General features: G+C 37.9%; 2 protein-coding genes across 2 annotated transcripts; one reads left to right on the top strand and one right to left on the bottom strand.

The window, feature by feature from the left end:
- The first annotated feature begins 46400 nt into the window (after positions 1 to 46400).
- TMPRSS15 (transmembrane serine protease 15) lies at positions 46401 to 98301 on the top strand. Its single transcript, XM_050971228.1, is given in 26 exon segments — positions 46401 to 46415; positions 48554 to 48621; positions 49401 to 49442; positions 51649 to 51791; positions 53525 to 53573; positions 56281 to 56372; positions 58279 to 58398; positions 64815 to 64923; positions 67595 to 67704; positions 68577 to 68714; positions 69839 to 69988; positions 72266 to 72368; positions 72823 to 72973; positions 74156 to 74297; positions 77856 to 77945; positions 79200 to 79325; positions 79781 to 79912; positions 82387 to 82497; positions 85426 to 85558; positions 89258 to 89353; positions 92611 to 92660; positions 93103 to 93277; positions 94846 to 95027; positions 95242 to 95337; positions 96245 to 96384; positions 98107 to 98301. Coding segments are annotated over 26 exon segments (2958 nt in total).
- Positions 98302 to 102061: 3760 nt separating this feature from the next.
- CHODL (chondrolectin) lies at positions 102062 to 128207 on the bottom strand. The gene is made up of 7 exons (XM_050976012.1): positions 128117 to 128207; positions 112993 to 113305; positions 112155 to 112312; positions 108394 to 108441; positions 107941 to 108024; positions 106519 to 106621; positions 102062 to 102510 (listed from the first exon to the last, which is right to left on the bottom strand). Exons 1-7 carry the CDS (start codon positions 128205 to 128207, stop codon positions 102426 to 102428), a joined length of 882 nt encoding a protein of 293 aa, XP_050831969.1. The 3' UTR covers positions 102062 to 102425.
- Positions 128208 to 144179: the final 15972 nt, after the last annotated feature.

Here is a 144179-nt window from a genome sequence, read left to right as displayed (position 1 = left end):
TTCTGCACAGAGATTTAACTTCTCCCTTCATTCTTTCACCTGATGAACTTCCACAGCTGACAGTGAAAGGCAGATGGGAAGTCTTGTCCGCCACTTCAATACTGTTTAAATTCCAAAACAGAGGCAAGCCATTCCCCCCCACCTGAACTCTGCCCCAAGGCTCTGCTGACTCTTCAGTGAGGGCATTACCAGTCTAAACAGGAGACTAATTATCCTGGGCTGTGTGCTCATTTGGAATAAATGCCTTGGTACTGCAGACCCCAGCGTAAATATCAGCTGAGTGTCTCAGTGCCCACCATCTGCCTTTCAGGGCTGTACTGGTTGACATTGTCCCCATTCAGGCACATACCTGAAGCTCACAGTCAGGTAAATGTGTGTTTAATGTGTGCTGGGGAATGTCACTGTAATGAGGATCCTCAAAGGTGCTGCAACAGCACCGGGTATGGTAGGAACTTCTGGATGCACAGTCCCTTTGCAGTTTCATTAGCATAATTGGAACTGGAACTTGCTTTAGTGCTCCTCAGATTTGGATTGATTGTATAATTGGATGATAATAGTAATGCTTAGCACTTTAGCAGTACTTTACATGGTCAGAAAGCTGTGCAAACATTAACTAAATAATCTTCACAGTGCCCCTGCGAGGTAGTAATTAGAGATGGAAAAGGCCCATTACTACATCATAAAATCCCATTCCCTTGCCAGAGCAACATACATTCACCCAGCAGAGGACAGAGAAGACACTAAACTACTGCTATGTTCCATCTCTGCTCCCCTTGTGACTTTATTTCAATCTGGGAGTTCCCTGAGACTGTAAAGGGACTTTACAAAGTTTTTAAATGGCCAAGGAACTGCAGTGCTCCTTTTTGATGAAGGTAAAACAGGTTTTTACCATCCTTCTCCTTGTCCACTTTTCAATGTCAACAGAGAGAAGTGCATTTGATGCTCCTCAAAAGGAATAGAGAAAAGGACGAAACTGTTCAAAGACCGGTTCACAGTTCCTTGCTTAGAATAGAAAGAGACAGGCTTATAGAATAGAAAGACTCTTGCCTCTCCAAAATAAACATCCCTAATACCACCTGTCTGCCAACAGTTCAACACTGATGGTATAAAAGTGAGACATTTCATCAGTAACTATATAAAATCTCTTTCCATTACCAGTTGCCTTGATAGAAGCACCACTCAATGTTTATATCCTGCATTTCATCAGGTTTCCAAGGTTGCAAAGCCCTTTGAATGTAAAATACCTGCTCAAAATACAATAATCAGTGCAACAATAACCTTCACCACTCTCAGTCTTTGTCTTTTTAATGTTATTTTGACCAATTGTTTCCCTTGACAGTTCCTGTACTTTGACTATAATAGTGACAAAGCAATTATATCCTCTGAATAAGCCCTAAAACTGTAGCCATGAAATAACTTTCAGAGTGTTCAAGGCCATTTTACTTCATTTGCATGAATATTCATGCATGTATATCCATGGAAAGTGCAAGTCTAGGGAGCACACGTGCTCTAGTTCTGATGCTTGTGGCATTAGCAATCAGTCTGTTCAGGGAGGTGAGCCACAGAAAATAGAAGAGGATGTTGGTCTGGGGCAGACCAATTCCTTGACCAGAATTTGTTTCCTTTACTCCTAAACAGATTATAAACTTCATGTAAGCTTTGGCAATTTTTTTAATATAATCCTAATTTTGTAAAAATTTCTTAATTTCATTTTAATATGGAGAGGTTTGGATGTTTTAAATTCATCTGTGTCCATAGAGTTGGGGTTTTTGGTTGGTTTTTTTTGGTTTTGGGATTTATTTTTTTTCTTTTTACTCCTATAAAAAAGGTGGTTTTAAGTCTAAATAAGGTATGTAGTACACAGTATATAGATTTCTCCTTGAGCTTTCTACATTAAGAGTATTACTTTTTGACCAATATTGGCAACTCTGAAACTCTAGGCAGCCAGCAGTAGAACTTGGATAACAAAGGCTCTTGGCTCGTAATTTTCCACAAAGACAAGACTGGAAGGTGAAACAAGTAGAAGCCAGAAAATTGCAGGCACTTACCTGAGGAATTGTTGTGCTGGTAAACATAAAAGCCTTAAGTACTTAGTTTTTTGGCTTGTAATTTTCAAGTAATATTCATTATAGAACCAACAGAAATCGTTATCTGTGAGTGGAATAGAACTCTTGTAAAAAAAGGTTTGGTTTTTTTTTTCCAATTATCAGAATTTTGCTGTGGTTTTATTATCAATCTGAAATGTTACTTCCAATCTACTCTCCTTTAACAATGGAAACACGTGACCTATTAAGAATCACAGGGGAAAAGATCCACTTGAGTCACACTTACTGTAATTTTAGCTTTTATGTTAGCATGAAGTTCTTTTTTCCCAAGCACATTGGAGACCAAGAGTTTATTTCTATCCATCAAATTTTATTGAACTAATAATAACTGCAACTATCCATTTGCAATGTTAACAGCTGTCTTGGTGTCCTAATTATTGCTGAGTAGCTTTGATTAGGATCCAGTCACATACATGGCATAATGGTGGGTTTTTTTCATTTTTAGTATTAATTAGTAATTTTAGAAAGCATATATTATTTAAAAAGGGGAAAATATGAGTGATTTGGTTAGTAAACTGAGTGCCTGCTTCTGAACATTTTCCTGTTTATATAAATACTGTAAAGATACTGAAAAAAAATTAAGTTACTTCAAAGTACACCAATGGCAACAGAATATGAATTTTATTTCATTTAATATATCTGTCTTTCATTTAGCTACAAATAAACATAACTTGAAAAGACCATTAGACTAGATTGAAAAGACCATTTATATATTATTTTTGTATTTCTGCCCTGATTTTAGGCAGCATATTTTTTAAGTACTAAGCAAAATGTCTCAAAGCCTTGACTAAAGTTAGAACGCCGCTGTGAAAAGTGCTAGTCAAATAGAGGAAGATAAGTGGCATAGTTTGAAGAGCTTAAAGTTTCAGTATTTTTAATTTTGAATGCTTAATATACACTAGCAAAATAAAAGGATCATGGAGAAATTAAGAAACATTTGAAAATAATTTGAATTTCTTTTATTATCTGGTCTTGCTTATTTTAGAAAGCACACTTTGGAACTTTTTTTACACCTCAGTAAGAACCTATAAACTGACAAAATGAATTTGAGTCATGAGAACTGTCCTGCTTTAGGGCATATTTGGGAGGAAACTTCCAAAAGGGGCTCTCTAGAAAGCAGATTCAACTGGCCCCTCCCCCAACTGGTTTGGGAAAATATTTCCTTGCAGAAAAGTGGAAAAAACTCCATTTAACAAGCAGAGTATTCACAAGCGTAAAAAACAAATATTATTAAACAATTAAACCTCTCTCTGCTCTGAAGAGATGGCAAATTCAGAAAGTCCTTTTCATGGGGTATAGCTTGGCTTGCTCAGGCTCTTGTTGGTCCCTCCAGGGCTGGAAATGCCACATCCCAGGCCCCAGTGGGCCAAGAAAAAGAAAAACTACAGTTCAGGGAACTTCTCTGCCTCAGCTAGCTAAAAACTAACTAAAAGCAAAGGAGAGCTCTCTCCCTCCCTCTGTCCATGATGCAGCCAACACAGCCCATGAGAAGGGAAGTTGAAGCTCTTATTATTGTGTTTTACATACCACTGCCTCAGACATTCTGCCACTTCTCCTGCTCCCCACTTTCACTCTCAGATCTAGTTTTAAAGGTGTAAAGCTTATTTCTGGGCTAAGCAGATTAATGGGATACAATTCAGCATCATGGAGTCACCCCAGGACAAGAACTTTGGATCAGATTAATGGCAGTAGTGCGTGAGAACTGGCAATTAAGTGAAATAACAAAAGGAGGTGATGTTTTAATTCCCCAAGTACTTCACTGATAAACCCCTGGGTAAAAGTCAGGCCACCAAGCAGTTGCTCTGGTGCCACGTGCATCAGACTGCCTTAGCCAAGAGCAACATGTCAGGGTGGACCTTTGCCAATTTAATCGCCTCCTTTCTTCAGTGTATCAGAGGCACGTGAAGATAGAAATCTCCTTCTTAAAGTGTTCCAGCAGAGATTAAAAGCAGAGAAAAGATAGGATGGAATGGGCCACGACAGTATTTTTGTATTGGAGTAGGAAATTGCATTTGTTTTATTGTGAGTTTTGAGATAGCTAACTTGATAATAACATGCAGGACAAACTAGGCACTGCACATCAAGGGCAAAGTCTTTCTGTGGGACTGAATTTATACATCAGTGATCACAAAATTCAAAACTTGAATAATTTTTTATAGACTAGAATAAAATAAACATTGTTGGAATTAGACCTTGATGCATAACGGCTACAATGTTTTATAAAAGCACAAAATGATATTGCCATGGTCATTCCTTTTGTACTGAACTTAAGTTATGCTGTGAACTAGACTAGTCTTATTCAAAGCATTTTTAAAAATAAATACTCACACTTTTTTATATTTTCAGTACATATAATATGTTTATCGTACCTGATGAATGAATTTAACTGAAGTTAAATTCTGTGCCACCTGTTATGGAATTATATTTAATGTGAGGTACATCTGTGTAATCTGCCATAAGAGAAAGACTAAGGACCGTGGTTTCTTATTTCTGGAAAATTCAAATACTGAAAAATGTTCCACTTATTTCCCCTTTTATTGACTTTCATACTTCAGAGGGTTATATTCTGTAATTTTTCTAAATTGTTGGTTGAATGGGTATGGATACAAATTGGAATGGGTGTGTTCATGCATTTTAGGCAAGTGTCACAACCACAATACATAGTTTAAAGGATTTTATTTTCAAAGGAATCCATTCTGCTGGCAGAACTTTTTCTAGGTATAAGAAAAAGATGAAATCTGAGCTTATCGCATCTGATAGACTGACTACTGTAAATGTTTTTATTTTCACCTGTACTTGAGGACATAAACTGGGAGGCAAAACTTCTGAATCCCCATTGCCACAGTTGAACAAGTGTCGATCTCAGCAGGCTGCACAGTAACTGAATATCCTACAAAGGATAAAGCTGGTCCTATGTGGGAACCTTGACTGGGAAATCATCATAGCTGTTCATGACATCAGAAATCTGTCAATCAAAACTGTTTCCTTCTGCCCTCAACATGAGTCTTGGACCCAGGTCTACTGTCTTAAACTTTCCTCCTCTCTGCACCCTCGTGCTGCAGCTCTGACGAAAATCAAACCAAGTCTGGACCCATTAGTGAAAAGGGCTTCAGTTCTCTGAGAGCAGAAGCATCTTTAAAGAAAAAATGGTCTTGATAAGGCTTGAGAAAGTGCAGTTTATTTTTGGAGGATTCAATTCTCTCCTGTAGGAGTTAATTAATGAGGGTCTGTCTTCAGTCTTGTTAAAATTTCTCTTTGGGTTGTGATCTGGACTTGAGAAATAAATGAGGGAAAACAAGGAATGACTGAAAACACAGTGACTTTCCAACATCTTTCTTGTAGCTAAGGAAAAGGTTTTGTTGGTTCATCTGGATAACTGCCCTGTCTGCTGTTTGATTTTTTTTGGGTTATCCAAAGAATGTCTTTTCTTCCAAAGAACAGCTCTGGAAGTGATGTCCTCTAATGAGATTTCTCTGCTTGCACAGAGCACAGGATCAAACCTGGTCTGGTGTAGCCTGTGTTGCGGTTTAAAAGACAGAAAAAAGCAATGAGTGCATAAAAATAAAATTAAAAAATGTTTACTACCTTAAATTTTTATATCAGTTAAATTGGAATGACAAGGGTGATGATTGTTTCTTACCGTAACCTCTGGTTTCTAAATCTTTAATCCTTCTAAGCTGAGTTCATACCAAAAAATTGCTGCTTTTAATTGAAAGTTTCTATTCCCTCAGTCTCCTGGGTTATGCCAAAGGCATGAGAGCTGATAATGCTCCTGCATGGCAAATACACAATAGCTGCATCTGTGATTCTGTCACGGCATGCAGGATGTGGTGCTGCAGATAAAGTAGCTCAGTAGAATGTTTTCTTCACTGTATCTCAAAAGTTACACTTGAAATCACATCTGATAAATGATTATGCTTTAGAAAAGTAAACAGTAAAAAAGGCATGTAGAATAAGAAGTGACCTGAACTGAAATTGCATTGCAAAGATGTCAGAATGCTGTAGCAGCTCAGTGATAAGTTATTTCCTGCCAGTATTTATGCATTCATCTTTTTTGCTTCTTAATAGATCTTCTAAAAGCTTTTTACTCTCTGACCTCCAGCTGTCAGGAGTAACCAGCCACAGTATTTCATTTTATCATTATTTTTTTTATTAGAACAATAATTGTGCAAACATATGTAGATTAAATGAGGGATTGAACATACTAAACAGCTTTTCTGAATTCCATTTTGGACACTGCTTAAGATAAATTCCCAGAAAGCTCCACAGGGGTTTCAGCCTTTCCTGTGGCTTGCCAAATATATTTTCTCTTCACTCCTGACAACTAAATGCTTCAGCAAAATTCACACTTGGTTCTGTGGAGGTGGAGAAAATATTTTACATGAGTTTATGCAAGGGTTATTGGAACTAGCAGCAAAGTCGCTGCTGATATCACACATGCACAGATGTTTTAAGAAAAAAAATACCTTGAAGCAAGCACATAATTTTAGCAATTGATGTGGTGGCAAACACTGAATGCAAGATAATACTTTAAAGAATGGTTTTATAAAACCTTGCACTGACACATAATAAATCTGCAGTGGTGTGATTGTAAACAAGATTATTGCCCACACAATACACAAACATGCCTTTATGTATTTCCCAGCAGTCATCTGTTGCTTGTTAGATTATTACCTTTTTTTTAACCCTGATGATCCCCCAGCCATTATCCTCTCTGAGTATCCCAAATTATTGACAACAAATGAGCTCTGGGAATTATCACCTTTTCCCCAGGCCCCTGTTAGTGCATTTGAGCCACTCTGACCCTAACCCATGGATTTCAGGGGCTGAGTCTTTGGCACAGAATCCTGACTTTTCCCTTTTCAAGCTGAAAAGCACTTGCAAAAAGTGGCCATCTGGCTTTGGCATAACAGATTGAGACATTCCCTGCTCAACTAAAAGACAGTTGCCCGGTCTGACTCAGCTGTGCCACGTAATAAAAGGTCTCAGGGGTGAGCAAAAACTATATTAGAAAATTTCAAAGCTGAGATTTGGCTTCAGTTAACTTAAATCCCTACCACAGGATTGTTTGGTTATGCTCGAGCTGTCAGAGATGCAAAATAAGCTCAAATAAAATAAAGACATCACTGACCAAACATGTAAGAAAAAAAAAATTACTTTATAATTGCTTCTTCTAAAACTTCTCTAAGGTCTTTGGGTCTTTTTAATATGCATATCATGGATTTAATGGGAAGGTCAACATGGGAAAATTGCCTCTTGACATTTTTTGGACAGAAGACTAATAATGATTTTGCTTTCCACAAATACTGCAATCAGCTGGCACAACAAATGGTGTTCTTATGAATTCAACCTACTTTTTAGTCTTCAGTTTGAGGGATAAGATGATGAATATATTTCCAAGTATCAAGAAAAATGTACTTTTACTAATTTAATTCAAATTAAACTGAAGAAAAGTTGCAGATGGAACTTTCACCTGACAATCTCTTCCTTATGTTCTCTATAAGAATACCCTGATAACATAGGCACTGATATTATGCATCTTTTTGGCTCCTCTTTTTGCAGTGGAATGATAAAGCATCCTGTGCTTTAAATGTGTGATAGATGCCCAGAAATACAAAAGTGTTTGAGAATCCAAAGCTTTCCTTTTTTTTTTTTTTTTTTTTTTCCCAGTAAATTCCCACCTTTCAAGTCAACAAAGGGAATTAACCTAATACTGCCTATTTTGTGTATTCTTATTGTGGTCTTGATAGACCTAATTTACCACTGACAACACCAAAAGGATTCTCCATTTAGCTTGTTCTCCCACTCTCCTGATAACTCATTAGCAAGCCCTGGCTTTGCTTAATGCCTGCTACACAAAAAGTGAACTGGTTTGCATAAATCATTTCTACCTTCAAGGGACAAAATATTTTGGCATGCTCTGAGCTTATATTTCCTTGATTTTCTGTTCAATGTATTTAGAGACCAATTTTGCAGTTTTCCCACAGGCAGATCCTGTGTCTAGTTTGGAGTAGCAAACGCTGAATTTATGTGAAAGGAAGACCATACCACTAATCACAGTGTTTAAATATAGTCTGTCATGAAACAGAATTGCACCCATGGGATTCAACAGTGACTGGAGCAGCCTGCTCACTGATTAAGGTAATAAACAGTAATGATGGCAACATCTCCAAATGGGACATCTTGCATTTCCTTCTGGATGTTATCAGCTACTTAGAAAATGCCTACATTCCCTACTTCAATGTACAGATCTTTCTAATTTACAAAGTTAAATAAATTTTGACAGGTTGATACTATTGTGACAGAGGATGTGTATAAAGTGCAATTAAAGTTCTGGGGAATTCTTGAAAAATGTAATTAATCAAAAGAAAAGATGTTTCAAAATGTCTCACCATCCTTGAGCAAACAAGTTAGCTCAATTTGAATCTGCAGACATATTTTGGTGCATCATAAGTCCTTTATTTTAAGTACTTTTTTTTAATGAGATGAAAATTGGCCCTTTTCTTCATTAATTTACTTTTTTAAGTAAAATTTCACTAAGTGAACTTGAAAAATAAGTGAATTTCCCTCCTTTCTTCTCTAATTTTCCTTACCCTGCCTCATGTTTTTATTTTGTTATTCCCCCTTTCAAAATGGGATGTCTCCTTTCCTCCTTTTCCTGCTTATCTTCTCTTTTAGCACTGCTAGGCATTCTTCTGGTGTATTTGGAATAAGTTCTGCCTTTTAATAATCTTTTATGCTTAACTTGTCCTCTTTCTGACAGCATTTTTTTCATTTTCAGTTTGGATGTCTCTGACATGTGACTGTGCCTGTCTGTTGAGTGCCTCGAGTAGTTGCTCATGCAGCTAGGTAAAATATTTACACAAAATTTATATGCTAGTCTCTCTTATGTCATTTTAGTGTACTTAGATTTTAATTCAGTGCAAGGCAATATAAATTGCAAACCTATTTATAATTAATAGGTGTCACAGGCTTCCAATTTGTCTATACCAACCAAATTACTTTCTGACAGAAAAATGCACATGGAAGAAGTTTTGTGGTGATATGGGATTTCCAGCTGTATGATAGTTGCTCTGCAGTTCATCTTGACATCCCTCTGAGGATTTTGGTTGTGTCTGCAATGTGTAGGCACCAATACAGTCCTGAACATGTGGAGCATGGCTGGAAACAATGGATTTATTATAAATGATCTCCACAGAATGTGCCTGCATTTTTCTGTCTGAAATTTAAGGAAAACATAACAGCACCTGTCAGTTGAATGGATTGTTTTCTGTCCTGTTTGCGTAGGTTTTATTTAATTCTGAGTTCATGTGCCTCAACTCATCTCCAGTCTATGATTCTGTGATATTCCTGGTGAGGATCATATGATGTAGGGAGGCTCTGAGATCATGGAATGGTTTGGGTTGGAAGGGACCTTGAACATGTTCAAGGTCAAAACCCCTGTCATGGGCAGTGACACCTTTCACTGGTTGCTCAGAACTCCATCCAACCTTGCATTGAACACTTCCAGGAATGGGGCTTCCACAACTTCTCCAGGCAACCTGTGCCAGGGCCTCACCACTCCCACAGGAAAAGAATTCCTTCCTGACATCTGATCTAACCCTCTGTAAATCTGTACTCATTCCTCCTTGTTCTCTCCCTACTGTTTCTGATAAAATGTCTCTCTCCGGCCTCCTTGTAGGCATCCATGGGAAGCAATGCTGCCTAGCATAGTTTGGATCAGCGAAAAGTCTCATGGAGATATTTGCAATCATTTCATTTAAATGGTACCAGCACTTCATAAAAGCTCAAGAACTGAGGAAAGAAGTTTGAAAGAGAAGAGCCCTGAGCGATGTGTTATAAAAGATTGCATATAAATACCTCCTGTAATCAAATATCCCGAGGTTCACGCAGCGCCACAAGGACAGCACTACTGCTGTAAATGAAAGAAGTAAAGCAGTCACAGGATCTCGTGGGGAAAAGAAATGAAAATGGACTATGCTTTCAGCAGGAAAAGCCTTAGTCAGGAACAGAGTCTAGAGAAATGCCACAGGCAAAGAAGTTATATGTCCTCCCAAGAAATTTGACTGTTTGTCCACCAGGACTGGGGAATTCCTCCACTTTCAGCTTTGCAGTCTGAGTCAAATGCTGCAGATCTGGGGAGCTGTGCAGCCTTTGTCTTGCTGCTACAAATGTTAGTTTTGTTCTTGGATATTTTATCTCAAGGTTGAAGGGGGTGGAAGCACATTAGCAGCTAGCACTCTGAAAGGTGAGTGGAGTTATTTCTATGAAAATAAATAAAGGAAAAATCTAAGTAACTCCAAGGCCAATAAAAATAAAGAATGAGCTATGCTGCCCCATCAGATACCCTTTTTTTTTGTTAGCTAAATATCAAGTTTAATGCTTTACTGTTTCTAGTTGATTTTGCTTCCTCCCAGTCCATCAAGAAATCTGCTGACAAAAGGAAGGACATTTTTCTTTCTTCCCCACACATATAGTACAAGCCTTGAAGGGAGCATAAAGAAACTTCCAAATAATTCCTTAACAATACCTTGCACAACATTATAAATAGTAACACGTTAATTTCCCTTATGACTAATGTGAAGCCTTTGCCTGTCTCCAACCCTCAAAATTATCAGCTTGTTAGAAAGAGAACTTGAGATTTATGGCTCAAATGCCTCTTGTTTCATTCTCCTGGGCATCAGCCTGCACAAGGAAAGCTGTATTGATCTATTCCTCTTTTTGAATAGACAACTACTTGAACTCAAGCAGACAAATTCCTTTCAGCCAGCAAAATGAAACTCTTTAAATTGAAACTCCGCTTTTTAAAAGACTGTAAGTAGCCTGAATATCTAAAATGCAAAATATAAATAAAAAAAAAAAAAAAAAAAAAAAAAGCTTGGTAAGGGAAGTTAGAGAAGTTAAAGGGAAAATGAGATTATCCCCAAAAATAGTCACCTTTTCTTTCTCTTTTTCTTTTTTTTTCTGTTTGAGTCACACAGCATATATCCAAAATGTCCAGAACTAAGGACATTCACAGAGACCTGCCTGCAAAAAGAAATCAGTGAGTGCTCCTGGCACACATTGCACACTGTGTATAAAGGAGCTCACCCTGCAACAACTGAGAGTGGCTGAAAAACTTTCAGTATTTAGACCATGATGATGTACCAGCTCAACTACTCAGAGACTGAAACCATAAGATGATCTTGGTGTCCACTAGAGCAGATTAGGTAAGAAATATTTACTTTTTTAAGATTTCTATAATCATGTATTTTTATGGGCAACTTCTTACAGAACAATTCTTATTTCAGAATAATTGCCTGTCATATTCTTGCTGAAAGCAATCAGAAGACGAAAGGCTGAGAGATTTGGGATTGTTCAGCCTGGAACAGAGAAGGTTTTGGGGTGAACTAATTGTGGCCTTCCAGTGCCTGAAGGGAGCCCACAAGAAGGACAGAGAGAGACTATTTACATGGGTCTGGAGTGACAGAACAGGGTGGAATGGCTTCAAAATGAAAGAGAGTAGGTTTGGATCAGAGGTTGGGAAGAAATTCTTCCCTGTGAGGATGGTGAGGCACTGGAACAGGTTTCCTTGAGAAGTTGTGGATGCCACATTCCTGAAAATGTTTCAGGCCAGACTGGATGGGGCTCTGAAAAATCAGGTACCTGCCCATGGCAGCAAGGTTGTAATGAGAGAATTTTTAAGGTCCCTCCCAGACCATTCTGTGATTCTAGGAAACCTCCTCTAGCTGATCTTACCCACAGCAGAACAGCTGCTCCATGAAGTTGTAGGGAAGGGCTGCTCCAGGAAGGGGAGAGTGCAGTTAATAGGAGGAAGTGGCTTCTGCAGTTGGAGAAATTGTTACATGATCGGGAGAATCTTTCCTGTCTTCTAAGCCTTATGAGAGATTCTGGAAATGCAGAAGAGACTTGGATGAGCTTGTTTAAATTTTCCCTCAGCTTTAGTTCACACACACCTATTTTATAACATGCATAGCATCTCAGGGATTCTTAAAATGCATGGTCCAAAGTTCTTACAGGTATATGGATACAAAGGCATGGCATCTGTTTATGTTACAGGCTAGAACAGCTTTGGATCAAAGAATTTCCACTGAGAAAGTCTGAAAAACTTTTATCTTATCTTACATCTTGTTATATATAAATCAGACTGCTCTCTGGCAAAATTTTAAACTATTAAAAAAATTATTTCTCTCAAGTTCCTCAAAAAATTACTTCTCTCAAATGCAATAAAAGCTGTGTTGTCTCACTCTCACTGTTTCCCATATGCCAAGCAAAAGGTAATGTACTTTTTTCAGACATTTCCCTTAATCAGCAAAAAGCTTGGAATAAAAGCTCTCTCTGATTATTAGCCTTAAATCTTAATCTCCTTAACTTGTCAGGTCCTTGCCATTACTTTTGAATGTTTAAATATAGATTAATAAAGAGAAGACATGTCTAGCCACTGCAATCATGTAGCTATTAGTTGAACAAATATCTTAAGAGCTCAAGCTGAAGTGAAACCCAAGAGAGACGAGGTTAAAATTCAAAAGAATGCAGTTTTCAATTTAGGTGAAAACAAGGTGGATTATGAATTGTTTGTCACTACCACCTCAGTGTTTATTTTGCTGAAGATTTGTAGTGGTAATTAAATGTTGACTTTCAAGTAGTGCTAAGTATCCATGGAAATAAATAGAGCCTGTCTTTATAGACATAGAGATGAAATGAAGGTATTTGTGGAGTGAGGATTTGTGTTTATTTATTAATTTAGCTTGTAGTACTGTGGGAATATCTGTCTTCATTTAAAATATTTGTTTATTTGTAAGTCTTGTATTTTCATTTTTGTTTCCCTAGTGGGAATAAATGAGACTTTCAGGTTTTTAAAAGAACTCACAAAACTTCAATGGATCTTTTGCATTGCACAGTGTCTTCATGAAATACTTTGGGCAGATTTTAGTCCTGAAATAGTTTTAGACTGAAATTACCAAGGCATTTGTAAATTTTAGGCTAAGGTCTGCAAAATTATCTGTGGCTCTGAATTCCACAAGTTTTCAGTACATTATTCTGCCAGGATAACTCTTTTGTAATTGAAGAATAGCAACTTTTTTCCTCTGTTGTTCAATGCTTTTCTGCCCTCCAGTACTTTCCCCATGCTTTGATCATGGTAATAGGCACAGTCCTTGGATAGTTGCATGTTCAGTACAATGGTAAAGGATAGGAATTTTTCCTTTGACTGGATTACTGACACTTAACTTGATTTTTCATTAAAAAGTTGTTCCAGTCTTAACTGGATACAGTTGGGTTTGTTCAGAAAGCAGGGCAAATTTCCACTTTCTCCTAAAACCAAAACAAATAGAATTACAACAACAAAAGCCAAAAACCCTGTAAGAAGTGATAACTTATGTTCAGACCTGAATTCTATGCCTATTTTGTGTCACTGTTAGTGCCTCCAATTGTGTACGGAGTACTCCTAAGAGAAAATCCATTCTCTTCCTCAAATTAGAAAAGGAAGAAAAAATGAGCAGCTGGTTTATTTTTCTGGCTCCCATCTGAATTTAAAGCTTCCTGGGCTTGTTTGAGACCATTTAGGTATGATTGTTGTCCTGCTTTCTTTGTATTTCTCATAATGAATATATATTTAGAAGTATTTCCAGATTTCAGGATAATCTCCTGGTTTGTTAACTGATTCCTTTCTATCTTGTTTTAAAGCTACATTGGCAGTGCCTTTCAAAGCATTTCCAGATTACTTTCCTCCTTGCAGCACTGTTGATATTTAAAGTAACAAAGAGCAAGAGAAGAAAATATGATGCTTTTTTTTCTGTTTTTTTTTTTAAGAGGTTCCCTTTTGTCTCCCATTCCCTCAAAGAGTAGAAAAGCATAAAAGGGTTTGAAGTAAGCTAAGTCCAAGAGGTAGATAAAGGAGAGCCTGACGAACTGCAGTTTGTTTGGAAACCAGTGCCAATATTGCCTTTCTTATCTGTATGGATAACACAAACAATAGAATGACCTATTTTTATATGGCCTGCCTGTTAAATCTTTTCCTATGGCCACAAATGACTTTGAACTACTAACAGTCATTATCTGCAGTTATTTTCTATGTTTAAATGCTTCAGATGAGACTCTGGGCTCTTTTTCAGTTTCAGCCTGTATTATAGAACAGTGGCTGTTGCTGGGCACGCAAGGTCATGGCTGAAATGTCATTGCTTTTGGTGTCCACACTCAGTTATTTTCATTTGCTGATGAAGATCTGAGGCTAGTCAATCAATTAAACTAATTGTAAAAACAATTTTAATGGTTCAGTGGTTTCCTCCTGAGAGTGTTACCCTACATGGCCAAACACATTGTGCTGCTCCTATTCAGTCTGTGTAATGGGTATTTCTGGATGTTCCTAGAAATTCAGGAGGCCAAAACATGGACAGAAGTTTCTCCATGTGGTTCCAAAGCAGTGCAGTAGTGGATTTCTTTGGTACAAACCCCTTTGAGACAGGGTTTGGTTATTGACAATTTTTCTCACACAATAAAAAAGGACAAGATTTTGTGAGAGTGAAGGCTATACAATTTTAAAATTATTTTTGCTGGTTAAAAAAAGACATCTAAAGATATTTCAATAAAATAGGTATTATAGTAAGTTCATAATGAATCAGATGGCAATGAACTAATGACAATGTAATTAGTTTGGATGCTCTGGGTATGCATTTTGCTTTTTTTGTTGTTTGTCTTTGCTTATATAACTGCATGACATTTGCTGCCATGAGGGACTTCCAGTTCTCCAGAAATTTTAAGAGCATTCAGAGTAGTAGATCTTCCATATATTAAAGTGGAAGTTTAATTTATATTTCTCTTCCACCATCAACCAGTAATGCAGTTGTGGGAATATCTCCCTCGTGTTGTGTGTGTGACAATGACCCATGAAATGACACCCACTATGGGAACACGGAACATGCAGAAAAGATTGTTAGAATAATATAAACAGTAAAGATGGAATTGTCATGATATGCTCATGGATGAACTTAAAATTTCACATATTTCAGGCACAAACATTTCTTCAGAGTGCAGTCTTTATGAGAATCACAAATGCAAGACTAAGTAGAGCGAGTCTCCTGATGAGAGTAAACATCATTACCCTTCCATAGCTAGTGATTTAAACCTGTCCTAATTCAAGCAGAAAAAAAAAAAAAAAACAGATAGTAAAGGATGAAATGTCAATTTTTCTCCATGTGGAAGGCTAAGATCATAGAAAAATTTTAAAAACCTATTGTGGATGAGGGAAGAGTTTCATTGCTTTGGAGTTATAGATCAAAATATTAGGCTTCTGAAACCTGGACTGCGCTATTTAGGAAAGCAAAAATTAAGCAAGTAAGGAAAAAACTTGAAGATACACTTCTGCTTTAATTTCTGTGTAACAAAGAAGGATTTTCTAGAAAGGTCTAGGTTCACTTCCTTTTTTAAAAAAAGGATTGTAAATGGCTGTAAAAATCTCTGAACAATGCAATGGGAAAAGTTTGCTTCCAGTCTGCCTTGATTTTTGGGTGTCTAGCCCATGTTCTCCACAGGCTGACTGTCATCAGGACATTTTGATCTCGTTTTCTGCCTTTTTCCAAGATACCTGATGCTCTGCTAATAGCTATTTTTTCCCCCAAAGATGATAGCTGCTCACAGCTGCTATCCCCATCCTTTGTGGATGCTTGGCAGCCCCTCCTCTGTCATGCCAAGAACAAACACCTGGTCCTATAACTGAGAGGCTACTGGGCCCTTTGGAAGGATGACAAGTAAGCACCAGCTGTTATCACTAAAAGAGCTCATCCATTTCTCTCCTCATCATCTCCTGAAACATTTAAAGGCAAAAAAAAAAAAAGCTGACCAGGAGCAGGCTGAAAAAGTTGTTTCCCAGAACAGGGGTACAGGTTCAGACCCTAAAGACTTTGTACTCCATATGATTAGGAAGACTGGGTGCAACTGCTCTCTTCTGTTCTAGTTCTTATGTGGTTCCTGTTGCTACAAAGCTGGAAAATATTTGCTGCAGTTTAACCTTTCCCTACAATATATCACGCTTTTAACTCCCATCCCAACCACTCACTCAATTGTAAACATGCCTATCCTGTCAGGATTGATATGCAGGAAAATGGACAAGGATGCTGTGTTCAGTCGTAGTTAATGGCAGCTCGGGCCTCATCCTGCAACTTCAGGAAAATTTATTTGCACTTTTTAGGTTCACTGAACTGATTTTCTCTGCTTGCTAATATCAACTAGTTGACTTTTTTTTATCAAACATAGAAAAAGAAAAGAACACCCCAAAGTAGACAGATAAGATAACTACCTTACACTCTGTAGCTGGAACTATTTCACAGTTCACTTCTCCAATGAGATTATGAGGCAGCTGCTACATCAGCTGGTTGCTTTCTTTCTATCATGGAACATTCACCCCCTTCAGAGTTGATCTTCTCAAGATGCTGCCAGGTACCGAGCTCTTATCTAAACCACAACTTATCATGTTTGAGCTGGTTCTCCTCTGAGAAACACCTGCTTCTAACTTCCTGCACTTCTATCATGTCTGGTTAATAGCTTCTAGCTATTCCCTACTCCAACAGTTGTTTCCTGCTGCCCCTTCCCTAACTGTTCCTTACACAGTGATCTGTTCCACCAAATGCAGTTGTATTAATAATTTCTGTTAATTCACCACCATCAACACAAACACTACTGGGGGCTGATGCAGTCTGTACAACATCACTATTCCAACTTCCACTGCTGCCCTGGAAACCCTGAAGTAAAATATCCCACTTTTCTTTCTTTTCCTCAGCACACAAATTGTATCCACATCTCTAAACACAGAATTGGTGTTTAGGGTGAGCATTAATCTCAGAATTTGGCTGGTGAGGTGGCCTGTATTTTCCTATATCCTTACAGCTCCACATTTTCTCTGGTTAGCTGTGGACTTCCTTTTCAATAACTACCAAACATAACAAAATAGAACATGTTAAAAGATGCCATGTTTTGTCAGGTGCTTTCATTTATCTTCCTTTTTCTCTATCACAAATCCAGAGAGCTGTCCCTGGTCCCTGAAAATCTCCTGTGATTTTCTTTTAGGATCCAACCATCAGGCATATTGGAGAATGCAGAGTTTCTTTTCTGCAAGTGTAGCACTATAGCAGTGTATGGAATAGGATGAACCCTATTCTCTAATTCCAATATTAATTTTAGGTGTGGAATCCTGCCTTTCTCTTAAAATTATTTATGCCAGTCAAAATTCAGAAGACATCTGAGGCAAAAGTAGGTTTCCATCCGGCAGCAGCTAGACCAGCAGCATCAGGATAAAGTACCAAGCCACCAGATTCAGGCCACACACCCTGACTTTGTCACTAATCTCAATTTAATTGATGGGGGGAAACCTACATTAAGAATAGAAGTAGAAATTGTTGCTCAAAATATAGAAAAGTGAGCAAGGGAAGAAATCCACTTACAATGGATGAAACAGTAAAAGAAGAAAAATCTTGATTTTCAGGAAGATTTAGCATGGTATTTCACAGTTGCATCTGACTTGTACAGCAAGCTGTGGACAACCAGCTATGTTAGTCAGTTTAAGAGGAGTTAGCAGCATTTAACCACCACTTTCCTTTAGTCCTAAATTTTTCCTAGCATCAGAAAAATTGCCCCAACCATGTGGATATCACAAAGGGCTGGTTTGCCATCCCATTGACAGTCAGCTCAGCTTGATCTGATTAGAAGAGGTGACATTGTTCATTGAAGAGACCCATCTATTTTTGAAAGTCATTAGATTTCCCCAAATTTTTTGTGGCCTGTGCTGTTCTGGGAAAATTGTCTTTGCCTTCCTGGAAAAAAGAGTAAGAACTTCCTTCTCATAAAATTCCATAAGGTTCTCAGTATCTCCATTTACTGCTGTGATGCAGCACAAACCTATTTAGTTCTCCCTCTCAGACAGTCTCAAACCTTTAATGGATTAAGATATTTACAGTTTATCACACGGAAATAAATTCCCTCTCTCCCTTCAAACTCAGATCTTACTGCTAGTTATCACACACCTGGCTGTCTTCAAATGCCACCTTCCTTGTGCTGTTAGCTGCACACACTATTTCATTCCTTTTTTCTCAGTAAGAGAGAATCTCCAGTTTCTGTGGATCTATTTTCTTTGTATGGGCTCTGGGCTGCACATGTGGTGAGGAGCACATCTGTGAAATCTCCTTCGAAGTGAGAGCAGGGCTTTTCTGAGCAGAGGTTGGCAAATAGGAGCTCCATATTCACATCAATGATCAGTGATGTTCTCTACCTCAAACAGTCCTCTCTTCCTGAGAAATCTCCTTATCATGCACATGATTACATAAATGCATTGACTGGATTTACCTTTTTCTTGGTGTCAGTTGTCTGCAACAGCCATGGGCTATGGGCAATAACCCTGACAATGGCAGCTTCTTCTGTCTATCTTGAGAAAGAACAAAAGCCCTGGACTTCCCTCACTTCAGTCCTGGCAAAGGGAGCACCTCAGGGCATGAGCTCAATGTGAAGGAAGACCTTTTAGATTAAAAAATATATATTGTGTGGATTGCTGTGTGCTGGTTGTGTGCTGTGGAAAGAACAGTGATAAGAGAGTTTCATTACACCTGAGGGCCTGGGTGTTTAACAGTGGACAGAAAAAAAAGTTTCACAATATTTTGTATCATCTTTCTAGCTGCTTTATTATGCTGAAGCAGCTGAGTCTCACTCAGAATCTGACAAGCAGTGTACTGAAATGCACTTGAATGCAGTACTTGTAGAGCAGATTCTGTTGAACAGAACCTTCACAAATGGATGCAGCTACCATTTTTCCAGGGCTGACTTGAACCTTCTGCAGAGTGACAACCAAATCCTCTGAAGATCCACTCCAGCACAAATTATTTAAGCCAATTTCTTGCTGTCCTTTGCACTAATGAGTGCTGTGCTCAGAATGAGAGTCTGATGTTTTAGAAGATATTTGCTGTCATTTGTTCAAAGGACAAGTATTGAATCTTGTGGTCTGAAGTGAGCAATGGTAGGCTGAGGTGCTGAAGTGAATAAGGGCTTGGTAAACATTTCTTGCAAGGAAATAATTTTTCTGGTAAATCCATGTAGGTGCTTTGAATGCTTTAGTAAAGAGCTGTTGGAAGCAGGCAATAATATGGAAGGAAGCATGCTGAAAATTTCTCAGAGGTATTGAGAGAAACTGTCTCATATGATGTCATTAATGGCTTGTAAAATGCAGTTGGTGTTTAAGTAAAGCAATTCTGGCTGAGCTATATATATTTAAATTGGTTGCTAAGTTGGCTGTGAAGAAAAAATATCTCCTTAAAGATGTTTTCCATTCTTTACCAAAGTCTTGCCTTTGAGATCTTTTTTTCAGCTCACTTGACTTAATTGAATTTCTAAGACTAATAAATATGTTTTGTTGAGTCTTAATGCCCATTTGAAGCTAAGTTATATTTCAAGAATGAACCTGCAGTATAGCACAAGTATTTTAACTTAACCACATCTTCTAATTTGGAGGAAATACTGTTATACCTACAATGAGTCTGGTCATCCTTATAAACTGATACTTATCTAAAGCAAATAATCACTGCTATGTACATTTGGCTAGTACTAACCATGAATCTGAACATGGATTTGCCTGAAGTAATATCTAGGGTGCACAGCACTTTGAGCTTGATGTCTTCTAGAGAGATCTTTGGTTTGTACAGCAAGGAAGTTTAATGTACTTATGTTGTTCTCAGAAAAATGTAATTCTTGATCAACTCTTGCCAGGGTGACCTTGAATTTTTAATTATTAATTTGTTTTCCACTATTCCTTGCAGAGATGGCACTTAACTCATTAATTTCTCTGCATTCCCTCTTCACAGGATAAAGGATGAACAATTTTATTTGCCTACTTACTATCTTTATTTACAGATTGCTTATATAGATCACAGACTTTCTCTGTTTAGGGCATTAAAATTTATTGCTTGGGTGCAGAAAACAGCTACAAGTGTGTGGCTGTTTACTGTCCTGTAAATGATCCCATTTGTCACAGTGGTTAGATTGAGCCAGGGGGGATGTAACCCCTGGATGCCACATGTTTTCCATAGGAAAACCTGCTAACAGAACACAACTACCTGCTTTTGTCTGCCCCAAATGGGTGTAGAAACAGTAGTAATAACAGCAGGTGCTTAGTATGATGTTGTTTGTGACAGAAAAAAATGGAAAAGGAAGAGGAATTGTGGGTAGATGCAAAAAAAAAAGAAGAAAAAAAAATTCAAATGGGTTTCTTTTAAACCTAGCTGCGTTTAGCAAGAAGCTTACAAGCACAGGAGGCCTGAGAAATAGATTTTGCATAAAATATATTGAGTTCAGTTTTGCTTGGTGGCCAGTGTTTCCTGCACTCCTTGCTCTCAGAGTCCCCCTGAGCAATCAAGGCAGGGATGAAGTCATTACTACCTGTCTTCTGATCAAAATCAAACAGCTCTGTTCCATGGTTTTCTCTCTATAACCTTTATAATTACTCTTTCACAAATTCATTGCTTATTTTCATTTGTGGAAATGTCTCTACTTTTCACTTTGCTTGGCCTTAAGTACTAGTTTTTCAGCAATGAGAAGCTAGGGACCTTGGTGACTCCCAAGGAAAAGAGAATTTTATTCTAGGCTGGACAAAAGAGCAAATATAGGACCACTCACGTGTATTCTTTCTTGTTTTCCTTGTGTTTCCCTTCCTCATCATAAAAGATGCATCACTGAAAATTAACCCCAAAGCTTTTTTTCTTCTTCATCCCTCCTACATGAGACACTGGGAGAATTACCTCAGGATGCCCAGGGAGAGAAAGCAAAAGACATGGTCAAACTATCACCCTCTAAAAGAACAATTCACTTGCTTTTTTCTCCTGGACCTGGAGCTGGCTTCAGGACTCTTTCTTTAATCATGTACAACATAAACCATTCTGGGATTGTGATTATGTCTTGCTGCTGCTTACCCAGCAGATTTAGTTTCTCATTCATTTGATGAAATACTGTATTTGTTGAACTTACCTGTGATGGTTTGACTGGGTGCTGAGGCTATAAAAACTGCTTACCTGCACTTAATAAATAGCATTTGCAGTCATTTTACAAGTTTCTTGGCTATTTTAGTCTTGCCTTCTGAATATTGGGGATATGGAACAAACAAATCTGAATTTCTCTTTAAAATTTCATCAAAGGCATCGTTCTCAAAAGCCTAGTTTTTTGACAGTCCAGGAGTGCCATCCACAGGATGAAATTCATATTTTATGCCTCAATGTCTTTGATACTTTAGTTGGAAAAAAATAGTTTAAAAAAAAAGAAGAAAAATCAGCAATTAACTTTTGATACCACTTAAATATTTATACTCTAGCCAAATAGGAAAACCTTTCTTTCTTTCTGCTGGAATTGAATGACAGCAAAAGATATGATTTAGATCTTTAAATGGTGGATAATTGACTTCTAACAGTTTATAAAAAAAATAATGATACAAATATAACTTAGTTATGGTTTGGTGTTTTTTAAGACTGTTCTGTGATATTGACATAGAACACATTTCTTCTGTATTCATTGAAATCTCTAGGGAAAATACCCCCTTTGCCCAAAGAGAGCTCAGTGGATAATAAAACCAGGAAGTTGTGCAGGTCTGGATTTTCTAGTTAAGGTGATAACATTTAAAGCTAATTTCCCAAATTAAGATTATATTCTCAGAAATAAGTTATTAAATAGAAAATAATTCTTCATGTGTATTTCTTCATGTATTTCTTCATGCCTTTAGAAACAACAATGAAAATTAAGAAATTAAGGTGATTTTGTAATACATAGGAGGAAAAAAATCCCCTCTCAAGTAGAGGGGAATCTGCAACTAGAGAGAAGTATGCTTATTAAAAGGTAACTGTACAGGAACTGTAAAAATGCAAATGCTCTCTCACATCTTTTAAAATACCTGTGAGTTATTTTTTCTTTGAATACTTTCATCATGTGAGTCCACACACAGAAATTACTTAAAACTACAACAGTTTCAACATGAGAAACCATTGAAATGCATCCTTATGATATCTTTGGCCAGTGTTAGTAGCCACTGTGACAAAATCAGGTTTTGGTGGGGAGTCATAAGTTATTTTTAATAGTCCTCTGCCTTCTCTGGTATTGGTACCATAGTTCTGTAATTTTTGTGACCCTTCTACCATTAGATGCAATTAAGCAAAAGATGGACAGCTGCTCAAGGTCTCCTTATGGTCAGGAAAATTTTCCTTGTCTTTTCCTATTCTCTATCCCCCAGTACTGTTTTCTATGGCTGTTTTGATTTGCCAACTCACTCCACACCATTTCTGTCCTCCCCTCTGTGCCATTTGTCTTTTTTACTGCCTTTCCTCTCTCTGCTGAACACAAGGCTGTGCTGCCCTGAAGTATGTATGAAAAAATTATGAATGACCTCAAGTCAAAACCCACTGAATCTGTTAATTTCTTTGACCTTGAATGTACTTTATCTTGGTACAAGTGCTAACAGAGTAAGTGTAATTATCTAACCACTGTCACAATTTTTCCCATTTCTATACTTTTTGTGTCGTTAGGTCAAGCCCATTTCCTTTCCAGTCCACAAAATGCATTCCAAAAGGCTCCAAAGCAAAGTGGTTATGATCCAGCTATCATTTTGCTTAAAGAAGAGATTAGGTTTCATTTGATATTTCTGGGAAAGATATGCCAGGGAAGCTAAAGACCAATAAGCAGTTCAGATGCCCAGTATAGCTTGCAAAATTAACCTTCCATGATGAACTAACCTTCTGTGCTCTCAGCTGAAAGTAACACTGAATGGGTTGGGATTACTCAAGTGCAACTCCACATACACATAGAAATGCAGTTATTAGGACTGATACAAAGTACACAGTCCTGACAGTCAGATTCCCAGCTGCTTTATTATAGAGAGTAATATTTCAGAATATCCTCCCTGAAAAGTGTGACCCAGAAATTTATGCTTTTTTTTTTGCTTTCTTTTTGCTTTTTTTTTTTTTTTTTGTCATCAGACTGCTGGTTATCATTGCACAGGTCAATGCTTAAACAATGCATCACTTAAGGGTTTTTCTCTCTCTTCATTTCTCGTGGAAAGTAAGTTCTGGTATCATGGGAGTTCTTTGTTTATGTTATTAGTCTCTGTAAAGTTCACACCTGAAAATGGAGAATAATCCTGAAGTGTGGAGAAAAAGCTATCTCAACACTTTCAAACATTTTTTCTAGGTTTCAGATATTTTTCAAATTTTTATTTCTCCTTCAAAGAATCTCTATAATGTTTGCTCACTAGACTAGTTACTCCTCATGTCTAATTGTTTCTATTTGCACTCACTGCAGCCTTATTCTTGCATACCTCAATCTGCAAGAAACTCACCTTGTTTAGAAGTATCAAGATCTGTGTCATGCCATCAACACAAAGTAAGAAAACAAAAATGTACCATTTTCTCTACATTTTCCTGTGTTTGTAATCATTGACAGTATCATACTTGGCCTGAAGACCTGAAGCTTTTTATAGCTGTGGATCTCTTTCTGTATTGCCACAGCATTCCTACAATGGGATTTTGGCCAATCGTTAAAGATGCAAAAACAGATAATACAACCATTCCCAGAAATAGCTCCCTCTTCCAGGATCATAGTGGGAGGCTAGAAAAGGGAAAAAATAACCATTCATAGATGCAAGACTTGAATTAAAAGTGCTGTGAGATGCCCAGAGAATCTGTGGCTGCTCCAGCCCGGGCAGTGCTCAAGGGAAGAACACTGATCTAGTGAAAGGGGGGTTGGAACTGCATGGTCTGTAAGGTCCTTTCCAACCCAGGTCACTCTCTGAAGGCTGTGCAGGGGCTAAGAGAACAACATAGCTTCTGCTGTGACACCAGTACCCTCTAAAATGGTTGGCTATCATTTTAATGTACAGAACATAAACACTGAGAATTCTGCCACCCTTGAGTTCCTAAGTGAGTCACATTTATTGCCTGATCAAATAATGATGAGAAGTTGTGCTCCTTTCTGAAATCCCATTAGTAACCTGGGTACTGGTGGAGAGTTCCAACATTTTTTTAAAATTTGGCTGCTTTAGAAATTCTTGTCTAAGATAGCCAAGATAAATAATCTAAGATAAATAATACACACCTCAGGCCTGGCCTAAAAATATCAAATTCACTCTGAGCTGCTGCTCTTGACTGGAAACAGTCTGTAAATGGTGGAGGAGGTATGATTTGCTCAGAGTTCTTTTTTAGGATGGCTCATAACATTACAGAACACAAGTGCTGATCACTTTTGGAAGGTCTCATTTGAGTGTTAACCTTCAAAACTGACCTTCCCAAGCCTGACAGGGGAGATGAGCCTATTGAATTTTTTGAAGGGCAGAGACTGCTGGAGGAAGTAAGGTCTAAGGCTGAAAGGGATTGCCACGTTTGTTCACAGGCTTTAAAGCTGAGTAAATGAGCAGAAAAAGTAAGAAAAAAATAAAAGCCCACTAGGCCAAGGACAGATTTATTTACTCTACAGGCAGTACAGAGCACAGTGCATTATAAGCATGTTTAACAGGTTGCTTGGGAACCATCTCAGACTTTTATAACATAATATGACAACCTTTGCTCAAATTTGTGCAAACCAGACTGGATGTAGCTGTTCCAAGCCTCCTTATCTTGCTTTTCCACCTGGTCTATGAGTGCAGCAATCATTAACAACTTCACTGATCCTATGGCTAGAAATAATAACTAATAATTAAGTTAATATGAACATTCATAGAATTATTATTTGTCCTAATCACAATACTATTTGTGCACCAGAGGAATGTGAGGTCCTCTTTCAGTAAACATCATTGTCACAGTCCATTTGAATATCTCAAATTTAGGGAACAATGGTCTCTGTAAATTAAGCTTTATTTTATGAACTCATTAGCCAAAATAGAACCAAACAAGACAAATATTGCCTCAATTCCCTTTGTAGAGACTCACATGTTTATGAGCAAAATGGTGAGAGAACTCATTCTTCATTTTCCTTCCCTGCATCACTCTGGGAAGCACAAAAGCCTCGGCAGTCCAGCTGCTGCTGGAATTGTTTCAACATTTTTTCAAAGAATCATGCAGTCCTTATGGTTGAAATAGATCTCTGAGATTACAGAGTTCAACCTTTGATCTCTTGTCAACCAGACCATGGCACCAAGTGCCGTGTTCAGTGGTTTCTTGAGCACCTTCAGGGAATTGTGACTCCCCTCTCCTGGGCAGTCCATTCCCAAGTTTAACAGCCTTTTCCTGAAGAAATTCCTCTTTATGTCCAATCTGAATCTCCTCTGGCAGAGCCCAAGGCTAAGCTTGAGGTAAACTAATGTATTTCCATCTTGGAAATTCGGTCTGTACCGCATCCATTACTTACTGATTCTGAAGAGACTTCCAGACAACTGCTGTGCAAGAGGGCAGGAGGTGAATTCTTCAGGAAAGGGCAAGCTTAGGGTGATAATGGCTCAGAGTGTCCCCTACTCCTTCCCTTGCATTGCATCCCAACAACACCTTGTTCTGCCTTTGAACAGAGCATCCATCAGGTCTCACCATGGGGAGTGTCAGGCCAGACCTGGAGCAGCAGTTGAGGAACAGTTGGAGTCATGCAGGCATGAATTCAAAACCCCCAGAATAGCCAAATTAATTGTTGGGTATTCTAAGGTTAGCTTTGTTCAAAGAAGAACTCAGAAGGACATTTTGTTCTTCCCTGGACCACATCAGAGGGCCTGCAGGGTATGCATTAGCCTCAAATGCTTTGGAAGTGTCTAAAGGCATGCAGCATAATCACCAACCTCTCCAAAGTCAAAGGCATTCAAATACACTCTTCTGCAACTGAGGTATCATGACTGGCTCAGGAGATTCTGACCCAGGAAAACTGGAATGACAGCTGGTGGATGACTGCTCAGAACTTCTGTGAGAGGAGCTCTAGGCGTCTACTGCCATAGGAAATGTCAACATGCATTTTTTTCTTAGACTGATTTATCTTTATAAGAAAGGTCCATTTTTCATATTCCTTATTTGGAAGACTCTCTCAGAATGTAATATTTGTTACAGATAGCTTGTACCTGTTTGCATTTTTATGGATGAAAGATTGTTATTTCTTCTTGGAAGTGACATGGGATGACCAAAGTAAATATTCTTCGCATAGCTAATGGTGTCCCAGTAAGTGATCTTCCTAACTGTGAAGGATTCATTCATGGATTACTTGGATTCCTTTATGGGATCATTCTGATGTGAGAAAAAAGGAAGAGAAAAGGGAGAAAATGTTTTCCCAAGTTAAATAAGCAAAATTAAAATAAATATTCTTTTTTCCAGTCTGACCTACATTATTTTTTCTAGATTCAATAATGACTCTATGTGCTTTTTTCTCTCCCAATGACTTTCTTCAAAGAGAAAAAATAACATTGTTTTCTACATGTAAGTCTTCTGGATCCCCCTGGTCAGGAGTTGGCTGATTGTGGAAACTGTTCCTGCTTCTTCACAACAATTACAGTGAGGTTAAAAGATTAGATTTTGGGGTTTTTTTGTTCTACTTTTAGCTATTAACTTTAGCAAAAATCAACTTTCCAATATAAATTCAGGTGTCTCTGGTGTTCCCTTAATCTTTCTTCTGGTTTCTAGAAAACATCAGAGTGAGTTGGTATTCCAGTCATTACCCCAGGAACTAAAATAGGCATCATTTATACACGGAACAAACTGTTTTCTCCCTGAGGCCAAGAAAAATTCTTAGGACAGCCTCGGGAAACCTGCCTAGAACTACCAGTAATATGATTTTCTCCTGGGTGTTATTTGCACTGCTCTGTCCATGGAGTGTCCTCAGCCCGAGGGGGCTGAGCTGGGTTCCCCCTGCCCAGCCTGTCTGAGCTCCAGCTCTGGAAGTGCCACCAGGGAAGGGGATGCAGCCCCAGGCAGCTCCCTACTAGGGGGCTGTAGAGCAACGTCCACCCTTTCTCTGGGAGCAGAGGAAAGGCAGCAGGGGAGGCAAAAGAAAATCCACCATCAGAATTCTTCTCCTGAAAAGTTTTTGGTATGCTGATGCCACTCTAGATCTCTCTGCCTCAAGAAAATTGTCACAACTGACTGTAGCAGTTGTAGAAACATGAGCATAATGTATTGGAGGCACAGACAACTTGTAAGTCTTCCTGTACAGCTCTTAAATTTTTATAGTCAGGGTTTTTTTTTTATTTGCTATTTTGAACTATGTGTTAGTGTTTTGTAGCTCTAATAAGTACTTCTTCATTTGCATTTATTAATTTTAATTTATTTAAAATTTTTATTAGGCTAACAGGAAATTCTTGGCTCCATGTTTAATGTGTATTCCCCTCCACCCATCACCTTATTTTTAATGGTGTTCAGTGCTATTCATACAGCAGGACTGTGCAAGGCAATAAGCAAAAATGATTTGAACATCTATTTTTAGGTCACAGCAAACCCTGAGGCAAAATCAAGGCCTAGCACAACATTCCCAATAAGTGATGAAGATGGGAAGATAAGTACATATGAGACTGTAGAAGAGAGTTTACATGTGGAACCTCCACTGCATCTTCCACCAGCCTTCACTGCGAGAAAAACTAAACCCTAATTTAAATGAAGAGTTAGGAAAAGGTGCAAGTGGATGCATTAGCTACAGAGAGGCTCTTTATAAGCTGACAGCTATTTTTCCTCTTATTTTTCTTCAAATGGCCTTGTTGACTATGTCAACAACATCTGAGATATCAGTGTCATTTTTTAGGTAGTTTGTGGCTATTTAGCTCTCTCTGCTTCTTGTTCAAAGGTTAAGAGAAGTGAGCTGAGTTTCCCTATTTACTGATTATTTGATTATTTGCAGTCTGTCAGTTTAAAACCCTTTAGCAGTAAGAAAATGAAAAAGAATAATTCTTTTTGAACTTTCTATCTTTCTCCTCATAGTTTTTGATTATGGTCCAGTTGGATGTTCTGATAACATCCAAATGGATTTTTGTTGTGGAGCTACAAATCAGTGAATTTGAAGATGCAGGGATCTTACAAGAAGTGAGCTGTGGATGTGGAGAGGGGGCTGGAAGGTGACAATATAAAACTTCTGGGACATGCAGCAAGTAGAATTTTGAGCCTTGTCACTACCACAAAAAACTTGTGCTAATTTAATATCAGATCAGATCTGCCTCTGCAGTTGTGAGAAGTGCAAGTGGTGCCAATAGAGAGCAGACAAATCAATAAGGACCCTTTCAGTTATCCAGCAGGGAAGTCACAGATTCCATATCCAATCCTTTAAAAAATGGTGATGTGAGCAAGAGTGGAAAACAAGAATCAGGGAGATGTAATCAGAATAAAGCTAGATTCACTGATCTTTATCTAAGAAAATGTTCCCTGGAAATGATTTTTCAAGAAGCAATCTAATTTGGCAATTAAACTACAGAAACCAACTAAAAAGAACTATAATTTCACAAACAGGTCATCCTGATTCCTGTAATTAATATATTTTTTGAAACCCATGTGACTGGATGAGAGTTTCAGGACCATAATTCTTTCCCCAAGACAGCTATCATTCTCTTCGGCCTATAAATAATGACCCACACATAAATCTTCTTTGACATATTCAATCTTATTTCCCATCTACAGCTGCTGTTGAGCTTGAATGGATTTCATTAAAAATCCTGTAGAAAAGACTACACTAAATTGTGCATGAAATCACCACCATGCTGGAGATGTATCACCTTAGAAATTCTGTGGGATACTTCTGGGTTCTGTAAACATGAAGAGAAAAATTTTGAAACTTTATTTTTCTGTGCTGAATTCCGGAGTGATTGAAAACCACTGTGTCCTCTTCACACATTTGAAGCTGATTAAATAGCAATATTTACATAGGCAGTGGTAGAGCAGAACCTAAGGAATGCTTGTCTTGTCTTAATGAATGCAGTACAGAGGGTAAGAAATGCTAATAAAAAAGCATCTCTTTTTTTCTGAATAAAAACCACCAACAGCTTTCACTCCTTTTTTATATTTCTTAAACTGAAAGTTTTCCACAAAAATAGTATAAATTAATCTTTGGTGGTGTGCTACCTTGTTTTCAAAGATTTGAATAAAAAATTAGTCTAGGAGATACATAAATGTGTGTGTTGCTGAAGGATCCATGCCTAAGGAGTTTGTGGAGCCATCTAGAATGCATTGTTTTTCCTAATTTTTAGGAAGAGCCAATCCTTTTATCAAGAAGCAGAATTGTTCTGGCATAGTCTGTGTGATCATCAGTTTCCAAGTGAATGAAATAATGAAACAATTTTGATAATTACTCAGAGATCAAAATGTAATGCTTGAAGAATAAGCAGAAAAATTTCTGGTAACTGCAGTTTTTACCAGAAACAAAGTTTGTTTGTAGTTATTTTCATAACCATAATAACAAATCAGGAGAAATGTCTCTCTGGAGTAGGAAATCAAGGCTGGCATTTTCAGAAATACAGTTTATTGTTAAATTCTTTCTTTTTTATGTGATTCAAACTGAGATCTATTATTTCCATCAAAGTTGCATAGGCTGAGTATTGTCAAATCAGGGTGAAACTAAACTGTGGGAGTACCAACACAAAGATTTCATGCAAATATAGTTTCAGTAATTAGTTAACTCCATCCAGAGCATAACTTTGGGAACATTTCTGTGTGTTGTTCCTATCCTAAGCTGTCAGAGCAGCACTAAGAGCAGCAGTACGACTGCACTTTGCAGAGATGCACCATGAAACCCAAGCTTCTCGTTCTTTTGCCTTTCCAAATAAAGGAGGAAAAACATGGGATTTGGAAAGAGCAGCACTGCCCTCCGGTGGGCAGATTAATCCTTCACAGAGGGAAGCTTTGGTTATCCTTCGGATCTTGGAATATTTAAAAAGCAGTGCCTAGAACCGTACTTCCAGGAAAACATAAGGATTGAAACTTTCAGGTAAGGTTTGAATATGAATAATGAAAATCCTTTTTATTTTTGGAGGGTTTGGAGGTGTGGGTGTTGTGTTTTGGTTTTTTGTTGTTTTGCTCTTTGTCTTTTTTTTTTTTTTTTTTTTTTCAGAAATCTGTAAAATACTTCTATGTATCATTAGAAATCACTGTAAAATAGAAGGGGAGTGCTACAAAAGGCATGTGTCTTTTTTAACCTGAAAACACTACAGGGTCAGTAAATGGGAGTTTACTTCCTTCATGTCTGATTCACTGTCTCACATTTTCAAACCTGAATGACCATTTGCCATTAATCTGATTAGAATAAAACATTCTGCTTTTTGTTATTGAACAGAGCACAATAAAGACTAACTCAAATCAATAGCAAAAATCTTTTTGTTATTGGACAGAGCACAATAAAGACTAACTCAAATCAATAGCAAATTGTTTTTATTTGAAATTAATCAGAAACAGCAAAGGAGTAAAATGTGTATGTTTTGAATTTGCATACATATAACTATGTTTTCATAGAAATAATATTGATAAGCAGTTGTTTCTGCTAAAATATAATTCTTATGGAACCCTTTCACAGGCTTCCTTCCAGGTACCAAACCACTGATAGGATCTTTCTGAGAATAGGATTTCAAAAGTTTGCATTCACCTTGCAAAGCTTCCTTATGATAAATTTGTATATAAAACAGAATCAGAAGTCTGCTTAAATCAAACCATCTGACTAAGCCAATCTAAACCCTTTGCTGTCATAGAATTCTGGAATGGTTTGAGTTGGAAAGGACCTTAAAGATCATCTCATTGCAACCTCCCTGCCAAGGGCAGGGACACCTTCCCCTAGACCAGGTTACTCAGAGCCCCATCCAACCTGGCCTTGGACACTCCCAGGGATGGGGCATCCACAGCTCCTGTGGGCACCCTGTGCCAGTGCCTCACCACCTTCACAGGAATTTTTTTTTCTTTTTGTAGTATCTAGTCTAAACCTGCTCTCTTCCTCTCCTGGTTAAAAAAAAAAAAAAAAAGGATTGTTTTGAATGAATTGTTTTTACAATGTCCATGTGCTAATTTCTATGTTTTCCTAACATCTATGTGTCATTTGGGATGCTTACAATGACTTGAAGTCATTTTTTTCCATTTTTTTCCAGACATTTGGCCTGGGAATTAAACCTGCACTGGGAGATTTGGAAGCTTCAGTCAGCCCTCTTTCCTTTTTTTTCTAAATATGTTACATGGTGAAAGTCCTTCTGAATTCCTTTAACACTAGTAGTTTAAAATTAATTTAGGGAGATGTTTGGGGCCTTTTAAGTACCTTAGGAAAAAATTCTTCAGACCCAGTTATTTGAAAGCATGTGTTTAATACTAAATACTCTCACACCAGGATTTTTTCACCCATACTTTGAGCTAAGGCCACTTGTCCTGCTCTTGCAGCATTCACTTCTCTAGCCATAAGGACATGGCTGAAATGTCTTATAAAGAAACAACATTTGCTCCTTTGCTGGTTTTATTGGCACATCTTCCCTTAAAAAAATTATTTTTCATGCTCCAACTAATTTTCCACCTTCTCTGGCACAACAGATATTCCTCAGAGGGAGGACTTTTTATTTCACTTCAAGACTTACCAGCTCTGTGCTAGCTTTAAGCATGGGTTTCCATACTTTACTGAATTGGTGTTAAAATTATGAATCAAGTTTAATTTTCTCTTGTTGATTTTCCAACTGCCACAACAATATGTTTCCCTCAACAATTAATTTGTTTAGTATTCATGATCATGCAATTTATTCTAAAACCATTCTCAAGATCATCACCATCTCACCTAAACCCATGTTAAAATGTGGGAATAAACTTCACTGGTTTTCAAGTAGAGCTATTAGTTGAAATAATGTAGGGACTTTTAATGTGGTTTAGCTTCTTTTTATATGCTGAGAAGAGTTTAAAACTAAGCTGACTCTTTTATAAATGCTATAACTCAATGAGATATACATTACGGTTTGTTAGAAAATTACTTTTAAACATTGTTTCTTAATTAAATATATGTTTAAAAAGCTGTATTTGAATATAGATTTAAAATAGCACAGAAATCTGAGATATTTACATTGAATTTCAGTTTTATTTAACCACTCTAAATGTGAAGTGCAGTAAGATTAAAATGCAGGTATGACTTTTTAATTTTTTTTTTAAATAAATATAATAACTATTCTGTCATGTCCTGGGGCTTCTGCTACAACCAGTGATCGTTCCAATGATGATGTCAGTGAGAGTCTCTTTCAGTGGGTTTTGGATCAGGCCTGTGAACATCAACTTCCAACTATGACCAGCTGGATTTATAAGAGTTGGCTGACATAATTCCTAGAAAAATGGTGGGCTGTTTCTGGAGAAACAGGCACTACATCCCTAGGCTAAGCTGATATTTCCAGATATTAGAAGAGAAGATTTAATGATCTGTATCTGTACATTTTGGGTGATGAAAGGGACATATCTCCCTGCTATCTAAATTCCAATATACAGAAAAAAGACCTAATGAAGCTGAACTCACAGCTCCAGGAAAGAACATTTTAGTTCTATTATTCTCCAAAATTGCAAAAGGACTAATACAGCCTGGGGAGGATTGTAAAATGAATTATCCTTAGCTGCACTTTTCCTTATGGCCTGATTCCAAAGCAAAGCACTTTCCTTTCACTCCCTATGAATATCTTTTGCTGTCATTCTTTGGTTTATTTTACTTCAGGGTCACGGTCAGCTTTTATCTGCCATTAGAGATCCATTTCTGACAGCAGGTAATGACATTTGAAACCTTTTCCCTACACTATCACTTTAGACTCTTTGTGCCATGAAATTGGTCTTTTTTTCTCTTTCTCCTTCTTGGTTTGCAGACAGTGAGTTGATGCATCAGCCTCCTTGATGTTTCCCGTTGGGCACTAGGAAATGACCAGGCAAAAAGCCAAGTCTGGATGAGATCAACACAGAAACCAAAACCTAAAAAAAAAAAAAAAAAAACCAAACAAAAAAACCCATACCAAAAAACCAGAAGACCAAAAACAAGAGTTTTTTTTTTCCTCAGCTTTTCATTTAGCTAGAATTTTATATTGACTCCAAAACAGGAAAAACTGACTTTTTCCAAAACTCCATTTTTTTAAGAATTGAAAGCTTTTAAAAACTGAGAGATTCAGTTCTTGGCTTAAATCTGTCTTTAAAATTATAGAAAAAAACCCAAACCCTATGATTAGTTCAGACACTTTGCCCACCTTACTGTCTAAGGTCAAGGAAGTAGTAAATGACTCAGGGTGTTTGCAGGACTGCCAGACTCTGGTTCCATATGTTGCCCACTGACTTGAGCCTGAATCTAGGTCCTGAATTTGTCTCCCTCATCCATGCTACATAACCTATGTATCACTTCATCAGGACCACAGTCCCTGGGATCACCTGCCTGGATTTACTTTGATGTTTTTAGGCAGCATGAGGAGACCACATGCTGTTTTCTGTGAGCAGCTCAGTGGTATGGAGTGAAGGTTAATTCTCTCTGACCCTTTTCAGTTATGTCTGGCTTAGCTGAGCCAGCTCAAAGAGCACAATTTTCATCAGTGGCTAAAAACCCCTCTCCTTTAGAGAGCCCAGATGTGCTTAGAAAGCATAAAAGGTTGTGTGACTCAGAAAATCTGTAAGGGGTACAGATCATATGGACTTTGCCTAAAGGAGCACTTAGCCAATAGAAGGATGTCAAACAGCTGAAACAAACTATTTTCCCACTCACATTGACATAGTCTAATATTCTGTTCCACATTCCATAGAGTCAGAATGTCCTGGGTTGGAAAGGTCCTTACAGATCATCTAGTTCCAACTCACTGCAGTGGAGAGACCTTCCACTAATTCAGAAGCATTCAGAAGTTCTTGAAAAAGTTCTTTTGATGTACCAGGAGTCTCAAATCTGTGTACAATAACCACTCCTTATGAAGGAGGATTTTTAGAAAGTTATATCTTAAGGTGTCTGAAAATAGGACCTGTCCAGCAGGTCCCAAAATTATCACTGCTGGTATGTTGTTCAGTGAGCCCAGTGGACTTGCTACAGTCAAATGTCTGTTTCAAATTTGTAATATTGGCTTCAGTGCACAGTGGGACATGACTGTGAAAGTAAAACAGGCAGTAAAAGAAAGAAGGGATGGTCAGTGTAAATCCTGTAGCACAAAGCAGAAATCCCAGCAGTTCACACAGTAGTATAAAACCTGATCAATCAGAACAAAAAAACTTGTTTTCTAACATAAAAAAAGAAAACTATGCTTTATTTTTCTGAGTTAAAATAGGAATACTGTGCAGAGAATAAGATTCAACAATAAACACAGTGGCTGCTTCCTGACATTGAATATATTGTTTCCAAAAGGGTGCCAGATCAAGCAAGGAGTGTGATTTTTACCAATATTGGTCTGACTGTGAGTTTTGTTAATGCAAGGATTCATATCTTCTTCCAAATTTTCAGAATGGAGAAGTTAGTTAAGAGTTTCCTTCCCAGGAGGTTAACATTCCCCATTACCTAAATAGTGGTAAGTATTGGAAAAATCACCTTCACCTTTCCCTTTTTTCCCCCTCTTTACCTTGTCATTTAGTGTCACCAACTGTCACCAACGTGAAAGCTTCATATCATTGAAGTAGATGTAGTGGTTATCATATCTATTTAATTAATATTTATTTACTCACTAAATTGCATCATTAGATTAAGTAATATTCTTTTTATCTGTTGTACTGGGTCCAGCAAGGGTGGAGTTAATTTTCTTCATAGCAGCTTCTATGACACCAAGTTTTGTAATCATGTCGGAAACTCTCTCAGATTTTGGCTATGGCCAAGCAGTGTCCAGGTTTTCTCTGTCTCCCATTCTGACTCCCACAGTGAGCAGGGTGGGACAAAGTCAGGTCAGACGGATATTCCATGTTTAGCAATGAAAAACACAGCAACAACTCTGGCTTGTGTTTTATTGAAGCTTTGGAATTCCTTGCAATGGTTTGGAAGCGGCGGTGTCAACGCAAGACCTATGGACCCTCTGTAGGAGTCACTGGCTGTGTGTTTGTCCCAGTCCAGCTGTGCTGCAGAAACAGCTTTGATATCAACAAAGCCACATTCTGGAAGGGAAATTTAGAGCACACTTTTCCAGCTGCCTGCAACCAGGCTCCAGTGTTGCTGGCAAATGCAATGCTCTGACAGGTTTAGTAGACAGATTTCTACAATTCTAGCAAAATTTTAGAGGTGAATGTGTTTCTCATTCTTCAGCAAGTCAGCATAAAATCATAGAATGTTAAAGGGTTGGAAGGGACCTTAGAGACCATCTTGTTCCAGACCCTTACCATGGGCAGGGACACCTTCCACTAGATCAGGTTGCTCTGAGCCCCATCCAACCTGGCCTTGAACACTCCCAAGGATGGGGCATCCACAGCTTCTCTGGGAAACCTGTGCTGCCAGGGCCTCAACACCTTCTCAAGGAAGAATTTCTTCCTTGTATCTAACCTAAATTTCCCCTCCTTTAATTTGTACCCATTATCCTATCACTACAGGTCCTGATGAAATGTCCTTTTTCAGCCTCCTGGGGTATACTCTCAGTTTCTTCAACAGCTTAAATAGTGCTTAACAGATATTTTCTTCACTGTAATCTGCAAAATTTCACATTACTGTAGAGAAGAGAAAACAATTAATTTCTTTAAGGAAAATTTTAATAATTAACACCTGAATTAGTCAGCTGACAAAATTTTTTCCACATTATGTCATAGCTTAGTCTATACATTGTGATGTCTTCAAAATACATTACCTTCTCTCTTTTTTTTTTTGTTTTTTTTTTTTTTTTTTAATTTTACCTTTTCTGATATTTCTGGCATTTTTCACCTGGATTGTATTTTTTTCTAGTTTTCTGGCATAGCCTTCCAACATGTTACTTCTTTAACTTTCACCTTACCAAATCTAAAACTCACTTTGAACAGAATGTCTCCAAATTCTGTGTATTTTAATTTTCTCTCTAATGATTAAAGATTTTAGTTATTAGAAATTAAGTGAAAATTCAGCTTTTGTCCTTTATTTAACAAATTGTTTGTCTTCATTTCTGTGATTTCTGAATGACCAAGTATATATTGTTGACTTTCCCAAGGGTGGTGTAAATGCTACCAACAACCTCATCTGTTTCAAAGGTGTCATGTTTTTCATGCATTTACAGGAAATGGTTTAAAAATACTTTAAAACAAAAATATCTCTAAATATTTTAATTTGTTTCACATAATTCCTAGCCAATAGAGAAGATATTAAATTGTACAACAGGAAGAAATTATATTTATCATTCCATTATCCTTTTACTTCTCAAGAGTTAAGAATTTGTATAAATATTATCATTTGTACAGTTGTGTTATTCCACCATTTAATAGGCATTTTACCAGTCTTCACCCTCAAAAGTTACCCTTTTTCTATGTATTTGACTGTTCATGTGTTCAAATGTGACTGGAGCAAAGATAATTTTTTGTGGGAGATTATGCTGTTTTCAGGCTCCACATACTCTTTTTTTTTTTAATGCTGCAAAAATATCTGTGGCGACATAATTTGACTTTATTTTTTATGACCTCCTTTGTCTCTTGGATAAACTTGATCTCAAAGATAAAATTTCAAAGATAACCAGCAAAAAAAAGTATTACTGGGCAAGAGAAGGAAAATGCAGGATCTTAGTATCCCCACATGAAACTCAAAGCTCATGGAAGAAAGTCAGACACGCTACAGGGTAGGAAAATATTTTACTTAAGAAATAAGAAAAGGACAAATTAAATAAACTAGATTAAATTGTCATGTATGCTTGTTTAGAAGCAATCATCAATCATGATTATTCTTTCTTACTTCTGAAAAAAAATAGCAGCTTAATATTTGTTATAAAATATGTGGGATTCATTCAGCATTTACAGATTCTGAAGGTTATATCTGTCTTGTTCTGTCAACTTAAATCTCTAAAAACTTGTTAGACTTAAAAGTCCTTATTCCTTCAGAGCAGAGACTTGCAGGCCATTTTATAGCAGACTGTGCTAAAAGGTTTTGTTCCCAAGACAATAAGTCTAATAACTGTAAATATATATGGAATTTTTTCAGTTGGTAGTAACAGAAAAAATTTGCAATACAGTTGTACATTAACAATGATTCCTAAATTTATATCTTCAACTCAGTATGATCTTTTCATTTTAAATTCAATTCCAGTCCTTTGTGACTGAAACAGTTTAATTTTCCATTTATAATTTGAAAAATTGACAGAAGTGTGAGAGAGGGAACTGCAGACTTTTAGCAATAAAATTTCCAACTTGGTTCCACTTCTGTAATCTTTCATCAATTCTATATGTAAATGAAAAAAAGCAGAGATCTCAAATCCATCTGCTGGGCTTGTACTTAACAAGACACATTTTTAAAGGTAAATTGATTCAAAATGTGTTTTTTCTGAAAAGTTGGGAGAAAATCGAGGCGTTTATAGCAATGTTATGTTTGCAGGGTTATGATTTTTCTATTGAAATAATTGATATGTATGTTAGCTGGAAATGCTAAAACTCTTGTGTAATTGTATAGTGATAGATGAATACAAGCTAAAATGCAGATATATTTGCAAGCTTTTTAATGTTTTTTGTAGAATTGCACTGAATCCCATTCCTATTGCTTGTCTCTTCCTTCCAACAAGGGAAAAAACATACATGAAATCTGAAATATTGGTCACTTCTATAAGGATTTCGTAAGCCCTGATTTTTGGCATCACTGCATTTGTTCTGTTTCAAATAATCTTTATGTTTTTGTGATGTTTCAGAATGACTTAAAAGAGCAAGATTTTTCTCTTTTTGTTTGTTTCTGTTCCTCCAAACCATCTGTCAGAGTTGATTTACATTGGGATATAAACTCTTCCACACAGACTAGTCCTACCTTGCAGTTATCCAGTTCTCACTGGTTTTTCAATGGCAATTCCAACTTTTAAATGAAGAAAAACTGAAGCTGAAAGCTAGTAATAGAAAAAAGCTATAAAATTTCAAATATCATTATTATTATTTTCTGCTGTGTTTGAGATTAGGTTTTTTTCCCCAATTTAGATAGGCATTAGAAAAGAAGTTGTTGATAGATTCAGCAACAGAGAGTTATAAAACATTTTTCCATTCAGTATCTTGGGGGCATTTAAAGAGTTTTGAAATAGAAAGTGCTCTCTTTGTAGTACCTACAATGGGTAATGAGGAACAATTTGAACACAATGACCAAAATTTGGACTCCTGTTCAAATAGGTGAGCCCAGTTATTTGAATCTTTGAGAAAGTAATTACATGCTTAGTTGCTTCCAAAATCCAACAGCATTTTCCTCATCTTTCTGGGCTACCTGTCAGCTACTGCTAAAACAACTATTGTGTTAAAAATAGAACTAAGAAACCAATTGTACTTAATTTGGTTTATTCATCATCTTGTCAAATGTCCAGTGTGAAAAGTTAATTTGGTGCAAGAAGCTAAATGGATTATCATAGAGGTGTGACCTGAATATATTTCCACATGTGCTAAAAAACTATAAATTACTTTTAGTTCAGCAGTTATTTAGAGGGTCGTGTACAGAGCTTAAGAAAATAAGAATGAACAAATCATTTAGTGCTCCAGCTTGAGATCTGTTTTACTTGGTTTGGGGAATCTTTTAAGATGAAGTACAATAGTTTCCTTCTCATATCTTTCCTCCAAAACTCGCATATAATTGCTGTCTTGCTATTGCATTAGGTGTAAAGTGGGATTTTTCAAAGGATCTGCACTGATATAAATCTTTTTCAAGTCAGGCTCAGCTTCTATTGCAAGCTGCACTACAAATTTCAAAAGGAAAGGAGCAAGGCTGGGGCTGAATGTTTTTGGAAGGGTGTGTTGATAATTTTTAACATCAAAAATATGTCGTGCTGCCAATATGCTTTGGAATATGTGCATTTAGAGAGCAAGCTTATTCTTACACTGACACACTGAGCACTTGGTAAATGCTTATCAGTTCTGTTTTACAGCCTCTCTGGCCTCAGCTTTCACCTCATCTTGTGTGCTACTTTGGAGTGAACTGCAAGGATTTCAGATTTACTTCTTCCTATCTTCTCCCTTCATTTGGGCAATCTGTTCCTGACCCACATACCTGATTTTCCTGTGCTCTGCCTGACGTGGACAACAAAAAAGTAACCACACGAGGTGGCAAAAAAAGGTATAATAATGGAGAAATGTGAGGATTTGTTTCTTAGGGTCTGCCCTTCAGAATCTCAGAGAGTTAAGTTACATCCATAACACAGACACACAGGAGAACAAAAGTTTCATAAAACCCAATTGGATTTCACATACAGCATTCCAAAATCATTCCAAAGGGTTATGGACAAGCTATCTTTGTGTTATTGATTGTATAAGTTAGCAAGAGAGATAATTATTGCTCCTTAAGCATTTCTTACTTCTCCTGTTATGGAGATATCAATGGTTAGGGTTTTTAAGAGTCTTAAGAAAAGAGATCAGCTTATAAATCTGTTGGTCTAAAGAGGATATTTAGCAAGAGGACCTGGGAATTTTAAAGCACTTGAATTTCAAAGAAACAGATGCTATTCTTATCCTAAATAGTTAAAATTTAATGGTCTTTTAAGTACCAGCAGCAAGCCAATCTGTAGAACAGGGCATAGCAATGCTTATCAAGATCTGTAGTCAAGAGTGTTCATTGAACAGTTGAAATAACACTCATACAGATCTTGATGTTTTAATTATTATTTGAACACGAATTTTCCCATTTTTTCATCTTTTTGAGACAAAAATCTCTGAATATTCATCAAGAGAACAGTTTTCTAAGTATCATGGACAATCTTTGAAAAGACTGCTGCAAACTACACAAAAGATGAAGATGCATTTTAATGACAGCAAAGCTTGCCCCCAGATTTGTGCCCATATTTTGCAGAGGTTATAGATATCCTGAAGTGGTTTACATAGGACAGATGGAAGCTAAACTCCCCCACATCTAAGTCCTTGTTTCAGACCTGTCCTCCTGTGTTTTGTGGCCCTTTAATCTGCAAACAGAGATGAAGATTTTCTTTCAAACTTCTTTGGAAACAAATACATACTGACAAAGCCCTTTGATGTGTAGTATAGAAAACTTAGTTTGCATTTATTCTATCATTCTGAACAAAAGGCCAGGATGAAAGAGGAGAATCATTCCCCTGCCACTTGAATTTTCTTTTCAATGCTTCCATGTTAGCCTACAAGGCACAAATCTTTATTCACAGCAATGTCCCTGTGATTTGTTTAATTCATAGAAACTATTACACTGTGGGAAATTTACTGCTGTTTTCAGTGACTGCTCCACACTGGCATCAATTTACATCAGTTAATCAGAGAATTCAGAGAAGCAATAATGTTACTACTGCCTCTTGACCTTTGTCTTTTACCTGCCAATTTTGCTGAGCAGTGTTATCAGCTGAGTTGACTCTGATTGTTTTTTTCCTTGGTATGCCATATCTGTTCCTAACTCTTCCCATTTACTTGTCACAGAGAACTTTGCATTGACATGCTCTTTCCCTTGCTCAGATGGTTCATGCTGTTTTCTTCTTGATTTCTACTGCCTTCACTTTGTTCCCATGATCCACACCTTTTTTTCCTTATAACAAGGGGAAATATAAGGAAGTATGTGCATGTAGTTGTTTAAACCCAGCTAAATAATTCAATGTGGTCTATCAGTTCATTTTTTGAATGCAAGACATAACACTATTCTCATTTTATCTGATTTTAACTTATTAAAAATTGGATATTTATGATAAGATATTTATTTATGATATTTTGTCAATGCAGAAGGATTTGATTGCCTCCAGAAGCAAATTCTTACCCTCACCATTGGGTCTCTAAAGTTAGGTGAAATTCTTCCTTTATTCTGTGCCTGTTGCTGGCTCTGTGATTACTTCTGCTGAAGTCAACTGGATTAATCACAGATTTCCTTTCTGGATACTTTAATTAGCCCCACTTTTTATTATAATATGTTCAGAAACATATTTCTCTGAGTCCTGCTTAAAATAATATTCTTTGATTCTGTGTTGGAAAGTGCTGGGAAAAGGAAGTGAATGCTGAGCTGCAGCTAACCAGTCAGACATGCCAGGGGCTGACCCAGGAAAGAGCCTCACACTAAAATATGGTAGGTTTAGATTGGATATTAGGAGGGAATTCTTTACTTTGGGGGTGGTGAGGCACAGGTTGGATGGGGCTCTAAGCAACCTTCCTTCCTTCTAGTGGAAGGTGGCCCTGTCCATGGCAGGAAGGCTGGAATGGGATGATCTTTAAGTTCCCTTTCAACCCAGGCCAGTCTGTGATTACTGAGAAGTTGTTCTTCCATGTGCTCTCCATTTTAAATTTCTCCTTTTGCTCCAGTGGTGAAAACAGCTCATAGTCTGTTTCTGTACCTTCACAGCAATCTTTTGCTCTGGTTTTATATCTCCCTCTCTGGAAGTCTGCACAGGGAAAGGGAAAAACACTTTAGACATCTGAAAAGAGCTGCCAAAAAAAGCAGATTTTCATTTCATTTTGATAGGTCAAGACAAGTCTGTGGGGGTGACAAAATGTTTTCCCACAGAGAGCTGGTTATTAATGCAATGTCAGGCTTTAAGTATGTTTGTGATAGTCTGGGTATTAGAGGAATTATCTGAGCACAACATCCCCTCTCTTCCTATGTCAGCAGTCTTTTCATCCTGTGCTGGAGAGTGATCAAGCAAGGAAATGAAAGCAGCCCAATAAAGCTAGAAAACCTGTGGAGCTGCAGATATGGATGCAGTATAAATGACCTAAATTGTGAATCTCTTAGATTTCTACCCTGTCAATGGCCTATTTCTTTAAAAATGACCTAACCTGATGTTTCCCTTGTATGGCTATAGTACTTTATAAAAACCTTGATTATCAAAATTAAGTTGTCATCTTTCTCTGGGTTTTATCACACTAATAGAACTTTTACAAAATTTAAAGTATTTTAAAATCATGTTGTAATATTTTTTCATAAAGTTAATAAGTTGTATCATAAAACTAGAGTTTAGAAAAATAACATGATTTCATTAGTTTCAACTGAGTAATCTCATTTATTTTTAATATTGCATTATTTCCTTAGGTGATTAATTTCTTTGCTGCAAGGTGTCCATGACCTGTGAGTATTCACAATTTGCAGTAGATAGTAGTAAACTGTTAGTAAGAGTGGCTAATGCTCACTCTTTTCCTGAGTGGATCATACCATTTCACCAGTTTAGTCATGTAGCAAACCAACCAAATCCAGCTTTCAAGAGTCCTATCAATTCACAAAAGAAATTAAAGTGAGAAACAAATTTTAGGATTATGCCAAAAATTAAAAAAAAAATGCAACTAAGACTACAGAAGAAGAATGAACAAGAAAATTATATGAGGAATAAAAATAGAAGCAAATTAAGTCAATGTCTAGAGGGCAGTTTGCAGTCACAGGATGTGCTCATCATTAAAAGGCATAGAAATGGCCTGGAATAAATTTCATAATGTTCAACCAAGGTCAACAAGTCCAAACTCCAGCATCTGGGGTGAAATAACCCAATGTCCCAGTGTTGATTGAGCCTGACAAGCTGATAGGGATGCCTAATTGCTGCCTTCAGATATCTAAGGGGTGATTACAGAGAAGGCAAATGGACTCTTCTCAGAATTGCAAAGGGAAAGCCCAAGAGGCAACAAACACAGCAGCTGATATTCCAATAAGACACAGAGGGGAGAAGAAAATCACTCTGCAGGGAGTCAATGCCTAGTGTTTATGGAGTCTTCCACCTTGGATGTTTGCACATCTTGCCTTGACATGGGCCTGAACAGCCTGATCTAACTTCAGCTAACCCTGCCTCAAGCAGGGGTGGGACCAGATGCTTGTCACAGGTCCCTTTCTGCATAAATCTCTTTGCTTCTGTAACTGCTGACTGCTGGCCAGCACTGGCAGACTGCTGAATTCTGCTCCCCTCATACTGAAGGTTCACAAATGAAAATGTGGAAACATGGGTGCTTATACTGTAAGAACTTATAACCAGCCCATACTAGTACAGACTATAATATTTTGCAAACAAATAAATCCAAGCACTCACTTTAATTACCATCTGCTCAGTGTCCAAGGCTTGCCTATTAATTATTGCTACCATGGCCTTATTGCCAGATAAAATTGTTTAGCAAATGACTTCATTTGCAGGAGTCACAACTCCAACTTGAGACTACCCATGCTAAGCTATGTCTTTGGCCAGACTGTAATCAACCTGTATGAACTGTAAGTGGCCACAGTCTTTACTCTTCTGGGCTAATCTCTTCACTATTAGAGCATTCATTCAGAATTTAAAATGCAGGGGCATCTTTGGGTAATAGTGTTTGCCTTTTATTAATGATATATAGTGTCAACGATACAAAGAGTGAAATTATGCAAAATATGACAAACTAATCCAAAGTCCATCAACACAAAACTCCTCAGATTTGTGGCAAAAAATATTTGAGTAGAATAAGACAGGACTAAAGTAGTGTTGTTTCAGGCAGCATGGACAATTGCAGTGATTTAGCCTTGCCTGGCTGCCAGATGCACACCCAGAAGATTCCTCAATGCCCTCCTCAACAGAGCAGGGCAAAAGTGATTTACAGCCATCCTCAAGTGGTGCAGGGAGATGAAGCCTGAGGGTTTGTGGTCTGTCCATAACAGCTCTCTGTCACTCCCTCCTCTTCACATTCTTCCCCCACTCTCTGCAATGGCACAGCTCTGCTAGGTGTGGGATAACCTAATATGTGCAGCTGAGCAAAGTGAATTAGTTAGAGACATCATCAATTTGTGTGATCGAGTCAGTGCTCAGAAAGACATCGAAACTTAAACACCTTGAAATGAAGGACATTAAAATGATTGCTGAGAAAGCACAAAAAGTTACAAAGACACCACAGTGGCACAGTTCAGCAGAACTCAGCACTGCAAACACGATCTGGTCATGAGCATGCATCTATATCTGCACACATTTGTATTCATATATGTGTGTGTCTGTGAGATACAACATATACAAATGCAATTCCTACTCTGTCCAGCATGATGACCCAGAGATCTAATCCATTTGCAAGATACAGACTCTTTTCTCTTGCTCTGTAAGAGCTGTATGATTAAGCAGCACTGAATATTGTTTTAAAAACTTTGGGTTTAAGTAAATATTTTTTTCTTTTTAGTAAGGTGAAATATTACTATATTGCTTCCATTATGGTATGATATTAAATGGAGGTTCCTGCTGTCAGGCCAAGATTTTGATTGTGATTTAGAGTTTTATATCCTTTCAAATGGCAATTCTTTCAAATACCATAGTTCTCAAAGAGTGGACAGAGAACTGCTATGTCATCCAAGAGTCTCATTTCAAGACTTTCTCATTTCTTCCCAATTTATGTTATCTCCATGTCTGTCAATTAACAGATAGGTAGAGCTTCTGTCTTCCAAAGATTGGCTCACAAATTTCCTTTTCTTTTAGTACTCTGATTGAGAGTCAGAAACAGTAACTCCCAGGGCTCAAAACATACAATCAGTATGGCTTTACTTTTCTGAAGCTCAAAAGTTTTGACAGATTAAATTTATAACCAAGTGGTTACTACACTGCCTGTTTAATTTACTCTTGCTCTACTACAGCTGCAGCTCCCACCCTCCACTGTGCTTTAACTTTATCAAGGACTTGCATCACATAGCACATTTATGCCTGGCAAGAAAATACAAAACAAGCATGCATTTTTTAGTGTCTTCTCTGATTAGTTCTCTAGTTCTGTGGTCAAAGAACCATGTCTTACACAGATTAAATTTGTGCTGCTGAATTACTGTTTAGTGCTGAACACGTTGCGGAGCTATGGCACATTACCAAACAATTCATTTCCCAGCATTTCCTTTATAAATGAAATAATTTTTAAAGGAACTTTCTAAGCAGAATGAGGATAGATACAGCTTTCACTGTTGTCCTCATAATTACCCTTGTGAGGAATTATCAAAAAAAATCTGTATAGGCAATAAATTTGGCAGCAATATTTTATATTGTCACTTAAAAATATCAAATGACAAGAAATAGTGCAAATCCAGTGACCTACCTTACCTTTCTGTGGGTTTGCTCGTGTTTCATCTGAGAAAAGTATCTTCAGGGCTTCCCCTGTGAGTGGATTTCTTTTCTTCTTATTTGCATATCCTGTGCATGATTATGACTGCTCAGAATGTTGTAAAAACCTATGTCAGTGAAGTTTTATGATGTAATTCATTTACAAGCATCTCCTATAAATATCCCTTCATGTGGGTTATTACTTTCCTTGTCAGGCTGTGTCTTTTGTCAGTCCTTAATTCACAGAAGTTTTTCAGACAGAAATGAAGCTGAAAAAATCATCTGATGAGAAATATGTTTCTCTTAGTATCTATGAGATTTTCTTTGCTTCTCTGCTGGCAATTTTTGTGTGTGTTTGTGTTGGACTTCTTGTACTTTCTTGGTTATCAGTCCAGGAGTTGGAACGAGGTAAGTAGCCAACTTATAGCTACAGACCTTTAGGACTTCCTTGGAACTTGAAGACAGTGCTCTTACAATTGTAGTTGTCTCTTGGTTTTTGGAGGTTTTTTTATTTCATGCTATGTTTTTAATGCTGGGGGCAGGGGAAGTGATGTTATAGGGTTTATGTGTTTTCCTTCCTTGAAAAATGATGTGAACAAAATAGGGGGAAAAAACCAAGCACTGTAATCATGCTCTTAAAGCATATAAAATAATTTTCATAGTGTAGGCTTTGGAAAAGATCCCTAAGATGCAATTCAAGCTGTAAAGCTTGGGTTATTCCACCGTATTCATCAACTAGTGAAGGTAGTATGGAAAACTGTGAAATTTTACCTTTTACTCCATGTATGAGTTTTGAATCAGAAAACAAATAATCCATTGAAAGACTAATAATATCCTAGAGTTTATGGGGCCCATCCCTTGGAATCTATTAATTTCTTTATTTAAAAAATATTTTTAAGTATGAGAGAGTTCCTGCATCAGTTAGTTGCCTGCCCCAGGTAAAGTCACTCTTAGTCTTTATTCAGTGCTCAGAATGTGATGGAAGAAGTTACTCAAAGCAAACTGAATTAAAATATCAATGTTTCATTATTTTCAAATGGCATTAAAATTCCATTAGGAATGAATGGGTTAAGAAATCATGTGTATATAAGTTAAGTGGGAGGGCCACACCTGGAGGACTGCATCCCGTTCAGGGCTCCAAAACACGTGAGGGATAAGGAGCTACTAGAGAGAGTCTCAAAGTGATTTTTGTGGCTGAAGAAATATTCTTCTACTTTGAAGATTTTGTTGCTTTCCTTAACCAAACCCCCATACTATTTCATTCTGATGGCTAAATTTACATGAAGACTAAACTTTCTGTAAGAATTTTGTTTAAAAAATAAAAACAACCAACCACAACGATTATGTCGGAATATCATGTTTGTTCCTTCAGTTGCCATTGTTTTTATTTCCAGATTTTAAAAACTCCACCAGCTACCAACTTTCTTACCTTCTTACCAGAATGTTATCACATTCCAGTAAAATAAAAGGGTGTATCATTGAATCTAGAGACAGGCTTTTACTTAACAACTTTGTTTTTAGAATAAAAATAATTTAAAAATTGTAAAAAAATTATTATAAAATATTTTTAATTATCTTTGATATATAATTTTAAAAGGCTCTTGCTATTTAGAAATATTTTTTAACATATTTGCAATTGTTTTAAAGACAAGTCTTCAAAGAAGCTCAAAGCTAGTGTGCTATTAGTAGTTGATATTAAATAGGTGTCACTATGCTATGCCTTCCATAATAAACTCTTCATTGTAGTATTTATTGCTTATCTGCTGTTATGATTCAGTTATTAAATTTATTAGAAATGTCTCTGCCCAAATTAACCTGCCAATGAGACCGTATGCCAAAGTCAATAGTATGGGTTTTATCTAACAGCAAACGAGAGAGATAAGGGGAAGAAATAGGAAAGAGAGAATTGGAAGGGGAGAGTAAGGTGGAGACAGATTAAGTAGAAAATATCAACACTCCATGGAGCCTGATGGCATCCTGTTGTTCTTCTTGGTGGTGAGGGTTTCTTGAAAAACACAGAATCCAGTGGATTAATATATGTTTGGGCCAGGTGGGAATGCCCAGGTTCCTGTTAGAGAGGAGAGGACTTTGGTGGTCACAGCCTCTTTATGCAGTTTTGCCATAATGGGCAAAACTCCTTCATAACAATGTTTAAGCCATGAACTATAATATTTCAGTCCCTGACCTTTGCTTTTGTCTTAAAACTTGCTTTGATGTTAATGCCTTCAAACACAACCTAAAATACCACTGGTACTGCAACCAGTAAGCAAAAATCATTTCCTGTCAATCAACTTTAATTCAGATATTTTCTGAGAATTTCCAGTGTGTTACACAGTGAAGAAATATTTTTTTAATGTGTGATGAATTCCTTTATGTATACCTCATGTCCTGTAGCTTATTAAAATCAAGATTAAATTTGCAGCAATGACCAGCTGTCTAATTTTTTTTATAAATTCTCCCAGAATTTCATGTATTTATTGGTGAGAAGGGTCAGGTCAAATATAGTGTAACTATTCTGACACTTGATGTTTCCAGTGCTGTCATTGAAACCAGGGTACATATATGAAAAAGGGCACAGCAAAAATACATTAAGTGTGAGGCAATAATTCATAATATTTTTTTAATCCAGAACACACAAAATATTCTTAATTAACTATTTGCCTTCCCATTTATCTCTGCCCCTGGGTTAGACATAACTGGGCATATCATTTTATCCTTCATGCACTCACAGTGTTGCAGGAAAACAGCATCTAAAACAAATTGAAAGTAATGAGACCTAAGGGCAAATAGAATTCAGAAAATGTTATTACCATCATAGCTGTTGTAAACATAAAAAGTCTATCTTTTTCTTTAAACTCAGCACCAGGCAGAACATCTCTGATCACAAATAAGTAAAAAAAATCCTAGAAATTATTGCATTGATGATCTGTGTGAAATAAAATCTAATGTAATATTTTTCATTTATTTCTATATAATTAAAACATCTTTTTTTTTCATTATCTAGCTGAAGCAGATGTGAATACTCACAGGTATATGGGAATATTAAAAATAGTCTCTGGTACATCTTTCACTTCAACCTTACAAAACAGTTCCTCAGCTGATTTCAAAGTCCTTGCCTTTGATGTCGAAAAATTGGTAAGAACCTATCAGCTTGTGGTTTATTCAAGAGTATTTGTAGGTACATTAGTTCCTTAACATTAACTACTGTTGATGGCTTTTTCTTTCCAAAAAAGTTATTTCAGGCCCTAAGCCTGGTCAGAACCCAATATATTCCTCATTTGAAAAAATCAGTGAATCATCAAAGAAATGCCTTGCTTCTGTAGTCTAGAAAAAGTCATTTAGTACTGAAACCATGATTATAGTATGAGAATGTGTGTATATTTTATTATTATTAATATTTATTTTATTTATATATTATTTTATAATATTATAGTATTATATTATTATTTAATTTTTTAATTATTGTATTGGTTCAAGATGTCTCTTTTTTATATAGATACAAAATATCTTCCAAGAAGGTGATCTGAAATACAAGTTTGAAAGATGTGAAGTCTCCCAGTTCAAGTAGGTACAGCTTAATTTAACTTTGAAAAGAAATGTCAAAAGTCCTTACTTAGATATTTCTCTCAGAAGTATTTACCTTGATTATCAAGACATCCTTGGGAATGTTATTCCTCTCACATCTTACATCTTCCAATGTGCTCAGTTTGACACCAGTGTGTTTCCTCGGGCAAACTTCCTTCTCAAGCTGATGTGTGCCCCTGCCTTGACCAAACCAGTAAGGCTGAGCCCAAACACCCACTCAGAAAAATTCCATATTTCAAAGAAGTGCTGAATTATTTTTTTGCAGAGGTGCTGTTTGCAGGGTTGCTGATCCTTGCCATCTAGAACAAGTTTCAGGTTAGAGATCTCCTGGCATAAGCCTGGAGGCTCAGGCACTCATATGTCCCTATGGACGCTGATCCACTTAATTCACATTACTAAGCCTATTTAACAAGTAAGGCTGTCATTTGACACCAGGAAAAGCTGCAGCCTCTGTGTCCTAAAGATTCTGTGACTCTGCTTCATTTAGTGAAGCTCATTTTCAATATTCTGGGGTGTGGGCTGTCCTACTGAAGGCCAGCTGACAAAAGTTATACAGCCAGGTCTGTGGTGGTAATTCCATCTGCACTATTGTTAATAAGGTCCTGATTCAGCAGAACTCGTGTGACACTGTCTCTCATTATTACACAGTTCCAGGATGTGCTCCCATCCTCTTCAAAGCATTCTAATCTCAATGGGAACCATGTGGTGTTGGTTGTGGCTTTTCTTTTTCTTTTTTATTGTTGCTTCTTTTTCTACAGGAAATCAGAAGATGACCATGACAGATTGACATCAGAGACCAGGTAATTGTATATAACAAAGTTTACTTAAAATATAGGCAGGAGACAGGGATACTAGTAATTTAGACAGTTCTTCTGTGGACTGTGAATAGATTAAGAAAAAAAAAAAAACAAAATCTAAACATTTTTAGAATTTAGATAAGGCCCTCTAAAGAGGATGAAGCTCCAGGACATATTTTTTCTCTTAAAACTTCCTTTAGGATTAGATGAAAAAAAAGTGATGGTCCCTGGGACTGTTGATTTAGAACGAAAAATGGAAGAGTGAGAAAGGTAACAAACTATTTAGAATGGAAAATTTATAGGCTTGTGCTGAGTTTTCTTCTGTAAAACTGCTTAAACTGAGGTCTCATGTCACCACCAGTAACTCAAGTTTTAAATCAAGAGAAGTCTAATGACACACAGAACAAAACAGAGGGTAAAAGATTGACCCTAGCAGAACTGAAAAACCCTGGGAAATGAATGGTATAATTGGCTGTCTCATAGGTGAACCCAGAAAATTAAAGTACACCTCACATGAAAACAGATCAATAGTTCTGTGCTACCACATGTTCTTGTGGTATCAGTGTAAGTACATGAAGTTGATAAATATGTGGAGGAGATTAGTTTATTTGAATTACTGTCCTTGGGATAAAAACCACAAGCAAGATATTGGGATATTTTCTGACCATGAATATCAGTAATGGGAAGCAGATTTAAATTGCAGCAGTCTTTTGATTGGAATAGTGAGGACATAACCCTATTAGCTAGAAAGCAGAGTATGATCACTTTATGAAGGATTACATAACATAAAATGAATGGACTTCACAGCAGCAGGAGTAGGCCACCTCCAAATGTTGTCCTTGTTAAGGTAGATCCAGTCAGGAAATTTGATTTCTGCACAAAGGAAGGGACTGCTCTCATCAAAATTTGGGCATGGAAGATGGAGACATCTGTGAGTGGTTTGCTCAAGACTGCCTTTGCAAGTGTTGGGTTTTTAGTGTTCTCACCTGGCCCATTTAGATGCCTTTTAGGAGGAGACCAATTATGCCAAAGAACAGCTTATTTCTTTCTGTCAACCAAAATGGGAATCTAGATATCTGCACTGTAAGTAACTGTGTTGGCAAAGCTCATCCCACCACTGTATCTTGACACAACAATCATAGAAATTGCAGAAAATCTGCTGGTTTTGAACGTTGGATCTTGTTTTTAATACAACAGTAAAGATCTGTCCTCCCTTCTGCATCGAATAACTTTGTCTCAGACATTACTTTCTTTTCATTTAAAAAGTGTTTACCCCTTCAGGCAATCTGCTTGGCATTTCACCCTTGAAACGCTGCTGCTGAGTCACAAGGAGAGCAATAAAAGCTTTTGTTTGCTCAGCATGGCCTAGAGGTTATCAGAACCATGAGAGAAGGAGAGCTTTTCTACATATTGCAAACTACAAACTATGCTCAGCAAAACGGCAGGATTAATCACTCCTTACAAAGAGCACTGCTGAGTCAGTTGCCAGTGGGTAGTTAAGGGTAAAAAAGTTTACACCTAAATTTAAGTAAAGGAGAAAATGTTTATCTTTGGCAGGTGTCATACTTCAACATTACCTTACTCTAGCTGCAAACAGAAAACTTCATAATAGTGTCTAGAAAGGATGGAGAGAACAAACAGAAAACACTCTGGATAAAATTAATAGAAGTTAAATGTGGTTTAACCACACTTTCTAAATGTCTTTGTTTTCAGCCATCGTTGTTTCCTCGTGAGAATCCAGGCAATCACACAGCAGATCTGCAAAAATGCAGAATCCACAGATTTGCTTTATAGAAGTGGTCACTTTGAATCATATTTTGCCATGTTATACAATTTTCATAATACTTCCAGGTTCACCTTCAGTATTTTAGGGCTAAAACTAATAGACCTGTTGAACAAAGGTTGAGCTAATTTAGTTTTCCTCAAATTCAGCTCCACTGCGGCAATTGAAAGGGATGTTGTCTTGGGTTTTTTTCTGATAGTGAGAGTAAGAGTAGATAAAGAAAAACAAAGTTCCTCCAAGATTCAGTCTGACCTGATGATTAAGAGATGTTTCTTTAGGTCATCTTTGCCAGTCAATATTTACAAAACAATCTGCCTTTGCCAATGGATCCAGTGTTGGAATGAAATATTGTCTAGGTGATGTCATACAGCAGGTTTTTTTCATCAGCTGAAATAACCAATTCATTTCTCTGTTTTGTATTACTAGTGTGGTTGTGATCCTCACCCTTTATTTTACCCAGATGGTAACAGTTGAGAAAATAAAACATGAGCTGGTTTTGGGTGTCATTGCAAATAACCCTAATCCTACCAAGGCTTTGAAAATTGATGTGAACAGCATACAAATCACAGGTAATAATAGTAAGCTTTTTATTTGAGGGTTTTGTTTGTTTGTTTGTTTGGGGTTTTGTTTGTTTGTTTTTTGGGTTTTGTTTTTAATTTTAAAAATCCTTCAGAACTACAGGTAGCAGGAATAAAAGCTTTATCTCCCAGACAGCAATTGGATTCTTACTTTTTCTCTTGGGCACTCTCCTCCCCCATTACATAACTTTCAGTAGCAGCTTAAAGAATTTACAACCTTTTCTACTAGAAAGTATGAGCCAGCATTGTGTATATTCCCTAGGGAGGGAGTAAAGGGCAAAGTAATGGTTTCCCAGTGAAAACCACTCAATTTCACCTCTTATGAAGCATAATATTTGTAATTTTTAGCCCTCTAATTAAAGCAATTAAGCCCCAACCATGTTATTTCCTAAGTAAATACAGTTACAATTTTGTTCTGCTTAAGAATGAGAAAAGGGCTTAGAGTTGCAGTGAGTAAAGACTCATTTACTGAAAAATATGTCCTGTAGAAAAACTGCTTTGGGAGCAGTGCACTCAGGGAACAGGCTCCATATTCCTGTAGAGCCTAGGTAAATGGAAGCGGTGGAGAAAGGAGCAGGGCTTTGAGGACTAGGTAGCTTTAAATTCTGTAAATATACAGATATTTTATGTAAGAAACTAGAAAATATATCAAAGTCTAAATGGAAGCCCTTCAAGATCAGTGGGAATCCTTTTTGTTTACCTTTATAAATCTTCAAAACAGCCCTTCACTGAGGATGAGGTTAAAAAACAATCTGAATTCTTTGAAGCAGAAGTTGATAAGGTGACATTTGAAGACCTGCTGGAGTTACTATTAAGCAAAAACTGAGGAGTGGCAATCTGCTGTGCCATGTCTCTTAATCTATACTAAAAGCTGCATTTTTTGCTAAGTACTTCAAGTAGTCAAAGGCTAAGTTCAGAGTCTGAGCATATTTAGTTCTCTTTACTGCTTGTTTATTACAAATTACAGCACAACACTGTGGAAACTGATTGCTCATTATACTTCAGAAATGGCACCAAAAAAATAATTAAGAGCCTCTTAAAACATTCATCCACTGATGAACTTTGTAGTCAAACTTTTACTGCTGTGGATCATTAAAATGCTTCTTTTCTCATGAGCAGTCACCTGTCCATTCTACCAGAAGTGCTTCAATAAAATAATTGTAACTAATTAGCAATCACAATCATATGTGGTACTTTTGAATCATGTATATCCATATGTTCTGCTAGAGACATTCCTATTTCAGAGAGGCAGAGAGGTATCACACAGGCACAACTTGCTTGGAGTGAGTTTTCACAGTGATTAAAAGTAACTTTCTTTCTTGTAAACTATCCCAGGTCAATTTTAACTCATTCATCTCTTCTAAATACTGTTCTCTAAGACACAGGGGCTCTGCAAATCTGTATAGGATAAAAAGCCTAGAGAGAGATTTCCCAGGTGAAGACATTCTATGTGCAATACAATCAATAGGGATTGAGGATTGAAATGGACTGCAACGGCTTTGAAACTTCAAAACCTCAACCCATTTTGGGATCGTTCTTCCTTGGGAAGAGCACAGAGTTTGAGAAAAGATTAGGAACAGGATGAGGCCAAAGGAGGGAAGCAGGACACTGACAGTGATTCAATGAGAAATACTCACAGCTGATTTCTTTTTAATCTTTATTTCTGTCATCTAAAACTAGACACTGCTATAAAAGAAGTTTATAATGAATTTGCTTTCTTCCAGTAGCTGCAGAAAATCCTACTACAACAACGCCTTTAACCTCATCAGGTCAGTATCCTTCTCAAAGCAGACACTAATTTTTGTTTCCAATGCAAGATGAAGGAAAACAAGACTTGACGCTCAGCTCACATAACTTACTAAAGCTGCCCTGGCTGCAGCTTGGGCTTGACTGCCAGGGTCCATTCAGTGATAATTAGCTGCTTTCACCATTTCTGACTATTTGAGAAAGCAGTGAGTGATCTGTAGTAGTCTGTACAAAATCTGTAGAAGCTTAATTAGAGCATCAAACCAAAGGTTGAGTCTCCATTAACCAGCCCAGCTGCAAGCTGAAGGTTTTGCAGGTTTAGGGAGGTAGACCAGCCTGGGGAGTCCTGCTCTGACGTTGTGGTTATTGATTTACTAAGCAATGTTGGCAGACAGATTTTCCTTCCACTATCCCTGTGATAAGACATGAAGCAGACAAACTTAGTCTCACAAACCTGCCAAAAGTCAGCCAGAGAGATAAACAATACAGTAAGTGCTTTATAGCACTAGGTGCAGGTGGCCACATACAAACTGCATTCAAATTATCACAAACCAACTCTCCAGGGCACAGGGGACCAGACCAGAAGCTAAACAACTGCCCCTATAAATTCAGGAGACAAGTAGTTATTGATACTCTAATGACAGCCATAGTGATGGAAGAGTTACTGTCAGTCTGCTTACAGGCCTTCCAACGTGGATAGTCCAAAGTGTGCAAGTCCTGTGTCTGTTCCCAAAGATACAGCTTAAACTGCTAACATTCAGTTTTTTCCCCTATCTGTCCCTTCCTCTGGTATGCTGTCTCAATGCTCCCCTGGTCCTAAGTTCAATGTTGCTAATCATCCTCAAGCAAAATTTGGAGACTGGGGAGGTTCCTAAGCAAAGGGGAAGGGCGTTGGGAATTGTCAGCACCCAAGGTTAGAGTGGCAAAGGTATTCCTGGTGTGAATTTCTTCCCGCTTGGCCTTGGGTCTGCTTGAAGTCACTTTTGTATTTTTGTTTTAATATTGTCTACTTCCTTGTTCTTTATGTTTCAGTCCAAATGTCCCAATATACTCACATTTTGCCATACTGGGTACATTTACACCTGCTGGATGCAGGGTTATGGCTCTGCTGACCCTAAAAACATTCTTTGCCATCTCAACCTGCTACTTTAGTCAGATTTTCTAGTAATTGTGCTTATATCACCACTGCTTCTATCACTGGGTTTTCCTTTAGGGATTTTGCTGTCAACTTGTGCATGTAATATTTGGGAACATCTGTAGTTACCACAATTTTTCAACAGTTTTCAAGGTGTATCTCCCTGATAACTGTTTTCTTAGAATTGTTTTCTCCTCCATGCATCTGGGTTTTATGTCTTGGAACATTAAATTCCTTCTAAATTGGTTATCCTGTTGTAAATGTATAGACAGATACGTTGGTGTAAATATATATATGTGTGTGTGTATCTCTTTGAAAAGCTGTGATAGTATGAATTAAGCTTTTTTTCTCTGCAGTAGCTGTGAGAACAGTCCATCTATTCACTGCTCTTCTCTCTCTCTGCCAAAGAAACTGTCTTCCTAAATTTGTAGACACAGAAAGCACCTAACCAGAATGGCCCAGTTCAACTTAATAGTATTTGCTAAATAAGCATGTTTTGGTCCAAAATTGGTGGGAAATCCTCCTGCAAGTTTGTGCACTAGGTCTGGGAGAGCAGGAATACCTAATAAAAGGTGGCGATGGCCAGTGGTCAGCAGCTTCTGCCCACAAAACTGATGGGTGACAAACTATAGAGAAATCCTTTATTCCTTCAGGCCTCTCATCCTATAAACTGAGGCACAGGATCCATTACCTGCAGTGACTTGGGGATTGTTTCCAGACAAAGACATCAACATTCTACTCACATATTTGAGTCTTAATTTAGAAAGTAGGAATAGTAAACAGGGATGCTAAAGCAAATTCAGAGAGGAAAAGAACAAAGAATTTTTGGGAGCTGGAAATGCCAGGTGTATCCTCAATGAAGTGGAACTTCTGTTGGAGCAATCAAAAATACACATCCTATTTTTCCAGAATGTTTTGCAGTTTACAATCACTAATACAAATCTGCTTATTTACCTAGGCATTTGTTCATATGTAAATATGTACACCCACAGTGTATATATGTACACCTGTATGTAAATAGACAAACACTAGATAGGTTTGAGGTTCCTAATTTATTTGTAGAGCAATTTTATTTGTCAGATAATGGACATTTACTTTTTACTACTAATGCTGAAGTTCTCATAACTTTTCTTGTTTCAACAGATCCCACGAGTTTAATTACAAGTTCCTTGACACCAACTTCAGGTCAGAACTTTTACAGGGGAAGACAAGAAAGAATTGCTCCTGTTTTAGTGGGGGGAAGGTGAAAGGAGGAAATAAATCTTTTGAAGTTAATTGAAACACATAATTTTTTCTTATGTTTATTATGACACTTGAGCTTCAGGACAAACCCACTCAAGCTGGCACTACCATATCATTACCTGGAGTGTGGGGAGCTTTTTTTTTGCCTTTTTTTTTTTCTTTAATATCTGCAATAATGCAGATATAAAACCAGATTGGCTGCTGCTTAATTCTGCCCAAACAACCAACCCAAGAGGTGCTCCCAGAGTGCAAGAAGTAGAGTTCTAACCTTGGGTTGTGTTTGTCCAGGTTCAGGACTGCTCACTACAAGCAAGCCCTCAACAACAGTGGGTGAGTAACTCTGTGTGTGTGGAGGAGCAGGGAGGGAGCAAGGGGTAGAATTCTAACCTTGGGTTGTGTTTGTCCAGGTTCAGGACAGCTCACCACAAGCAAGCCCTCAACAACAGTGGGTGAGTAACTCTGTGTGTGTGGAGGAGCAGGGAGGTTCCACAGAGCAATCTGAGACTGCACAATTGCACTGCTCATGTGCAGCCTCTCCTCGCAGCATTCAATCCTTGCATTCTGTTCCTGAAAATTCAGGATATGCAGGTTTACCTTGGGCCAAGGAGACCTCTTCAAAGAGAAGGGACTTAGACTGTACATGCTACAAAAATGCTGTGTGTGTTGTGCATGTTGATGCACACATTGACACTAATAATAGCTCCTTTTTTTAAAAATTCATGTTACTTCTTTACTTTTATGAGGAAAATAAAATAAGCAAAGCTGATAGCAAAGTATGACTTCCAATGGAAACCCAGTTGAAGATGTTTGAGTCTTTGAAAACATTCTCCAGCCTTCTTACATGGTGGAATATATGTGATTTCTGCAAGCAATTTAGTGTTTTCAAGTCTTACATGTTCACTGCCCTTATTTAATTGAATATAACACAGCACAATTTAGGGAAATTTGCCATTTAAAAGAGAAGTCAGAATGTTTAAGCAGGAAAAGCTGATTTCTTTCAACCCAGGAGGTGGCAGTGCTGTTTAGTTTTCTGAGTTGAATAAGCTGAGAATTGATCATGTTGGGCGTAAACAATGATTTCTTGCCTGATGGGCTTGTGCAAAATCTCTTCCTGGGTTATTGGTTGGAATTTTTGCCCTGGGTCTAGAATGCACAGTTTTAATATCTCTGCTCATCTGTGGAAATTCATTCACTGGCCCTGTGTCACCTCCAACACTTTACTGAAGTATGTTTGTTTGATTTTAATTTCCAGTTGGATGCAAAATGGTAAATCTTGTGGTTTTGTAACATTTGCATTGCCAACACTGAGGGTGTTTTGTAAAGCATTTTGGAGTGCTACAAAACATCCCCACCAATGTCAGTCTGGGACACACAGTACAATATCACACTTAATCTGATTACAGAACTAACAGCTCTGTTAAAAAAAAAAAAAACATGAAAAAGATGAAATTTTACAGATTTTTCCTTCTTGCATCAGAAATGTTGACCTTTTTCTGTAAATATTTATTGAAGAGGAGACAAGGGACTGTGTGAATAGTTCTATAGAATTTAATGCAATTTTAATAATTTTCAAATCCAAAGTAGTTCTCCAAAGCTTAGTTCAGCTGCATGTTTCTGTTCACTTTAATGGGGCCTACTTCAATTCTAAAGATACCTATGACCAAAACCCTCTAAAGACTAATAAGAGTTTGTTTGCAGTAGATGAATATTTATGATCTAGGAAAAGGTTATTAGTAAGATCTACGAATTGGAGGATCTGCCCATGCAGTCTTCTAACAGAAATTTGCTCTTAACTTATACATTTAATTTGTAAATCTGAAAAGAATATGGTTTCTGATAATTCTGGTGTTTAAGAATCTAAAGGCTCTTTTTTTTTAGGATATGCTGGTTAAAAAATCAGATTTCTTAGCAACAGTGTGATGTGTTAAAGCTGAAGAAATCAATTAAATTCTATTTACCTAAACCCAGAGATTATTCACTTTTATTTAAACCAAAGCACAATTTTCTCACATTATTTGAACATAAGAAATTGGAAAATGTCATTTATTACGTTGCATAAAGTAGTTTATTTGTGTAAGGAAAAAAAAAAAGTAATTCACGGACATTTTCTTCCAGCTTTGCTTCAAGCTTGGCTTCAAAACATCTTTCACTTCTGAGAACTCTCTTCATTCTCTGCCAAATTTATCTTTTTAGTATGTGATATTTCATTCCAGCCTTCTAAAAATGCAGTTTTGCAAAACACAATAGAGTGGTTGATTTGATTTGTGGTAAAGCAACCAGAGGTAAGTCAATTTTCCTTTGTAGTGAGACTGCCTTACTGTTGTGCTGTTATTGCTCTCATCTTTATTATTCCAGCTGAGTGTTTGCCACCTGCTGAACTCTGTGCTGATGGTGCAACCTGCATCAGTGAAGAATTCTTTTGTGATGGAGTCTTGAACTGCCCAGATGGTTCAGATGAATCTGAAAAGAGATGTGGTAAGAATGTAAACTCCTGTAAATCTGTCTTTTTACACATGCTTAACACTGTCAGTAATTTGTAAATAGTTTATGGGCAATAAACTGCACAGTGAAGTCCAAATCAATTCTATTAAACATAATAATGAGTGATTTTTATACTATTTATCTTGCAAGGGGAAAAAATGTTCTGTAAAATTCTCACTAATGAAGCATGTGCTTAATAAGGAATGAAATATTAGACTCTTTCTGTTTTAGTATAAAGTTATACATTTGTTCACTATAGAAATATTGCTAACATAAATCCTATGTAAATTACAAAATAATATACAAATTAATACGAAGATTTTCATCAGTGATATCAAACAGTGTTAAGACCAGATGACTTTTCAGGTCCCATTCAACCTCAGCCCATCTCTGATTCTACAAAACTACAGACCTGAAACCCCACTGGAGTTAAACAAAAAGAGTTTTCATCCTGCAGTGCCAGTCAGTTTGTTTACCTTTGTCTTTTCTTTGAGTGCTGTGTCCATTTCTGGGCCACTCACAGGAAGGACATTGAGGGACTGCAGAAGGTCCACAGAAGGGCAATAAAATTGGAGAAAAATCCTTGTGAGGAGCTGGGAGGCCTCAGCCTGGAGAAAAGGCAACTCAGGGATCAACTTCTCACTCTGTAGCACCCCCTGACAGGAGGGTGCAGCCAGGCTCAGGTGGGGCTCTTCTCCCAGGTAACCAGTGACAAGACAAGAGGAAAAGTCCTCAAGCTGTGCCAGGGGACATTCAGATTGGACATCAGGAAGAATTTCTTCACAGAAATGGTTGTCCAGCATTGGAAGGGGCTGCCCAGGGAGGTGATGGAGTCACCATCCTTGGAGGTATTCGAGAAATGACTGGATATGGTCTGGTAGAGTAGGTGGTGATGCAGCAAAGGCTGAATTCAGTGACCTTTGAGGTCTTTTCTAACCCAAGGGATTCTACTCTGTGATTCCATCTGACTTCCTGGTTTCCCTAAGAAACTGTTTGCACCAAGGAGTTTGACTGCAGTGCTCCTCACCAAACTGCTCTGCAGGTTTGCTGGGGAGGCATGTGGGTTAATGCTGCCTGCATTGCTCTCCACAGCCTCAGCTCTCAGATAAAAGTCTGTCAAGTTGTGTCTCAGATAGAACATTGCAAATGTTTTAGGAGAAATGGGAGCAATTAACTCCCTGAGTGTTTGTTTGCTTGTTTGTTGGGTTTGGGTTTTTTTTTAATATAGAATTTGATGCTAGAAATCTGGAAAGCTTCTTTCCAGTCTGCTGTGAGAAAAGGAAAACAGTGAGGGCAGTCTGCTTCGAGCTTTCAGAAGCATGTGAAATGCTGGGCTCTAAAAACAAACAAGCAAGTAAAAGACCTATTGTGTTTTTAAAGAATCTGAAAGCTTGATCCTGAAGATTTGTGACAGATTTGTGAAGATTTTTGAACCTCTCTGTCATAAGTGCAATTTTCTTCAGTAAAAAAAAGAGAATTGTGCATTATCCGCCCATTACCTACATTTCTTTCTGACTGCAGTCAGCTCAGAAGGGAGACTTGGCTGAACATTTTGAGGAAAATATCCATTAGAATACTTCAGTGCTACATCATTGAAGCACATCAAAATGTCTACTTATCATAAAAGCTGCATCTAGCTAGATCATAATAAATATTGGCTCTGAGTTGGTCCTTCTACAGCTGAGGAAATCAAAAGGTCCTAAGGTTCAGCTAGATCTTAGTTCCACAGAAAGCATTAGATAACATAACCCCAAGAAGTTATTTAGTCTTTCATTTTAACCATCATAGGGGTTTTTTCATGAGACAGATGTTATTCTGGGGGTATTTATTAATTTAAATTTTTTTTAAATTTTAGGTATTGCTAAATAAAAAAAGTGTAGACCTTATCTTCATAAAGTAATACTATAGGGCTCATAAAATGAATGCTTTTCATTTACCATCATAGAATCACAGAATGGCCTGAGTTGGAAGGGACCTTAAAGATCATCTCATTCATCCCTCTGCAAGGTACAAGGACACCTTACACGAGGCCAGGCTGCTCAGAGCCCCATCCAACCTGGCCTTCAACACTTCCAGGGATGGGATGGACATCCATACAGTCTCTGAGCAACCTGTTCCAGAAGCTTTTCCTAATATCTGATCTGAACCTATTCTCTGTCAGTTTGACTCCATTCCACTTTGTCCTGTCACTCCAGGCCCTTGTAAATAGACTCTCTCCATCTCTTTTGTAGGGTCCCTTCAGAGAAAGGGCATAATTACATCACCCCAAAACCTTTTTTTCTCCAAGTTGAATAATCCCAATTCTTTCAGCCTTTCCTCATAGCAGAAGAACTCCATCCCTTTGATCAACTTGGTGGCTACCTCTGGACTCCCTCTAGCAGGTCAATGCCCCAGCTAGGTCTGAATTTACAAGTTTCACCCACATTTTATTGAAGATATTACATTCATACCTATTATATATGACAGAATTTAATTGATTATATATTGGTAGATACAGACAAAAGTAAGCTCAAATTCTTGAAGTCAAAGCTGTGTAGACATGACTCAGCTGTGCCTTGGAGGCCACACAGGGTTTAAGTTATGAATTGTGCTTGAGTCGAGTTTTTCAGCTGAGGCATAGACTCTCATGCACATTCTTTTTGGATGTGATTTGCACATCTCCCCAGATCTCTACCAAATATAATTTGTGAACGTTTTCCCCTTTGTAACTGAGCATGTTATTCCTCATTTCAGCACAACTGAGGTAAAAATTTCAGGAATGTGCATACTTAATAAAGTAGTAAATAAAATAAATAAGTACAAATAATAAAAGTAAAAATAAAATTATAAAATAAATATTAATAAGAGTAAAAATCAGCAGTGTCAGAAGGGAAGACAGCTGTAGTTACAGTCCAGAGAGCTGGATGATTTGTCCTGTTCATCTTCACTGGTGCCTGGTATTTCCAAACAATTTGGTCAGTTACCACTAATGCAGCAGTTCTGGCTTATAACCTTAGAGAAGTACAGTTCTGGCTGGAGCACAAATTGCTGATCCATGTTTCTTATACTACATTGTCAGTCTTTCCTATCCCAAATCTCAGAACTTCTCAATTTTATGTATTTAACTTTCTTAGCAGATTTTATAAAACCAGTGGAATGAGGGGTAAGAAGCTGAATGTGCCTTTGGGATAGCTGCCAATTTTTCCACATCTTTAATGTTTCACATTTGTCCCATTCCTAGAAACTTAATATGGTCACATGAAATCTAAAATTGTTTAGATTTTCAGAAGTTCTTCAGAGTTTCACAATGAGATTTATGACCAATTCGTAAGTCATTCTACAAGTGCTCCTGCATATAAAAGGAGTTGCTCTCCTCTAAAAAACTTGGTTTGTTTTCCATCTTGATTGTTATTCCCTCTAGTATTTCTGATTTCATAATGTCAATGGTTTAAAATTATAGGATTAAAAAGTGAATTTTAGTCATCTCTTTCATGCATTAGAGAGAATTCAGTAAAATTTCAGATTCTCAGAAGGATTCAGGAAACCGAACACCTTTTTTGTTTGTTTGTTTGTTTGTTTTATTGATTAAAATTATCTTGAAAGGTTTCTTTCTGGCTCTGAAATGCAGTGCAGTAACAAAAGGCTTCACAAAAGTACAGCTAGCAATTTCAGTGGAAGGGTCTCTAGAGATATGTGAAGTCTGAGCAGCAGCCACTAATAATGACTGGCATTGCTGTAAAGCAGCCACGTAGCACAAAGGGGTACAGAAAGGGAGACTGGAGGCTGACCCCAGGAGGGCTTTCTGCAGACTCTTTGCAGTTATTATGTGTCTAGACCGTCATTTTGTGATTCCTCACCTCACAGCATCCCTACAGCACTGAGAGAGATTAATCAGAAAGTAATGGACTGGCCTTTGGCGGAGGAAGATCCTGTCAAGTGAAATATGTGGGCTGGATTTGACCAGTTTGGGGAGCTTCTCCCTCAAATTCAAGGCTAACAGGATGAAGGTCTCATAATGTCCCATGTATGGAACATAAGTGAATAGAACTAGACAGCAAGATACGTGCTGGGGAAAGAGTAGAAGTGGCTCCTTCAAAGGATATCTCCTGTCTCCTTAGGAGAACAACTGCAGCTTTTCTTTGGGCTCCAGGATGAGCCAAAATGTAATGACTTCCATGCCCATCCACCTCCTTCCTGCAAGGAGGAAGCACTGGGAGGTTCTTTAGGGAAAAAGGACCAGTCCCTGCTGTCTTCCTGCTCATTCCTGACACATTCCTTAGCTGTACACCTAAGGACCTGTTTGAATTTACCCACTGTCTCTTAAGAGATAAGGAACAAATAAAAGAGAACAATAAGAAGATTAGAACAATCATAATGGAAGGGGATAGGAGCATCTCTCTTGTGAGGAAAGGCTGAGGGAGCTGGGGCTGTTCAGCCTCAAGAAGAGATGACTGAGAAGGGACCTCATCAGTGTCTGTGAGTGTCTGCAGGGAGGGGTCAGAGCAGGGACCAGGCTCTGCTCAGTGGTGCCCAGCAATGGGACAAGGGGCAGGAATTGATGCACTGGAAGTTCCACCTGAACATGAGGAAGAAATTCTTCACTGTGCAGTGACCAAACACTGGGATAGATCACACACCAGAGAGGGTGTGGAGTGTCCCTCACTGGAGATATTCCAGAATCACCTGGGCACAATCCTCTCCCATGTGCTCTGGGTTGATCCTGCTTGAGCAGGGAGGTTGGACCCACTGGGGTCCCTTCCAACCTGACCCATTCTGTGATTCTAAGAGAAATGAATGAACAAACACTTGTCATTGATTTTGTTAGAAAAGTATGATTATCTTTTTTATTATTGTCCGTACTATAAGATTCCTTTCAGATCAGGTTATGTCTTACTTGTTAACAGCACCACTTTTTCATTATCTTCATTTTTGTAATCTTTCGTGATACAAGCTGGGTGCTTTCCTTCCTCTCACACTGATTTTCTTCTTCTCATTGTTAAGGACAGGAAATATGTGAATTCAAGTGGAGAAAAAAACTACTTCTATACCAATACCCAGCTCTAATGCTAATATAGAATAATAACTATCATTCATGGACCTTTTCTCTTCATGTACTTAAAATCTTATGTGTTCTGTTTTCCTCCCAAAGATTGCAAAAGGGAATATGTTTCTACTTCAGCTCATGCATTAGGCATGTTGGCAAAATTCATTCTGCACAGTCTGTATTTATGGTGTATGGCTGCATGAAACAAAGCTTGACTTTTATTTTGTGTTTGCTACAATGATAGGCAGAAAGAAATTTACACTTATAAAATGAACACGCAAGGAAGCCCAATTTATTCTTTTATATATAATTTCCCAAAGGAGGACTATGTTCAATAAAATTCCCATTTAATTTTCAATATGATTGGTTATTTGTAATTTGGACTGTCATTATAGGTATGGTTTCATTTCTGAAATTAATTAAAAGCTCTGTATAATTTCTGATCAGCTGCCTTAAACTGATGAACTTGTCCTTACCTCTCCAGATAATCATGTGTGGTACTGATTTTATCCTTATGTGAAAGCCCTATGATACTTTTTGAACAACTAAAGAGAAAACATTATTAGAGAGATTACTAATATAAGGTTCAAGAGGCGAAGCAAAACCTTCATCAGTTCTTCAGTGTCTGCTGAAATAAAAATCTTTACATGAATTATAATTTCCAATCTTGCTGAGGCTTAAAAATTCTTTTATTTTCCTATTTTAAAGTGAAGAACTTTCATAGAATAGAATACCAACACCAAGGGAAAAAAAAACTATTGAAAGCCCTTTGAAAAAATAGATGATGATAAATGACATTTACCTCAGCTGAATGAATTCAATAGCTGGAAGGAAACTTGGGAGATCCACTTATCTCTTTGAGTACTCAGTAATATATAAGGCAAGGAACCAGGAAGCTCATAAAAGCAGAGATAACAATAGTCAACCATATCCCCTTTTGCTTTTATTCCTGTGATATCAAATTGTCTCTGGTAGTACAAACACAGTTTTCTGATTTAAAGCAGTTGAAGATAAGAACAGGTAAGGCAAGATCTTGTTTCATTATAAAAGTATAGAGTAAAATGAAAGTATTGGATTAGCTAAATCCAGTTGCTGTTTTTGAATTATTTGGATTGGTTTAGACTAGTTTGGATTAGTTGGATTCTGTCTAATTTAAAAATGAATTTTCTGTATTGCTTTTCCTCTCATATAGTTCTTTGAGATCAGTGATAAGAATTAGAAATGGGAATAAGTTGATAGTGTATTTTATTTTGTCTTCCTATTGTTGCTTACAAAGCAGTTCCAAGGTAATCCATGTAAATCAATACCTAGGGTCACCCACATTTTTGGCTCTTATTCTGTTTTTCAAATGTCATTCTGACAAATGTTCTTCATTATATCTTTACAGCTGCAGTTTGTGATGGAAAATTCATGTTGACTGGCTCCTCTGGGTTTTTTCACTCTATGAATTATCCAAAGCCATATAATGAGAACATTGTTTGCCAATGGATAATAGTGTAAGCCATTTTCCAATAATTTTGTACCTAACATTTTTTTGATTATGAGGTGATCTTGTTTTCTGCACAGCAGTCTTATGCCATTTGCTTTTATTCCCAAATACCCCAGCACAGAAAACATATAACATCATTTTCTCCTTTCTGTTTATGTGACTTTTCTTTAAAAACTTTCATGTGTGAGCTCCATCACTATATCAACAATTTTTCCTTTTACAAAAATTCTTAGGTACAATTTTGAGAAATCTTGTGTGTTATATACATCCAGAGGAACATAAGTGTAACTTCAAAATAAATCTCACAACTCAAAATAATTGCAAGATTTTTTTTTCCCCGAAGGATTATATTAAATAGTAGTCTTCAGATAATGGCTTTATATGATGTAATTCTTATTTAACAGAGTTTTCAAGAATTCCTTTGTCACTTAGGTGTAAGGGTTTCATATGTGAATTAAGTGTTCCTGTGCACCTATGTAATTTAGGAATGTGTTTTAGAATTATATAGTCAGCATTTTACATAATAGCACCAAATGCCTGTTAAACCTTAGGAACAAGTGGAATTTTTTTTTTTTTTTTTTTTTTATCAAGGGTATATACCTACAGACAAGGACAGCTCTTTGATTTTGACTCTCTAGGTCCAATCAATTCTTAGGAGAGGGAGAAAAAAGATAACCACACTATATGATAAATCTCATCAAAATGTACATATCAAAAAAAATTGGATGATCACAAGTTAGACAGTCCTAAAAATCTCTCCTATGACTGCCAATTCAGAAGTTATTGCTTTGAAAGGCAGTAATTCTTATTATACTTTCATAATAATGGCTGTGCTTTGATTCTGAGAAGTATTAATTCAGCAGATTTCAAAGGAGATTAAGAAATTGCCTTTAAAATTGCAAAAGGTTTGAGCTTCTCATTCTAAAGGCTTCTTTGAAAGTGTTAAGCTTTGATTTTGTTCAGAACTTTCATCTTTACCCTGAAATCCTAGTTTTCCTTCTGTTTAGTACATTTTTCCTTCTCATCTTCAGTGGCACTGTTCACCAGTAATTACTGACAACACCTGGCTTTAAAACACAGGTGTGTCCCAGGAAAAGAAAACTATTTTTTCCCTTCAGAATACGTCTGCCTTGTTCCCCATTTCATGGCATTGCAGAATTTGAGCCCAGTAAATAAACATGGCCCCAGTGCCCTCCTTCCTTCTGCACTGTTGGTGCTGCTCCAAGTGCTGCTATAGCTGCAAGAAGCATTGTGTTAGGTAGATATCTATGCCAGGTATGTAGCTAGTAAAAGCATCATTTTGGAAAGAATCGTGAGCAATTGCAAATAATGACATACAGGTTTTGCAGATATGTGCAATTACAGATTGAAAAATGACCAAAAACAACCATCTGAATTTATTTTCCACTTAACTGCTTTAAGAAATCAGGCAACACTAAGAGTAAAGTCCTAAGAAAATCAAAGTGGTGCTCAGATTTTGTCTTTCTTTCAGAGTTGTTTCTGTGAGGGAACTTTTGGGTTTTCCAATAACCTACAGTTTTTATTATCCCTATAAATATGTGTTAAAAGGCAACCTATAATACATCTGAGATTGGATTTTTCTTGTGCCTGCCTTTGTCTAGAAATATTTCCCCATTACCTTTAGGAAGAGCTTTCACATTTTCATGCCAAATCTCTTCTATTCATAGAGCAATATGCCCAATATTTCCCTGAAAGTTTAGCTTCCTGAACCTTCCAAATATATGTTTTACTCTTTTCTAACCAAAACTATTTCTTCCATCTGGAGGAATATAAAATTACAGCACCAAAAATTTTTAAAAGGCAAAATATCTAAGTATTTATTTCAGACTACTTATCATTACTGATAAGCACCAGCAGATTGCTCTTAAAAGCTTATTTTCATTGATGTTCTGAATTCTGAAACAAAACCCCATAGTGGTAGCTAAGCTGGTAGTATTTTAGAATTTGGACTACCACATGTGTCCAGTGGAAAGGAAATGGGAGAACAAACTAAATATAGATTATTCACAGAGCATAACTGTAGCAGAATAAGGCCAAGAATTTTTACACTTTACTTCAAGTGACTTGTGTCATTAAACTTTGTGTGCGGTCATTTGGATTTGTAACAATTTCCCAAAGAGTGGGTTTGAGATCATCAAATCTGCATGCAAATCCTGTGTTTGTCATAAGAGACAGTGTTCTGGACTTTCAGGAGAGACATTTTGATATCTTGCTTTTCCTATTGATATCTTGATACTGTTCCTCTGGGTTTGGGAAGGCTACCTGAGCAGTGAGGTATCTAAGAGCAGCATGTATGAAAAAAGTGTTTGCAATTCCATGAGATGCAGAGGACAACAAAACCCAGCCAAAATCATCCAAAAACCCCCTTCTAGAAGTGACAATAACATTCTAAATTTCAGAACATTCTGTTTCTAGAATACACTTAACCCCTGTGCATAAAGGTGTGTGCACACTGTTACAAAAGACTTATGCCCAACTCCTCTGGCAATTTTACAAGCTAAAAGTTAGACAAATAGATCATCTTCATTAATAATCTTGATTAAAATAATTTCATGTTGCTTCTGACTTTATCATTCAAACATTCAATGACTTCAGTGACTTTACAAGTCAAATAATAGATTTTCAGTTTTGAGTTAATGTTTCTTTTGTTGCCTTAGAGTGCCTCAAGGGTTGTCCATTAAACTGAACTTCACTTCTTTTGAAACACAACCATATGCAGACGAGCTGAGTATTTTTGAAGGATTAGGACAAAACAAGGTTTTAAGAGGTAAGTTTATATTTCAGCTAATAATACTAAAATCTAAGTGGTAAAATAATAATTTTGAGGTATCAAAAGCTGCACTTGTGTGTTTAAAAGGAAGACTGGATCTGCATAAAGTTGGCCTGTTAGACATTAATCTCAATATATCTGTCTGCCTTTTCATTTGACCAGATAAAACCCTTACACTTTATGAAATTTCTACTTGTTTTTTGAGATCTTATTTGAATAATCTTGATAACTTCATCAGCCTCATGGTCTCGTGGGGTCCATGTTTCATTGGAAATGTATAGTCAGAAGTTCCTGTAATATCACACACAGTAACATAAAATGAAAGCATCTAAACTGAAAAGGTGGGAGAATTGCTACAAAACTTCCTGAAAATCTTTACAAGTATTTGTAAATACATTGTTTTACCCAGATCTTGAAATACTGATGATACCTTGTCCCTATATTCTACTCTGAAAACTGGGATTGTACCCATTTTTCATAAGGCTCAGTCTATAGAGCTGAATTATCAGAGATGGGAAACATATTCTGAAAATAGGCTATAGGAAGAGAAGTATATCAGAAAGATATATTATTATTTATCCTTATTATTTGGAAATGGGTAGAGAATGGGAATGAGAAATGGTAAAAGACTAGCTGATATCCATATTGGTGGATATGAGAGATGGAACATGCAGAATATTTATATGCCAGCCAAACAGCTAAATGCTTCAAAAGTTTGAAGCTATTGTAGCAGGATCCCAGTACAACAGGAAAAGCATTCCTTGAGACTCAACAAACTAATCCATTGTGGTTTTGTGTCAACACTGGAAATTTTAATGTGCCTGTGATTATTTTCTCTCTGACTGTATGTTTCTTTTATTTGTTTTCAGCTTCTCTGTCAGGGACCAATCTTGAAACAATTTACATTTTTTCTCATGAGGCTACAGCACAGTTTATGTCCGATTATTCAGAGAATTACAATGGCTTTAATGCAACATACACTGCATTTAATGCGAGTGAACTAAACAGTAAGTGTTCTCTCTGTGTGTGTGTGTGTGTGTGTGTGTGTGTGTGTGTGTGTGTGTTTGGGTTTTTTTGTTTCTTTTTTATCCCAAAATTTTGGTGAATCTACACTTTCTGTCTGAGAAAGTGGCAGTGGAAAGGGAAGCAGCATTTTCTGGCCTCAGTCCAATAACTAGATACACTTTGAATAAATTCATACTGATTTAAATATCAAATCAATTATTTCTGTAAGGCTATTCACATGTTTGCAGGCCTGTATCTAGCAGTAGGGTGATGTCTTACAAAATTCATCTGTGTAAATAAAACTGTGTCTGCACCTCCATCAGATTCCTCTCAGCCAGCTTGTTCACTAAACAACACTATGAAATCATTGACCACAATGTCTTTATAAAATAAAACATTCAGAACAACATTTAGAAACAACATTTAGGAAAATACCTGCTGCAGTAAATAGTCTTTAACAAAAGTCTGGATGAGGTAAATCTACAGTGACAGCAAAATGCAGCAATATGATTCATGTTTGGGTAATTGGATAAGTGAAGGCTTCTTTAGCTGCTAAATTTGGAGCAGGAGGATTACAGGGAATGTGGCTGGGATGGGATATGCTGCAGGAAGCATCCACAGGGCCAGCAAGTTCCTGTCATGTGGAAGCCCTGCCTGATCTGCACACCAAGCCACCACGGGCAGACACTGAACTGTCATGAGAACAAAGGTGATGAGGATGCTGCAGCAAAGCCATGTGGGCAAAGAAGGAAAAAATGAGAATAAAGAAAGGGGCATCCCAGGGCTGGGGAGCACAGCTCTCTGCTCTAATGGTGAGCCCTTTCTGCTGGAGAAATCCAGGCCTTGGCAAAGAAAAGAGGAAAAGAAGGATCAGAAATGAAGGTTGGTGAATGAGTGCAAGAGTATGTTGGGCTACTCTTCAAAAATAGTGTTTTATTAACAAGTACAAACCACACACTTATTTGAGTAATTTTGTTGCATTGTATATAGAGGAAATTAAGTCACTGTGGGTTGGTTTACAAACATATTTAAAAATTGACATTGTTCATCACTCCTTCCTGTGTAATTCTAAGAAAAAACTTGCCATCTCTGTCATCTTTTATTTACTAGAAGTTCTTATTCGCAGATTATGAGAAAATCAATTGCACTTTTGAAGACGGCTTTTGTTTCTGGATACAAGATTTAGATGATGATTCAGACTGGGAAAGAGTTCAGGGTCCTACCTTTCCCTTCATGAGTGGTCCTGAATTTGATCATACATTTGGCAACTTTTCAGGTAAGATCAAAAAAATGGCTTGAAGATTAAGGGGAAAACTTGATTTAGCTTATAGCACTGCATTATGGATTCTTCATAGTGGTATTACTAAGATGTTGTATTATTCTGCCATAAAAAAGTCAGGGCTACCAGATAAAATGTTTTATCCTTCTGATTGCCATCTTGAGGAAATATACCAAAACTAATAGAAAAAAAAGAGAATAAGTAAAATTATTGAAGTGTGAGGTACTAAAAATTTCAATGTTTTTATTAAACCAAAATGCCTTATCTGAAAAAGGAATTTCTATAGGGCAAAAATGCTATAAGTCAAAAATCTGTATGTTTATCTTGGGGTAAAAAAAAGCATAATTGTATTACTAGGCAAATCACTTCTGTTTCATCCCTCTCTGCTGCTGATATCCATCGTGGTTGTCACAAATTAATTTTGATTTAAATAAAGTTGACCTGCAGTTTGCAGGGGACATCTGTGTCCCTAGTTATTGCACAGCAATCACACCTACTGTGCCAAACACACCACAAACACTTCAGTAAGTGCTACAGTTAAATAACTCAATTGGAAGAGTGGTCATATCAAAAGTGGAATCTATTTAAAGAGATAATACTGATAGGAATTGGATTTTGAAAGTATCATGAATCTTTATACCAGCATTAGACTCCATCAGTTTTTTCCTGCTTCAACAATAAAGCCACACAATCACTGTCTCAGCTGATTTGTCAGTCCAGCTAAAACCAGATAAAATACCAATTGGATTTTGAAATGGTTATATGTATTCTATGCAAGGCTTACATAAAATTTATTCAGTGACAAATTAGTAGAAAAATTGCAAATTATTCTGAAAGAAGTTACTCCTGGGAAAAGAAAAATAGCATTCTGCACTTTATCAGATAGAAATTATTCACCCCTCTCTGAGTAAATGCACATTCTCTAAACAATCTTCAGAACACTGTTTTGTCTTCCCACTTGGCTCCTAGAATGCAATTCAGATGAAAGAATGTAAAATTTGTTTAACAAAACACTTGACAATGATTTCTCTCTCTCAAAAATATTAATCCATTTTAGGTGCTCTCTGTGTTCCTGAGCCAAGTCTAAGCTGACACATGCAATGTTCCTATGTGTAATGTTACCATTGTGCTGCATATTTAAATTTCTGTGACCCGTATTTTGAGTAAATTGCATCATAAATATCCAGCTATTATAGTCAGTGAAACACTATTTTTGTTGGTTTTTTCTGCTCCTGAAAAATAAAGGCCTTAATACACATTCAAAAATTGACTCTGAATGCTCAGAGAATTGATGAAACTAAGACAGAGAACTGACCTTTTGACTATGTGAAAAACTTTTTTCTTTAAGTTAGACACCATGTCTATTTTACTGCAGGCTCTCTAAGTCAACAGAGGAAATTTAAAGGTCTGATAGGCCTGATTCAGATTTCAGATTAATTTTTAGGAATTTTAGCCTCCCACATGATAAAAACTAGATTATCTGGAATTATAAATAACATAATAAAGTGTGTATAATTTAATTAATATAATTATAATTATATTAATTTGAAAATTCTGTTAATATAATATTTGCATATATATGTATTAGTTAGATAGAAGAAAATACAAGATCACACTCATGATTTAAAAAAAGCAAGAATTTTATTTTAAAGCTGCCTAAGTTTGCATTTCTTATGACAAATCTCAGGGCTTCTATGGCCTGGCCTCTTATGATGCCCAAATTCCCAGCTGCAACAAATTATCTCAGGAAAAAGCTACAAACCCAATTTCACAAATAAAGGGGGGGTTTTTTTGTTTGTTTATAGTGCCTCACCTTGCTATAAAATATTCACATAGTCATTCTGTCACCCTCTCAACACACAATCCATATTTCCCATTTTCATTTGTCTATACAAATTAGGAAAATGTTGGGAAATTCTTCTGCAAAATCACAAGCAATGACAAACAGGAGGACATTTTTATAAAGGCAGAAGAATTGCTGCCTTCACAGAATATAAGGCAGAATTCCCACTGACTTGGAAAGGACTAGTCTCCCACTGCTTATGTAGTTCTGAGGAGTATCCAAGACTCTTAAAAGCTCAATTTAATATCTCATTGACTGATGAATATATCTTGGGATAATTGCTCACCTTTACTGTGTCGGGAATCTTCCAAATCATGCAACACTATCTGTGCTTGATGTTATTTTAAATATAAAAAACTCTAATTCAATAAGTGAAAAAACAAGAAAGAAATTTCTTCTGTCCTGGCTAAAGTGTGACCATTGTCTTGCAGGATTTTATATTTCAACACCCATTGGACTTGGATTCGTAGAAGAGCGAGTCCGGATTCTGAGTTTGCCTTTGGTCCCTTCAGATATGTATTGTCTAAGCTTCTGGTATTGTTACATAATTCCTAAACCTGTATTTTGTTTAAGAATTTGCCCCAAGAGCTTTCTTTCATTTAAAATATTAATCCCACTCAGCATGCCAGCAGCACCAGCCTGGTTCTGTTTGGATTTCCACAATCAGTCTCAGCTCCAGATCTGAAGTTTAACTCCTTCATAGCTTTGACTTTTGCACTTTGCTATGATGTATTTTCTTTTTCACCCTGCATCCAGTATTCATTTCTATGCAAAAATGATATTAAGAATCCCCAAAATGTTTTTTTGTCATGAAGCTTAACTAGGCCTCTGCACTTCCAGGTGTAATTTAAACATACAATTAATATTATTTTCTTCCTTGTTTCAAATTAATCCTAATTTCATAAAACATTATAAAATAAAAAGTGTGACATTTTTTCATAGCATCTGGCTTTGTTCTAATAATACCAAAATGCTTTTCTCCCTCTAGGTATTTCATGTATGGGGATAATGTTTACCGTTTAAGAGTTAGCATCAGTGATGAGCATGGTCAGGAAAAGATTGTTTTTGAGAAAGAAGGAAACTATGGAAACAACTGGAATTATGGACAAGTAACTTTAAATGAAACATCTGATTTTAAGGTTTGTTAAGCCACTTCTTTTTTCTTTTTTCATTTATTTTAGCTAAACTGATATCAGAGATTTTTGTGAAATGAACCCAAAATTCCACTGTTCCAAAGATGATGCTTAGTATCATTTAAAAATATCTGCCATCAAATAAATATTAGCATGCAGAAGATTGGAATCCCCATTTAAATTCTCACAGTCCCTTTTCCCTACTCTGGAATTTAAAGTATTAATATTTCAGAAAACATGATCATTGTCAAGGAACAACAAATGTTATCATGAGAGCTTGCCACAAAACAGGAGTGTTCAAAGCCTATCAAAATCTGCTGTGGAATATAAAATCTCAGTAGTGAGGGGGATGTGAAGCATTTAGCCATGAGAAGATTTAAATTTAAATTACTTCAGATTATGAATCAGTGTTTTCACTAATTACTTACAAATTAATCCACTGAAAGTGTGATGCAGGTGGAAGTGGTTTTGACACCACCTGATTAACATCTGGCTTGACTTATCTGTAAACAAAAGGAGGAGGTTTATTCCAGAAATTCCTTCAGCACCTCTCTTCTGAAAACAATTTATTTTATAGGCATTTGGGATGGTTTGCCCTGCTACAGTAGCTTTGATGGATTTCTGGCAAGCACTGCTAGAAACATGCATGTAACATCTGAGGAAATAAATGCATCTGTGACCTGGCTGCATCAGATTTCCAGGAAATCTGTGACCACATATTATCTCAAGAAGATTGTTAAACCTAACTGTAGTTCACCAGCACTAACTCCTTGTTTGCAGGATTACTTTAAATATGTGGATATTAAAGACCAGTTAAGAAAAAATGAGATTAATTTTAGCTTTTGGTGCCATTAGTTCAGGAGAAGTTTGGGCTAATGAGCAATGCAGAATTGTTTTTAAAATTTTATTTTAAAAGTATATATAAAATGCAAAGGTATTGAATATTTTTGAACCATGTTCATCATTTAAATGAAGAAGCTACTACTTTCCTTAGAATGTTCCACTCAGTTTGCATAGTGCTGTTTTGTGAGAAATTCTGTGTCATCCCCAATGCCTTCCCCTGAGTGTAGCAGCCATGTAGATTACAGTGGAAATAAGAGCATTCAAGAAAAGACAGAATGGTGCAGCCTAGGAGGCTGAAAATGGTTCATTCAACTACAAAATTCTAATTTTTTTTCCTGAATTCAGGTTATTTTTGATGCCTTTAAAAGGCGTGGTCCCAGTGACATTGCTGTGGATGACACTGGCCTGACGAAGGGAAAGTGCAATGAAGACAATTATGTAGAGCCAACTGTGAGGCCAACTCCTGCCACCACCCCATTAATTCCCAGTGAGTAAACACCAAATCACTGCTGGTTTCCTGTTGCTGTGTTTGTGTTTGAGTGGGTCAGGATTTTAAACCTCAGCTTTATAAAAACCTCTCATCAGCATTACAACGTTATCTCCAGGATAACATACTAAGATCAAGCTCCTTGCCTCTCCAGACAGGTTGGAGCCAGACCCTTCCAGCTGCAGAGTATTTTAGAGGAAAGCACAGAGGTTTAAGCTTCCTCAAAATATTTCAGTTTCACAGAGCTAAACAGGAAAATCTCAGAGAAAGCACCTGTAACAATCCTTACAAATCTGGATAACTTATATAAAAGAGAGAAGAAACATTGTTTATGGTGTGAAACAAGTCCAAGCACATTCAAAGGAAAAACCAACACAAATATAAATAGAGCTTGTGGAAATATCATTAAAATATCAGATGGGGCTTGCTTCGTAATTTATTCTGCAAGTGGATGAAATTTTGGAAAAAAAAGTCTACAGAAGGCTTATTCAGATATAGCTCCAAATCATTAAAGAAAACCTTTAGCATGTTCCAGGACTGCCTTTTATAGATTTACTGTGCCTTTCAAAGCACAGCTGGTTTCTCTCTTGACAACGTAAAAAAATTTAAAAATAGTCTAAATGGTTGAAAATGAAAATAATAGTAAGACTTTTCACATTGTATTCATGTTGAAACACTGTATACTATTATTATTCTTTCAAATCTGTCACCTCCAAATCTACTGCATCAGGACAGGTAAGCAAAAACCTTCTAAATAGAAGAGTAAAATGAAGTTTTAGAGCTCCATCATGAGACACGGGGAGGTAAAGTTCAACAAGGTGTGTCTGTCAGCAAAATGAAATTTTAATAACAGTAGTAATTTCAGTCATAGTCTCTCAAAATGAGTTTTGGAATTCAATAGCAGTTTTTTATTGAAGTAATTTTGTGGAGAGATGCTGATGTCTGCTCCCTCCAGCTAACCTTCAGGTGCTGTGGGTACACACACCTCACGAGTTAGCAGCAGTCTCCTGATTAGTGGTAGAACAGCCCTGTGGTAAACAGTAGCTGAGTGCTTCTGAGGAACACCAAAGGAATATCAAACTGTAGATCTCTACCCAATGCATGGGCATAAAATTTTAGCATTCAAAAAGGGACATGATAATATGGCCTATAACCCCTTATGAAAGAGATTAAAGAGATCCATGGCACAAAAGGACAGTCTAAGCTGTTGCTGGGGAAAAAATAACTTGTTTTCATAATTTTATTGGTACATGCTACTAGGTGCCATCTGTAACCTGATTAAAAAAAAAAGTGAATGTTATCATTCATCTTCAAAGAAATATGAAATTACTTTGATGGATGTGTACAAGCTTACTAACACTAATGATTTCACTACAAATGTCATGGCCATAAACAAGACATAAAAGAATTTGAGCTGAGTCAATTTCTTTTACTAGAATTAGAGCTTCAGTACGAGTCACTGGCATCATTCACAGTGCCACAGAAGCTCCTTGAAATGTAAAAAAGGGTATTTTTGATGGAGGTAAGGGAAAGCTGGATATGCTTTTGTCTTTTGCACGAGTCTGTCACCTGACACTTTCATCTAAAACAAAGATTGCTTTCATCTTCCTGTTAATTTACAATCTATCTTTTAACACAAACAACGGTGTGGGAAAGACAGTGTACATTCCACACTTATGTCAATATAAATGGAAGTTTTGGCCAAAGCACAGAGATGCAGGTCATATATAATTTCTAAAATGTTGAGAAAGTAATCTGTTGTGCCCAACCAAGATTGTTGGTAGTGGTTACTGTTTGGTTCTCTAATAAGTAGCAGCTGTATGAATAACTCCTTATGGATTTATGGTCAAAGATCACTGGAAATTTTTAAAACGTTATTCAGGACATGAGTAAATTCAATTTCTTCTCTCATTTTTCCATGATAGATAAAAATCACTACTAATGTGCCTTATCTGTAGTCAAGACCAGATCAGATTTCACAAGCCATAATATTCCATTTAAAAAAAAACAATGTACTCTTTATCTGTTGCCCATGGTATTTATAGAAAATAATCTTCCTTGTGAGCCATATGGCTGAAACATAATATACTTATTAGTCAGGACGAGATTGTTAACAGCTCCTTTTTCTTTCTGAGCTTTTGGTTTTTCTTGCCAGGAGTGATTCAGTGAAATAGAAAGTTCTAGGAAATGGTTGTTGTGAGGAAGTTCAAGTTTTCTTGGTTTTGGTGTTTTGATTTTGGGGTTTTTTTAGCTTTTTCCCAATGAGATTCAGTGTTCAGACTTGAACTTGTAGATTATGCAGTCCCCAACTAAAGGGCTCAGAGTGTGAGATGTTATCAGACATCACAGCATGCAAATTTGAGCCATAAGGGGTGGAGAGGAAGAGTTAAAGTTTAGCCAAAGTCTGAGAGTTAAAAAAAAAAAAAATAACAATTTTAATTCAACACAACAATTTTAATGAATAAAACATTAAAAAAAAAGGAGAGAAAAAAAAGAAAACAAAGAAGGAAAAGCTGTTTTGCCTTAACTATGATTTCCTGAAGCAAGTGGAGGAGCACTGTTCATTTTTGAATAAAGTAATTGTGAAGTAATTGTGGGAAACAAAATTGGGAAAACACCAGAGTTCATTCTCATGGTTCATTTAGTCATTCTGATGGCTAAAATGAAAAGAAATAATAATTCTGAGTATCAAGTAAAGTTTTTGAACATGAAGCTGACATATTTGGGATACAAACCACCATTGAAATTACAATTGAAACAGAATATTGAATATATAAAGTACAGTTAGCTGTGTCCCTGTTGTGAGTGCATGTATTTGTGTGTACACATATCTACAATGTTTGCTGTTACAGAAGTTTTATTGATTTTTACCTGTAAGTGCATGTACATCCTTATGACAAAGGTCTTTCCTACTAGAACAGTTGTTTTAAGGAAAAAGCAAATGCTTGGTTTAACCACTGAGAAGGTTTAGCTGTAAAAGGTTTTGGGGTCCTGAAGAAAACAAAGTAACACCTTGTGGGTTTTTGCTGAAAGTTAACTTGCTAGATGACAAAAGGAACTTTAGATTTGAGTATCTATGCTGATGCTGCAAGAATAATTTCTCCACCAAAAGAGTGGTCAGGCATTGGAAGGGCTGCCCTGGGAGGTGGTGGAGTCACTGTCCCTGGAGGTGTTCAGGAAGGAGCTAAAGGTGGCACACAGGATATGGGCTGGTTGACAAGGTCCTGTTGGTCAGTCAAATGCTGGATTCAATGGTCTCACAGGTCTTTTCCAGCGTGAGCGACTCTGAGATGGATCAGATAGCAAGAAAGGCATACAAGCAAAGTGCCTGAGTTGGTTGTGTTTGGGGGCCTCTCTTATTCTCAACATTTCCCAGCTTTTTTATTTCTGTAAATGAGATGTATGACTGTATCACATTCTTGTCTTCATATTTCTGTCATGGCTACACTGTGCAGAACAATAACCATGAATATTACTTTTAGAAATTACTGTTGTTACCACAGATTAAAAGATTAAGACAGCAGGTTAATTATGTTTTTGAAATGTTTTCTTTTCCAGCTGACTGTGGAGGGCCGGTTGAACTCTGGGAGCCAAACAGTACATTCAGCTCTGCAAACTTTCCAAACAATTACCCTAATTTAGCTTCTTGTAAGTCATTCTTTTCCAAAACTTCAGGAGAAGTTTAACCACGTAAAAGTAGAGATACTAAATCTGCTTTTCCAACTCAGACACTGTCCAACAAAAAAAGACCTAAGGGATATACAGTGGGATCTTTTCACTGCATTCTATATGGTGCTGAGCAGCAGCTAAGGAAGCACATGCCAGCTGACTAAAAAGGGATGAAGACAAGCATAATTCCAATGGAACAGGTCCAGACAGGCCAATTCTATCCTGCCTCTTATGTCAAATGTCTTTATGTCAATGCAGCAGCACATGAGGTGGTGAAAGTTCCCATTTTACCATAACCTGGTGTACCTGCCAGGTTAATATCATCACTTCTGCTGTTAAATAGCTCAGATTTTCTAGAGGCAAAGAATATGTGCATGCATTTTGTAAAGAATCCTTTCTTTATTGAATGTGTCTTAACATAGTGAGAAGAGGTTATTCTACTGATGTTGCTTGATTTAGATTAAATGAGAGCTGGCAAAAGTGAATGCTTCAAGGTGGTTCACTACGTCCTGTTGATGGATGAAGCAAGGAAGAGAGCTTTGTCATTGCTTCTTAATGAAATTTTAGTTATTTATCCCTTCAGTTCTGGAGAATTGTGCTGGGATGGTAATCATAGGAGTTGTCATTTTGTGTTTCTGTTCCGCTTGAGATATGGCTCACATTTCCAGGATTCATTCCACAAGTTTCCAAATGAGATTCCTGCTAGTGAGAAAGTACTTTTCACTCTATGAATTTTTATGTTTTTTTACTTTTTTTACAAGATTTCTATAGTATCCGCACTTAGATTAAATATGAGAAAGTGTAGGCTAAACAGAAGCAAAGAGCTATTTTAACTTGAAAGACAGGCTTCTGTGACTGGTTATAAAAATTATCTTACTATCAAGTAAGACCTAAGTGGCTTGACTATTTGTCACATTGTCACTGACAGAAAAGAATGAGATTTACTACCTTGGGGAAACTCACACCTGACATGAATGATTAAAAACACATGTGTACATGTTGTAGCAGCCTAAAATTGGTTTTCAAAAATGTTTTAAGAATGAGAAAATATAGAATTTTGGATCTTCACAGGTTTTAAATGCAAGATTTAAATTTCTTAATTTTTTTGGGGTGATTATTAACAATTTAAGATAATTTTCCCCCCCAAAGCCCTTCAACAGGAAAATGGCAGAGTAAATGTAACTACTGAAAAGGTGATTTGTATGTGTGTGTGTGTGTGTTACTATTTTCCAGGTGTGTGGTACTTGAATGCTGAAAATGGAAAAAACATCCAACTTCATTTTCAGGTTTTTGATCTGGAAAATATTTATGATGTTGTTGAAATCAGAGATGGCAGAGGACCAGATTCCTTACTTTTGGGCAAGTAGCAGCAGTGGGTACTAAAATGAATGTAATCAGACAGCTGGAGCAAACTGATGGATATAATATCATGGAAATCAAATTCCTCTCATTTCATTTGCATTTTTTGGGCCTCATTTCAGAGGAAATTCAGAGAAAAAAATTGAGAAAGCATACTTTATGTGACATCGGGTTTCCAAAACATTTGCACACACTCTGCTCTTGTGAAATTAACTTCTCAGTGAATCAGACTGTTTATGTGTGTGGACAAACAGATGGAAAATCTCTTAGCTGAACCTTATTGCTCCCTGCTGATTAGTCAAATCTGGTGTTGGGGTCTGACCACAGCAGTCTGAGTTAGGTTTGGGGGAGCAGCTACATCCCTGTGGTGGCAGTACTTGCTTTTGAACCCAGAACATTTTGAAATACACACAAACAAAATAGGATGAATGTACTCATGTTTTCCTGGTGAATAGCTGTCTACACAGAGAAAGGCCCACTGCCAGATGTCTTCTCTACCACCAACCAGATGACAGTGATCCTCCGGACGGACAAGTCTGCAACTAGGAAGGGATTTCTTGCAAACTTCACCTCTGGCTACCATCTCAGTAAGCATCTGAACCTTTGCATTTAAGAGGTTAAACCACTGGCCAAATGTATTACAGAAAACATGGAGACTGCAAAGTGACTCTCAGCACTTGCTCAGTAGAAAAATGCAAATGTTAAAGAAAAAAAGGCTGGTTACTCACCTGTACTTTCTATTTCCTGGCAGGAAAAGTGATGGGTTTATTTCTCAGTGTAATTGGAGCAATGTCTAGATCATGTGCAACTCTGTCATATTATGTGGAAAATTGACTCATTATTTTGACCAAAATCTTTCTAGTTGTTAAGAGGGCAAATACTAACTATTCCCTATTAAAAAAAAAAAAAAAATAGCAAAACCAAAAAAAAAAAAAAAAAAAAAAAAACCCAAAAAAAGAAAACCCAACCCAAAAGAAAACCAGGAAAAAGCATCACTTTATAAATAATTTCAGTGTTCCATTAAAGTGTGTTTAAATGCATTTGTAAAATATTTACTAATGATAACATGCACTAGAAGAGAAAACTGTACCTGGTAACTCTAAACAATATTTGTACTATGGTAATTCTTGCATCTTTAAAAATTTGGTCTTCAGTGTGTGAATAATCTGAGAAGAGCTAGTCTCTTAAATATTTGGACAGCAGTGTTTCTGGTTCCAGCCAGATCCCTTCTGAAAGGCTCTTGGTTTTCTTGGGGACTGCAATTAGACTTGTCACTCATAATTCAGCAATCAACTCACCAAAATATGCAGAATGAAGCATAATGCAAATTACATAGAACAGTAATATGCTTAGCAGGACAAATAATTATACAAACTCTGGCCACATCTTGACTGAATTAATTAGAGGCTTTGTATTACTTCTGTGGAAGTCTGACAGGAGAAAAACAGAGAAAGAAAAAGCAGTATTTATTGAGAGATGTGGGAAGTACCATGCACTTACCTGAACAGAAAGTCAACAAGGATCCAGGCTCTTTTTCTTACTTAAACTCTCAGAAATGGCAAGTTTCTCCCAGCTTGCTTAGCCAGTGGCAGATTTTTCATGGATTCAGAGTAGTAACAATAACATTACTTTTATTAATATTTTTTAAATCTTAACCTTTGGTCTAGATTTATAAAATTAACTCTGTTTAATCCCACTGTGCAAGACTGAAATTTTAGTTTAAATGTCCATATCACAATTTTGCTGCTTCTTGTTCTGCCTTCTCAATCACATTTGTTCAGACCAACAACCCTCTCCCTTTTCTTTTTTCTGCTGGTTCAGCATCTTCACTGGGCCAGCTTTGCCCATACTTTGTAAAATGAAAATTAAGCTTAGCAAGGCAGAATTCTCAGAGTTGCCATTGCCAGTTCTGGTTAAATATATTTTAAATGTTCCATTTGCAAAAGAATTATGCTTATTCATGATCTTTGCAGCCAAAGGAGAGAGACTGATATCATTAGCATGCAGGTTTAAGGACAAAAGGATTGTCAGTAAATAAATTAACTTTAAAAGAAAATCAGATTTTTCTTTGTGTTTTATTTTTTCTATGAAGTATTGTTTTTTGGAAAAGAAAGAATTATTTGAACAGAAATCATTTTTGGCAGGATGCAATATAATAAAAACACTTTCAATTAAGAAATAAGTTATTTGTAATATCTGTCATTAGTTATGGACATTATTTGTATGAAAATCAGGTTCAAGCTTTTCATAAGCCATATTCTTCTGCTTTCATTTGGTACAAACCATGCTGATTGATGAATGAATCTTTTTATAAGAATATTAAAAATTCAGAAGTAAAGCAATTATCTTGCTTTAAGTAAGACTTCTAAATAATTAAATATTTCTGTCAGTATGTCCAGGAAGGTAAAGTAAACAGTTTTTTAATTTAAATTTATGCCTGTATATATCCTGTAATACAAATGAAGCCATTAAAAACACACCTTGGCCTCAGAAAGAGTTATAACTTTACATTTACTCTTTCCCTCATTTGTTTTTATTGTATAACTGATTCTGAAGTAGCTTAATCCTACTTTTATGAACACTTTCCTCATTCATTCCATTTACTTTTATTTCTCCCACCTTTCCCAACAAATACATTTCAGGAGACTCTCAGTTCTCATTGCCTCTTTGCTCAAATGCTTGATTTGACAGAGCTTAATGTCTCTAAAATTTGTGAGAGTGCTGAATATTTGAAAATTGAAATCATTAGTCACTTTTGACAGGATTTGACTTTTCACTCCCATGTTTATCACTTGCAATTGTAGAACACTACTAACTGAGCAGCACTAATTAGAGCAGAAAGTATAAGGCAGAGCACCACAGATTTTATTCTTAATTATCTTCTATTTATCTGAAAGCTATCTTTATTTTGAAAGTGAGATGGATGGAAATGGAAAGAAAAGGAAATCAAAGGCTCTTCATACTATCTACACAGTTTTCTACAGGTGAACTGTAAGATCTCCTGTGAACATCAACCTTCCTCACAACTACAGAATAATTTTCCTCTCTTGTTTCCCTTCAGGGCCTTGCACAGCTGATAAGCATCAGTGTGGTAGTGGGAAGTGCATCCCATTGCACAACCTGTGTGACAACATACCTCAGTGTGAAGATGGCTCTGACGAAGCAAAATGCAGTAAGGTTTCCTTCATACAAAGAAATCATAGAATAATTTAGGTTGGGAAAGATTATTAGGATCATCAAGTCCAACCATTAATCCAGCACTGCTAAATTCACTGATAAGCCATGTCCCTCAGTGCTACATCTCCACATCTTTTAAATCCTTCCTACAAGGATGGTGACTCCACCACTTCACAGGCTGACATGCTTAGCAGCCCTTTTGGTGAAGATATTTTTCCTAGTATGGAGCCCAAGCCATGCATATTTGGCAGGAATTGCCTAGGGAAACAGCCACAGAAGCTCAGCTGATGTGGACCACTGCAGATGCACACAGGCCATGCCAATTTGCACAGCAGTACTTCACTGAGATTGTCAGGGCCAGCAAAACAGTCACTCCTCTGAGATAGTGTATGGAATCTGCTGAAGAACTCTGGAAAAGGTAGGAAGCTTCTCTGTGCTGAACACTGTAGTTGTTTATAATGGCTTCAAAAGTGAAAACTCAACATGTGCTTTTGTTCTGTATTCATTTTGTATTTCAAAATTATACTGGGGTTTGCTGTAATTAATTAGAGTTTCACAGCAGTAAAAATTCTGCAGTGCAGGGTAGAGGATAAACATGTTCTTGGTGGAAATTCCCAAATAGTTTTGTGGGTGTGAAGCCAAACTATAACACACAGCACCCTCCAGCCCACCTGGACTCCATGGGGTGAATGGATGGAACAGCTTCAAAAGCAGCATCCATTGCTCACTGCTATTCCTTACTTCTCTGGTAAAGTGGTTCTTTCCAAAATGCATGTGTATAGCATATCAATTCATTTACACAGCAGGGAAATAAGATTATTTAAAACAATAATTTAAATACAGGACTAATGGTAAAGTCATGTTTGGCCTAGCACTGCAGTTAAACTGTTCTTTCTGACAATCTACTTTGGAGAGCTAAAGGAGGATTTAAAAGTGGTCTTTAAGCTTAGCACAATTCCTTTGTTTTAAAGAGCTCTACTAGGGATCAGATATGTTTTAGATAGCAACTGCTGACAGTCAGTTGCTGATTTCAACATTTTTTTACAAGCATATATATAAACATATACATGGCATATGTAAATACATGTAGATAGATAGATAGATGGATGGATGGATGGATGGATAGATAGATAGATAGATAGATAGATAGATAGATAGATAGATAGATAGATAGATAGATAGATAGATAGATAGATGGATGGATGGATAGATAGATGTCTGAAGACACAGATTCACTCCTCAGATTAGTGCCATTGGCTATTTTGAGGCAAACATATTTTTCCTTTAAAATGCATAGAATAAAATTCTCTTCATTTTCTTCTTAACCAAAGAAAATTTGAATTTATTTTTCCAGTCATTGCTGAAGAAGATCTGAACAAGAAAGCTATCACCTACGTTAACATGACGTACATTTTCCCAAAGATTTATTTTGCCACTGATTGTCTATTACTTCATAACAAATTACCTCACATGAAAAACCTTGGGAGATTTATTTCCAAAGACCCATTTAATCCAAAGTTTGGCTAAATCGATCTGTTTCTTAAAAGAAAATGAAAATTCAATTAGAAGCTCTCACATTGAGTCTTCAAGTGTCCAAAAGCCTTGCTCATTTTCCTGAAACCAATTTCAATGACTTATCAGAAGTGGCAACTTGAACTATACAAACTGTCTTTTCAAATCTTCCAACTTCTGAAACTTCCAGAGACTGCAAAGAAATGCCAAAATTCTAAAATATATGATATCTGAATTAAGCAGTTGTTGGATCCTCAATGACTTTATTATTCCTTACCTATAATGTATTTGGAGAAGAACATGGATCTGATGAGGAGAAAGGAAAAGGACTTATAGTTGAAATTCTCTCAAGAAGAGAGGTGTCAAAAGTAATTTGGAGAAACCTTTCAGTGCGTACAAATCCAAGATGTTTAAGAAGCTCAAAAATTTAATTTAATCTAAAATTTACCAGCAATTAATTAAATCATCTCTTTTGTTAATGAACTCCAGGTGTCACAGAGACGTTTCTAAAAATCTAAATGTTTTATTTACTATGGTGGGTACTCTATGTGAAAGCATTTTGGTGGAAAAAGATTTTTTGCACGAGTAAGATTTTTAAAAACATACATTTTGGAAAACAATGAATGTCAGTGCATTGAATGCTTTTCTCTACTTCACAGTGGCAACACATGTAACCTGCCTGAAATGCAGCTGTAGCTGCTAAGACATATATGAGACTGTGTTGACATTATTATATAGAAATCTAAGATTATATAATAAAGTTCTTTTTTATATACATGTGTAAACACGAGATTCTGTTGGCCATACAGTCCAATTTCCTTAGTCACTATGCCAACAGCATAAGACTTTTTACCAATAAGTTAATGAGTTTCTGAATTCTTGTTCTGAATATTTTCTTTTGGGAAAAGTTTTTATAGAAGGACTGTTTCCCAGTGAGCTTTAATTATTAGTATGAATTTTTTAACCAAAACTGCAACAAAACAGTAGCAATTGGAACTGGAAATCTATATTTTTTTTCTTTGTCAACACTCATTTTAACCTTATTTTCAGTCAGCATCGTGGAATTAAAGCTTCACTCATTATATAGAAATTAAATAAGGCTGACTAAGAAAAAATGCATTGTTTAGAGTTATTGGAAAATGTACTGTTTCTTGTTGTTTTCTGAGACATTTGCAAAATACAAGGTATGAAACTCTCCTGTGGCAGAAATATAGGAAATAACAATAGTATTTCCTTCCTGTGGGAGTACAGGAGATGCTGGGTTTATTGCCTCCATAATGCATTTTAAGTTTTTTTGTGTTCTTCATTGGCAATAATAAATCTCTTTATATCACATTTCTGTTTGCTTGGGGTGGGGGAGGAAAGTGGTTTACCACCTCTCTAAAATGCTTGTGCCTATTTTGTTCTCCAGTGAGATTACTCAGTGGCTCTCTGAGCTCCGAAGGGCTGGTACAGGCCAGGGTTGGGAGGACGTGGCACCTGGCATGTGCAGATGATTGGAGTGGAGAGATTGCAGACAGTGTTTGCCAGCTGCTGGGGTTGGGGTGAGTGATAAATATTCATTGTCCTTTGTGACTTGTTTGCACATTTGTTGAGTGCATATTGGCATTTTCCTCCTGATTTCACTGGTGTACTCTCCAAAAAAATGGCAAATGTATCTGTCTCTGTCAAGTGGAGTGCTTGGTGTGCCAGCAAATTTGAGAATGTGGCAAACCCTGTCTTGATGACATTCGGCACAGGATTGATGACTCTGAACATGGCAGGTTGGGCAGGAGGATACGTACTGGAGAACATTGGGAAAGCGTTGTGGATGCATCACCCTTTTATCACTTTGTGTCATCATTTACATCTTCATTTTCATAAGGATGGCTCAAGAGCAAAGCTGGAGCCAACAGCAGCCTTGGCTGCTCTGCTTTTGTAGTGCTGCTGATCATTCCAAGTAGAGATCATCACTTGGATATTCTGCTAGAATAGAATGGAATTCTAGAATTCTGCTAGGTAGAATGGAATTTTGAGGTAGGCTTAGAGCAGGGATGGAGTAGGGAAGTATATGGCAGTAAAATAGATTTGGCTTTAGTCCCTGTTCAGAAAAATTTTCAGGAGAAACATGGGGATTCTTGAGTGCAGGGTGTTGCATTTTTCAATCTGTGGTAAAATTTGTGGCCTAAATTTTGGCCTTACTTGCATCATGGGCTACTCTACTTCCATCCACTAAATAATAATTAGTTTTCCTGCAGTGCTGAACCTTTTAGGGAATGTCACTCACCCAACTAATAATCAAACTAAATTCTGAGCTTGCAATTCATTATTTTGGTCTGTGACCAAAGAAAGATTCTTACAAATCCCCTTCTGATAAATGAATTGCAGCAATCACAGAGTTAGAATGACTTAGCAAAATATACAAGAAATGCTTCTAATTGGATGAATGTCTGCTGGCTTTTTGGGTTTTCTACTTTTTTCCTTTGGGTGAGTACTGAGTTTACATAAAAATCAGGTAGCTACATGCAGAAATCCTGTCTGTAATTTATGTATGCATACATGTAAGAACATACAAACTGTGTATAAATGTGCTTCTGGTCAAACACCTTGTTCCTTAGAGTGGCCAGTGGCCCTCTTCCTCTGATTCTTTCTGCCCCTGCCCTGCCTCCTTTCCTTTCTGGACAGAAGTAATTTTGTGGTCTACTGATTTAATTGACATATTTGATAGGCTTCAATAAGCTTTGCCTTCCATGGCATTCTAACTTTTAAATATTAGTTAATGCTTTTTTTCCCCATAACATTCTGCAGCAAGATCTTTCAGGGTGACTCAATAAACTACTCAGGTGCACTTGCTCAAAGAGTTCCTATCAAGCTTCCCAGTAATTTTTTAGAATTCCATTTCTCACTTTATTAAATACTCACATTGTATAGAAAAAACTATTTTTAAACCTAACTTGTATCACATTTTTGTAACCTGGGTGCTACTGCAGTAACAGCATAGGACAAAATTCTCATATGAGTGTGCCTATATTTATGTATGTATTAATATATGAATATATATATATGTGTGTGTGTGTGTGTGTGTGTGTTACTTCTGTGAGCATCACACTATTCTGCTTTCCTTGAATCCCCCTGTAGCAGCATATTTCTTAATAAGCATCGCCATATTTGTTACTAAATGGATGTTTGCAATAGCAGGTCCTGAGTAGGCTGCAGCTCATGCTCCTACACTGAATTACAACCTAGAATCATGTTTTATTAGAAAGACAGGCTAAAGTTCATCTAGGACAATTTAGTTTTACTATTAATTGCTTATACAATTGCTAGTCTCCCTTTCTATTTAATTTATGAAAAGGACTGAGCTGATAGGAGTCCTGTATCACATCATGATTATTTATGTACCTGGGCTACAAAGTGCAATGTTCCTCACAGATTCCACTAAATCTCAGTGTGAATCCTTTTGTCTCCATTTTACAAATATGTGACTGTTGCACTTGTGATTTGTACCAAACAAGAAGCCAGTCTGGGGACAGGCTCATTGTGCATCTACAAAATACACCTTAGGCAAATAATTGACAAATCTTCATGAGTCTGGGCTGCAAGAGGAACAAATTGATGCTCTGGAGAAACATGAAAGTAATCCTTTGCTCAGCTTGCACTTGTAGCTGTGTGCATCTGACAGCACTGCTAAAATCTGTTGTCAGCATCTTATTTCCTGGAACCAAGAAAAATCACACTGAGCTTTTCACCATTGCTTTGGGCAGATGCAAATGGGACCAGAGCCAGCTGGGTCTTTGCTAAATTTTACCCAGGGGTGGGGGTAGACCTGGAAATTTTATCACACCTTAAAGTCCAACAAGAGTGAGAGTTTTTAGGCTTTGCCCTGCAACCCTTCATTCTATTTTCCTCATGAACTTGCAATATTCTTCAGAAGGAAATTAGTTCCTGGGAATACTTTGCTGGTCTCAGCAAAGTTCTTCATTATAGAGTTTGACTCTGCTTACCTGGTTGGCACTTCACTGCTCTCTCAGACTGTCTAAAAGCCCTTCCAGGCTGAGAAATGCAGCAGTAGTGACTTTTCCAGCAGGTGGATCATACAACTCTCCTGGTAGCTCAGCAGGGTTGTTGAACACCTCTTTACTTCTCACACAGCAGATTTGCAGGCAGATGCCAGACCTCATCCTGCCAGGAGAGTGAGATTTGCTGCATTTGAAGAGAAGGCACAGTGCAGGTGCTCCCTGTGTACTAAACCTGCAGGTGCTTCTTGTGTATGAAACAAATGGTTCCCTTCTTGCTCCTGAGATGCTTAAGGTTAAAGAGCCAAATGGGAGGTTGTCATCCCCCCCAAAAATTATTCAGTCTAACCACAGCTGTCTTTATTCTCATGCTTCCTTAAGGGAAAGCAAATATGTTTCATAGATGTGTGTTCCAAACTGTCATATGAAGTATCACAAAGTGCATGATGCAGAATGGACTATAAAGTAAATCTGGATCGGGGTTCTAAATGTCAAAACAATTTGTCTCACCAATAGCACAAAGAATTCTTAGTTCAAAAACCCATTGCTACCAAAAAAAAAAAAAAAGTTAGTCGAAGAATAGACTAATTGATTCCTTTAAATTGACTACGTGACCTTTAAATGTGCCATCCAGTCCAAACTGTTCTGTGATTCTGTGACTCTCTGAATACACCCCACTCTTGATCAATAGCAAACATGACACTATTGAGTTATTTCACAGCCACTCTGATTTCAACATATCTTTGAGGTGAAAACTAACTTTTTTTTTATTCCATTAGATTCTTCATTATACAAAATATAATTTCACTTATTTCCTAGGCAATATACTATAGCTGCACCCCTGAAAAAAGCAAGACTGTGATACCCCAAGGTTCAGCTTTTACTGCCCTGTGTGGCATACTAAGTTCTAGCTCCATATATTTAAGAACTGGGGTTTCAAACCCTTCATTGTGGCACAGAAAAACCAAACTAAATATTTACTGCTGTCAAAAGAATTACCTAATATGCCTTTCAATATTAATGTAGCATTAGAAATCTTAGACTAAGACTGGAAGTAAGAGACTCACATTTTAATCCAAATGAGTTACAAGCCTCAAAAATCCCCTGCTAAAGGATCATTATTTGAGGAGAAGAAAAAAAAATATTTAAAAGTTGGTGTTTATTCTATCACCATAATCATTTCTCAGATATTATTCCACTGGTGGAATAGGGTATATATCTAAAAACATGTGTGTCTTTTTGTCCCAGGGATGCAAATATGTCATCAGCTGTATTATTCACTGGAAATGGCCCATTTGTCACCATCACCAAAGGAGGTAACCACCACCTAATTTTTACAAAAAGGTGGGTACAGTGAGATTTCTTCCTCATACAAACGATGTCCTTAAGTGTTGTGGTGATTATTTATGCACTAATATATAGCTCAAATCCTAATTGACATCTCTATCCATTTACTGGGGAAATGATGTGCTCTTTTATGAAAATATTTCTTATCTAGAAATCTCTAAATTATGAGTATATAATATAGTAGAATTAAGACTACCTATATATAACATAGAAGAATTAGGATGGAGTGACATTCACCCATAGTTATTGAGAAGTTGTCAAAGTAGGTTCTCTCTGTAATCAGCAGAGAAAAATAAGCACTCCAAAATGTGATCCATCAAGGCATCTCTTGAAATATGATGAGTCACACTCTGTAGTCCTTTAACTTTATTGATATAGACTTTGGACACATTGAGGATTGCTAATTTAAGCCATCCACAGACAGGAATCTATATTTAAAAAAACTATTCCCACTCAAAAAATGACTTCTGGATTTGCCTCCACCTTTACAAGTGAATGATTAAATGACATGATCCTCAGAATACATTAGATTCTATTCTAACCTTACTTTCTCATTCCAAATAACTGCTGAAGGGATTCTGAAGGGTACTAGAAACTGATAATTTCTTGTAGATTAAATGAAAATGTGTATTAGCCCAGGATTACATCCTCAGGAAATGGTGGGATTTACAACACAACTCCCAGGCAGAAAGGCTTGCCATCATCAGTTTAAAGAATTGTAACGACTTCAATTACTGTTTTCTGTTTATAAGAGGCTTTACTGTATAATTTTTTCTGGATTTCTACCAGAACACTGAGCCAGAAAATTACTGTCTAATTGCTAAAATGCTGAAACCATGTTGAGGACAGCAAGAGTCCATGTTCTTTCAGTTTCCCTTAATAAACATGCCACATAGTGATAAAGCAAGAGACATGTCTTAATTTTCTATGGTCTATTATTTTGTCTACACAAAAAAAGCCCTAAAAGTTATACTTTTCATGTTCTAATTATACTCTGTTAACCCCAAACATTTATTATTCTCATGGGTGGTGAAAGTACCTTAAACTAATGGAATATCAATGGAGGCTATTTTTCCTTTTTTCTTGAGTGAATGTCTAAACCAGCATTGCCACAAGACATCTTGAAGAGCACTAATAATTTAAAGATGTATACTGTAATACCTATTAAACACTAGAAGTGATTAAAGCAGGAGGAAATGCAATAAGTTCATTTATCTTAGTTGTTTTTCTGTTGCAGAAATAGGTGTCTTCTCCCATGGTTCATCTGGACAGCTGATAGGAATCATTTTGCAGGGTGACACTATTGCAGATTCACACATGGGTTTTCTACATATAGTGAATGCTAGAAAGATCACACAGATTTGATAATTCAAGCAACTGAATTCATTAACTGGTATTCCAATTATAAAATGCATTTCTCACATTGCCTTTGTTTTTTTTTTTATTCAAGTGCATCCACCATTAAAACAAAGGAGGGCACATATAAAAAATAATATATTTATTATAATATAATAAATCTGCAGTGACAGAGACAGCAAAAGAATTCTCTGGTGCCCTAAGGTAATGTGATTTTTGGCAGGATAGCTTTGTAAGAGCCCCAGATCCTGCCTTTTTGATACATGCGAGCAAATTCCACAGGGACTAATTGTTTTTGCCAGTTCTAAGTGAAGATCATGCTCACAGATATCCTAACTACTCCAGATTTCTGCCTGGCATGCTGCTTGACAGCTGGCACTCAGAGAGGCTCAGAGGATGGTGTTCTGCACGTGCCTCTGGTGCCTTTTGGCCACTCCTGTGCAGACCAAGAGGCAGCTGAGAACTGTTGGGCTGAAGTGCAGGCAAGGAAATGCTCCTCCTGCTGGGAGCTAGCTCCACAAAGAAGAAAAAGCAGAAGGAAATGCAGTAATTTCTGCTGAAGCAACCAACCAGTAGGGACTTGTGGTGGGTCAGGCAACTCCCTTTGCACTGAAAATGTAAAATTATAGGGACAAATCTGACACTTTGGTTGTTAGTTCAGGTAGTTTATGCATCTACATATGAGAAAGCATAGAATTAGATAAAAGACCCACTGACTCCCCCATTGAAAGCCTAGGAGGGCATCATGGAAAAGAGTATTTAGTTGCTATGAAGTTTATGCAGAAGATGGTTTCTTGCATTTTTGGTTTCTTAATATTTGTCTGGTTATGGATTTGGATACAGAAAATGTATGTCACAGAAAATGGTTTTCACTTCTTAAATTACAGCTTTAAAATTACATACCTACCTTGAAGTGGAAAATGGCAATGTGGGACCATTCAGGGCCAGAGGAATATCTCATTTGCACTCCACTATAGTGAAGGTTTAACTGGGGAGGTGGTGGGTGGTTCCCACTTTATTTCATGTCCCTCTGTGCCATTGGGAAATTACTGGGTCACATCTCACTCACAGCAGATAGCAAACTTTAGAGGAAGCACAGTGAGGGATACATCATTCCCTATCATGTTTAAAGTATCCTTCACCTACTCTATTTACAAATGGAATGTGGAAATACTCACTTGAAACAAACCATTGGCAGAGCTTGGTTTTTGATCTTCCCCTCATTCTCATTTCTGTGTGTATCAGATTTGAATTGCTAGCACGCACGCTGTCCCAAGTGTTTCAGAGTCATTACAGACTATGAACATAATATTAAAACCTCTGGGTATCAGAAATGCTTGAGCAGTTTTGATCTATGGTCTTGTGCTCTTCAGACTCTGGCTTTATATATTTGCTAAATAATTTCTAACCTAACATATGCAACTACAAATTTTACAGAAGCATTATTTTCTGAGTAAAATGATACAGGGATATAAAACTAACCTCTTAAATTCTTTGGCCACACTGATCTCTAGTGGTAAGGTATTGAAAACATCTCAAAAGGTAGAAAAAATACCATAGGCAGCTATAACTTTATTGCAGATCTGTCTCAGGCAGATGACCCATTTCTCTAAAAGACAAGAAGAGTTTACTTTTATTTCCAGAATTTAAATCAATTAAGTGCCCACTGAAGAGGAATGTGTACATTTAAAATTGTAGAACATATAATGTTGTATACTTATAATTAAAACATAGTTTAAACATATTAGTTATTATGCTTAACAGGCTGATACTGCTAAATGAATGCACTTTCATATATATGATTGTATGAATTTCTCTGTGTGTGCATGTATTTATATTTGACAGTCAGAGTTATCTGGTGTACAGATACTTGTGATTTAATTGCATTTTCATTCTAGAGAACACTGTTGGAACAACCTGGTGGTTCATCTGCAGTGTAACATTCAGTGTAAGTACACAGAATCCAGGAATATTTCACAGGGAGATCAAATTGTTCAGACCATAAAGCCAAATGTTTATGGCTTCAATGGAAAGGTTAGGGAATGGACTATAGAAGCTATACTCATAAATTATATAAACAGAGGAAAATTTAGTCTTCACTTGATTTCAGTGTTAAGTGTACACTAGAGAGGGATCTGTAGCGAAAACATCTATAAAATAAATGTATATAAATTCCAGAAGATCTGAGGAAAGAAAACATCTAAATCCAATTTAGACAGTTGCATCTTGATTTCAGCTATAAAAACCCAAACTTTTTCCCACAGTATTTTTGAATAGCACTTCAGATTCTACAAAGCCTTGTTTATCCCAAGAAAATGGACTAGTCTAAAAAAATGTTACATCCCTTCAATTTTTTTTTTTTAATTTGATTTTATTTTGTTTTATCTTAGCTTGTGGGAAACACCTGGTAACTGAGAAGAATGGAACAAGAATTGTAGGTGGAAATGATGCCAGAAGAGAGGCTTGGCCCTGGATAGTTTCACTCCATTTTAATTTCCAACCCGTTTGTGGAGCTTCCCTTGTCAGTGACGAGTGGCTGGTGACAGCAGCACATTGTGTCTATGGGTAAAGTTCTTTTATGTACAAATTCACTCAGGAGGCATCAGTTTATGAACAAATTGTGACACTGATATGAAAAATTAACAACTAACTACTGGTTTAATTACTGTGCTTTGAATCACTTGTAGGCTCAGCTGAAAGCTCCTTTACTTCCTGGTAAACCCTCAGTCCTTACTTTCATGCAGAGAATTGTGGAAACCAAGCAGCATTTCCTGAACAATAAGAAATTGAACTTTAAATGCATGATATTATTATTGAGCATTGGTACTTAATCCATAATTATTGTGGGCCTCCATAAATTAGGTGAATCCCTCTATCAGTGGTATAAAAGGTGACATCATATCCCATAAATTAAACCCAGCATTCCTCCTACACATTATCCTGGATTGATCAAGATTTACTGTGCCTCACTGGAATGACTCTTGATTGATGTGCATTGATTAGGCAATAGTGGATATCCTCTCCATGGTGTAATTTGTACCATTCAAAGAAGTGATGCACACTGAAATATTTTGTAGGATTTGCTTTCATAATATCTGCAATAAATACATATGTTGTAAAAGACATATAGAAACTAGAATGGAAAAAAAAAAAATTAGAGCAGAGCTTTCACTACCAACAGCTAAATGGTGAGGCAGTGGAGATCATGCCAAAATCCTAATGCTGACTCATGGCATGACAAGCACTACATTACACACAAAGGCACTAAAATGAAAAGGATTAAGTCCTCTTAGTTTCCACACAGTAAATCCACCATTGTCTCCTACTTCCTCTTCACTTGAATCACCTTCTTATTTTCAACTAAATCAAATTTTATCATCTTGCTATTACTAGAATTTTCCTAAATTGAAGCTTGCAGTTTCACACCTTTTAAACATTTAACTTGGACACTTGGAGTTTAGAACAAAAGAACGTCTTGATGTCAACCCAAAACTTGAACAGAAACCAATTCAGTCCAACAATCAGGCTGAAAATGTACTTTTTAAACCATAAAGTGATTGATTAAAAACCAGAAAATATTTAAGCTCCCTGATGAACAGAGCCCCAAACCAGCATGTGTAGATTAGGAAAAAAATGCAGATTCTGCCATATTTTGTTTTAGCATTCTTCTTTGACTGAGATTAAAAACTGAGGGAGTAGTTTTCTGAGTCTGTGAGCTGCAGCATTTCCAACATCTCAGACCTCTTACTCCTTAGACATTCCATTACAATTTTCTAACTGGGACCAATATTAATTGCCAGCAGTCAGCAATATTCTTCATAGTGTTTAAAAAGCCATGGTAATGTAGTTAATGTATTTTCCTCCTCTGCACCACCATCTGATTAATTCATTATAAATAATGCATTATAAGCTCACCATAAAAAAATCAGCAGTGTGGATGTCTGCAGTGTGGATGTTTAAGACAGTGATATTCATGGAATTCTAAGCACATCTACCCTGTTGTATTTATTTGACAAAACATGCAAATGCTACAGATTATCACAAGGCTAGATATCAGCATTTTATCTGACACATATTTTTCAAGACTCCCGTTAATCATTCCTAATTGTGAATACTCTCCTTGCAACTTCCAGGAGACAGCTGAAGCCATCCCGCTGGCGGGCGGCTCTCGGCTTGTACAGCCAGGCAGACCTGGCACAGCCTCCAACAGTGGTCCAAAACATCGACAGGATAATTATAAACCCTCATTACATGAGGGAAACAAAAGACAGTGATATTGCTCTGATGCACCTTCAACACAAAGTGCAGTACACAGGTGAGTTTTTGTTTTCCCAAAAGACCCGTTTATTCCCATTTATTCTGTTCTGCAGAACAGTGCTAAGTATGAGGGTGGTGGGGAGTCTGCTCAGTAATTCCTGGATTTCTTGGCAAAAAGTGGGTTTGAATCAATGAATGTTTTCTGGTATGGCTTCTTAAAAACCTGAACACAGGGAAGAGGTTGAAATTGATTACCTGTTTCTCATTCACAGATTACATACAACCTATCTGCCTACCAGAAAAAGATCAACAGTTTTCACCAGGAATTAACTGCTCCATTGCTGGTTGGGGTAGTATTAGGAATGAAGGTGGGTCACCTGCTTGGAAAATTCTGACAGGCAGGTAGCTGTGAGGGGAGGATTGTTCCTGTTCCACAGGAGTTGCTAAGATCAAATACTTTAGGGAGCTACTCTTCCACATGAAAATTTAAGAACTATCCCATTCCACTCACTATTCCTCCTCTAAAGCAAAATGATACTTAAATCTCTTAGAAGAAAACATGCAGATCTAAGTTCATCAGGCTATGAAGAAAGCTTCTTACATCCACTTAGAAGTTATGATGACTACTTTTCTCAACATGAAATATGTACATCTCAGTTCCAGATATTGGGTGGGGGAAGAGGAAGATTAGTCTTTCTGACAATGTGCAAATGATTTTCCCCAGAAGTCAAGAAAACTGACTGCAGTGTGAAATGTATGTTCTGCTTGTATGTCATATGCTCCAGATTTGGAGTCTCTCTGAAATAACAAACATGCCATTTCACTTCCACAGTTGAATACATTGACTTCTACATTAAATTGCATTTAAAATTTTGGATAGGAATTAATAAAAGAATTTTTAAAAAAAAACCTTAAATAACCAAAGTTACACAATGAATAGTGAGGAAACACTAGACAACCCATGTTCCTATGCCTTTAATCATCCCTTAGCTCTCCCCACAGTGAGTTCATAGTCATTGATTTTAGTAATCTTGATTCAATTATAACCAAATTCAGTTCCATTACAAAAATGAAAGACAGAATTCAGTTAATGAGCCCTGTTTAATCAGAGACTGTGTTACAGGGGCATAAGCCTGAGTAGTACAGCAGTAAGGCAGGGATTCCTGCTGCTCAGGAGCGTGCTGAGCATGCTGGAACAGGAACAAAACCATCAGTGTTCCCAGTGGGATGCATGTATTTAATGCTGCAGGTAAATGTACTTTGTATTTTCATCAGGTCCCTCTTCAGATATATTGCAAGAAGCAGAGGTCCCTCTCCTTTCCAATGAAAAATGCCAGCAATGGATGCCAAAGTACAATATTACTGAGAATATGCTCTGTGCAGGCTATGACATGGGAAGAATAGATTCCTGCCAGGTAAGTAGAAGCAACTCATTTCCACTGCTGGCATAAACCTCATCTAGTTATTGAATAAAACTCTCCCTGATCCTTCACTCCTGAAAAACAGAACAATCCCTGTCCATTAATGTAACTTCTACTCATGGTCCTTTGCCCATTTAATAATTTATCAGGATACAAGTTTAATTTTTTTTTTTTTTTTGTGTCATCTTGGCATAAACAATCATAGAGGGAGATAAATATGAGGACAGGGAATTTTTTGCACTAGGCTTTGAATAATTTCTGCTGAGTAATTCCATGAAGGAGAGAGGCACATACTTAGAGAAATACAGAGAACAGAGAAATAACTACCAAATAGACTGAAGTCTCAGAAATCCTTCATTATGGGAAAGAGAGATAGCAAAGCTGCTTTTCCCCAGAATCTGTTCACTCTGGAGACCTTTCCCAAGCAGACACCACAGTATTTCAGAGAGTCTGCCTTTCTGCACTGATATATGTTCACGTGGGTTTAGTTTTTATCCATTCCAGCTCTCTTTATAACTTGCTGCTTCTCTTTGAGAATCTCCTCAGAGGTGGCTGCCACATGATTTTTCTTCCAGCAATATGGAGTCTGTGGCATGGAGACTGGCTGGCTTCCCTCAAGGCTGATAAGGAGCATTCCCACATAATTCCTACTGCCTTGCCCTAGCAACCTAAGCCTTCACCACCTGCCCTGACTTTGCCCAGTTTAGTCTAGAACAAGGACTCTATTCAAGCCTAATGTCCTTTCCCCTCATGGTTTTCCTCTTTCCCTTTTTCCTTCTGAACCTTATACTGAACAAAAACAAAAAACAAAACAGCAACAACAAAAAGAAACCCAAAACTAAACAAAAACCAATTTTGTGTAGGACCACAGGCTGATGGAGAGTACAAGTGACCAGCACTGTGATCAATGACCAGTCAGCCATGAGCAAAGATGAACAACTGATTCCTGATAGCACATTCCCCCTCTAGGCTGCTGTCACAGCCTTTAACATTCTGGGATGCCCTAGGGTTATGGGCAGAAGTATTTTAATGGCTGTGTCCTTGCAGAATTCTCTGGTAAAGATCCATTCACAGGGCCTGGAGAAGACACAATTAATACTGGTTCAGCTAACTCGACAGACAATGAAAAATAGTAATTGTTTTCTTTCTCATCAAAACAAGACACCCACGGCTGACTCATTCCCACTCAAGCTAAATCAAATTCAGTCTCTATTACAATGCTATGTCTGCTAAACTATTGAAAAGGAGGTGAGAGAAAAGAATACCTCTTCTGGCAATCTTGTTATTCTGTTCTCTAAAATTGAAGCTGTGGAAACTCTGGGGTGACTGAAAATAGAACAGTCTTTTGGCTGAATATATTCAAGGGAAAAAAATCCTCCACATTTACTAGGGCTTTGTGAAATGTGAAGGGCTGAACATAAAAGAAGTAAGATTAAAAAAAAATCTCTTGAGGTATTTCTGTATGGAAGTCCTGTATTGGAAGACTGATAACAGCTTAAGCTCACATCATTTAAAATATAAAGAAAAAAAGAAATTAATAATATCAAGATTTATTTTTTTCACATGGAAATATTAATGTTGATCTCACTTCCTGGTGCTCAGGGCATACAGGGATAGAGCATCCATGATTAAGGAGCAAAGTGAACAACCATCATAAACAGGCTCTACCTGAGAGTCGACACTGTTCACTTTTAACTTTTGAATTTGTCATTGCAGGGGGATTCAGGTGGCCCTCTGACATTTGAAGATGGGGACAAGTGGTTTTTGGTTGGTGTGACATCATTTGGAGAAAAGTGTGCACTGCCCCAGCGACCAGGAGTGTATGCTCGAGTCACCATGTTTGTGGACTGGATCAAAACCATCATCTATTAGCTTGATATTTTTTATTATAGCAATGGAGTTCAGATGTAAGACATTGCATAGTGATGTGAATTAGGCTGCCATTTCAATCTCACAGAGAAACTAAATAGACACGTAAATCTTGGTGAGGAAAACTTTGGTAACTTCTGTTTGTTAATAAGACCCATTTTCAAGTGAGCACAATATTTCAAAAGAGATGCTGTGGTTTTGTTTATAATTTTGTCATTTTACTTTTTGTTTTATATAGGATTTTAGGAAAATAGATTCTTTGAACAGCAGTGAATTAACTCCACAGTGGAGACTTTACAAAACATGGGCAGTAAAAAAATGTTTGCAAACTGTAAACACCGCAGTGGAAAAGAATCAAAATTGTTAATATCAGGTGAAATATTACCTGGTTTATGTTTTTACATTGTGTTTTTCAATATGCAATTTCATATTAATGCAGAGTCAACTGTTCCAGCAATCTCTCTGCATATCAAAGTGAAGGTGAATGTCCTCTCTTTGAACTGGGCTCATGGGAGCTCCTCTGCCTTGCCTATTACAAAAGGCTTGGAGTGAGGTTTATGGGTTGTGCAGAAAGGCTGACCATGGATCATGCTGCTTTCTAATGAACAAACTGAATGCCAGCCAAATGTTCTCTCTTGTGTAATGTGTTTGGAATTAATAGAGTTAAAAAAGGATTGAATAAAGCTTTTTAGTTTTCTTTCTAGGCAAGTGTTTGGCAATTATTCAAACAATTATAGAGATGTGCTTTTCCACACCCAACCACTGACTCACAATACTGCAACTTCTTCTCATAAAAAGGGATTTTTCTAAAAATGTTTGACAATAATGCGTACCAGTTCTCCCTCAAGAATAATAATGTTTCCATATTACATGTTTTTTCTGTACTGGTGATTTTTAATATATATTTTGTGTTTTGTAAAAAAATCACCAGGGTATCCATTGCAGCATTCTAAAGAGGAAAGAGTATGAAAACTAAAATAAGGAGTTCATCTCCTTGAGCTCTTTTATAAATCAGTTTATATTAAAATATAATTACTTACTTGTTCAAATGCCTTAAATTCTATGGAATTTCATTATGCACTTTTTTATTTCTATTTTCACACCAGTGTAGGACTTTAATGTATTTATCATTCCACAGTACCCAAACTACAAAATGTATTCTCACTTCCTGCATAAGTGTATCTAAACATATGCACACAGGTGTTGAAAGCTCCTGGATTTGGTTCTTACAACCCTGAATGAAGGTATGGAATGCTTGCAAACAGAGATTGGCAGTCACTGATTAAAAAAAATGTCCCAAACTGCTTTCAAGTGTTTGCAATTATAGAACTAGGTCCAGAACAAAATCTGCAGCTTTATCAAGACACCTATGATCACAAACACAGATAAACATAATTATGACAGAGAGAAGGTAAGAAGGTGTTTTAGACACAGTCTCTCATATGAAAGGCACAGTTTTTTGACATTAAAATATGAGAATTGCAAATTTTATCTTTCATAGTGAACCATTGTTTCTCCTATTACTCTAAAAAGTAGAGCATTTTGCTACCATGAGAAATTGATTAGCATTAAGCAACTACATTAAAATGCTTAAGTAAAATATGACCTGATTTTTGCCTTACTTACCACACATCACTATTATACATTTTGTTTCAGTTGTTAATGAAATAGAAAAGCCAACTGAAAACAGATCCAGTCACTAGAAAATGTGCTTCCCAGGAATACAGTAAGATACTTTTATCTGTGTGCACTTTCTTGCTTTCCAAAATGCAAAGCGTATTTTGAGATATACATTGATAAAACAACTCATCAGACTGAAAAAGTTCTATTATAAACCCTGGCATAAAAAGATATATCACATAAACTATTTTAATTTTAAAAGCCATTTTATTTCAATTAATTATGTCTAGATAAAACCAACATAACCCTAGTCAATCACATTCTAGCCTTTGGTCAACATCCACGGCTTCAGTTGCCTGCAAATTATCCTGTGGAGAAACCAGTCAATACTATGTTAAAACACTTGGGCAGAACAGATTATTTGCAATTGAGTCAGTTCCAAGATGCTTTGAAACAGATAATGGATGTGGTGATAAATATGGAAATATTTTGCCCCAATAGCCAATATTTCTTATTTCTACATAAAATCTGAGCACACTACAACAGAAGCACTGGATGCTACTTCCCCACCTGCCTTCACACAACGTTTGAGACAGGTCTGTGCCAATGCCTGCCTAGACATCACTTTCACTCTCTAAAAAACACCCCTGAAGGTATTTTCATTCTCCTAACTGCTGCTTCAAAATCCCCCCTGCTGCCATTACCCATGACATTGACAGTGACAACTTTACATGTCCTTTGGAAGTATGAAGAAATAGTTAATCCTTGAGTTAAAGGGAGTTAATCCTTCAAGACCATAAAATTAACCAAGTCCTTTTTACCACAACTCTTCTCAAGAAAGAGGTCTCTCCTCCCCTCAGCTGAGTTGATTAACATTTACATCAGTAGTAAAACAATTCCTGTCTTGGTGATCATGTAGGATCATAGTATTTTCTCACTGCAAAGGAAACTGAAGTAGGGGATTGAAAAAAAGAAAGTTCCTACTGACTGGAAGAACTATAGAATAACAATACTTAACCTGAAATACAGGAGGAGTTTTCTTTGAAAAGGAAGCAAAACTACTGCATAACAGCAGCTTTAGATACTTTCAAAAGTGCTTCAGCAACTAATTCCTCAATTAGTATTAATGGAAACTTTCAAATATTTTTTCTGTACCCAGAAAATTGAGACACATTTGTGTCTGAAGTGATGTGGTGAACATCAGCCAGCACAGTGCAGGCAAACCCTCAGTTCTGCTTTGGTCAGTCTCTCCCCAGCCAGTTCTGGTTATCAGTCTGTGTTAAAGCCAGCAGGGTTGAACTCAGGCTCTTGACCTCTTGTTGCAACTACAGTAAAATCCCTTAACTTTTGCTCTTTCACCAGATTGTCACCAACAAATCAACCAGAGTGCTACTGCCACCACCCCAGACTGCTCCTAATGACTGGCACAACCATTCTTAAGGCACAGAAAGCTCTTAAGCTACCAAAGAGAATGGACATTAATGATGTTAATCATAACTCTAAAAGGCAGCTTTAAATGCACCACAGTTACCTCTAAATCTATCCATCAATGAATATAATTAATGTGTTTCTAGATAATAGTCTGAGTAATGTTGGAATCAATTTATGAGTGCCACTTCCAAGAAAAAGCCTTTGTCTTCTCTTTGTTCCAACATTATATTATTCTTAACAAACTATTAGCTATATTTAAATGACTTTTAACGTCTTTTTTATGTAGACTTACTGAAGCAGTAAGTTTAGTCTTAAAATCTTGCCCACTGTGATTTTTTTCATCAGAAAAAATATTTTACTGAAGTTACAACTAATAGCTGCCTTCAAAGGGCACACCATTAATGAGGTATCACTTTCCAAGTTTTATGTTGACCTTGAGCCAATATGAAAAAAAGCTATAGTCATTCCCTGGCAAAATGAATTCATTCTATGACAGCAAAGGACTTCGATGAATCCTTGAATTTTGCCACATCAGGTTGATGTCACAATATGGTGGCTGTTTCTGTCAGTAACCATGTCATTATTTAATAAAATAATATTTGTTCCCGAGGTTCAAAAACTGTGTTAAGTGTGCAAATAAAAACTAAACAAATATTTTGTATCAAACTTTTATGCAAAGATAAATAATTGTTACACTGTAAAATTGTCAGTTCCATTTACTGTACATTGACTATACAATACAATGCATGAGAGACTAAAAGAAACAGAGGAGGTTTGTTTAACTACAAACAGTCTTAAAACTGACATACACTGTGGATATTTCCCCGTAAAAACTTCAAATGCTCTGTTCGTTTCATTGCTCACAACTAGCTAACTTACATCTCTTAGCAAAATAAACACATACCCTTTATTTAGCATGGCATATTTTGTTACTGAATTAATAAACAAACATCATATAAAAATGATCTGAACATTTGCCTCAAGGGGGAGCTTACAGTTCATTCTTGTAGATCCTTTGCATTTTCAAGCCATTCCAAGCTAATGTTCTTTGACGACATTATAATACAGCCTCACTGCAAAATGTTATTTTTGCCTCGTTTTCAGTCAGTAAATCATTATACCTCCATGCTACTGTCCTTCCTAGGCGTCTTTGAAATCCATAGTGTGGACTGGTTTGGACTGGTTTTTGTTCTTCCTTTACTGAAAAATAAAAATACAAACTATTTTCAGTGCAAAAATGAAAATATCGTCAAAGTCCTGATTCAACTCTGTGATCAGACCTGAGCATTCCATCCCCGGATCTCAAAGCCACATTTGCTGCTCTCACAGTGTGGGCTCCCCATCCACAGTGGCACTGTTACCAAAAATACCAGACCACTCTGCTCAGCAGTGCTGCTCCCAGGAACTGCACTGAATTGGCCTGGAGGGTTTTTATTCATTTTTTTCCAGTTCCCATCCAGCCACACCTCTCGTACAGAGTAGTCTTTTCAGAGAAGGACTCTGTTTGACCAGAGCTGGTGAGAGCTGAGCACTTCCCTTGTCTGGGGGGAAGCAGAGCACACACATCCCCCTAAATCCCTGCCCACCCACCCCAGTGGGTACCAGACCCCTGCCCACCCTGGGTACTCCGACGGGTTCACGGCACACCCCTGCGCCAGCGAGCCCCTTCCCTTCGGGGCTTGACCTGACATCTCATGAAGTGATGGCACATGAATCAGACTCCTGGCAATGAATGACTGGTAGAAAGCTTCCTCAGGGCTAGTTTTCAGTCAAAACTGTCAATAGTAGGTTTTGTGTTTGGTGTTTTTTCAATTAAAAAAAAAAAGATAAAACTGCTTCCAAAAAACTGCAATACTGCTAATGTGTTTGCCCTGGTTTTTCCAGGGAGCTCTGAGGCACCCTGAAAGTTTATGGCAGTCTTTCCACATGGCTACAAGTGCCCCAATACACCACCTTCCCTCACTCAGATTGGCATATGACAGTGCACTGCAGACTACTGAAATAGGAGCCACTCCAGGAGCCATTGCAGCTGCATTTCAGTGAAAATGCTTCAATCTCTGGGTAGAATATTTCACACTGATAGGGTTTTTTTTCCCCAATTAAATAAAAACCAGAAGAGGAGAAGTAGGTTTCCACCTTACAGAGTTATGTAGGGCTAAGAGTCCCAACAGTCCTATACATTCAGTTTTACTCCTTTCCTGGTGGGTAACTGCAAGCGAGTCTGAGTTGATTTAAAATGTACTTTGAGGGTGCTGAATGCTACAGTCCCTCCAGACTTACCTCTGAAGTCCTACAGAGTAATGCATTATGTACCTGAGCCCATTGGAGTAATTGGAAAGACTCCCTTTGGCTTCAGTGGACTTTAGATCAGGCCACAATGCTATAAACAAAGCAATTGCAATGAATCAAGTAGTTCCAGCGCTTCCTTCTTAAAGAAACGAAGTCACTACTTCCTTCTGGATTAATCCAGCAAAAGCAGGCATAAATTAATGATGGAAGGCTTTGAATGGAGAGTCCTTGCCACACAGCAGGAGCAATTTCTAAATACCTTGGATCAGAACTCGAGCTGTATCAAATGAGCTTATCTTCAACAAACCTAGGCTGATTTTCACAGCTGGTTCAGGAAATAGATTTTAGTGACAAAGGTAAGATGCAATAAATCGTTTGAGCATATTGGTGTTTCGACCATCAAATGCAATCATAGAAACTGAGAAATGTACCAGGTTGGAATTTAAACTTTCTGCAAGGCATTCAGATGATAATGGAGATGGGTCTTTGAAGCAGTTTCTCCTTGCTTCCCTGGAAGAAATGAAAGGGAGAGCATCTAAGCATGAATGAGCTGATCATTTCTGCTAGCTACAGGGACGAGGTGTTGCTTTGCCTTATTACTACCCTTCAAGAGCCCAATGACAGGCAAAATTAGTCATGACCTTTCAAGCTAGGCATGTCCTGGTTGGCCATGGGTTGTGGCTTTCAGAGGAAAGGTCACCATGTTGTGGAAGCCTAAAAAAGAATGAGAAGTCAGGTTCACGTGGAAAGTTGGGGGGTCCCTCCTTCCCCAGCAGGACAGGATCCCTTTCCTAAAGTTCTAAAGTGTCCAGATGATAAGTTCAACTGATTGTTTCTTCTTTTGATTTGGTTTTTGCCCAAGAGCTTCATATTTGTGATGAACTAAAATGATTTGCAAGGGAGGTCATAAGTGGAAATCAAAAATAGATAGGAATTTTTTTTTAAAACAAAGTTTTGTTTCAAAAGATAAAATACTTCATTTTTACTTTCATTTTTGGCGATAGTTTTTTGATCTAAATTATTTTTTAAAATGCTTTAATTTCTTTAATTAAAGGTTTTGATGTAACTCAAAATAGACATTCTGGGAACAAAAACAAACAAACAAACAATAAAAAAGAGAACCCTGTTTTGCATCAAAACCATTTTGTCCTTGATTTTTGTATAATTTCATCTATCAAACTAATCAGCTAACAGAAAAAAAAGGGAAATCTTCCAAGGTGAATTTCCAATATCTATGTCATGCAACTTTGAAGTCTTGGAAGTTCAGATGAATCACTTCTGGATGAACTGCTATAGCATCAAAGGCCTGATCAAAGCCCACTGAAGTCAACACTACTTTTTCTATTGATTTCAGTGGGCCATGAATCTCTCACTGCTTTCCCAGGAGTATTCAAGGGCTGAAACTTTTCTCAGAAGAGAAGCACCTGCCAGAAGTTGTACCATACTTACCAGGAATTCCAGGGCCACTGTAATAAGGGTTCCAGAATTCAATTACTATGCAATTGTTAGTGTGATACATATTATTTCACTACTCTTTTCTACTTTGAGCTTCCAACCTTCTGCAGCCCCAGTGGTGAGGTTTATATTTAACATTTCACAGGCTTTGTGAAATGCTTATTTGCCTGTCATGAGACAGGTTGGAAAGTGTACGTTTTCCTTTTCTTTACATAAAATGCATTAAAAAAATCAAGTTTGTTATTCAGACCTTGTAATATCTGTTTTTAATAGCTACTTGTTTCAATGAGGCATGTTAGCAAGGAGTCCTGCAAATATCACTGTACATTCACTCACACAGAGAGAAACAGTCTTGACATTTGGAGTGTTTTCTCACCTGAAATAAGTTACTGCAGCTATTGGCAGGAAATACCAAGTAAAAACCATAAAGAAAAAAATAAAGAGGAATTTTTTTTTAATTTCTTAAAACAGTGATATCATATTCCTTTTAATTATTCCTGGTCTTCAAGAGGGAAAACAGCTTAGAAATCTGCTTATTACTCTTGATATTTTATGTAAACAGCATTTATCTATAAAAGATTGTATTTCAGTTTAAACTCTTCCGGATTACATCAAGTTGAAAACACTTCCTGAACTAAAGGATAAATGATATTTGAGAGTTTCAGAACCACTCTGTTCAGAAAAAAAATATTAATTATATGCTGTCATGTCTTTATGCATCTATATCATATTTTGAGAAAAATGAAAAGTCCAAAAAATCTTAAAGCATAAAGCAAATTATATTGTATTTCAAAGGCTGAAATGTTTCTTTTTTGCATAATAGTACCCCTGCTTGATACCACAGCTTTGAATACATATCTATTTATTTTATGCATCCTCTTAGGCACATACATGATGTACAAAGGATGTCACACCTAGTGTGTGGCTCAAAGCAAGATTTTGCTTTTCATTTTCAATTTCTGTGCTCCAGGGGTCCATCAGTTGTTTGGTAAGTGCAGTGGAACAGGATTGAGCAGCTGCTGGCCCTTAGGTTTGTCCTTGGAACAAATTTTTACTTTAGGTTAGAAATTGAATCCTTGGGCTCACCCTGTATCTGTGAGGGACCCCTCTACTATTCCCCACAGCCCAGGTATTTACAGGTGGTAATCACAATGAAAGAGGTGAAGTAAAAGTGCTGACAACAGCCCTGACTATCAAGTGGTCTGCAAAGAGACTTTCTGCAGAAACAGGTGGAGTCCCAGCAGCAGCATTCTCTGAGACCTAGAATTATCTCAGCATGTTGTGGAAAAAGCCTGAAGGTGAATGTTCAGCTGTAACAGCTGTAAACTACTTGCATTTTAATAGATGAAAAGGCACTTATTTGCATATTTGGGGATAGATGTAAGCAGTCTTTCAGTAGGAATAGCTTGTCAATGGAAATATGAATTCTGCATCATAAAACCACTATGGATGAGTATATTTTACCTTTTATGAAGCATCTGGAAACAGCAAGTCCCAAAAGCCACCAGTATCAACAGCAGCAGTGGTATAGTGGGTATTACAACATAAATTAAATTCGGAATTATACCTACAAAACAAAATTTCTGATTAATGTCTCCCATGTTGAAATGCGTTTAACCATGTCAGGAAAAATCTGGAGCAAAATAACAGGAATACATTAACTTCCACAAAAGAACACATATATTCCTTCTACAGGAAGAGCTCCAAAGAGAACTCAGCAGTATCAAGAATAAAGCAGCACCTGAGTTATATGCAAAACATACCTTAAGGTCTTCAATTCTGATATTTTCCAATTTTGTAATTCAAAACTCAAGTGTTTTAATGGAATACATGTCACAGCCTAATTTTTTTTACAGTCTATTTCACCTGTAGACTCTGTCATTTTTGTATGTGGACTCCCTGCCCATGCAGGACCAGAGGAGGAATGAGCCTGGCTCTCATCTTCCCTTTCCCCTAAAAAGACACATAAAGCCTCTTCTTGACTAATGAGGAGAGCTAAAGGTGCTCCTCTGGGACATGGTACAAGCTGAGACTCTATCCTCTGTCTACAATAGAGGATGGGGTCTGCAGCTTCCAGAAGGGTACTGTTTCTCACTAACTAAATGCCCATGTTCTGTACTAGCACACATTTAATGTACAAATTGTGGAGATTTTCTTGCTCGTTGTCCTATTTTGAAAATATTTTCCCTAACAAGAATAAATGTGAATATTCATGTTGTGTTTGAGTTTTAGAGTCTTTGAACAGTTTGGATTAAAAGGTATAATTTATTACAAACCACAGTTCCTCAATATAATAATTCCTCTGGAGTTAAAAATAATGGAAACACCAATTAGGAAGCTGGCTCAAATCCAGACAACCAGTGGGCAAACAAAGCACACCCTTTCCATAATCCCATGGTGCAATCCTGTAAAATCCAGGGATGTTCCTTGAACAGCCTACAATCCTGTTCAGTTCCTTGAACTAAAATCATGCCACAACTCCTCCTGAGCCTTAGGACTCCATTCAGAAGATAAATTGCAGAATGAAGCAGCCAGGGGCATTGCAGAATGTGGGCAGTAGGTATCCACTTCCCAAATATCTCTACTGGGAATCTCAGCAAGGCACTGACCTCCTCTTAGCATTGGTTTCCCAAAAACACAGGGTCCTTGGGGGAGTTATGGACACAGTGTTTACTCCAAGTTTGGTGAGACAAGGAAATCATTTGTTTCCACAGCAACTAGGAGAACTAAGACTCTTGAAATGTTACTCAAATATATGTATTTTCAGGGCACTTCCCAGGGAAACAGTCTGTTTCTTCCTATTGACAAAAAATGGAAACTGAAATAGTTATTTAATTCCACTGTTAATATTTTTAGCAGAACTCTACATTCATATGAACACATTACCTGTTTCAGTAGCAATAATATGATACTGATCTTCTGGTTTGCTTGTGTCATAAGGATTTCCTGCTGGCACTGTTGGAAAAATATCTGAAAAGGAGATCAGACATTTTAGGAAAACAGTAAAAAATATGGCCATTACATTTTTAAGTAAATTAAAAGCAATTATATTTTTATTTATATTGGTAAAAGGAATATATTTATGATTTATTAAATACACATGTAAACATGATTTTACTACAAAATTGGAATTATATCTGCAAGAAGAATTACAAGCAGTGTAATTCTGAACAACAGCCATATATTTGTCGCTGTTGCTCTGTGAAGAATTCATTTTTCCTGTGTTCCAGTTCTTAACTTTGCCTGTTAAACTTGAGTAATTTTGGAGGCTCTTGAATAGTATCCTTAAAATTATGTATTTACCAGTGCAATGGAATTTAATGTGTCAAAATTTCTTACCGTATTCTGGCTCTGCTCTGTCTCCTAATTCTTTTTCTAAGACATTATCTGTTAAATCAATATTTGAAATTGATTGTTGAAGAATAAAAAAATGTGTGCAATAAAACAGATGTTTCCATTTTTTTCATGCAGTATCACAGAAACAGATGCATTCCCCCAAACAATAATTGCTTAGTTCTTCAGCATTTCATCTTATCAAAGACTCTTTGCAAACTAGTGCGAGATCACCTCTAGTTCATACTTTTTCCTCCTTAGAAGAAGGCCATAGTTTAGTCTAGTTTCAATTCTTGGTTGTCTCTGATTTAATGGCTAATGGTTAAACCCTAACTTCTAGTGCTGAATAAAGTGCCTAACACATCCAAAGCTTCAGTTGTGCAGACAATTCTAAAACAATTTGTGAAGTTCTCATTATCATAAGGTTATACTGACTTAACAGTGCTATGAGACTGCAGTTCTCAGTGTCTTGATTAATACAAACTGCTAGGAGAAATCAAAACAGCAATAAAGCCTGCTGGATAAAGGCAATTATTTCACCTGCTCTGGTAAAGAATAGCTACATTTGGCCTTATCTAAAGAAAGACACCAAGATACCCCAAAGACCTGAGCTGCTGTCTCTTGACAGCAGAAGAGGAGATGAGTTTTTAATTTGATTGCATAATCAAACCTACAGGAGCTGGACAGGAACTAAATGAGGTTGCAATTACCAACCTATAATTAAGTTTAAGATTGCTGAATGATCAATATGATCCAAAGCCAGACTGAACATTGCAACAGTAAACGCTGTCAAGGGAGGGCTTGGAAAAATAAAAGTGTCTACCAGAAATGTAGTTGCTGCTTGAGCAAGGCTGCCTAATGAGCACTGTCCTGGACCTGCTGATGATACAATTAGATGCAACTTTATCAAAGTCACCTACAACCTGTTTTGGCCTGTGCCTGGTATCATGCACCCCATATTGAATACAGAGAGGAGAGTTGTGAAAAGCAACATGCTCAGATAACAAACTGAAATTCAATATGCATGTGGCACTTCACCACTCCTGGTGAAATGGATGCATTTTGCACTGCTAAGAGCTGCCACTGAAGCCTTTACAGTGATTTGAGGGGGGGAAAAAGGTGGTTTGTAAGCCTCACTTGGTTTGAGATAACAAATGTAATTTTCCTACAAACACTGTGTTACTTTCTTCAGGCAGTGAAAGAAATGTCACATATCTATTTATATACATTTTTGCATCTACTCCTTTCCTCCGTGTGACAGAAAAATACATTTCTGGAGAACAGTCTGTTTTGCTAAAGAGCACAATTCCAACAGTTTGAAAAATAAATATCTGCAATTCAGTACTACTGCATTTAGCTGCATAACAATGTCAATACTAACAATAATCTACCTCTACATTGTTTGCCTTATTTGCCTCATTGTAAACTAATAACCCACTTCTACCTAGAGAAAGAAATACAAATGTATTTTCATTGTTTACTGCTATCACCTTGTTTTCTGACAATCCAAAATACCCAGCATTTTCTCAGATGGTAAAAGCAATAAAAAAAGCAATTCTTTATCACATCTCAACCAGAATGGTAAGTAGTTCACTAGTACAGAATAATTATCTAATTTAAATTTGTTTGCTTTTAAAGCTACAAAATACACCTGAAACCATTTTTTTTAATGAAGCCTGTAATTTCTGACATAAAAATGTTGGGCTTTTTAACAACATGAAACATTTCTATTTGGTTACCTTATTTCAAAATAACTTGAACAGTGATAAAATCATCACATTTCCTTAAAAGGTCTATGATGATTACTGATCATCATAAAGTAGTGATAACCACTAAAAATTTCAACAGGAACAGGTTTTGGGGGTGACAGTATGCCAAAACACATTGGTATATCAACTCTGCCAAATATTTAATATTTGCTTGCAGCATTAATTACCATGAGTATCTTCATTAAGTGACCAAAAAGTGAAAAATATATGTATCCACCAAAACCAGAGGAACAAAATAGCCTGGATTTGTATGGATAGACAGCTCTCTACAAAGAGAGTGATAATTTTTTGATCATCAGCATAGAGAAACAAGGTAGGAAACTGCAGAATGACTGAGTTCAAATAGCTGCTAAGAGTAGGATTTCACAGAATCATAGAATGGTTTAGGTTGGAAGGGACCTTAAACTATAGCTTTTTCCCAACCCCTACCATGGACAGGAACACCTTTCACTATCCCAGGTTGCTCCGAACCCCATTGAATCTGGCCTTAAACATTCCCAGGGATGGAGAGTCTACAGACCCACTGGGCACCTTGTGCCGGGGCCTCATCACCCTCATGGCAAAGAATTTCTTCCTATTATCTAATCTAAACCTACTCTCAGTCAGTTGGAAGCCATTCCCCCTATCCTGGCACTACTGACCCTTGTTAATAGTCTCTCTCCATTTTTCCTGTGGGCTTCCTTCAGGCCCTGGAAGACACCAAGTAGGAAATCTCAAAGTCATCTCTTTTCCAGCCTGAACATTCCCAATTCTCTCAGCCTCTCCTCCCAGCAGAGCTGCTCCATCCCTCTGATCACCTTGGTGCCTCCTCTGGCCTGGCTCCAGCAGGTCCCTGTCCTTGCTGTGCTGGGAGCCCAGAGCTGGATGCAGCCCTGCAGGTGGGCTCTCAGCAGAGGGGGCAGAGGGGCAGAATCCCCTCCCTGCCCTGCTGCCCACGGGGCTCTGGATGAGCCCAGCACTCGGGGGGCTCTGGGCTCCCAATGGCCGGGGCATGTCCAGCCTCTCACCCACCAGCACCCCAAGGTCCTTCTCCCAGGGCTGCTCTGGATCTGCTCATCCCCAGCCTGGATTGGTACTGGGGCTGCCCTGACCCAGGTGCAGCACCTTGGACTTGGTCTGTTAAACCTCATGAGATTCCAAGAGCCACCACTTGAGTATTTTATTAATTAATAAATAAAATAAATCCATAATTTCATATTCATTCTGACTTTTAGCTTAGTTTTGAAAAACAAACACACCAAAAATCATTTGAAAATATTTGCATGGTCCTGCTGAAAACCACGTTTTCATTTACTTTAAGTATCGCCAGAATAGAAACTTTTATAGGCTCAAACTGGAAAGTTTACTTTTTACTTTTTTGCACCTTGTTCTAGTTTATAGTTCACTTTTCCTCTATTGACATATACAGAACTTATGTCATGTCTGAAAGTACAGCCAAATTGCCTAAGATCTGTTTTCTCTGTCACCATCTCAACTAGCGTGCATCTGCTTTTCATATCCCTCTAAGTCTACATGCATGACTGCAGAAATTTTTCCTGCTGTTCTGGACTTCATTCTTCAAGCCATAACTTTTTAAAATAACCACCACATGTAAGTTGGTATAAAATGGTAGGGCTGCAACTACAAGGACAGTGCAATACTTTTTACAGGAGGACCAAGATATCTTGGTCATCCTACCTAGAAAGCAGAAAATGTACACTTAAGATGCTTTGTGAAGTAAGGGAATTAATTAAATCATAAAACCCCTGGGTATGCATGATAGTGAAGCTAACTTTGAATTCTTGTTAAATATAAACAGGTTTATTTAAATGTATTAAAAATGTATTTTAATAGTTGTTATTGACATATAATATCCCGTGTTAATGCCAGCTCAGGCACACACCAAAGGAACCAGTACCACAGGCCAAAAGATACTTGAAGATTCCCTCACAAACCAAGAGGCAATTGTTTTCCTAAGACAACGTCCCACCAGTGAAATATAGCTTCATTTTTACCTACCTGGGGCATATTTGCAGATAAAATTGTGCTTCATGTTGCATCTGTCATCGTTCCATTGATAAAGGTATGGCCCTCCCAGACCAGGGTTTGCAGTTGGCTGATGATACATCACCACACAGGCTTCACTCCCACAGGAAGGCTCATCTGTGTACCAGTTTCTAGTTTTTGAAGATAAGGTTCATCAGGACGACAAAGAAAAGAGTTTGCATCAAGGAAGAAATATCAACCCAAACAGTCCTATCCTTTTCAAAGACATCCTGCATTTCCCACAGCCCTTCTGTGAAAGGCCCAAGCTGCACATCTCTGAACCTTAAAAGAATTCTGATCAAAGCACCTCTGCAGAAATAACACCCTACTGCTCTGCTCTCCTCCCTATTAGACTCTTCTCTGTCCCCTTGTCTTGAGTTCTGTGAGTTGCTGCTACTCTGGCCTTTGGCTTCATCAGGAAGTTAAAGGCTTTTCAAAAAGGGTAGAAACAAAACAATTTATGCTAAGCATCTCACAATAATTTATTTGGTGGTTGGCTCCCTGATTTAAGGTGGTCAGAGCTTTGCAGAATTTACCTGCCTGCTTTCAGACCACACCCAAAAGATTCTGTGCATGGCAGAACAACCTCCAAACATCATGCAGAGGCAAACCCTGGGTGGGAGCAAAGAAATTCGTGGGCTGAAGCGACATAATGCCATCCTGTCACAGCTTCAAATTCAAAACCACGATTGCCAGCTACCCTTCATCAAGTGGGAGATGCCACAAACTTCATGCCAACAAGCAAGGTCTGGCATTTCAGGCTCCATTCCTTCCCTTGGAACCTTCTCAATGAGCAGTTCCACACACCCACCTGAATGGTGACATACTTCCATCAGCCCACTGGTAGAGGTCGGGGCAAGCGCTCGACGTGGCCAGTCCATCGCCACTTCTCCACAGCCCAATCCAGAAATCACCATCAGAAATCCCAGAGCCTGATCTGGTGAGGTTTTGCAGCATGTTTTCTATCAGCTGCTGCTCAGCTTCGCTTTCCAAGCTCAGTAAAGCCCCCCCATCGATTTCACAAGCCTGGCGAGCCTCCTGGAAGCCCACGCGTCTAGACAAGTCCTGGAAATAGGCTAGCTTGTAACAGGAGTGCTTGAAGGCACCATAGCACACCTTCTGGCCTGAAAAACAAAGGCATGGGGCTGTTCAGAGCACAGTGATGAACATCAAAGCTGCAAGAAAAAAAGACAGCACATCATGCACATGCTGGTGAAAGATGGGAGATTTTTGCCTGAGAGGATTCATGGTGATAACCTAGCGCCACTGAAATCCTTTGCTCTAATTTAAATTTCAAACAGCACACAGTTCTTGGGAATCTATGCCATCTTGCCATGGCCTGTGAAACTCTCCAAAACACTGAAAATTCCCAATAGGCTCTAGAAAAATATTTACTTTATAATGACTGTACCATCAGGCCTCTCTGTTATAGCCAGGATCTGTTTGGAGTGTATTTTCTTGACTATTGCAAACTAATGGACCAACTTCACTTTTATTGTGTAATCAGAGCTATTCAATTTAAAAAAACAAGTTTCAAATACACATGTGACATGCTTCTTGCTTTTTTTTTTGATCCCCTCAATTAACCTTGAGAGGCTGTTTATGAGAGGAACCCATAGCCACTCTTCACTACGATGTGCCTAAGCACAACCTGTGAAGGTCTATGGGAGGAGAGAGTCTGCTCCTTATAGTTCTTTGCCTAAGAAAGATATATGTCTGTTTCCTAAAAGGAAAAATAATTATCATTTTCAACTACTAAGACTCTCTAGAGTTTATTCGAGATATAGAAGATGAGGAATTAACACACTCATCAGCCACAACTGAACTATAGTAGGTTTATTTAGGGACAGAATAAGGCTTCTAAATATAACCATCTCTTAATAAAAATAAAATCAAGTTTTTCCAATATAGTAATTTATCATTGGAGAAGCAAAGTAGGAAAAATCATTAAGTAAGAACGACTGAAGGATACCAAAGTAACCAAAAACTACCAGACATTATCTAGACTGTTTAGAAATCAACAAAAGTCATGATTTCAGTGGAAATTTTGGACAATGGACAAAATCACACAACAGGCTGAGCTGGAAGGGATCATTGAGGACCATGGAGTTCCAACTCCCAGCCCTGTGAAAAACAGCCCGAGTCACACTGCATGCCTGAGAGCATTGTCCAAAAGCTTCTTGAGTTCTGTCAGGTTTGGTGCTGTGACCACTGCCCTGGGGAGCCTGTTCCAGTGCCCAGCCACCCTCTGGGTGAAGAACATTTTCCTGATATCCAATCTGATATCCCTGACACAGCTTCAGGCCATTCCCTTGGGTCCTGTCACTGGTCACCAGAGGGAAGAGATCAGCGCCTGCCCTCCCCCTCGAGAGGATGCTGAAGACCAAAATGAGGTCTCCCCTCAGTCTCCTCCAGGCAGAACAGACCAAGTGACCTGAGTGGATTCTCACAGAGCTTCCCCTCAAGGCCCCTCACCATCTTCATAGCTCTCCTTTGGGCACTCTTTAAGGGCTTTCTATCCCTTCCTATACTGAGGCACCCAAGTCTGCTCACAGCACTTGAGGTAAAGCCACACCAGCACAAAGTACAGTAGTTTGTTGTACTTCATCAGATTTGCATTTGAAAATCTCGTATTTAGTCTCACTGTGAAGCAAACCCAGATGCACGACTCATGTAAATAACATTTGAACATGATTTACCCTGTTTCACCTCAAAAAAATTGTAATTTGTCACTTGGAAACCGCAACATCCTCACATAACTTCAGCTATATTTACGTTTTCCCAGGCAATGCTTTCCTGTGCACAAAGAGTAAACATCAAAGTAAACAAAAAACATTAAAAGCTTAATGAGAATGAACTTTATGTTCATTCTTTTTGCATTAGCATTGCTTCATTTTTGTATTTAATAAGTAAGATATTTCCAATAGCAGAGAGCACAAGGGCTGAGTCGAAGACATCTCTGTATTTGCACAGAGCATAGTTTCAAGTATTTGTGGAGAATAAGCAGATTGTATCAAAGATGCATAAATATAGGAATGGAAAAACAGGATCAGCACTTGACCTTTATCTAAATCTGAAAGTAACTCATTTTTTTGGGACCATTTCTGTTGTAGAAAGCTAAATTATAGGGTCGGTAGGGATATACTATGTTTAATTTTCTAGGGTTTCCTACAATTCTTGTAATCTTTCTAGAAAAAAAAAAAAAAACCCAACAAACTCTGAAACCTTCACTTTATAATACCCTATTAAAGTTCATCTGGAGAAGGACTATCAGGAAGAAAAGCATCTTTTTAATCTCATTCTTACCTTGGCAGACAGACTTCTTAAAATTTAGTAATTTATCAGTAATTAATCTACCAGAATAACAGAGGAACAAGAACAGTCTAAAAAAAAAGGACAAGCTTGTGCCACAGATATGGAAAAAACAGGCTCTGAGATCAGGCAGAGAGTGCCAATTTTGACTTTCTCTGATAATGTCCTGGCAACACAATGGATGCCCCAATTTCTTTCCTGATATTTCCCTTCACTCACCTAGGTTAGGAGCCTTGCTCCCAAGAAATGTAGCAAGGGCCACAGTCCTGGCTGGGCAGGGGTGCTGAAGAAGCAAGGGACAGACCCTTTAACAGAGGTGCATATGAAATAATGGGCTTCCTCCTAGACTTCTTCCACAAAAAGAACTACTATTATCAAAGTAACAAAGGGATAGTGGGAAGTGCAACAATGAAAGCTCATTGTGGAAATTAAATCCCAGCTCATTCCCTTCCTCTACAAAGCTGAAATTCCAATTTTGCTAGCAGGATCGATTTTCCCCAGGAGCTGTGTCTCACTGACAGGACAGAGGGCACAGGGAAGGAGGAGCTGATTAACATTTGGACCCTCTCTGCTGGGTGAGAGACAATGGCTCACTGCCAGAGTACACATGTGTACACAGCAGCACAAACAGGCAAAGCCTAGCACTGAATTATGCAGGACACTAATCACTTCCAAGGAAAAGTGACCACTCCTTTCCCTGCAGTTGAAGATTAGATTCAAACCATTAATTCAAGATGTACATTCAAATTTAGGAAGAGTGCTTTGTCCATGGTCTTGCTCTTTTTATTTTCCCAGACAATCTTTGACATAAATTCTTCCATGACTCCTTTCATTCTGTGCACATACTTCTCCTTGACATCAAGTAGAAAGTTATGAGCAAATGCAGGTGTCAAAATATTCTGGTCACAGTTTCAGTCATGCAGGAATTTTCAACCAACACTGATGAGCAGGCTGATCACTGTGGTTCATAATTCCTGCGCTGTTCCTCCCTCTCATGGGAAAATAGCTGAATTTGCCTTTGTAACACACAATCCACTCCCCACCCCTCAACATTTCTCAGGTGGCTGAAGCGCTCCCCTCACACTGTTCTCATGCCCAGCCTCTTCTTTTCTGTGACTTTCCCAAAATCTTCCCAAACCTTCTAGCACAACAAATGGATCCTTGCTGGCTGCCTAACTGAGCTTTCTCAGGATGCTCACCTGCCAGTCAGCTGCATGGAGACTCAAACAGAATCACAGAATCCTTCAGGCTGGCAAAGACCTTGAAGACCATCAAGTCATGGTAAGTGCTGTTTCTGACCTGCTCCAAGGCTTGCATCCACAAGCTGTGCTGTGTTCTTGTCCAACGCAGGGGCTGCATCAATGCTCAGCTCCATCACCCACACCAAGGAAACCAGGTGGGACTGCATGGAGCAGCAAGGAGGATGACAAATATTTGTGATGCAAAGAGCTACTGCAGCCCCTAATATGTGCCCAGCTTGCTCCCACTGTGCACTCAAAGCAGGGAGACCTCTCAGAGCCATCAGGATACAGATGTGAAGGCCCAACTTCTACCCAAGGGTTTGCAAGTTAAACCTTGAGGCTTTGTGGAAGATATTTTCTTTCTTCCCTTAAACTGACCAGAACAATATTTAAAGACACCATTTTTATTGCAGATGTTTGGGCAGGGTTAAGTAAGTCTAAAATTAAGTTTTACCAAGTGAAAGAATTGAAAAAATGAAAATTTGAATGAAATCCAACTCCTAAATTACTGCTCTTTGATTTTTTTGCTCTCTCTACCTGTGGCAAAAGAAATGATCAGCCTCCTCACAGGCTGATCATTTCTGCAAAGAATATACCTCCAGAAACCAACAGAGAAAACAGCAAGAAACAAAGAAATAATTGGCATTAAGACCCATAGACCCAAAGAGTGTGAATGAAGTGAGTGAGGCAGAGCAGTGAGCTTTCTGGCAGAAGCTGCGAATTTCTCTTGTTCTAGTTAATTTAATCCCTGTGTTTAGGCAGTGACCTACTCTTAATCTTTTCTTTCTTCTTTTGAAGCAGACTTTGAACCAGTTCCACTGCAGCAGACAAATGTGTTAATGGAAATCTGCAGTTGTGCCTTAATAGCTGGCAAATCAGTTGACATTTTAGTGCTCTTCTCGGAACACGCTGAGATGTCAGGTTTTAAAGCCTCATTTTTTTCTCTCACTACTAATTTCTGAACTACAAAGCAGAAATAATTTACCACTAAAAAATGACAGAATGGACCACATTGTACAGGAGACAAGATAAGTATGGAAATTTCAACTATGTGCTGCTTTACCTTATTCTAACATCTTTCAGCAGACTCCACAGTTAGTTCTAAAGCAACAATTTGTTATTTCAGCTGTATAAATTGAGTTCCAATTTTTCTGTCACAATTGAATAGAAACTAGATTTGTAAGACTATTGGAATGAATCATGCTAAGATACCACGCAATGTGAATAATCTTTTTTTGGTCTCATCATCCCATTAGCTGATGAAAGCAAGTGAAGAGGATTTGCTCCAGAAAGTGCTAGCTAACATCTATACAGGTCAATTTTTATCTTTGGGTGTTTCATAGAAGCTCCATAGTAGAATGTTTAGATATCAGCCTCAGAACAAAGATATTTTTAAACTAAATTACCCATTAAAATATTTCTGCAGATAATTGTACGGGGGGGGGAAGGAAATCTCCTTCAAGCAAAAAAATAAGGAAGCAAATTGCAGACTGTTATTTCAATCAATTATTATCTCCATTATGCTTTAATAACCATGATTCATTAAACAAATAATAGGTTCCTTGATTACTGCCATGACAGAAGTTACAGCAAAGTGTCATTTAGAAGCAAAACTGCTGATAAAATACCCAGGTCAAAGACTTCTCTCTCTAAGAGCATCAGGCTTATTACTGAACTAAACCTCCATAGGCTCATGAGGGGCACAAAGGTCATTTGGAGTGACACACCTCGCTTAGCTGGAGTCTTTGAAGACATCAGGTAGAAGATAAGCTCCCTGCTGATAAATCCCATTCCTCTTCCTCTTGAACCTTACAAACTAACCCTTCTTGAACCTTTCAAACTAACCTGCAACCCAGGGCTTGATACCATTACCATCCACCTTGATTAGGTCAGCCACTGCATGTGCACAGCATATGTAAAGAGAGACAAAAATGAATGCACAAAGCCTGATGTACTAAACTCCATTATTTTTTTGTATTTTGACTTTTTTTTCTCCCCAAAGTAATGGAATCAGCAGAAAAATCAGAAGAGTACTTGGCAAAAAGCAGTGTGAAATATTTAACATTAACCAGAGCAGCAAGAGCTGATGGAGACCTCTGAAAACAAAGTGACAAATAAAAACACAAGAACTTAAATGAAAGAGATAATGAAACAGCAAAACAGAAATCTATGGTAATTAACCAAAATATTCTCTGCCTGTGTTATGAAGACTAGTCTTGATCTTGAGCTTGCGTGAGCACAGTGACCCCAGGGATGACTAACCAGCACGCAAGACACTGGGCACAATTTGTTTTCACCTGTCCCTATGTCACAGGGCACTCCACACCAAGCCTGCACTCCAGAATGTAGCCAGGAAGAGACTAAGTGCTAATAAATTTTCCTAATCACATTTTGTTCCAAAGCTGATGCATCTTGTCAGATGGTCTTTGTATCACCCAGTCAGATTTTGCCTGGGTTCAGCTGCTGGTCATATTTTGCTATATTACATTACTGCTGTTGATGTTTCACTGTATCATATTTGCATCCATCCAAATATAATTTTTTTATGATTCATATTACTTAAAAAAAACCCCAAACAACTGTGATAACATTTCATAATTACATTCTGTCTGCATTTATGATAAAAGCAAGTTGCCATCTTCTCTCCCAAAGTTTGTAACACTCAAAATGATGTGTGTTACACATCGCTCTCCAGCTGAGTCAGTATTCAAAGCACTGATGTTTCTCAGCTCACAGTCCTGAGCAGTTTAAGGAATTCCACATGCTCATAAATTTGACATTCAAATAAAAACTGCTCTACAGATCACATGCTAGCCTTTATCTGCACTGACATCTTCACAATCTCTTCCATACCTTAGCAGGAACTTTCTCCTCCAATCCTCCTGAAAACCAAGCCTTCTAAAGGAAAAGAAAGTTGTTACTGACTTATTCTGGATTAAAGATTATGCCTAAAATGTCATCATACAGTTTTTTCTTAAGTGATTTCCCAGAGTGAAAAATTTTCAAAGGTTCCAGTTCACTTTTAATGGCTTACACAAAAACCCCTGAGGGCCACAATTGTCTATCCAGCAGCTGTGCTTCAGGCAGACATGCACAGCACAGATACACAGCAGACAGTTTGTGTGCATCATATCAGAGCATGCAGACCATGTCTAAGGTGGCCCCAGCCTCTCATGCAAAACTCATCTATCAGCCATTCTTAAAATACTTCTTGTCATGGATATCCTTCTTGCTAAATTCTTGGGCAAGTAAAAGTAATGGATGCATTTATAGACAGCAAATCTAAAATGATAAATAGGATTTTTTTTCTATTCTCTCTCAAACACAAGCCAGATAATGTAACTTCAGCCATTAACCATCCCATATCTTGTGAATAAGCAAAAGTTATGCAAGGGGTCTTCAGACAAACAGGTATCTCTAGGATTAATGCAACTTTTGCAAAGAGAAAAAAAACAGTTGTGGCAAAGTTTTAAGTAAAATCAAATTACTGCATTATACCATTTGTACAGAGATTCAGTGCAGTTATGCAGAATATGAAGCTACACAAGATGCATGTCTCCTGTCCAGTCCTTGTCTTTACTTTTTCTTTTGCCACAGAAAGTCATTTTCAGTACATTTATTACTAAAAATGGGTTTTCACCTGTATGTTAGCCTCTACTAGATCAGTTATTGTGTTCCTAAGCACTTTTGGAGAGAGGGAGTGGGCTCATATCTGAATGACAACTGTCCTCAATAGAGCCATAACAGCTACACTTTAAAAAAAATCCAAGCAATCAAAAAAGAGACAGTGCAAAGGAGCACCTGGCAGTGCCCATTTATATATCAAATGTTACTCATTCCTAACACCTGGATTTTGCCATCAGCTGAATAGAAGTGCAATTAAAATTGGATCTGAGAGCTTCCCTGCACAATGCAGCAAGACTGCTGGTCACAAAAACGGGTAGTTAAGAGATCCCTTGTGACAAGTATTGATCTAAGCAGGTTATTTTTGGGGAGGTTTGTCAAAGCCTCTGTGTGCTCAGAACCTGTGCTTTTCTAGGTCTTGGGAGGATGCAGGAAGATTCCTTGCCCTGCAAAATCTCCTTCATCATGTTGAAAAAATTGGTGGGAGAATTTGTCTTTTCCACAGCAGATTAAAAGTTTGTCTGGATTTTCAAAATCCCTGATGTGGTGCTTCAAGGCTTCTCTTGATGTACTGGAACTGGAATACCAGCCAGCATGAAAGCTGCCATCTTCACACAGCAATTCACTTATTTCCCAAAGAAAACAACACACATTTCTTATACTTAGCTTCTCAGCCCTGGTGCACAAAGGAGGGAACTCAGGCCATTGACAACAGAGCTGTAAAGAAGTAGCTTGATGTCTAAACCTTATTAGAAGCTAATCAACACTTCACCCTCCATAATTACCATTGCAGGAAAACATACAATTACCTGAATCAATAACGAGTGTCTTCAACTGGAAAATTATTAACCATTTTTACGAAAAACTTTTAGTCACTGACTCAAGTCATAACTCAGAGTCAAAAAAAAATCTCTAAAGTATTTCCCAAAAACTACTTCTTTTTCCCCCCAGGTCAAATCATTAAAGCCCTGACAGGTTTCCTTTCTTCTAAGTGAAACATATCTTCATTTTGGCATCAGCTCTGGTTTCAGCTATATGACATCATAAATTTCAAGCATGAGATCCATTTAGCTTTTCCTGTAATAACTATTTTCCTTTCTTCTGATCATGTGACCTTTACAGGTGTATATCACAGGGCTCGCCATGACAGCCAGCCACTTCCTTCTCTAAGGGGCCAGCTCACAGCTGCACTGTCCTAGAGGGTCACAAAAAGTGGCAACAGAGCTGCTAAAACAATCCCCTAAAGCTGCCAATTGCCTTCCCTTTTCAAAGGAAAAACTTGGGCAGAATCAGGCCAAAGATAACACTCAAGTGTCAATGGCATCTATTTGAACCTATTCAAAATAAGAGGAAACCAAGTGTTTTGGAAAGACCTACATATCTACAAGTCTGCTCTGGGATGTGGATTATATTACCCAGAACTTTAAAACCTCAGACCAAAAAAAAAAAACCCCAACCAAATATAACAACCCTCAACAGCAGAAGCTGTTGGCAGTAGGTTTGTTTTGGCTTTTAATTCTTATAAACACAGTGACACAAAAAATTTTTATATTTTATAGCCTGAAGACACACCAAGTACTCTACAATTACAATTTCAGCTGTTTATTAAAAAAGCATAAACTCTGACAAGACTGGCCCAGAGAAACTGTGGATGTCCCATCCCTGGAAGTGTTCAAGGTCAGGTTGGATGGGGTCCTGAGCAATCTGGTCTACTGGGAGGTGTCACTGCCCATGGCAGAGGGTTGGAATGAGACAATCTTTAAAGTCCCCTTCAACCCAAACAATTATGTGATTCAAATTAAGTCCATTCATCAGTAGCCTTCTGTGTAGCCATGAAGCCCAGAACAGAATTCACACAAACTTTTAAGACAGACATACTATGGCAGCTAAGAAGTTCTTGTTAACTTGCTGTGGAATAGACATAATAGACAAAAATTGTAGTCTGAATGTTTTAAGTGTGTGTACCAGCCAAGGGGTGCAGGGAATAGTTTTATTCTCCTATTCCAAACCAGCAGACATTTTCACAAATACCCACTTTTATACTAATTAGTCAGTTCCCTCAACAGGTTTTCTCCCTGGCATAAATGTATGCACTTTTGACAGTTGATGCTGATGGCTTATTTCTTATTTTTGCCTCTAGAAGGAAATAGTTCATAACTCTTTGGTCATAGAATCACAGAGTATCATTCATTTGGAAGAGACCCCCAAGGATCATCAAGTCCAACTCCTGGCCCTGAACAGGACCATCCCCAAGAACCCCACTAAGAGTGTTGGCCAACTCTTCTTGAGCTCTGTCAGGCTTGGTGTGACCAAGTCTGTCAAGCAGTGACCACCTCCCTGGGGAGCCTGTTCCTGTGCCCAACCACCTCAGGGTGAAGAATCTTTTCCTGATAGTCAATACAAAGCTCCCCAGTCAGCAGATCCCCCCCTGTGTTACTTAAATGAAGAAAAAATGAGGAGAGAGAAAATATACTCCTTCTCAATTATTTTTCATAACAAGCATCAAGAAATTTGAATGTCTTTTTTCCAAGTAGGTGCGACGTGAATTTGAACTTGAATTTTTTGTAGTAGACTCATGAATTTGTTACCAAAGTATTTGCAATAGATTTAGGTAATATATATGGGTGCAAATTATATTAATTTCCTTGGTTTAAGAGCTTCCCAGGGAGTAACACCCTTTATGCATTTCAGTACAGGATTGTAGAGTGCTTTCTTTTTGAAGCAGCTCCACAATTAAAAGAGAAAGCAACAAGCAAAGCCTTGCTCATTCACCTGCTCTTAAGGAAGTGGGAAAAGCCAATCCAAATTAAAATCTGAATCCAATTAAAATTGGAATCTTAAAATTGGTGACAGCTCACTTAAGGCCAAAATTGAGGGGAAGTTTGAGGGGAGGAGAAGTCTGTTAGAATATTTTAAAGGATAATTTGCACTAAGAGAAAATTCAGAGGTAAAGCATCACTGGCTAATTCACATTACATGCAGTCCTTGAGATACAGTGTGGGATTCATCTCACCAAACTTAAATTCTTCCCAATAACCTGTCCATACCTAAACTGACTCACTGACCTCTCTGTGTAGACAGCTGAACAAAACAAACACAGACAGCAGTATCCATTAGCGCAGATCTGCAGTACATTCAAAATCCAAATTTAAATTAAATTAATCCCACTCTTAAAATAACAGCTTTTTTCCTTCCCTTCTTATAAAGAGCCTGGAGTCATTAGCTGGATACAGCAGTTATATTCAGATTTACTTAGAGACATGCCAGCTTTTTAGTTAGGACTCATTATTTCTTAAGATTGGTCGGAACTGAAGGTCCCACTGTTTGTCAGTGGTGGCAGTAGGGACTGCTTCAGCAAGAGACTCAACTTCCAACTACTGAGCAAGAGGTAAGAGTAAGGGATTAGAGTGCAGCAATTACCATCAAAGGATTGTTTCATCTTACCTACTGTACATTAGCATCTACCTTATTTTCTGATCCATCAGAGATTTGCAAAGAGAAAGCCATTATGGAAATTAGTTTCAGAAAAAATAATGCTGTATAGAACCCTTTATGAACCAAAGCATGTTCCCCTGCAAACATCTTATAATGGAGAAGTTTGATCTGCATAGAATCAGACCTGACCTACAGAGAGTTAAAATCAAGGTACAGAACATGAGTTCATCCAGGCAAGAGCCCAGCTTTCTGTCTCTGGGAGCAAGAAAAGCCATGTGAAGGCAAGCAGATGGTCCATACCATTCCACAAGTTTTTCACCATAGCTCCCTCCATGGCAGGCATTTCCTCTTGGGCCTCATTAGCCAAGTGGAAAACTGGGACTTGACAATCATGAGTCTGAGTTTTGCAAGGCCTTTCTATTCTTGAACAAAATGCTGTGAGCAAAAAGCTGTATTCCTGGGAGAGCAGCATGCTGGTCAGAGACACAGCACTAGGATTTTCCATGTCTCTTTCCTTATCCCTGAACAGAACTGCAGCCTGGCCAACCTGCACAACTCTCACTCATGGGAAAGGTAAGCTATACGTGGCTGACAAAGAGGGAGGGGGTCACCTCTAATACAGAAATCTGACTAGAAACTGATTTAACTACTTGAATATTTCTACCCTGCTACAGAAGGACTCCTCCACCACCAGAGGTCTCATCAAAACTGGGTTCTCATTCCACAAGGTATTGTGGAATTTCTTTGTTCGAGGCAAGGTGTGTTTAGCAGAAACATGCATTATATCCAAACGCATCACCTCATTTCACTCTAAGAGCCCAGCTCATTGATTTGCCCCCAAGAAAACAGTGCTCAATACAGCTGGATAAGGAGGAGAAATAATAGAGGAGTCCATGGGAATTCAGTGCCCAGCTTCTCCTGCACTTCTCCAAGTCTCAGCTTTAGTGATTACTGAGACTTTCAGCTGAGCAAAAGGATCTTGGACTATCTGGGCATGCCTATCCAAGAAAAGCTTTTATAGTATGGAACTAAATGATGCATATTTCCAACAAAATCTGTTCAACACACACCTGTTGCACATGTAGATGAGATGGCAGGTTTTTCATCAGGTCATATATTTTCAAATCCTAAGCTGCATATGTATCTTGAAATTTACAGTTCACACACACACAAAAAAAAAAAAAAACCACAACTTCAGTAGAAGGTTTCATCTAGAGAAAATGCTTGCACTTTGACAGACAAAACTGAGGTGTAATAAGCAGGCCAAGCAAATTAAATTAAATTAAATCATGCATCTTTTGAGAAAGGGTTTGTTATCTCTCGTCAATCCAGTATCCATGAAAACACTGCTTTAATTCTCTTACTTTGCAGCACTCTATGCAGAACCCAAATCTGATCATAAGCCATGTGAATGATCATATTCACTTCCTTAAAGGCATCTGAAGCAACAAAGTCTATAGTTTAGGGGCAACTCTGGTCGTTTCCTGACTCACCAAGTGTTTTTCCTCATTTAGGGTTTTATCTATCCAAGTACTTTTGCACCAAAATAGACACATAGTGCTTTAAAATACTACACCACTATTTAATCTGCTCTTGATGCACAGCAATAGCAAAGAGCAAAACTTTAAAAGCTGTAGAAATACAACTAGACAAACAGCAGTCATTAAGCTATAATATCTATGATTAATACATAGGCTGTTAAATGATTAGTAATGAGATTAGCTTGCATCTCTCCTGCCCAACAGATACTTAAAGTAATTGCATCTTTGCAAACTGCATTATCATCACTTCATGTTCTTTATGATGTCATGGGACAGCAAGGCAGACTCAGCACTTTCTCCTGAGACTGCTTTGGGTTTTTTTCTATAGGAATCAATTCTCTGGCAGCACTAGATAGTTGGATATGGAGGATGTGAGCACTGCTCACAAAACATCTGTCTAGATACATTAAAAACTAAAAAGCATTTTGCATCACCGTTTCAAGCTTCCCAAATTAAAGATGACAAACGAATAACACCAAATTGCAAATTGTTTGATACTATTATATTAAAACAATAGATTTAATTCTACCCTAGGAAAACTGCCATACTTGGAAAAAGCAACAGAAACCCTTAACTTAAAAAAATGGCATTTCAAAAAGTAGGCCTTTTCTTCTCTGTCCTCTTGACACTATGATCATTATGGTAGCAAATTTGCAGTTATTGCTAGGTCTGCTGCAAACTTATTGCAGTCAATGGGACTCTTCACAAGGTCCAACCAGCACTAAGGCAGCCTCACAAACAGATTAGGTGAGTGATGGGAACTACATATTTATTTGGAACGAGAGCAGTGGAATTTCCTAGTGTGCCAGATTATCAATCACGACTGAAGCACAAATAATTATTTTTTTAGGAATAGGTCTGTTTAAGACATAGATTTATGATTTCAAACATAAGCTTGCTTAAGCCCAAACTGCTGGTTTTTATGCAAGAGAGAGGTAAGCTAGATGGGAGTCAGGTGACAGCACACACTGCCCAATTATTCAATGGCAGTGTTTCTTGCCTAAAATAATGTCAGCTACTGCTAGTACTACACCTATCTATGAGCTTGTGCAGAATATGGGTGTGGTCCTTGACAGAAAGAAAGGGGGGGAAAAAAGTTCTTCCAGTACATAAGATATCTACAATAAGCATAAATAAATAAATGTGGTTGTTATTGTCTAGGAAACCTTTATCTAATGAATACAATTTCAACCAATAAACGAATAGCTCATAAATGGCTCTTTCTGTAAATGGCTTCAAAGCCTCTCCTGTATTCTACCAGACAAGTATTATCAGCATAATCCAGTGACATGAGGCTCATTATATGGTTTGAAATGCTTCAGGGAAATATGGGGCAGAGTCTGTGTCCTCTCAAAATCCCCAAAGCCTATGTGCATCCAGGAACAGTCTGATGAGGCAGTATACACATATCACACATGGCTTTAAAAGCAGGACCTCAGTTTCCTAAGTCTCAGTTAAACACAGAAGCTGCAGCTGGAAGATTAAGGGACTGGGTTCCCTCAGCCACATGGATTCCTGCACTGAGAGTGCTATTGCCAAATGCATCTCATAGATAATTAATCTTCACTATTCCTTAAAAAAAACCCAGTGTTACATAGCAGTCATATAAATTGTAATACTTAGACCTTTAATGTATCATATAAGCCAGTATAATTCACAGTATAACAGAGGTAAATGAAAAGTTTCAGGTTACTGTTGAGGCAAATAAGCTTTTTCAAAGTGTTGGAAGTGCTGCAACTTAGCTATTATTTCCTGAAGATGCTGTTTTACCAAAACCCCAAGAGCCCATCTGAGTTGTAGCATTAGAACCTGCTTCAAACAGAGCATGATCAAAATGGTCCAGTGACTGCCCTCCCTCAGCAGCTAAGTTATCCGAATTCAGCAATCAAATGATTGCAACAAAAAAATAACCCACAAAAAAGTTTTGTTGATATGTTACTGTTTCAGCCTCTGAAACAATATTACACAAATAATTTGCATTGTTCTGGAGACAGTTTGTAAGACCCACATTCTTGCCCACATATACGCACACACAACTTGCTAGCAAGCAGAGTGGAGTGTGCAAATCTTTGTTTCCAGGCAAATGCATGGATCTATAGACACACACAACATATCCCCAAGAGCCTGTCAGCTTTAGTCGGGAGGGTCTGAACCAAAGTAAGCTTAAAAGGGGTCTTTCATTAAATTTAGCAGTTTCTGGGCATATGCACCTGTATACTGCAAACACACAGCGGGAGTCGCCAGCTCTTAAATTAAACCTAAGCTCCAATGTTAGAGACAGGTTTCTAAAGTATTGTCTTCCTTTTGGTTTTGAGAGTTGTGGACTCACCCACACACAACAAAGCTATTTTATGCCGCACGCTCTTAAAAGTTTGCCCTCTCCTCCCAACAACATCGCAGACAAAGAAGGAACATCCCTGTCCAGCTGCCAACAAAACTCAGCGCACAGACGCTCCTCGGGAAGACGCACGATCTTTGGAAGCAATTCGAACGCACCGGCAAGGAACCAGCTCTGCGAAGACGGGGCAGGACAGGACTTGGGGCTGCCTCGGGAGCCCGCGGCTGGCGCAGCCCCGCATCCGCCCGCGTTCCCCGCAGCATCCCGTCTCCGCCGGGGGTAGGTGCGCCCGGGAGCCGCTCCCGTCGCTCGCTTGCCGCCGATGCACGGGGGGCTCGGCCAGCGGGGTCGGTCCCGGGTTCGGCCAGCGGGGTCGGTCCCGGGTCCGCCCGCGGCGCTCCCGAAGCGCTGCGTTCCCGCACCGGCCCCGCACCGCGCACTCACCGCTGAGGACGCGCCCGGCGAGCGCCCCGGGCCCGCACAGCACCGCGGCCGCCAGCACGGCCGCCAGCCCCAGCCCTCCTCCGGCCCCCATGGCGCTGCCCCGCTGCCGGCTGGCTCCGAGAAGCGCTCAGGGCAGGGTGATGCCGGCCGGCGCACGAGGGACAAGCACCCGGCTCTGCTGCTGCTTTTAGCCACCTCCCCTGCGCCCGCCGCCCTGCCTTTATCTGCTTTCCCCGGGGAAGGACCGCCCCATCACCGCCCCCAGCCCCCGCGCCAGCGCCTGCCCCTGCCCCCGTCCCAACCCCTGTCCCAGCTCCATCCCCTGATTCAGCCTCTGCCCCAGCTTCAGCCCCTGATCCAGCTCACGTCCCATCCCCTGTCCCAGCTCCAGCCCCTGATCCAGCCCCTGGTCCAGCGCCTGACCCTGATCCAGCCCATCCCAGACCCAGCTCCAGCCCCTGATCCAGCCCCTGTCCCAACCCCTGTCCCAGCTCCAGCCCCAGCTCCAGCCCCAGACCCAGCCCAGTCCCTCCTGCCCCAGCCCCTTCGCCACCGAAGCACCGGCACAGGTACCCGGTGTGCGGTCGTTTCCCGCTCCTGGCTGGAGGCTGCGGACCGGCGGGTCCCTCCCAGCCTCGCTGCCGGGTCATTTAGTCGCTGTCCCAGTGGCCTGGGAGTGTGATCCAAACCCAGGTCTGGGTTTCAAAGCTGTTAAGAGCTTTGTAGACCTTCCTTGTCCATGTTTTCTCTAAGAAGAATAAAAATGTCCTGTTGCCAGCTTGAAAATGTGGGAATACACGTGTAAAGGTATTTACCTGGAAAGAACATTCACGCAGTAGACTACAGGTATATATACTGGAAAGTCCCTTTTCTCATTGCCCCAGAAGACACTGTAGTTAAATCCACACTGCTGTCACTCCAAAAATGCACTGGTAATTCTCTGGATCTCTTCAAAGGACCACTTTCAAGACTTGTTCCTTCTTCAGTCACACTAAGGTTTTATCAGATAATTTGTTATTTATCTGAACAAATACAGTTCAGAGATTTCTGTGATTACTTGTGTACTTTGCTTACTTTGCTTTTAAATGTGATAGATCACTGCAGATGTGCTTAAGGGACGTCTTGTATGCAAATTACTAGATGGTTTACCAGTTAATTTCATCTTTCTCAGAACTCAAAGATCATATATGGCCTATTGTTAAGTCATTTCCTCTTTGGATATTTATAGCCATGTTTAGAAGTCAATACATCTCAGATTATTATGGATTTTAAAACATTTGATGGATTCCTAGCTGCCTTAAAACTACCTAGGATCAGTTTTTTACTAAAAAAAGCCCCAAACCATTGAGGTTCATAAGTAGCATTTGAAATTTTTTTCAAGCACTGTTGTGTTTTGCAACCAACTTTTTCAATTTAATAGCAGAGTTATTTGTTTGTTTGACTGATACAGATTTTTTCCAAGCAAATTTATTCTTCCAGGCAATAACTAATTTTTCTCTGCATCTGTAGATAAGCTGAGCTGTGATCATTCTGAAATGGAGAAGTTGCCTTGAGTCTCCATGGCATCTGAGATTCAACCTGTCCTTCATGCACAGCTAATGCAGGAAGAGAAGAGCTTGACCCAGACTTAGGATAAATACAATGAGAATTTTAAAGTATTTTTGGTAATCCATAGGTTTTTAACCTTCTCCTAAGTTGCTAATATGAGGGAGTTCAAGCTTCTTTAAATAATCTTGGATCTCAAGTGATGTCCAGCCAAAGGAGGTGGGAGAATTTAGAAAGGTGTCACTAGTTTTCTGGAATGTAGAGTCTCCTACTGTCTCAGAAATGATGGATAATAAGGGACAAACCTCTCCAAATTGATGGGAATCACACCCATAGATACAGAAAAGGTCTTCTATCTTTTTCTTACACCCTTGCAAGTTTTCTCATCTTGCCAGCCCCTGAAGTCATTTTGAAATGTAGTGATTGTATATTTGTGCAGCTAAAGAAAGGCTCCAGGCATTCACACCACCTGTTTTCCAATGAAATTAGCAGGATGCAAGGGATGTCTTTAGTAAATACTGCACCACCTTTCTCACATGCTTTGTGCTGGTTTATTGGTCAAAATTGTATACAGTGTTGTGAAGTGACTGGGCAACCCAGAATTTTAGCAAATGCAATAATTGCATTCTAATTCTGAAACCTAACAATACATATTTCAAGATTTTGGTACCCAGAACATGACTAATATCCAGTGCATTAAAATTTTATACTTATTTTGGCTAAATCCTAACAACTTGTATGTCCATGAAATTACTCTTTGAAGAAAGACTGTGTTTTCTCTGGCATCATTAATTTGCCATGTTGCAAAGTTTTATTTCCTCATTTGGAGAATAAGAAATTGGAAAGAGAACAGTTTAGCTGAACATAAAGCTTTCAAAATGTTGTTATCTTCAAATCAGGGCTAGGTCCTTTTCTAAGGTAACTTTTCTTCTGAGTAAAGTTATTTAATAAATCGAAGAAGAAAATAGGTAAAATTGAGCAGTGTTGTCCCAAAAAGTAGGTAAATAATTTTTTAATAAATATGATCATGAAATGCTTCTCATTGCTTTATGAGCACTTGAAAGACCAGCTTTGGACAATTTTAAAAGATGACTTCTATTCTGTATCACTAATCAATTTTCAAATAAACCTAGAAGGGTAAACAAAGCACATTAAGTTGGAATAGTTGCTCTTTGCAGCAACTCAAGAGTTCCTCTACTTTGTGATTCCCTAAAGTGGCAGTGCTCTATACTCTGCTTTCATGAAATGCTGTTTAAATTCTGATTTACAGTTTGTTTTCAGAGTTCAATTCTCAGCAGTGAATATTTTCTTTTTAGTTTTCTCACTCATATGTAAAACCCTTCTGACATTTCCGCATAAGCTTAGTCTTTGGAGCTGCCCTGGTACAAAACTGAAAGTAGGAGGAGAAAGCAGTGGTTTGCACACGGGTAATTTATTAGATAACTTTGCTAGAACTCCATCAATTTGATGTCTCATTGGCTTACAAAAATGGTTTAAGCTACTTAGCTTCTTCTGCCAAGTTTCTTGGGGCTATAATGGCATTATATTTTTAATGGGTTATTTATTCTGCAGTTACGGAAAAGAATTCAGTACTGATGTTAAAAACATCTGAGAAAATATAAAATATACTAGATGAGGGAAGAGGATAGTAAAAATTTTAAGTTTCCTTCACCCCTTTTGGCATTAACCCAGGTAGCAGTCACCCATAAATTTAATGGAAAAAAAAATAAAAAAGAGGAACAGGAGAGGAGAATGGAAGTGAATGGTATTCAAGTGTCTTAAAAATTTATGTCCACCCTGCACAATATGTTGTGGCTTAGAAATTCCCAAACTAATTGGATCTCAAGTAGCTACTGGTTTGCATGGCTGGGGCCAGTGGTCCCCAGTTCCCCTGGCAGAGTTCCCTCCTCAGCCTGTGCAGCTCCCAAGGCAGCCAATTCAGCACTACCTCGGGTGTTTCTGCAGAGTGCTGCATTGCACAGCACAAAATGCCACTGTGGCTGTCCATGCAATGCAGCAGGACTGACAGCTACCGCAAGTTCTGCCAAGGAGCACCAAAGTAATTGAATTTCCTTCTATTATAATCCATTTAGATGTAACATATAGCAGAAGTAGCTTAAAAAAAAAAAAAAAAAAAGAAAAAGAACAAAACGGTTTAGATAAACAGGATTTCTTAAAGGCCACAGGACTTTTTTTACTATATCAGCACAAAAATTTTAGGTTCACAAATTTTTTTAATATTTTAAAACTGTGATATCTTTCATCTACTAAAATAACATGCTTACATGCTTACCCCCCTCCACTGCCCCTTAAAGTCCCATTAAATCTAGTTCCTCAGCAAAATCTTCATGGATAGAGACCCAAATTATTAATATTTCTTGGGCTAATTACTAATCAGTAATGGAAGTCTGCATGTTAATTAAGCCTGATTCTCAAACCAGCAGCAATTCTAAGTCAGCAGCAGTTCTGTCCCAAACTGAGATAGTAAACTGAGTTTCAAACTGCCAAAAAGAATATTTTTACAACTTTAAAGCTTTATTATGAAAAGATATTCAAGGCAAGGTGGTAAATGAAAGCAACTACTGTTTGAATTTTTTTTTTCTGGATAAAAGTACTTGTTCACTGGAAATAACAGCTGAGTCAAATTTCTAGCTCTTTTTTTCCCTGTCTTCTCAGTGGAAGCAACAAGTGCATAGCAATATTCTCTTAAGGCATATGCCCAGCTTCCAAGTCCAGCTGGTCTCTACTGGAGGAATTTAAGTTTTGTCTTTGGATGAGAACAAGGATGTGCATATCTTTACTTGATCCTTGACTTGAATGAGAGCTCAAGTCCTGGTTATTGGTGTTTGTCAAACCCACACAGCAAATTTGTGAGAGTAAAAGTATTGAGATCAGTATTCCTCTTTCACAGTGTTATCTTGTTTTTTCTGCATACCAGAGGTGATGACAGGACCTGGTTTGGCTGCTGGGATCTCTATGTATTACAGCTACTAACAGTATTTACATAAGCCTTGTACCCTGCATGAAAGAAACACTGCACATTTCCCTCTTTCTGTGACCTTTGTGATTGTTTAATCTGATTTTGTATTTATTTTCTCCTAGAAACCTTCTCCGTTTCTTAAAACATGACTACTGGGCCAACACACCCATTCTTTCCTTCTAAACTGCTTTCAGGCATTTGAAAGGAAAATGTGATTTGAAGGAGATGCAGTGGCCAATAAAGATGACTCAGGTCTGCTCAGCATTGGAGATCACCTGACAGTCTCAGGATCTTTCCTTTCCATGTGGAACTGAGCTGTGGGTTGTGTTTTGCTGTTTCTTCTTTCCCCTGGAGGCATTTGTACCTACCAACAGAAAGGGTTCAAGGCTGTGGAGACAGAAGGAATGTCATGTATTGTTTTTGAGTGTGTAGTGATTTCTTCTTTCTAGCACTTCATTGCAAAGCTTCTCTCTTTTCCCTGGTTCTACAATGCTTATTCTGTTCCTCTACTCCTCACCCTGATATCCCAATCGATAATTCTGAGGGTGTTTCTGCAAGAATCCTGCAATGTTACCCTGTCTGAACCCTCTTCCTTCAGTACTTGGTCTCCTGAACTCTGCAGATGCTGATAAAACTGCAGCTCATTCTTGCTCCTCCTGATAAGTCTGAACCGTGTCCTGCAAGCCCCATAATGCCATGAAAGCAACTCTGCAGTGCTGCTTAGTTCTGGTCTCCTAAATAGCAAGGTTCTGTTAAGTCCTGATGCTGACACACAGGATCTACCATCAGATGAAGAAGTGAGAGTACTCAGGCAGCTGTGGAGTGGGAGGGATGTCTTCTCTCTCTTCTTCTCTGGAAGGGACTTAATATTCCTTAAGTAGAACAGGGAGTCCTGCTTGTTCCTCTGTCTTTGATTTTGTCAATGTCTGAACTTTTTAACAAACTAAGCTAAAATCAGCACTCAAGTAGCAGAGGAAACAAGACCTTTTTTCACAGCCTTGTCCTATTTTCTAATGCATTCTGATCAAGTTTTGCAATTTGTTTTCAAAAACTCTCACCACGCTCTGTGCTATGAGTTTGTGGTGCATGTGTTCCTCTCTCTTCCAAGCAGGAGAAGGGGCAATGTTGGTGCTGGCAGCATTACCCCAAATCTTCTTCAGAGGAGCTGCTTGAATCTGGTCCTCCCAGTTGGGATAGATCAGCTCATACCTCTTAGCCAGGATGACTGATGCAGAGGGAGTGAAATAGAGTGTTTTGTGTGTTGTGTCAAAGCAGACCAAGCTATGCTCAGGATCAAGCTGGATACCCAGAGTGCAATGAACATGTGTGCAGAGGTGACTTCTGGCACCTCTGCTGCCTGAGCTTTGTGGACTCTGAGTTGATGGAAGAAGGACCAACTGAGGCAGAAATACAAGAGCAAAGCAAAAGAGACACCAGAAAGATTATCTCATGTGCCTCCAGAGGCTGTCCTATTTGGATGTCAGAAGCTGATGAGTCAAGTTTTTCCTGCTACCCTTCTGGTCCACTCTTGCCAACCATAACAATACCACTTAAAAACCTCAAGGAGGAACCCCAAGGAAAAAAAATCATTATCCTTCTGGAAGAGCCACACCAAAATTCCCTGAAGAGGCCTGACACAAGAAAGCTTACATTAGTGCTATGTAGTCAGTGCTTCCCAACTTTGTGTGAACTTCCAGCCTGGCTGTCCCTGCCTGGGACTGAAACAGAAGAAATCCCTGGATCTCTGACCTGCATTTCCTTGCTGGCCTTGAAACAACTCATAGCTTGAAATGTTTATATTGCCTCCCAGCTCATGACATCCTCATGTGCAGACACCAAATATGATCAACTTCTGTCACTTGAGTCCAGATTTCCACTAAGAAAGAGCTCAAATTAGGGAGAGGAAAACCCTCTGGTGTGTAACTTCTTCAACCCAAATTTGATGGGAGAGAGGCCAAGGTCAGAGACACTATTGGTGTCTGTGGTATAACAGCAGGCTAAAGCCTCAGAACACTGAAGGATAGCTGTGGACTTCACATCCAGTGGCTTAGCTCTTTAATTCCTCTCTATGAGAAGGAATCATCCTAATTATTAATCTTCACTGCTGAGGAGTAATGGTTAGGTGCTGCTGCCCTTGCTACTTTGGTCTTTTCATTCCCACACAGAACATATTTCTTGCAGATGGGCAGCTTGTATGAATACAGCTTGAGGAAGAGGAAGAGGATTGGGTAGTGAAAAACTAGAGTCCAGCTGCTACCTAGACGCAAATTAAGCAAAACCTACAAGCATAGACTTGTTAGATCAAGCACATGTAACCTTTAAAATTCCAATTATGGAAAATGCTCAGCTCTAGCAAGATTACTGCCTTTCATTCATACCCTACATTGCCTTGTTTACTGGCCTTTCAGTATTTCATTTAAAAGACCAGACATTATGGCTCATTATTAACATGATCTAGTTCTCTGACTGGAAGCAAATGAGCTGTGATGATGAAGCTCTGGAAGAAGCTGTCCCAAATGTCATACTGCTGTTCTAATCTAACATGTGACACTGAACCAGTGACCTCCATGGATTTTTTGTCTTGAACAAATGGTGGGGTTTTCAGACCCAGCACTATTTACACCTCAGGGCATTGCTCCATCATAGATCTGCCTCCAATGGGGAGAACTACCCTGGCCTCACAACTCTGAGTATTTTAGATGGTGGTTAGGGTGGCAGTGACTCCTCACTGTTTCAGGATTCTCATTCCTGGAGAGCTGGGCTTAATTCTGTTGCAGATGTCACTTGTTGCTAATTCAGCTCTGCAGCAATAAGGTGGCTGATTCAGCAGGACAGAGAATTCATTTTCTTCTAGACACATATCTGGTACCTCTTTTCATGAGCTAAGCTATTTGTGATCCTCCCTACCTTGCAGAAGCAGGAGTGCCAGTGACAACTACTGTTCTTGCATTCCCAATGAGGTTTAATCAATGCTAGGGATGCCAGGAACTCTGGAGACTTAGCTTTCATGCTTCTGTCCAAAACTGAGCTTTGGCAACTGATACCATCTGAACATGCTACAGCTCTTAAATTGTTCTGTTTTCCTCCTTCCCATTGCTGAATCCCTGTAACTTCTTGAAGTGTACTTGGGGAAGGGGAAAGTTAATCCACATGAAATACTCTGCATCCTCTACTTGAATGGATAACATACATGAAATAATTCTTAAAAAAAAATTCTCTCTCTCAAGTCTAATCAGTAGATTTTACATCATCTTTATAGAAAAGACTGAATGATTTCATGAGACTAATTTGTTGAAGTAAAGCTTCCATTCTTTCAAAAATTGAAGATTTTGTTCAAGGAAAGCAAATTGATGGAATCTGCATCACAAAAAGAAATCTAGACATTAAAGACATAAAAATTCCAATACTAAAACTTGGATTAGTAAAATCCTGGGAAAGAATTTGTAGCTTTATAGAAGAGGAGAAGATTCTGTTCCTTAAGAACATCTGACAAAGCTTATTTTTATTGCAAGAGGATATACTACCCAGGATACTACTTCAAACACAAACATGCGAGGGACTTTATCCTAAGTAAACCTAAGTTAAAACAAACACAGGCACTTCAGGAGTGCTGGCTGCACTTGGTACAACAAAAGCCCCATGTAATAAGCTTGTGCAATACATTCTCTGACTTTAAATATGTGGCATACCTTAAGGATATATGCTCATTAAAATGATTCTTGTCAAACACTACATTGCACAAATTGACCCATGGGTTTATGAGTTTCCAAACTCGGAATGCCTTCAGCTCTCCAGAGCTGAACACCAAATGACAGGTAGTGTCTATGAGGAGATGGGATGGAAATTGCTTCATGTCCTCTTGGAGGAAATTTGCTGCAGAAAACTGATTACAATGCTTGTTATTTCTTTTGGAATTACCAGGCCATTCTTCTATATGTGGTGTAGACCCTTGCCTTCAGTTTTGCAAGTGAGCTGTAGAACAACTCAGCCATTGGGGAATGGATTTAGTGAAACTGCTGGCTTGGTATTGCCAACAAAGCTTCCACAGTATGGACAGCTCCACAGGTGGGAAAATTAAGGATGACTCTTAACCTTTTTGGATCATCTTGCCAAGTGAAGGCCAGTGTCTCTAAATGTGTTTGGATTCTCTTACTGCTAAGGACTTTGATGAGTTAAATAAACTACTTAACTTTGGTGAGTTAAATATACTGCTTAACTAACAATAAAGGCTAGTTACTTTTCATATATCAGCAAAATAAAATTAAATAAGTAATCTCAGTAAAATAGAAGAATAAAGGCTGAAAGTTACTATGGAGCCAGCCTTTGGTGTCTATTAGCTTAGCTTTGGAAGCATCAGAGGAGTAGAACTGCTCATGAGATTTTAAACTATACCTATAAGCAGCAACAGAAAACCTGCTCATTCCTCTTTGCAAGCTCACATTATGGACTAAATATCTGTTCTTTTGGAGTTGTTGATTAATTAGGATTACTTCAATAGGAGAAAAATCTTGAAAACTATTTTTTTTTTACATTTAGTTTCAGGGAGATACAAATGTGTCAAGTATCAGAGAATATATATTATATGGACATGTATGTATAGTTATATAGCAATACATGTTGCTGCATATTCTACATGTGTGTACACATTAGAGCATAACATTCCCCACAACTGAAATAGGATGATGATATCTATAAAATAATCAAGTGCTGTAAGCATGAGTTTATCTGTCACAAAGTAATTCAAAAAACTTACTAATTTTTATGCTCTGCACAAGCTTCTTCAGCCATAAAATTGAAAAGGACATTGGTCATGTCATTTGGTGCCTGTATCCATCTTTTTGCTGGAATTTAAAGAGTTCTGGAGGCATATCTGAAACAATCAGGAATTTTGGATTGCCATATCTTCCTAGCTTAACTTTAGCCAAGTGATCAGGTTTAGGTACTTGTGACTTTTTCAACCTTTTGGATTGTTTGGTTGGGTTGACTTGGGTTTTTCTGAGGGGAAATAAAGCTAAAGAAGTAATTAAAAGATTAAGAGTGTGCCTACTGGGGTCAGGGGATGTCAGGAAAGTGTCTTTGCACCTGTAAATGCACAGCAGCTACTTTCTTATTCCTCCATGTAATTTTTTTTTTTAATTAATATCAGGTTATTTTCTTCTTTCTTTGTAGATTCTCCTTTCCCTTGTTCCTGGATTTTTGCATGAGGCCAGTCTCCTGTCTTGCACACAAACTGAGAAATCAAACTCCCAACAGAACCATGCTGCTTTATCCTCGATTTTTCTTGCTTTCATGGTTAAATATTTGTTATTCTTCAAGTCAGAAACAAATTTCCCACTCATGGAGATAACTCCAGTACATCATAATCTCTCACTAGATTAATCTTTTCCTTTGGATGCTGCTTTACCTCTCTTTTATCCCTCTTTATTGCCCCAGCTTCTACTCCACCAATGTTGGTTGCACACAATTCCTCTCAGAAGAGAGCAGGGAGTAAAATTGATTAAATCATTAAATGCAAAACATCTTAGTGTTTGTGGCTGTTCCAGCTGCCTAATATGCAAAACCTGAGAGTGTTTTTTCAGTAAGATGGACTACAGAATTGCAGCCAAGTAGATGCATGGGGACTGTGATAGAATTAGTGGTCTTACTTGGCTATGGGAATGTTGTGGTGCTGAATTAACTCAGGAAATAATTGCTCTTGTCTAGTTCTTAAAAACATCAGAAAAAGGTATGAGATGAATTACATATACTGCAAGGCACTTTATTTTTAACAGTCTCCTAAGCATGTTAAGGAAATTAATATAACCACGAGGCATCTTTGAGAACTTGTAACAGCTTTGCTGTGGGAATATCTGAGTGGAAATGAATTTTTACTTTAAATTTTGGGTTTTTTTGTCTCTCCTTAAGTGTTCTTCCTAGTTTTCCATTTACAGGAAAATTGTTTTCCATCTTGAAACACGGAGGTTAGGAATAAGAGGTTCTGCTGTCTGTTATAGGAGCTGCATTTTTGAAGTTTTGAGTATCTGAACGTCTTAAATCTAGTTTTTCTGATCTAGATGTTATAAACTAAATCTGAAAAACATCAAGGCATCCTGTTCTCATCACATGTGTGTCACAGACCTTGCCCTTCTTGCCTTGAGGCCCATGAGGTGTTTGCTGCTGACTTGAATGACCCAAGACTTTGGAATCCTCTTTCTACAAATAATACAAACTCAGTATGTCTTTGGGGCTTTATTGATCTTGATATTCCCAAATATCCTGCATATGTTCCCAGGCTGCCACGACCTCATGGAGCTGTGTCTGGGATGGTTTTGAGACATATAATGTGTTCTTCTGGAGATGAGTGGATTCCTCTTTAGTCAATGTGAATAAGGTCTTAGACAAAATTCTATTTAAAAATTAATACTAACAGTTATAAAGCATTGCTGATAAAAACTGGACAAAAATTGTGGCCCTGCTAAGAGTGTCACTACACTGCCATTTTCCAGGGGTATGGAGGGAAAAAAAATAAAACAGTGAAACATGAGCAATGAATTTCAGGTGAATATCCTCTGTTTTAAAAGGCACAAAAAGCTCCTTAATGACTTTTTAAACTAATTTGCAGACATCAAGAAACACAAGGTTGCTAAATTCCCTTTTGCACCTTCTTGACCTCTGAATAGCCTGTGCAGTATAATTTCTGATGATTCAGTACTCCTCTGTTTAATATTTTTGATCTGACCATGTAGAGCACAAAAAAATAAACAAGAGGGTCTGCTTTCATCTTCAGACCTTAAATAAACAAAATATTTTCACAATTCCTGGAAAAGCTGGCAAAAATTTACTTAGAAAAGGTTCTTAATTTTGGTTAAAATCTATTTGAGCTACAAGTTCAAGAGGTTTCTCTTCTGCATTATTAAAAAGGAAATTTATTTTGTAGGAATAAATCTTTGTTGGAAGCATTAATCTGTGGAAAGATAACGCTTGAAATCCTCCACAAAGTCAATCCAGAGGAAACTATTATGTAGAAAATATGTTGCAATTTTTTTTTCTCACTATTCTAATTACAATGAATCTGGAACCTGATTGTCAAATACTCATTTAAAAAACAACAAAAACTTAGTTTTACTTCATATTTCTTCATTCAGTTTTATTGAATGAAGTTGCCCTTTTCACATTGCTGCTTTCCTGTTAATACTTTTCACTTTAAGACAAACTAAATGTTCCACATTGGAACTTTCTGCAGATAGAGTCAAGGCTTCTGAGAATCCCAATGGGCACAAGGAGAAGTTTGACAAACTGTATTGGAAAAAAAAAAACTAGAAATAAAAAACAAACATCTTGTGATAGTCTGTCAAAATAACTCTTTGCATTTTAGCAAACTTTCTCCGAGCAATAGACTTCTCACTCAGTTATGAGATCATCACAGATGGTCCATATTCCATAATTTATATTTCATCAGGTTTTCAGATTTCAGATCTCCTTGCTCATCCATGAAAATCAATATAACTTCTGTATCCATTTATTAAGCTGTGGTGGAAAGGACATGAATCATCAGTGGCTAACTTTACTTTGTTCAATATGATACAGCATTAACTTAATAGCCTCTGAAGATCACATTTAGCTCTATCCCAGCACTGTGGCAACCACTTTTCCTTTAACAATGATTTGTATGCCTTAGCCCATTCCAGTGCTGTTAATGTGTTCCAGGCATTCAGAGCTACAGAGCTCTTCAGGTGTGCAGTATTCATGTGCAGGTGCAAGGTGCAAAACAAGAGTGGCAAAGGAATATAAATGTTGGTTTGCTTCAAGACTTTCTATTTTGACAAAGAATAATATAATTCTCTAAATGTCACCTTGATGCCACAGAATCCTCATTGAATCATAGAATGGTTGGAAGGGACCTTATATAACACCTCATTCCAACTCCCCTGCCATGGACAGGGACAACTTCCACTGGGCCAGGTTGCTCAAAGCTCCATCCAGCCTGGCCTTGAACATTTCCAGGGATCCAGGGGCAGCCACAGCTTCTCTGGGAAACCTGAGTAAAGAATTTCTTTTCAGAATTTTCACCCTCACAGTAAAGAATTTCTTCCTAATCTCTAATCTAAACCATTTCTCTGTCAGTGTGAAGCTATTCCCCCTTGCTCTGTCACTCCAGGCCCTTGTAAATAGTCTCTCTTCATCTGTTTTGCAAGCTCCCATCAGGTACAGAAGGCTGCAATTAGTCCCAAAGCCTGGATTTTTTTCCACTTGGCTCTGCCCACATGGTGCTAAACTCTGCCCAGTCTCTGCAGCCAGGGCGCTGAGGAATCATCCACAGGAACACCACGGTTTCCAGAATCTTGTAGTGTTCAGAATTTCACAGTGTTTAAGTACCTCAGATGATCCTTTGATTCACTGATAAACTTGAGAAGCTCTGTGAGGCTGTTCTAACAAGGGCTTGAGTCATCTCTGGCTGACTTTTTGGGCTTAGAGAGATTAGACTGAGAGAAAACCCTTCAGCACTGACCTCGGCAATAAATTCAAAGAAATTTTGGGTGTGCTAGTATGTTCTTGATGAAAGCTGCTTGTGTTTGTGCACTAACAAAATCTGAGGTTTTCCTCTTCTTCTGTGGTGGGACAGGCCAGGTAAAAGGGCAGTACCAAAAATAAGCTGGACAAGATGGACATGAAGCCCAGTTTGGCAGTCTGCGTGTGCAGCTATCAAGTTCTGTTGTGGATGCTGAGAAATGTCTACCAAACAGCAAACAAGCTGCTAAAAAGGCCTCCAGATACACTTTAACACGCCTTTTTTATTAATTTTGGATTATTTGAGGCAAGAGTATTGGATCAAAAGTGTCTCAAGTCTTTTCCAAAGGACTGTGTTAAAGACCAGACTAGCTGGGACTGGACACTGAGCACACCTGACATGTGGTGTCCTGAAGCCAGTTAATGCTGTTTCCCCTTTCACTGGACCCAGACCCATTCTGTAGCTGTTTGACATCCTCTGCACTGATATTACACTGGTACTTGCAGGCAGGGCAGGGCAAATCAGATCTGATGAGGGAGAACCAGATCTGATGAGATGTGGTCACACAGGACCATACATTGCACCCTGGACACCTCCTCACCTGAGAGCTGTGCTGCCCATTTGCACTATCCCTATAACCACTGGCAATTATACCATGTGAATGGCATCCTTGACAATTATATCATAATGAGTACTCTGCTTTTTAAAACATACTTCCTGAATAGTATCATGTGAACATTAATTAATTCTGGTAGGCTCAGAACAGGATTATGAAACTACTGGCTAGTCTATCTAATCAATTTATTGCATCAAAACAACAAATAAAGAAACAGAAATAGGAAAAAAATATTCTGGCTACAGACTAGGTTTTCTTATGCTGTGATTAAAAATATCAATTCCCTAAGGAGGAAGAGAATTATGCTGTAAGTCTGCTGGAGCATTCATGGTACCAGAGCTAATATAATAATCATTACTCACGTCATCTTTGTGAAATAGAGGAAGAGAACAAAGGTGAACTAAATGGCCATTAAAAGTACTGGAGTTAGGGAAGGTGCTTTTCTGGAACACAGACTTCTCTGCATGCGGTGGATTTAATTTTGACAATTTAAATAGACTTGATCAGAAAGCAGAATTTTCCCTCTGGAGGAATAGTCTAATTTTACTACCTGCAAGTCCTAAAATGAAATGTAAATGAGAAGACTCAAGACCAATAATTACAGGAACAGCACAGCAAATGTATAAATACAGATTTGATCAGCAATGCCTTCCTCCTACCTCATAATGAAGGCAAAGTATTTAACCTGAAACTGAATGCTGCAGTGGAATCCCCTACTAAGAAAATCAAAACAAGTGAAGTTTTTTCCTCCCACAATGACCATTTCTGAGCCTCTATGCTTGCCAGGGGCTAATTTCAGGTGACAACAGTGTGACAAAGAATAAACGCAAGGACAGTTGCAGGAAGGTGGGAAGGACAAGTCCTGTACGAAACTAAAATTGCACTGAGGCTGATAAACAGCATATGTAGCCCTTTTCTGGAAGACTTTTAGCCTTAGGTTTGTTTCTAAGGAAACAGAGTCAGGAACTTGAGGGTTGAAATGAGGCTCAAGAATGTTTCTCTGCTTCTCAGAGATCTGTGCTGCAGCTCTTCAGAAGTTTCCCAGCCACAGGGCCACTGCTGGTGCTGGGTCAGACTCTACTTCACACACAGGGAAGTGTGCTCTGGAACTGCAAGAAGTCCCAAGGGTCTGTTGCACATCCTTGTTGTGCAACATCTCTTCTCTCGTCTTGTTCTCGTCTCTTACGGTATCTCTCGCTAGCGAGGGAGGCGAGGGAGAGCGGAGAGGAGAGGAGTCGGAGAGGCGAGGAGCGGTAGCTTGGAGAGGAGCGGCGAGGCTGCGGTAGAGGTAGCGCTAGAAGCTGCGAGTCGGTACTCGATGGACGCGGAGAGGAGCTAGGAGAGGAGAGGCGAGGAGAGGAGCGGAGAGGAGACGCGAGGAGATGGCTAGCGGAGTCGAGAGGAGCGGAGCTGGTCGAGGCATGCGTCGCGGACGTAGTTCTCGGTTCGCAGGCGGTCTTATCTAGTATCTCTCTGCTCTTATCTTCTCTTCTTTCTCTTCTCTTCTCTTACTCTCTATCTTCTCTTCTCTTCTCTCACAGATACTGCTCAAAGCTCCTATTTCATTTCAACCCACCATAATTACTGATAATGGCCTGGGTTGAAAGGGACTTTAAAGATGATCTCATTCCTACCCCCCCTGCTGTGGATGGAGACAGCTTTCACCAGACCAGGTTGCTCAGAGCACATCCAAACTGGCCTTGAACACTTCCAGGGATAGGGCAGCCACAGCTTCTCTGGGCAAACTGTGCCAGCACCTCACCATCCTCACAGCAAAAACTTTTTTCCTAATATTTAATCTAAACCTAATCTCTTTAAGTTTGAAAACATTTCCCTTGTCCTGCCCAATGATAAGAAAGAGCGTTTTTGTCACTGTGGCCAAGCTTTGAGATAGCTTCATTTCTAGCTTTTTCAGCATCCTGGAATGTATCTAGCAGTACTTCAGATCCCAATCAGCAAAGTAAGGTTGACAGCACTGCTCTTACACCAGCTATTAGTGTTTTCTTTTAAAAGAACCATCTGATTTGAGGCAGCCAGAATTTCCTTTTGGATCATCCTAGCAAAGGTGGTAACAACAATGATCAGAGCTTCTGGGCAGCTGAGCAGCATAAATAATAATGCTGAGCACAAATCATTCCAGCAAGGAGCTGATAACTTCTGGCATAGAGGATATTTTTGCTTCTATTTTATCAGTAGTGTTTTGTCTGTATTGTCTTTGCTAAGACATTATCTTAACAAAGACAATACAGACTTAACTTCACTGCCATAGTCAAAGCAGAACATCAGAGCAGAATATTCCCTGTTGATCAGTTTCTTCTGCAAATTAGTCAGCCTCATTTCACCTCAAAGAGAAAAATGTCTCCTTTCATCTGCCTTTTGGCTTGGCTGGTAATTAGTCTTCTGAGCTGTGTCACTGGACATCATCAGGTCCTTG

The sequence above is a fragment of the Serinus canaria genome, chromosome 1, assembly GCF_022539315.1.
Source record: "Serinus canaria isolate serCan28SL12 chromosome 1, serCan2020, whole genome shotgun sequence".
Lineage (NCBI taxonomy): Eukaryota > Metazoa > Chordata > Aves > Passeriformes > Fringillidae > Serinus > Serinus canaria.
The sequence above is the reverse complement of the archived record's forward strand: the minus strand, read 5'-3'. Positions and strand labels throughout refer to the sequence as shown.

What these genes read in the sequence shown, in the direction of transcription:
- CHODL (XM_050976012.1), bottom strand. Translation starts at nt 128,207, where the DNA reads ATGGGGGCCGGAGGAGGGCTGGGGCTGGCGGCCGTGCTGGCGGCCGCG. An exon ending in CGCCGGGCGCGTCCTCAGCG is followed by an intron (nt 113,306 to 128,116) that starts GTGAGTGCGCGG and finishes TTTGTTTTTCAG; the next exon opens with GCCAGAAGGTGTGCTATGGT. An exon ending in TATCTGCAAATATGCCCCAG is followed by an intron (nt 108,442 to 112,154) that starts GTAGGTAAAAAT and finishes TTGATTTAACAG; the next exon opens with ATAATGTCTTAGAAAAAGAA.